General features: G+C 36.5%; 1 protein-coding gene across 1 annotated transcript; it reads left to right on the forward strand.

Moving 5' to 3' along the window:
* The first annotated feature begins 32,763 nt into the window (after positions 1-32,763).
* Positions 32,764-120,359, forward strand: LOC131067637 (cleavage stimulating factor 64). The gene is made up of 11 exons (XM_058002730.2): positions 32,764-33,214; positions 68,237-68,315; positions 78,617-78,791; positions 115,705-115,738; positions 115,935-116,167; positions 116,259-116,336; positions 118,085-118,120; positions 118,224-118,799; positions 118,923-119,018; positions 119,113-119,580; positions 119,665-120,359. Exons 1-11 carry the CDS (start codon positions 33,103-33,105, stop codon positions 119,797-119,799), a joined length of 2,022 nt encoding a protein of 673 aa, XP_057858713.1. The 5' UTR covers positions 32,764-33,102; the 3' UTR covers positions 119,800-120,359.
* Positions 120,360-133,686: the final 13,327 nt, after the last annotated feature.

Below are 133,686 nucleotides of genomic sequence, written 5' to 3' on the forward strand. Positions count from 1 at the left end.
CAATCTGTGAAGTTGTTTTGTTGTGACCAAATCTGACTGTTTGACTGTTTTTCGTGACAAGAGGACATAGTGTTGATGAGGACTCAATGTTTGCAAGTGTCTAGACTCAAAATGGCTCTAAAAAGTGTGTTGTTTGATGTAAAAATGTTTTGCATACACTTGAAGACACAAAAGACACAATGTTTTGTTGTTTAGTCTTGAATGTTTTGAATGTTTAAAATAAGTCAAGCATAATTCTTATGGCTGGCCAAGACAATAGTTGTTGATCCCACATGGGATTTTACCCCCGAGGCTACGCTATTCAGAGCGGATACTTAGATGCTTGACCTCACTAGCTCCACCCTCAACACTCACTTCTTGAGTTAGCCAAGCATTAGTCCCCACAAAAACTCCCCGTGGAAAACTTTGTATCTCTACTAAGAACCGTATGTGTGTGGGCCGCTACCAGAGGTCCAACCTCCTACCCCAACAACTAGAAGGATTTGGGCTTCTAAAACAAAAAGGTTCTAGTAAGGGCATCCGCTCATGTGGCCATACATGCAGCACTTTTAGCTCTGTAAATACAGAAGGCTCCCAGCCGGTAGGGGTTACGCCCTACAACTTGCTCAAATAAATTTGATCAAATGAGTTTATGGGGAGACATAGTGTCGGTATGAACTAATCAACACACGTTATCCATAGTTTTCACCATGAATACATTTGTTTATAGTGGTTCGAAAGAGGTGGGTTTTCCTCACTACCACTTGGGTCGTTCTCTTCTCACTAGTAGTCCTACTGACCACGCAGGAAGACAGGCCCTCTAAAGATTAAACAAAAAGAGCCTATTGCTCAAGACACAAAAGACAATGATTCAATTTTAGTGCACCAATTGAAGTGTTTGCTAGTCTATGAAAATAAGGCACACAATAAAAATCTAAAACCCCTTGTCAAGGCCCTGCAGCAAAGAGTTGTTAGTAGTTTGGATTGTTTGAAATAATCACCTATTCCTGCAAGCACACAAGTTAGGTAAATTTTAAACCCAAAAGACTTTGTGAAAATAGGGGCCTTCAACCAAACGATTTAGCCTTCAAGACAAGCTGCACCAATTTTGTTAGCTAGATCCAAAAATGTTAGCTCAAAATAAACCAGATCTGAAACCCTAAATGCAAAATCCGAAAAACTAAATCAATAAAAACCCAAAACTTGAAACTGGTGAACACAGACGTGGTTACCCTCGACACAAATGCGACTGGGTGACACAGACGTGGTTCTGTGAAGCACAGATGCGACTACAAAATGCAGACACGGCTTCTGGACACAGACATGGCTAAAAACATCACAGACGCGACTTTAGAAGACAAACGCGCTTTCCTAGAACCTGCAAAATAAAATATTGCTAATAACACAGACGCGATTCCAGAGGTCGCAGACACGCCAAAAAATCAAAAACGCGATCCGAAAGTACGCAGACGCGAAAATATCAAAAATGCTGCCGAAAACATCAGATCTGCAACTTCAAAATACAAAATCTGCAACAAGATGTTAAATGCAAAAAGGGACAAGAGTCCCACCAGGCGTGCCAAAATGTATATGGTGAAAATGGATAACAATAATAACAATATTGAAAGGCTAAATGAATTCAACCACAAAACCCTAGCCTAACAACAACAAAGATCCACCATAGCATATGAAGATTACCTAAGACTATGCAAATCAAATGAAATCACAAAGATTATACCATCACATGTCCAATAGGGTTTGGATCTCCATTCTTCCTATCTCCATTGATCTTGCTTGATATATTTGCTCTCAGATTTTATATGCACAAGAGCTCAACAAAGAACGGAATGTGGTTGCAAGTAGGATCGTAGTGTAGTCAATTGCTCAAGTAGTTAGGATGCATCATTAGGATGATTGATTAGGGTTTGACAATGAAGGAAGCATCTCCTTATATAGAAGACACTATATGAAATGGAGGGATAAGATTGAGAGGTGTAAAAGGAGGTCGGCTATGATTAGAGGGTAGGTAAAAGAAATAATAAAATAATGAAAGAGGTGGGTAGTGTATGAATTAAGAGATGAATGACATGTGTCATGGGTAGAAAAGACTAATGAATTAATTAAATGAATAAAGATTTATTTAATTAATAGAAGGAGTGAGATCAATTAAATAAATAAGATATTTATTTAATTTAAGAAAAGGATAATTTAAATAAATAAATGTATTTATTTAAATGAGAAATAAGGCTAGAAGAGGATAAATGAATTAATTAAATAGATAAAGATTTATTTAATTAATAGAAGAATTAAGCTTAGATAATTAAATAAATAAAATATTTATTTAATTAGACATGACAATTTTGGGTGTCTACAGTAACACTGTTTCGATGGGTTCCCCTAAGGGAGTGTATGTTCGCTTTGGTTTAAAATTTTGTTGACGTTGTCTGGGTTCGTCTTGAGATGTGATGCGGCCTTGATTTGGAGGAGCCATTGCGTTATTCTTGGGTGGGGGATTATGTCCTGCAAATCGAACCACAGGATGTGCACTTTTGATAGTTCTTGCATCCACAAACCCGTCGTTGACGATATTTTTGTTTTTGTTCCAAAAGTTTGGTTTGTCACTATTGAAGCATGGACAAGGGCCATCCTTTGGTTCATTGTAGATTTTGATAAGTCCTTTCTTGATGAGAGCCCACTCACATTTTAAGCCTTTGGTGATCATGTCATTGAAAGAATCTGTGTCTTTTACGTCTAGGTGAAATTCCATTTCTTCATTTAAGTTGGAAATAAATATTTCCACTAGTTCTTGTTCAGGTAACTGAAGAGAACGTCTGCTAGACATTTGACGCCATCGTTGCAGAAAGACTGAGAATAGTTCACCTATTTTTTGTTTAGTGTTACATAGATCAGCCATGGTGATATCACGTTCAATGTTGTGTGAGTAATGTGCAGGAACTTCTGGATGAGTTCTTCAAATGTCTAATGCCACCTGGTAATCGAGAAAACCATGATGTGGTTGTTCCTCCCAAGCTTTGGGGAAAAAGGCACATGAGGTATGTATCCTCGTATGCTACTTCGAGGCGAGCTGAATGGAATTCTCTGACATGATCACGAGGATCTCCCTTTCCTCTATACTTTTTGAACTTGGGTGTTTCGAACCCTCGTGGAAAAGGTGGCATATGAAGATTCCTATCAAAGGGATAGGGACAAATGTCATTGAGTGAAAATTGATTAGTTTTTACACCACTATGAAGTTGTTGAGCGAGATTTTTTGACTTGTTGCCGCAACATGTCTATTTCATTTGGAGGAGGAAGAGGGGGATTACCTTGAGGAATGTTATATCTGATGTGATCTTGACCTCTTTCTTCCTCATTGCGACTTTGTCATTCAGATGCTTGTCTTAGTTGTGCAACATCAAAGTCAGAAGGTAGTTTACCCCCTTCTTGAGCAAGTTTTAAAAAGTGAGCATCAGCATTGCTCCTGAGTATTTCATCAAAAATTTTGTTAAAGAGGGAGTTGTGTTGTGCCCTTTCTATTGTCGCAGGAGTCGGAGTACTTGGGTTTTCGTCATTTGCGTTTCCTCCAAGGGCTTCTTGGAACTCATTGATATTTTCCTCCTCTTCATCTTCAATTTCTGGTTGTCTAGATTGTGATTTGGTATGAGCCATTTTGTTTACAAGTTTTTGTTGAAGTTTGATGAAAATGATGATGATTTGGTGATGGAATGAAACATTGATGTTCGGTGAAGTGCTTTGCATACAGATCCCTAGCACTAAAGGTAGATGCTACCAAATTTCTTTCTTGAATTGCTTGTTGTTTTTTATAAGGTTTGATGTGATAAGGTTTAGAGAAATTTGAGATGTGTTATAGACTTAACTACCTAGTAATGAGAGGATTCACTCATAGACTAGTTTTAACCTGTGTAGAAATGCCTCTTAGGATGAGTTTATCCTAGATGTGGAGACAATCTAAAAGTGATTTGTTTGTGTTTGATTCAAGCAATTTTGAAAATAGAACTTAGGACAAAAACCTCTTGATGTTTTGAGAGTTGAAATGGATGAGATGATGTGTGAATGAGATAATGGATGAAATGTTTAACTTCAACAAAAACTTTGTGTTACATAAGGAACAAACTCTTCCTCTTCTTGTTCAGGGGTTTGTGGTTCTTCTCGAGCTACGTTGTAGGTGATACAAATGTCTGGAAAGAAGTCAGGGTTGATTTTGGCTCCTTTATTTTTGTGATAACTCAAAGCACAATATTGCATAAAAGCTCTACGGTTCAATGACTCTTGATCAAATTCGTTTGATTTTCCTTGAAGATATAGATGCATGCGACGTAGGAAGGTTCTATGAGAGATAAAGATTTGTCTATAAAGATAGAAGAATTTCCTCCTTTTGATAAGAGCCTTTGAGCTCAATGGTCTTTTCTTCAAGTTGATGTGTTGATGAAGATTCTTCTTTCTCAAGATGTGAAGAATGGTCATATAGTGGATACTCTTTGTTTGTTTGCGCTTGGTTTTTGATCTTTTGTGTTTTTTTGAAAATGTTGGTGTTGGATGAATACTTGTTTTGGAATTGGATTTTCTGATTTTTTCTTTGACAAAAAAACAAAGCAAGCACACAAACACAAGAATGTTGCTTTTAAAAGGCATAAATAAGTATGGGTCTAGATCAACCCAATCCTTGGACTTTTTATGACCCTTTTCCTTTAAGTGTATTTTTAGGTGTTTTCCAAAGCCTAAAGTCGGCTCAATTTGCACTGGTCTTGACTCAAAAATGAGAACACTTCAAACACTTTTTATCCCTAAGATCAAATGGCCAGTTGCGATAAATTCAGCCCACATCTTGATATTTCTTCGACTTCAGTACTACATGCCTTATGAATCTCATCGTGGCAAGTAAGGATGTGATATACTAAGTCTTGCACGAGCATAAAAAATAGATGATCCCTATGATGGGGGAGTCACCATTTTCATCAAGCCACGAGTGACTTTTCAAAAAGCTATGTTTCTACTCAAGGAAATATGTATGGTGAGTATCTTGGGAGCAAAACAATCTATGCTCTTGCACTAAATTGTATCATAAATATCCTCAATCAATAGAACGGGTGGGCTACTACTTAAAGGTGTTTAGTAATATTCAATGTTTTTGGACATAAGTTCATTTTGCAGTGACTCACTTAAGAGCCTTGTAACTTGTGGTGGGGCCCATTTGTCCTTTCGGCAAGTTACATTGTAGGAACAACTATACCCAAGGCTACAACTTTTGCTCTCACTTGATTTCTATAGCGGCTCGAAGGATTTACCGTGCGAGGTCGTTCCCAAGAGTGATGTGTCTCTTGGCAGGCCTCTCTTAAAAAGATAAAACTTGAGTGTTACTAACACTTTTCTCTTGCACCTAGGACCACGAAAGCCAAGGGAGATGATAGTGTGTGTTAGAAGTAGGACCACTTGACAAACTCTTTTGCACAAGTGTTAGATTAAAGCTTGTGGTGGAATAACACACAAAAACAAGAAGAAACAATGATCAAAGTTAGTGTTATTCAATCAAAGACTAATCTAAGCAGGCATATCAAAAGAGACACCAAAAATAAAGTAAAGCATTTAACTACGAATGTAAATGCAAGAAGACATCTCCAAATTCCTTCTACCATGCTCTTAGCTTCTTCTCCTTTGTTCCTCTCCTCTCCAAGTTCCAAATTAGTGTAGCTCTCAACAAATTTTTGCACTATGGATGCTTATGGAGGTTCAAGATTGTAGATGATTACTCCAAATGCTATGCAAATATGAACATGCTAGAAATGAGATTATTATCTAGTCTAATGTTGATTTTAATCCAAAAGAGTAAATGTAAATGCTAAATGCTCTCTAGAAATCACTATAACTTAGATGCATACAAGTTTTCAAATCTGGATTATGAGGAAATGGGCTCTATTTATAGAAAAAATGGAGCAATGGATGGTTGAGATTAAGTAATCTCAACAAGGGTTAGGATTGAATGATATTCAATCCATGTGGAGGCTTTCAACCCAATCCCAGGATGACAAGTGTCAATATGAGATAGGTTGAGAGGAGAGGGAATAAGAATTAAATGCTTGACATGACCTGAGAGTTAACTTGGGAGTTAAGGTCAAGGTTGGGTTGAGTGAATAAATTCTTTATTCAAAGAATAAAGCTTTTATCCAATGGACAAACTCTTGTGCAAAGGCAAAAGGGATAACCATGGTCAAATCAATAAATGCTTGAGGAGACACATGAGTGCAAGTTGAATTAACCATAAATGGTTATGTAAGAGCCATAAGTGGTTTGGAAGACTTTAGAGGTTAAATTGTTGAACACACAAAGCATTAAATGCTTTTCAAAGACTTTGAAGTCTTTGAGAAGCGACTCCAAGTTGTTTAGGAATGTAACAATAATTAGGGGATGGATTAGGTTAATTAGGAAGGGGTTAGAAGAATCTAGAAGGGGGCTTAGGAGTGCAAGTGGATTTGGTGGGTGAGGGAAAATAGGATTTTAATTAAAATAAATTTAATTTATTTCAACTTGTGGTTGCAACTTGCATTTGTAGGAAAATGCAAGTAGGGGGGGGATAAATGATTTAAACAAATGTTTTATTTAATTTATTTAAAAGAGGAAAGAGGATTAAATTGAATAAATAGGATTTATTCATTTAATTGATTGTGAATATGGTTTAATGAATTAATTAAAATAAATTGAATAATTTATTTAATAATACGAGAATGTTTGAAGATGAATTAATTAAATATTAATTTAATTAACTGATGACTAGTGGGTTTTTAATCAAATAAATAGCAAATATTCATTTAATTAAACTGGACAGATTTATGTGACTACACATCAAATATTGCTATAAGTGGGAAGGTATATTCCAGAATGCCAGGGATTCGACTAGGGGCTTGGGAATCATGTGGAATGCTGCCAAAGTGGAGGTACATCCCATTGCTTCCCGTGATCACTAGATGGCATGTACTATTACCTGCAATTAGTCCAACATATCATATCCACTGTTTAATAGCTACGACCCCTACAAAACGGAGAAAAAGTTAAGATTTTGGAATGAGATTTATAATCAAACAATCCAAATGGACGGTGGTAAGGTCATTGTTGTTGGGGACTTCAATGCCATCTCAGACATTGATGAGAAGATGGGTGGCCTTCGGAAGCCCACCAAAGTGATGGAAGATTTTTGGGATTTTATAGCGAACTGCAAATTGGTGGATATCTATCCAAAGAATGGTAGATTCACTTGGACTAACAGAAGACTGAATTTTGCAAATAAATCAAAAAGGCTGGATCGTTTCTTGGTAGGGGAGTGGTGGATTAATGGAGATTACTCTTTAGAAACTGAAATAGTGCCTCAAGTTGGATCAGACCATCTACCTTTGTCTTTATCCATTGCATAAGAAATGTGAAATTAGAAGAATTACTTTAAGTTCCAAAGCATGTGGTGGAGGGATGAAACAATCCTTAACAACCTGAAGATTTGGTGGCTGGAAGGCAACATATACTTTGGCTCCCCTAGTTTTAAATTTATCATGAGAATGCAATACTTAAAAATCCAGATAAAGGACTGGAATAAGAACACATTCAAAAACATCTTTGCTGAGAAAGGTAGAATTGAGGAAAAATTGGAAGAAATTGGCAATAAGGTAATGCAGTTTGGCATGACAAATAAGGAGTATGAAATGGAAAAGGCCCTGAAAATGTAATACTTAGAAATTCTAAAGAGGGAAGAAATTTATTGGAAGGATAAATCTAGGGAGCTCTAGATTTCTGAGCGAGATCTCAATACAAAAATTTTCCATGCATTGTTAAAAGCTAGAAGGATCAACAATAGAATTTGCTCAATCAAGGATAAGAATGGGATATTAAAAACCTCGGATACGGACATGAAATGAATTTCTCTTGAATAATTTGAAGATATTTTGGGCAACTCGGAGGAAGGCAATACGAACACACAAACAATCATAGAAGAAGTCATTGACCCCTTAATATCCAGCTCTAACAGCAACATGCTCGTGGCTCCTTACTCTTTGGAGGAAATAAAAATGGCTACCTTTGCACTTCACCCACACAAGGCACTTGGACCAGATGGCTGCACGACAGAACTCTTTCAAAAGGGATGGGAGTTCATGGGAAAGGATATATGGGTTGTGGTGGAAAATTTTCGGAAAAAACACAAGTTTGTTAAGGAAATGAATCACACTATTATCTGCCTCATTCCCAAAAAAGTGGATTGCGACTCCATGTTTGATTATAGGCCAATATCACTGTGCAACACTATCTACAAAATAATCTCCAAGGCTATGGCTGAAAGATTGAAGAAAGTGCTCCCTAAGCTAGTCTGTAAAAACCAGAATGGGTATGCTTCGGATAGGGAAATTGTGGACCTCATCATATTGGTTTCGGAAGTCATTCATTCACTACACAAAGGAAAACTAAAAGGTATGATCGTTAAACTTGATGTTGCTAAAACTTATGATAAAGTAATTTGAAGCTTCTTGTGCCAAGTCCTTGTCAAATTTGGGTTTCTAGAAAAATGGATTGAATGCATAAAATTCTGCATTAGTACTATTAAATTTTCAATACTCATCAATGGAAGTTTAAGTGGTTTCTTTGAAGCCACGAGTGGCCTACGACAAGGAGATTCATTGTCTCCTTCACTATTTGTGCTAATGGAAATAGTGTTGGGGAGATTAATTAAAATGAGGCATCACGAAGGCATTTGGAAAGGAATCAAAGTCCATGATCAGTTTGAGGCAATCACACGCTCCCAATTTGCTGATGACACTATCATATTTGGCGAGGCTACCATCCGGGAAGCTTCAGGCATTAGGAACACCTTAGAGGAGTATACTTTGGCTTTGGGACAAGTTATGAACAAAGGGAAATCCCAACTATTCTTCTTTAATACCAACAGACAAACACAGGGCAGAATCGCATAACTCTTGGACATAAGCATTGCGGCGCTTCTGATCAAGTACTTGGGGGTGCTGATTAACAAGGGGTGCAGGCAATCACAAATTTGGGAAGATGTTACCAAGTCTTGTCAAGCTAAATCTGAGAATTGGAAAAATAGATGGCTAACTCAAGTTGGTTGAATTACCATGATCAAGTCAGTTCTATCTGCAATACTTCTTTATAGCATGTCATATTTCAAAATGTCGTTTGCAGCTCGAAAAAGTCTAAACAACCCGTAGACATATAACAATGACCATATTCCTAAATGAATATTTCATTTTTATTTTATTCTCATTCCTCTATTTAGTTAAATCTAATTTAATTAAATCACCCACATTCTTCTATTTAATTAAATAAATTATTCAATTTATTTATTTAAATTCACTTAAGCTCTTTATATCATTTAATTGAATAAATCATTTTATTTAATTAAAACCCTTCTCTCTACTTTTTAATTAAATTTACATTTTATTAAATAGTTCACCCCAATTAAATAAATCTAATTTATTTAATTTCCCAACTTGCAACCAAATTGAAATAAAGCAATTTATTTTAATTAAATCCTATTATCCCCCCACTTGTATTTTCCTACATCTCCCACTTACATCATAATCCCCTTCCTAAATTCTTCTAGAATCCATCTAATCCTAATCAATTAACCCAAACCCATCAATTATCCCCTTTCCCTAAATTTAAGGAGGTCACTTCTCAAATTTGGAGTAAAGTCTTCAAAAGACATTAAAGCCTTTATGCCTCCAACAAGTTAACTTGTTGAATAGCCCCAAATTTGGAAGGACTCTTACAAATTTGTCCCCAAAGTCTTCAAATCATTAATGGTTAACTAACCCTTAGTGGCATGGTTAGAGACTTTTTGACTAACTTAACCCTCATCTAACCCAGGGGTCTCATCGAGCATTCATTGTTTTGACCATGGTTATCCATTTAGCCTTTGCACAAGAATTTATCCTTTGGGTAAAAGCTTTATCCAATGGATAACCCTAACCTAACCTTAACCCTTAGCTTCTAAGGTAACCATGAGGCCTTCTCAAGCATTCAATGCTTCTTACATCTTCTCTCAAGCAGTCTTATGTTGACAATTGTTACCATTTCATTGGTGAAAATCATGAACATGGATTGATAACTTTCAATCCTGGCCCTTGATTAACTCCTCCAATCTTGACCATCCATTGCCCTATTTTTACTATAAATAAAGCTCTCATTCATCTATTTTAAGGATCCAATATTTTAGTATCTCATTTATGCTCAATTTTATTAATACATCTAGCCTCTTTTTGTAATAGGAATTAATCTAATAAGCATTTTAGAGTATTTTTATTATCATTAGCTTAAATCATTAACTAGTATATCATGTTAGGATAGTATTGCTACTAATCTTGTCATCTTATAATCTAGTTTAACTCATTCATAGAATCATGCATAAATAAATGCATTTCATGTTGATATCAATCTAAAGCATCCCTCTTTCTTGCATTTATCATCCCTAAGTCACTTTGCTCAGTGATCTGAGAGCAAAGGCATTGGCTTGAGGGACCTTGTGATATAGAGAACCATGGAACCTACCTTGGGAAGTTGATTCATTCCTCATGACTCCATAACTTGCACCAAGAAGTCTTGTGGGTGTGTGAACAAGCCCTTTGAGACCACATTTTCACATTTTGAGTTTCATCGACCCCCTTTTCCAGCACACATTTCTGGCACCCAGTGTGGGGCTCAACCCTATTAATCAAATCGGTTTTTTAATTTAATCACTTTTGCAGGTACGTGGGAAACAGGAATCGACGCGCAGGGAACATTCCTTAGCGCATCTAGTTAATAGTCCAGCGCATCCGGCTTACTGTTCGGCACGTGGGACTCATTCCCTAGCGCATGCAGACCATCACTTAGTTCATAAACTTTAGTAACATTTTTCCTGTAGGTCTTGGCATGGGAAAATAACAGAGCAGCACATTCAGAAAATAGTTCAGCGCATCTGGTCTGTCCAATAGCGCATCTCAGTAATCTTGTAGCTCGTACAATCTTTTCTGTAGCACATCACAGATAGAGAGAAAAAATTAAAACTATAACCGAGCTTAAATTTAGACTTGTAGAAGTCCACAAAAACCAAAAAAATTCTAACTGTTTTGGTTGGTATTTTGTAGGGTTTTGACAGTTTGTTGTAGATAGGAGCTCTTTTTTATTTTCAGAATTACAAATAGTTTAAATTTTTACTAACGTAGTTAAGTTAGTTAAAATTTAAGGTCTTTTTAATTCTTGTTGGATAAAATTGAACTCACCTTATTTGGGCAAATAAAAAGAACCACAAAAACAATCTTTTTTGCTTTTGCTAGGAAGACAAATTTTCGCTTTGGGCTCTAAAAAGAACAAGGCAATCTTTTCATTTTTGCAAACAAAGGGAGTTAAAAAGAACTTCACCATCATTTGGTGCATAAAAGGATCCACTTAAATTTTTTGCAACGTAAAAGAATCACACATGTCCAAGGTCATTTAAAGAGGGAAGATCTTCCCCTTTTGATCGATTTCTTTCGTTGACCAAACATTGAATTTGCTTTGTTGACCAGGATCTTTTCTTAGATCATAAAATAATTGCCTTAAAGGATAAAATAAACGCCATGTTTTTCGTGGAGCAACATCTCCATATAGATTTTAGCAAATCATTGTCTTGAAGGATAAAAAGAACCTTGTTTGCCTTGTCTTGAAAGTGGAAGGTATATGCTCTCCCCTTAACTAGGTGATCAAAAAGCCATACCACTCTTACGCTTTCAGTGATATTGCATTAAATCTTTTAGCAGGCCTACCTTCCCAAGGGGTTGAAAAACTCTTAAAGCCATTCTTTGGTCGGTGTGAAGGGAACGACCTAAGTGGGGAACGACTTTCAAGCCAAGTATTCCAACCCACTATAATCAAAAGTGGAAAGTGACTAAAGTCCTTTTCAACGGTTGTGCGCAATAAATATCCTTCCCCCGGTATCTTTGAGATACATAAAGCCTTTGTTATAAAGGTTGGGAAGCCTCCTGAGGGAGTTTATCACTGACAGTCGAACGAGAAGCCTGATTATGAACTTTAGCATAGAAACTTTGAGCCAAGTCAGTATTCAGACATTTGTAATATCATAGTGCAAGGGTGGGGAAGAATTTGCCCCCAAGATTGCTCACCATATATCTCCCGAGATAACTACTCAATTGTGAAGCAATTCACTTTGGGTTAATTTTTGGCAAAAGGCAAAAAAAATGGGTGCCCCCTAGGGGGTGACACGGTTGTTTGACCTAACAGAGTATCGAGACTAGTGGGCTATGATATTACTTATGACCTTTGAATAAAGAGTCTAACTGAATTGCATGTTGTATCTAAACCTGTTAAAACATTGAGGATTCAAACACATCCTTGCAGAATATACACTCATTTTTTAGATTAAGCAAAATGGTTGTCTCTTTTGTGTTGTGCTTTCATTTGTTACTTTAGAAAATCATCCATCATTATTGAAAATTAAAAACAAAGTTCCAAAAATTGCAGAAAAACGACCAAGTTAAACTATCATGGCAGTTTAGTGCGTAAGAGCAACCTCTTAGCACATAGAAACCATCCTTTAACACATTTGACCTTCACTTTAGCGCTTCAATTCTGAACATTAGCGCTTCATCAAAATCCAAAACTAGCAGTTTAGAGTAGCACTTTTTGAAAACATTCTGGCATGTTGAGGCAACAACTTAGCCCGTGGGGACCAAGAGTTAGCGCGTGAAGATCAACAGTTAGCGCATTAACAACCCATATTAGCGCATAGCTTTTAGACCAAGACAAATCCAAGGCAAACCAGTTAGCGCGTCACTTAGGTTAGCTTAGTGCGTAGAGTCTGTTCTCTAGCACGTCGAGGATTTTCTATAGTGCATTAGGTCTTTGTCTTAGCGTGTGGCAAAAACTAGGAAAATGGGAGGCAAAACATGGGCTATTTTTGAAAAATCTGAAAACACTTTAGGAAGCTTTCCTTCCTTAGCTTGAACTTCATCAAATAGAAAAACAAAACAGAGTACCAAAAAGTATTCTCAAAGAAAGTTTCCTGTCGAACCAAGTTGTCAAAATTTGAAAACTAGTCACAAGATAACACACATCTCTCCTATCAAAATCAAGAAACCCCATCACAAGTATCAAATAGGTCCTTCAATCAAATGAATTTCTATCCAAAAACCCACTTGTTTTAAAGCTCCAAGTTGTCAAATCGAGTTTCCATATCGGAAAATCTTGTATTCCATATCATTTGACACACTTTATCGTGAAGGGGCATCTAAACCTTCATTTGATAAAGTAAAACTTGAGTTTCCAAAACAATCTAAACTAAATCCAAAACAAATCAAAGGAAACCATTGATTGCTTGTGCATGACTAATCCTCATATTCTGAGAAGAAAGAGTATTTATCATAACACTAAGTTGAGGAAACAACAACCCAGTTCTCTAAAACTGTCCAAACGGAATAAATTTGTATACATCAATCGCCAACTCTTCAAATCTCATCGAACATTCCTTCGTCATATGCGCTTGTATCTTCAAGACAAAACAAACGAATTTGACAAGGAACCATTGAGGAGTAGAGAATTTTGTTAAAAAATAGCATTTAGTCAATGCCTAAATCAAGGAGGAAAGATCAATTCGGCCTTCTTCCCCGAAGAGTGCATTACTTACAACATACCATGATTTGAACCACCAACTCCTGAACAAAACATCGAAGAGGAGTTCGTTCCTTTTATCATAGAAAACTTCTACTAGATGCCAATTGTTACTCGCTCTCAACGAAACAAACAAAGCGAAATGCAACCAGAATCCAACATGAATCGAAGATTATCAAGTCCTTTCAAGTGTCCAAATCTAGAGGACACCAAAATTTCTGAGGAACTCCTCCAAGAGTGTCAAGAAAGTGCTTCATTTCAAAAACTTGTGGAAAGACTCATGGAAAATGACAAGGAAAAATACCTACTCATGCTCACAAGCAAAGGAGTTAAAATCCCTAAAGCCTTGGACACTGACGTATTTAGAACAAGATCTCAACACTATGATTATCAAGAATAACAAAGAGAGGAGGAATCACGTGACCCTGAACAAAACACACCTGAGAAAGATCTACCAGAGCAGAATTTGCACAAGCAAAACATCCCTGAGCAAAACATACCCCACCCCACCCCATTTTAGCTTATAAATAATGCAAGGGAAGAACTCTTCCCTTGAAAAAATAATGCACCTTTGATTTCTCTCACTCAACAAATGCAAATGTTGCAAAGATGAATGCAAGACATGAAACAAGGGACAATAGTACGGTACTCCTTAACTGAAATTTGTCCTTATCCTTTTGACAAACAATTAAACATGGTGCCTTTTCCCCCAAACTCAGATATTCCCAAATTTGACAAATATGATGGGAAAAGTGATCCTCATGATCATGTTCGAGAATTTTGTACCATGAGCCTAGAATTTGCCCATGATGACACCTATTTGATGAGGTTATTCCCAAGAAGCTTAGGAGGACAAACAATGAAATGGTTATCCAAAATCAAACCTCCTGTTAGATCATTCGATGAATTAGTCAACAAATTCATAACTCAATATTCCTATAACATTCAACACGCTATCACTATGCTAGATGTCTATAACAGCAAGCAGAAAAACAATGAAACATTCATGGTATTCCTTCAATGTTGGCGACGTATGGTTTCACGATATCCTTGAGATGTGCCTGAAAAAGAAAAAATGGAAATTTTCATCGACAACTTGAATAGTGAGATGAGTTACATACTCAAGCTTCAATGCATACCATCTTTTGCCAAATTAATTGAAAATGGCATCCAAGTAGAAGAAGCACGTGTCAAGAAAGGAACATTGAAATTCTTCAAAGAAGGAAAAAGTTCATCCAACACAATAACAACTTAGACAAATCTAGGTTTTGGACCCGAAACAAAAACAATGGAGGAAATGATCCTAATGATGTGAAATCCAAGCAACCAATGTTAGCTTTATCAAGAAATCCTCAAGCTACAAATAATCCAAAAGGTGCTAATCAAGGTACTAACACTTATGCACCAAATACCAATCAAGATCAACTCAACACAAACAACGCCAACAATACCCAAATTAATAACACCAATCGAGGACCTAATACAAACTCACAAGGTAACACCAACAACTTTCAAAAACACATTTACACACCACTAGGGCAATCATTGGAGTCAACATTCAAAGAACTCCCAACAAACAAAATTATCTCCTTACCAACGATCCACAACTTTGAACCACAAATCAAACCACCCTGGTGGAATGACTCACACTTTTGTGATTTTCATCACAACAAAGGTCATCAAACAAATGATTGCATGAGACTGAAAAACATTGTTCAAGACATGATTGATAGAAGCGATTTAATAGTTGATGGTCTCAAGACAAACGGTGACCATGGAGCCTTTAAGAATCCTCTTCCCAACTACAACAAAGATGGAGCTTCAACCTCAAATGATACACATGGAACTCGTATCAATCACATATACAATAACACCATCAATCACATATCAGCTGAGGACAATCAAGTAAACATCATCACCATCAAAGACAAGCGTGAAAATGAATCCGTCAACGTAACAACCTGAGCTCAAAAATATGTCTTGAAGGGGCATGTGTCAACAACACACTCCATACCCAAAATGCAATATGATCTAGTCAGTCAACTATGCAAAACTCCTGCTCAAATATCTATACTGGAGTTGCTAAAACTTTCGCCAAAACACAGAGACATCTTGGAACAAGCACTATTAGAAACAAATGTGCCTCAAGATCTGGATGCTAACAAATTCCAAGCCATGGTGGCTCATATGACAGGGCCTCATAACCTTACCTTTTCTGAGCATGATAATATCTTATTAAGCCATCCACATAATACTCCACTCCATATTGAAGTCTTGGTCTACAAGCATCGAGTCACAAGAGTATTAATAGATGGAGGAGCTGGACTCAATATCTGTACCTTGAAACTTATCCATGCATTAGGCTTCTCTGAGCAATCTATTGATCCACGCAAAAAGATCACTATCAAAGCATATGATGATGAAGAAATATCATCTAAAGGAACAATAATGTTGCCAATTCAAGTAGGACCAATACAAAAGGACACTATGTGCCAAGTCTTAGACATAGACCTCACATATAATATCTTATTGGGTCGACCTTGGATACATGAAATGCAAGCAGTACCTTCTACTTATCACAAGTGTGTTAAGTTCCCCTACAATGGACAGGAGATTTCTATATTAGTAGATCATAACCCATTTCAGCATTGTAATGCTATGGGGGCAGCCTAAGATAGCTTGGTTCCACATAATAGAGAAAAAAAAAATCCTTAACATTAACTATTCAACAAGAAAAGTCTAAATCACTATCTATGGATTTCAAGCAGAAAATGAAAATCAAAGAGAAAGACATGGGAGAATACTCTTTGGAATCTTTGTGTTTAGCCAACTTACCAGCATCACCTAAATCTCATGGATTACCTACAGCATCAATGTATCAAGCAACCCAGCCCATCACCAAGTTTGATGGCAAATTTATCCAACCAAGCACTCTAGCACATGAATCAGAGGAGAACGATATCCTTAGTTGGCTATACAAGGATGAGGAGGAAGACAAAGAGACTACTGCGGAGGTAGCTATACCAACACACCTCTACGGAAAAGGTTACTTAATCATGCAACAAATGGGATACAATGGCAAAGGACCTATCGACAAATGTTAGGAGGGCGTCATAGAACCATTAGATCCTCCTTCACAATTCAGTAAAGCCAAAACAAGATTGGGCTATGAATACACTTTACCACCAAAGAAGACACCAAGCAAATACCAAAAAACTCAGTGGAAAGCAAAGAAGAAATACAAGGAGGACTCCTGGCAGGAAGCACTATTTGAGTCAGCAAAGACAATACACAAAGAATGTGAAAATCAAGAACGAAAGAAACATCAAGAGAAACCCATCAATCAAAAGAAGGAAACATCTACTGCGGAAGTAAATCATGTTCAAGAACCAATATCTGACAAAGAGGAATCACCTCCTAGTAACATCATTCCTCCCCGAGGGGAGACAATATATGAACAAATACAAAGAGTGGAAGCAGGATCCGACATAAAATCGGAGCAAACTATCAAACTTGTATCAATCATCAAAGACCTGTTTTCACCCTACAACATACCCATCCACAACATTGCCAGAATCTGGGATAATACCTCTGAGACTGATTCCAATGAATATGAATGGGGCAGTTGTTCTAATGTTACTGAAGATATTGTTTTAAATGACATTCATACACCCATCTCTCAAGAAGAACACAACGCAGAACCTAGACCACTTGAATTTGGTCCACAAAATATCTATGACGCCAAATAAAACAAGCAGCGACATTACGAGCAAGTCTACACAGAAGATGATACCATCAAAGACCTCGACGAAATCCTTAACTTCTCTAACACCCTAACCAACCACAATAATACCTCCATCTTGACACTTACAACAGCTAAACTGGATCCGCCTAATGACTCCTTGCCACTTGTCTTTCCTGATCTCATAGACTGAGACGAACCTGAAACTCATGATATACCAATTTTCCCAAAAGATGAATCCATTATCCATTACTTGTGTACCATTAACCTGGAAACAAACTCTACCAGTGAATAAAGTAACGTCATCTACAATTAGGGGAGTGCCAAGTCTCTCAGTCACAAAAATGAATAACATAAAGGATTGATTGCTAAAAACCAGTCAATGGCAGCAATAGATCACACAAAAGTAAAAATAAAAGATGCATCTGAGGGTGAAAACCTTTTTAAGGCACCTAAAGATGGGATAATCGACACTCTTCCTGAACATTATCAGGAGCAATCACCCATATTGATTGAGCCCACTAAATCAATCAACATTGGTACAATAGAAGTAGCCAAAAATATACACCTTGCAGAATCTTTGATAGAGGAAGAAAAATCAAAGTTTATCCAATTTTTTAAAGAAAAGCAAATCAACTTTGCTTGGTCATATGCAGATATGCCCAAGATTGATCCAAAATTAATCATGCATCTTTTGTCCATTGCTCCAGGAGCTAAGCCAATCAATCAAAAATTGAGAAAGATGAATCCACAAGTAGCACTCATGGTCAACCTGAGTTGAAGAAACTATTAGATGTCGGATTTATTCGACCTATCAACTATGTTGAATGGATTTCCAACATCATACTAGTATCTAAACTAGATGGTAGTATCACAATATGCATCTATTTTAGAGATGTCAACAAAGCTTGTCCAAAGGATGACTTTCCTTTGCCCAGTATCTACATAATTGTAGACCTTACAATAGGCCATGCAATGCTATCACTAATGGACGGTTTTTCAGGCTATAATTAAATCAAGATAGCCCTAGATGATCAAGATAGAACAATGTTTACCTGTCCTTGGGGAACGTACTGTTGGAATGCCATGCCTTTTGGCTTAAAGAATGTTGGGGCAACTTATCAATGAGTGATGACAACAATCTTTCATGACATGATGCATACCTTCATGGAGGACTATGTGGATGATTTACTAGCTAAATCATTCACCAGGACAAAACATTTAAGCATCTTAGAGAAGATTTTTGACTGATTCGAAAAATTCCAAGTCAGACTCAACCCTAAGAAGTGTGTCTTTGAGGTTACATTAGGCAAGTTACTAGGCTACGGAGTTTTAGCTAAGGGTATTGAAGTGGATCCAGCAAAGGTACAAGCCATAATGGAGATGCCACCACCAAAGAACATCAACCAGCTCAGATCTCTACGAGGATGACTCTAGTCAATCAGGCGATTCATCGCTCAACTAGCAGGTAAAAGTATACCATTCAATCATTTGCTACATAAAAATGTACCATTCAGATGGGAGGCCAAATGTGCAGAATCATTCTATCAAATCAAGCAATATCTAATGAATCCACCAGTTCTAGTACCACCAATAGCAGGAAAGCCACTCATTCTCTACATTTCAACGACAGATATATCACTAGGGGCATTATTAGTACAAGAAGATCAATAAGGCAAGGAACAAGCTATATATTACATCAGCAGGACATTAAACAGATATGAACTCAACTATACATTCATTTAGAAAGCTTGTCTAACGGTAGTATTCACTTCTCAAAAGTTCTGGCACTACATGCTAGCTCACACTATCAAGCTCGTAGCAAAAATTGATCCTCTCAAATATTTACTCAGCAAAGCAGCTCTTACAGGCAGATTGGCCAAATGGGTCATGATTCTCAGTGAATTTGATATCCACTACACAGAGCGACTAGCTCTCAAAGGACAAGTAATTGCAGATCAACTAGCTAAAGCACCACTACCTGGAAAACAAACAATGGAGATCGAATTTCCAAATAGGGATGTTCTTGCTATTTCCACCAAACAATGGACCATACGTTGATGGATCCTATACTCAACATGGCTCGGGTGTTGGCATTCTATTCATCACTCCTGAAGGGCACACAACACCAAGATCATATCGCCTCATGTTTCCATGCACAAATAATGTTGTTGAATATGAGGCACTGGTTATAGGCATCAAAATGCCTGTGGAATGGAGAATCACAGAATTAAAAGTCTACGGAGCTTCACAACTAGACATCAATCAAATCAACAATGACTATTAGACAAAGGACGACAAGTTGCTACCATACAAATGAATGATCGATGATTTCAAACAATATTTTGTACACATCACCTTCGAGCAAATACCAAGGTTGGACAACAAAGCAACCAATGCAATGGCTACTATCGCTTCACTATTGCAAATTCCATAGCAACAGAGTCGTTACGAGTTTCTGATAGAGCAACTGTTCTCCCCAGCCTATGACTATTCTGATTCCCATGTTATCCATGCCTTAATCGGTTCTGACTCTCCATTATGCGAACATATATACGACTATCTTATGAGCGATATCCTACCCATTGATCTATCCTGAAACCAAACACACAACTTTATACAGCAAGCCGCCCGTTATAATCTCACGGCTGATACTTTGTATCGTCGAGGTCTAGATGGTACTCTTATTCGTTGCCTCGATCGTAATGAATTTGACTCCGCTTTACAAGAGCTTCATGAAGGTATCTATGGCACACATTCAAGTGGTCCTACTCTTGCTAAAAAACTTCTAAGAATGGGATATTATTGGCCGACAATGGAAAAAGATTCTTACCATTTTGCAAAGAAGTGTCCTAAATGCCAAATCCATGACAATCTTATACATGCACCAGCACAAGAACTGCAACCGTTCACAACATCTTGGCCCTTTTTCCAGTGGGGACTGGACTTAGTCAATGAAATTCATCCTTCATCTTCAAATGGACATAAATTCATTATAACTGCAACATAATATTTTACCAAGTGGATTGAAGCAGTCCCCATGACCACAGTGACTGGGAAACAAATTGCCTCTTTTATCCTTAATTATCTAATCTGCAAATATGACATTCCAAGTTCCATCATCACAGATAATGGACGACCTTTCAAGAACCAAGATGTGCGAGAACTATGTGAAAAATTCAAAATCCAACATCGTTTCTCTACACCTTACTACCCATAGGGGAATGGTCAGACAGAAGCATCCAACAAGACAATATTGAAAATCCTAAAGAAAATAGTGAATGATGTTGGCAAAGATTGGCATGTACAACTCAATCCAGCACTTTGGGCATATAGAACTAGCATCCACACACCTACGAGAGCTACACCATATTCATTGGTATATGGATCAGAAGCAATTTTACCCCTGGAGGTAGAAATTCCATCTTTTAGAGTCTCTTTGAAAGGCCTAATTCCAGATGAAGAGTATCGAGTCAACCGACTGCAAGAGCTATAACTTCTATATGAAAGATGCCAATGTGCCTACACTCACCTCAAAGCCCATTAGCAATGCATGTGCAGAAGCTACAACCACAAGGTTATTCCCAGAATGTTTAAAATTGGTTATCTAGTACTTAGGAAAAATCCTAAAAATCAGCAGAATCAGGAAAAGAAAGGAAAATTTGAACCTAACTGGTTAGGTCCCTATGTCATCATATCAACCTATGGATCAGGTGCTTATCAGCTAACAACTTCAGAAGGAGATGTGCTCGATGAACCAACTAACAACATCCATCTAAAGAAATACTACGCCTAAGCAGTCTAATGCACGGAAAAGTCGAAAATATCAAATCAAAAAAAAATAATAATCAAAAAGCAAGAAAAAGCAAATAAAAAGGTACAATAACAGCAACTAGTGAAAACCTGGCAAGAGGCGCTACTGTGAGAGGACAACTCCTCTATCTATCTTTACTGAACAAACCATTATATCCACAGTCTAGCACTATCGACCATCGCCCGACATTTTATCGCATTATCCAAGACATACTTAGCGTAGTCACTATTCTGGTTTATCCACATATCCTTTCACCATATCCCACCATGGTGTGGTAATCACTGTACATATTCACATCAAGAAGTAACATTAGCTAGGGGAAACATTGATCAAACACTGTGTCCTAAAAACAAAACTTGTAGCAAACCTAGAGCATTCTGTCCAACAAATCAACGATCGCAAAGACAAACATTGATCATTTAAAAGAATTCACAAAACATGATGGATGATTTTCTAAAGTATCAAATGTATGCATCTTGCATGAAGTTTTGACTATCTTTGCACTTAAACTTTTTGAACTATTGGATCCTCTACATTTTCTCAACGACGCATCGAGCTAGAGAAAGTCATGAGGACTCCAACATTTTTTAGTTTTCTATTTGTGAGGCGATCACTTGTACTGTGCAAATACTTGTCTTGAGACATGATTCACAACATATCACTGAAGACATGATTCCACTTTGCGCATACAAATGGTTTAATCTTGTCTATTTATAAGCAATCCGCACTCAGGTCATCCTGGTTCAATTATACCTCGGCGCTTGTGCTATCTTGCAAAATCAAAAATCATGTAAATTTTCTCAGGTCATTATGGTTCAATTATACCATTGCGCTTGTATAAATTTTCAACATATCCCAAACAAATCAATGCTCAATGATGATATCTACAAAGAAAGCAAAAACATGTGGCTATACAAAGATGACAAATGCAGAATGAGGATGCTCCAATTAGTTGCATATCATTTTACAATTAGTTGCATATCATGTTACAATTAGTTGCATATCATTTTACAATTAGATGCATATCATTTTACAAATAAACAACATATCATTATCATACATCTCATTTTCAAGATACATCTCACAGCATATCATTATCATACATCTCATTTTCAAGATACATCTCACAACATATCATTATCATACATCTCATTTTCAAGATACATCTCACAACATATCATTATCATGCATCTCATTTTCAAGATACATCTAATAACATCATGCATTAACACATCATATTCATCGCATCTCAAAACATATACATCTAAGCATTGCACCATCATCATAGAATAATCAAAATCATATAGAAAGCATCATCCATAACACATCACATGAGGATCAAAGAAAATGGTGTCATATACAATATCTAAAAAATGATCAATGTACAAAATATGTCATGTATGTGTCAATACACCAAATGATCAAAATACAATGGAAAGAACATCTCTCAGGTATGACTATCTCCTGAGGGTGACGGTCTCGCGGCTGAAGTCTTAGCACTTGGATCTCCAGGTGGATCCTGTCTAGGAGGCCCTGTCACGCCTTTGCTCTTTGTCCTCAACCTAGTCTCTCGAGATCAACTGGATCTCGAAGCTTTAAAACTCGGCACTCGGCGCTCCTAGGGCACCATATCCTTGTAATGCCTCTTGTAGTACTCCACCTCCTTGGCTCTCAAAGCCACCTCCCTCAGGGTATCTCTCATCGAGCCACCTGTCGCTGCTCTCTCCAAAGCCTCTGCTCAAGCCTCAGATCGACCTAACCACTCCAAAACTATATCCTGCTCTGTGGCCAGCTGTACAATTTGTCGCTGATGTGCCAGTAGCTGTGTTTGTAGGTGCTGCACTAATAACTACAATGACCTAATCTATGCGTCCTCTCGATACGTCAGAATCCACATCTGGATGGGTACCCGTTAAGTGGTACTCCCTATCCCTCTCCCTGTCCTCTGTGCTGGTGGGGGTAGCACATCAGACCTCCTCCTTTGAGTCGATTGTCTAAACTAGTTAGTCCCCCCCACTGCTGCTATCACCTCTCCTACCCTCTCCTCTCCCTCGGCTCCGATAGCTAAACCTCCTCTCCCTCTATCCACCACATCTCTTCGAACTTCTCTCTCCACCCGAATCCCTCTATCACCACCATCACCACCCCTATCTCCTCTCCTCCCCTGACCTCCACCCCTATCTCCTCTCCTCCCTCTATCCCCTCATCGACCTCGGCCACCTCCTCTACCATCTCCACCATCATCTCCTCCACCATCCCCACCTCCCACATCCAGCTCCTCTCCATCCTCTCTTCGTCTCCCTAGCCTCCCGGGTTTCTCATCATCCTCATCATCGTCAAAAGCGAGAATCATCTCCACTGGATTTGATATCCTAGCCACTGCATGTGCCGCAAACAGTGTGGCGAACTTCTCTGTCATCCCTACATCTACTACCCCATAGGCATAGCCCCATATCTAGTCGACTAAGTGAAAGAACTCCTCAACTATCACTGTGCTATCAATAGTGGGTCCCCACTCTGGTATATCCTATCTCCGTCGAGCATACAAGCATGCTCCCTACTGGCGACCATACTGCCACAACACTGGACTATGCAAAAATCTCTCAATAATAAAGGGTGTCCGCCCTATCAAAAATCATGACACATAGACATAGGGCATCTCCATCCCATCCTCCGCCCATACCTCACACTTCGTTTACGGTCTCCAGACGATCATATTAATATCATCTAACACTCTCCTCCAATGCTCTAGTCTGCCCAGCTTACGCTAGACAACTAATCCTCGATATCCATATGCATAAGTACACCCAACAGGCCTATCTCTGTCTACCAGTGGCCTGGCTACGGGAATATGCTCCCACGCCCATATCTATAGCAGCGTCACTCCAACGGATAGACTGTTATACCCCAGGTACACCACCTAATGTAAATCCCTATATAAGTGGGCCAGCATAGTCGACCTTCATGCAAATCGACGATTGTGTGTCACCATGTCCTCCAGGACCAACCCCCATCCTACAACCAGTCCCTTCAACCTATGGTCGGGACATAAGAAACCACCTATAAATCCTACCAACACTGATGGTAGAGGAGCATAATCCAAATCAATGAACTCCTGCCAGGGGATCTCATATCCGCAAACTGTATTATCCTATAGAATCCCGCGCAAAGCCTCTGTACCACCCTCCTCGGTCTGCTTATAGGGTAACAATGCACCTACAATGAGAATCCGCAAAATACGGTAGCAATCCTCAAGTGTCATTGTGATCTCACCTATCGCCAAATGAAAGGTGTTCATGTCACAATGCCACCTCTCGGCCAACGCTATCAATAAACCCCAGTTAATGATAAACCAGGGCATCTCTAACAAAGAGGATAGGCCACACCTCTCAATAATATCCCTGTCAGCCTGTGTCAATCATGGTATCAATGACCATGGTCTTGAAAATCACTCTCGCGACTGAACAACTCCAATCCTGTCACAAGCAAAACAAGTCCAATATCAGTTTCCTCATCAAATCAATTCATATCAACTTGAAACATTGAAAATTCAATTAAGTTCCACATCATATAAAATCCATTTCCATATCAAATCATATCAACTTGTAACACAACTCAAGTTTCACATCAAATCAACTTGTAAAACAACTCAAGTTTCACATTCATATCAGCTTGTAAAATAACTCAAGTTCCACAACCATATCAGCTTGTAAAACAACTCAAGTTCAACATATATATCAACTTGAAACAATGCATATCAACTCAAGTTCATATCCAACATCCATATGAAAATCCACATCATATCAAATCAAAATTAGGTCAATATCAACTTGAAAACATTACAAATCAAATTAAGTTATATCGGAACTCATATTGGACAACTTATCAAAACAATGACAGCAGACACGCAGACAAACAATTCGCACCCATCCCGACAAAACTGGCACAAACCTACCTATTTTTCTTCATCCAAAATAATACTTTCCCAATTTTTTTCAGCACATGCGCTAAATAATCTTATCTATGCGCTAGCTTGCACCTATGCGTTAGCCTGTTCTATCAAAGCGCTACTCAATTAACCCTACGCACTAGCCTGCACCTACGCGTTATCCTTTTTCCCCAATATGCCATCTAAACTACCCTCTGCACCACTTCTAGCCTATGTGCTATCCTACTTGGTCCCTACGCTGTGAACCTAACCCTATGTGCTAGGTCATACCTATGTGCTATCCTATACTACCCATACGAGCCCCAACTAACCCTATGTGCTAGGTCTATCCTACGCACGACCCCTTTTCTCCTACGCGCTACCTTGTGCCCTCGATGCGCTAACCTATCTTTATGCGCTACCCTAACCTACCCCTGCGCTACCCCATCCTACTCGAATGCTATCCTACATCCTAAAACCCTACGTGCTAGGTTCCTTATCGTATGCCCTACGGTTTACACCATATGCGCTAAACCGTTAAATTCGCATGTAAAAATCCAAAAACATGATAAAAATTGACAAAACAAAAATCCAAAAGAGGTAAAAAAGGATGACTTACCGGTGGTCCATACGTGGCAGGCTCCGATACCTCCGAACGCGCTCGAATCGATGAGAAGCAAAAGGAATCAACATTTTGTCTTTTTCTCCAGATGTCACTTTCTCCAAAGTCAACAAGCACAAATAAGACAAAATAAATCACTTTTTACCTTTTATAGGGTAAATAAATCACTTTGTCTTTGGGATGGAGCCAAAGACAACAGGAAAATTCCACTGATCAATTGGGACACTTTATGCCTTGTTAAAGAAGATGGCGGTGTTGGTCTCAGAAAAAATGGAAGTACAAAATTCTGCTCTTGGTGTGAAGCTAGCTTGAAAAATGTGTAAGGAACCTCAGAAATTGTGGTGCAGATTGTTCCAAAAGAAGTATCTTGATTCAAATGACACTAACATAATCCTCACAATGGCTAACTCGAAGAGAGGGTCGGCAACATGTAACTTCTTATGGGATAGTAGACATATTATCACAGATCATATCTCATGGCAAATTGGTAATGGCTGCACCGTGCTGTTTTGGAGAGACTCTTGGGATGGGTTTCCTGCATTAGTAGATTCATTTGAAGACAAGGGATAGGTGGACATGGTGTAAAATTGTTTAGGAAAACATGTGTGCAATTACATGGCAAGATAGGTTGATCAAAATGGCCAGAGGAAATGGAGAAAAATCGACACTAGAAATCCTTCATTATGCAAACAACTATGGAAAGCAATCAAAGATAGGAAAATACTAGAGTCTGTGGAAGAAGATATCATAATTTGGTGTGCTGCGATATCCGAAAGGTACATCACCAAACTTGGATATGAAGTTCAGAGGCAAAGAGGATCCGTCAATAGTTGGCTGCATAAACTGTGTTGGAGCTGCAAAGTGCTCCTAAAAGCCAAGGCTTTCCTATGGATCGCTCTGCATAATGGAATCCTGATCAGGGATAGACTCAAAACTATATGTATCTCAGGCCCTAACCACTGTGTTATGTGTTGTGCGGAGGGAGAATTAGCAAATCATCTACTTTTTTGGTGTTCGGTTGCAGAATATTGTTGGAACTGGTTCCTTGAAAGTATTAATTGGGTGATTGTTAAAAACGAAAGACTCTTTGACTTAATTCTTGCATGGCCAAACAATCAGAAGACACAATGGTGTGATATATGGTTAATTGGACCTTCCTTAGTAGTATGGCATATTTGGAAAGAAAGAAACATGAGGATTTTCAAGGAGACATCATTGTCATAGGGCATGCTGGTGGAAAAGATCAAAACTGCGATAAAAGAAGTAATGAATGGAAAGAAAATAATAGGCAGGACTAAGATATACACTAATTGGGATGCACAAATGGAGAAGAGATGGGTCCTTAAAGAGCCACAAATATATGTGCCCCCATCAAAGTGCCCTGATAGAAATACCATCAGATGGAAAACCCCTCTAAGGGGTTGGACAAAATTGAACTTCAACGGTGCCAGTAAGGGAATCCGGGGGAATCAGGTATTGGAGCCATAATCTGAGATGAACATGGCAATATCCTTCATGGGCTATTTGGTGGCATTGGAGTTTCCACAAACAATGAAGCAGAGATTTGTGCACCGGAGGCAGGACTACGTCTCTGTGTTAGGCTAGGAATTTCTAGAATCATAATTGAGGGTGACTCATAGATTATAATAGATGGGATTAGTCGGTCAAGTTTTCATAACTGGAAGCTTAATAAATGGGTTCCCACGATAAAAGAGCATCTAAAGAAAATTGAGAGCTACGAGATTGGGCATGTCTATAGAGAAGGGAATCAAGTGGCTAATTACCTTGTGAACCTCGGTGTTGGAGGATATGATGACCCTGTTTACTTTTGCCAGACATCTGTTGCGGAGGACATCAAAGGACAATGCTTGAAGGACTGCCAAAGATATCCTCGACAAGGGATCGGGTAGCATGCCTACGACCTTTGGACCCTACCAGCTACCGAGGCATTGTGGTGGCATCTTGATAAACACTGGTGAAGTACGAGACTGAGAATGCGAGCAGGAAAATTGTCCCTTTGACAATAGGATCACATGGCCCCTAAACAATCCATCATGACGCCTAGAAGTTGCTACTGTATCGATAATGGCATTATGCAGAATGAGAGATCCTAATAGGATATGGGCAGGGCTCATTTGATGGACATCACAAATCACAACGTTATATGTCAAATCCGTCTGGCAAAGGCAAAATAGGAAAGTGGGAGTGTCGTTTTGGGAGCTTTGCAGAGACAAATTTGGGCAATGACATACTTTGGAAGGGTTAGTTGTGTGAATTACGAAAACACACTGAATATGTAGTTGAGAAACCTGTTTCGCACTGAAGATTATGTGTATGATTCTGCTCGGGGGCTCATGGGCATCACTTTAAATTTTTATAGACATCGGTGTGATGCTATGGTGTTGGAAGCCGTTCTCCTGCCTTTGGTGGATATCATCGACTCAGGGGAGCGCGTGGTTGAACTGCTTGCAGGGTTCATAAAACCATTTATCGCGGATAGCGTTGCCAATGCCATTCTGAGTATGGAGGAAGAAGTCAAAGTGAGCATACTGAAAATATATTTCCAATTTGAAAATTACTTACCCTTTGATACTGAGGATGACGACGAAGAAGAAGGCAATGAGGATGAAGAAGATCATGAGGATTCTGCAGAGGATGATGAATCTGTAGATAGTGACACTATTCGAGAGATGGCCTGCAAGGAAGTATGGAAGGAAGAGCGTGAGAGATTGAAGACATTCAGAGAGAATGCATGGGAGGTATTTGGGTGCGCTGTATTCAATGGAAATATGGAACCTTTTCGAAGGGTAACTGAGTCTGATGATTGGTGGCTTCCGGAGAACTCCACCTGCAATGCAATCAACATTGGTGAATTCACTACTGTGACCTATCGAGCCATTGGGGGGCAGTTGTAATTTCAGAGTAGTGTCAGATGAGAATTTTGGGTCTATTTGGATAGTGTGGGACGATAATTTTGGGTCTATTTGTATGGAAAATGTTGGGTATGCATAGATGAGTGGGTTTCTCTTGTCTAAAACTATATGTAATTTTTCATAGTCTCAAGCAATATAGGGAGCTATCCCCATTAATGGTAGCACTTATCTTAAAAAAAAAAAAAAAAAATAAAAATCTCAAACTCCAAATCTCATAGCCAATAATAAAGGAAGGTAAGTAAAGTAAATAATAAATAAACCCAATAATCAATAAATAAAATAGAAAGACTTAACAATAAAATAAATAAATAAAATTAAAGGCTCAACTAAATATAAAATCACAGAATAACATTACTAAATAATAACCCTCAATAGTAAAATACACAATTGTATTTAAATATCAAGGTCATCCATTAGTTTAATTTAATGTTAATAAAGTATGAAAATTGATTAATTAATAATTGAATTAATAACCACAACTCCTCAAGGCAACCCAACATAGGGTAACATAAAATACCACATGATGCTACAATGCAACTCTAACCAAGACACCAAGACTGACAAGATACTAGCTAAACTTGGAGTGTAGAATAGGATCTCTTGTCACCTCCAATTAACTTGCCATTGGGATAAAGACACGCTCATACTTGTGGAACCGGGTGGAGTTGATGTCTCGTACCTGCAATCCTGCAACACTTATATCCACAGAACAACATATACAATTGCATGTATCACAAAATAATCACACAAGTGAAAGAGAATCACAACATCATATCATGTTCATGATGAGTGGTCTGACATCGTCCCTTCCACGAATGCAGTAGTAAAACAATAACAGAAATCACATCATCATCTCATCCAATATAACCATGAGCTGGGGTTAGCACTAGCAAAATGCCATCATATCATCATAAGCAAATATAAACCTCACATATATAATGAGTGCATCTAAATCATCAATCATAGATCATAATAGTCCTAAATGTATCATCATCCATATGAAATCATAATGTATCAAATGTCAATATGAAATGTCTATCATCACTATAAGCATCCGAGATAGAAATAAAGCCACAAGTACCAATCAAAACATCATAAAAGAGTCCAAGCAAGTCTATTGATGCACACAAGAAAGATGAATCGGGGAGGGGCACTATAGTCTATTTGCTACTTGAAGACACCTTAACAAGAACCAGCATGCTACAAGGTTATTAGTGTTGTCTCTTATGATTCTCTAAAGACTTTGTTCTTTTATTTTCATCTTCTTGTATGATGCCTCTAATAATATATTTATAGTGAATCTTTTGATTGTTGCACATATTTCTTGCATATCTCTCACTTGTTACATAGGCTCATAGGCTCTTAAGGTTATTAGTGTCAAATCTTGAGATTCTCTAAAGATGTTCTTTTATTTTCATCTTATTGCATGATGCCTCTAATAACATATTTACAATGAATCTTTTTATTGTTGCACATATATTCTTGCACATCTCTCCTATTTCTTGATTTATTCATATTAAATATTATGAAATTTGATATGCTTGACCTATTTATATAGATTTTTTTAAATATAGATATAGTAGTCATAAGAATCTCTCAAAATTGGAGATACTCTTACATGCATCATAGACTATTGATAGCTTGTGTAAAAATTCTTTTATGCATGCCATAATAACTAATTTTTACATCCAAAATGACCCACCCCATTTTTAGCTCTTATATTTGTCATATAATATGTCATAACAACCTTAAAAATAGGCTTTGGATGTTATGCCACTTAATGCATTTTTGTCAACTAATAACTTAATACAAATGCTTCTGGATTAGATTGTGTAGAGATTTTTTGCATCAACGTTTCAAATCACACTCTTCTTATCCTGATGATGGATCACAAAGTGTGATCCGAAATGTTGATGCAAAAAATCTGTACACAATCTAATCCAGAAGCATCTGTATTAATTCATTATGGATTGTGGAAACTTAATATCATTAACTAATAACTTAGATCTAAGAGATTTCCACAATCCCTCATATAATTAAGAGAGTATTTCTGGATTCGATTGTGTGAAAGATTTTTGCATCAATGTTTCGGATCACACTCCGTGATCCATCATTTTTTGACTCTCTTCATCCTGATGATGGATCACAGAGTGTGATCCGAAACGTTGATGCAAAAATCTTTCACACAATCGAATCCAGAAATACTCTCTTAATTAACTAATAACTTGTTTTTAAAGGCACCGATATGTAGCAAAAGTGCCAACTCATAAGACTCACACTCTTTATAATGGAGCACAATTATTTAATAGCATAAATGCCAAATAACCATGAGAAAATGTAAAATACTAATAAATAAATACTCTAGAATTGCTAAGATTGAGACACCTTATTTCTCAATCGAATCCAGAAATACTCTCTTAATTAACTAATAACTTGTTTTTAAAGGCACCGATATGTAGCAAAAGTGCCAACTCATAAGACTCACACTCTTTATAATGGAGCACAATTATTTAATAGCATAAATGCCAAATAACCATGAGAAAATGTAAAATACTAATAAATAAATACTCTAGAATTGCTAAGATTGAGACACCTTATTTCTCAAGAGATAAGACAAACTTATATTAAACTAATTAATACACATGAATATAAATTACACATAATTACATACAAATCATCATTTATAAAACACAAAAAAATTAATGGATTTCAATTGCTCTCTTCCCTATCCCATAAACTATGTTTAGTCTCATGAACTATCCTAACCCCCGCCCAGGCCTGGAATTTGACGGTCACCCCTACCTGTCATATGAATTTTTTATGACGGTTTACTCATTTCAATGCATTTTATTTGACGTTTTAAGAAAAATATTAACTGTCAAAAAATATATAAGTAGAAGATTGAAGCAATGAAAATCAATGCACATCTTTCTTTGGAAGAAATGAAAATGAGAAAATAATGATAAATTAGTAATATATGTAAAAATCTTAAATTTACTAAATAAGTTTCTAAATTAATACACTAATATATATTATATATCAACATTAAATGATAATCAATTAATAATTACTAATTTAGTAATAATAAACATTTAAATTTTAAAATTATATATATTATGACAAGTTTCTATAACAATCTTATTTTATATATTTAAAAAATTAAATTGACTAAGTTTCTAAATTCATATATAAAAAAATAGAATATATTGTAAAAATTCATATTAAAATATTTTATCAATTATATTTTAACATTTCAATTATGAAAAGTTTCTAAATTCATATGAAAAAATAGAACTATTTTAAAAAATAATATTAAAATATAATAAATTTGTATTTTTATAATAAACATTCTAAACTAATATATATATTACTTACTATATTTTTTTACCGTTTATTTATAATTTGAAGTGTCATTTATACGATTTTAGAAAAAAACAACATGTCAATGCATACTTTCTACAAATTTTTTAAGTTGCCAGATACGGTTCAAAAGGAAAAAAATTTGAAGTGTCATTTATACGATTTTAGAAAAAAACAACATGTCAATGCATACTTTCTACAAATTTTTTAAGTTGCCAGATACGGTTCAAAAGGAAAAAAAACGGCCATTTTGCCTATTAAATTCCAGACCTGCCCCGCCCCATAACCTTCCTTTCCTGAGACTCCACATTTTGCTTCAAATTTGCTCACTTTTTAACTTTATTATATTTCAGTTCTAAGAGATTTCCACAATCCATCATATAATTATCAAGAGATTTCTGGATTCGATTGTGTCAAAGATTTTTGCATCAATGTTTCGGATCACACTCCATGATCCATTTTTTGACTCTCTTCATCCTGATGATGGATCACAGAGTGTGATCCAAAACTTTGATGCAAAAATCTTTGACACAATCGAATCCAGAAATCTCTTGATAATTTTATTATATTTATTTTTAAAAAAATGTTGACCCTAAAAACTCACGATGACTAATAAATTCAACACAAATGACTTATGGAGACACATCTAAATTAATCAAATACTCTTAGTGATTTTAATACGCACCAATTAAAACCGAGCTTCGAAAAGTAAAATAAAAGAAAACTGCAAAAACTCCAGGCGCTAAACAGAGCCTCAGACTGTGTATTTGACTTAAAAATTTGAAGAAATACAGTATTCGTTACTCGAAATCATACTTATATTTAGGAAATAACCCGATAGTTGTAAGATTGCATTGCAGCGGGATATTCCTCCTTTTCATCATTTTCCCATTAGCGGGAAGGATGAGCCCGCGAAAGATTGACATTCAACCTGGCTAGAATGTTAAAATTCTTTCCTGCTACCGCTCTCTTTCCCTTGCCTGTATTTTGGCATAAAAACCCTACAAAACCCCATAAATCCTGTTATTTTGACTTTTAAGAGGAAGGAAGAGTTGCTTATGGTATATGCAGAAGCAAGCGAAGAGGAAAAGGGTATCGTGGATTGTGATTTGTGTACGGTCGCGGAAAAGGCAGGAGGAGTCAATTATGTCTATACCCCACAACCGCTGCGTTTTTGGTTAGTCTCTTCAATTCTTTTTTCATTTTGCTTTTTGTTAAATCTTGAATGAGATTGTGGGCCGCCTTTAGATTTAATTTACTTGACCAATAATGGTTAAAGGTGGGTAAAATTTTAGTGAACATAAATTTTGCACAAAAATTGAATGTTCTTCTGTTGCAAAACTAAGAAAGATGTGCGTAATTTATGAAAGAACATAGCATTTACTACCAGTACCATATATTTTGAATTTGGTGATTCTAACAAGATTATGTGCGTTCTGTATGAAAAATTGGCAACAAATTATTTAAATTCTTTTCATCGGTGAAATCTGATTTCAAAATGAATGGTGAAAAAATAGACCACTGGTGTAGAAAATTGCTCCTAAAAGAGGCCCTTACCAGTGCCAGAGATGAGAATTTCATAGTTAATAAGTACGCAGAGGGAGTGCCTGGTTTATCTGAGGAAAATAAAAGAAAAAGAAACTAGGAAGTGTTTAGCATAAAGCATAAAAATATGTTAAAGAGTCGATCTCTTTAACATTCTGGTGCAACTGAAACCTATCTTATCTGACGATGTTATACCTGTAGGCCCGAGATGTACGATATCTAACTGATAAGCTTGGACCACATTAAAATCTTTTTTCTTAGATATGCCTTACTTGAATGTTCTCTGTAATCATTATCCCGCATCCTTGCCCCATATCAGCTGGAGGTACGATCCTTTGACTACCCGGTGCTCTGTTTTCTATCAGGGTAAAAAAAATCATTAAGATATCAAAATATCAGAGGATATTGTCCCTAGTAAAATCAGTAAGGAGGATGCCAGCAGTTTGAACAGTGTCATTAGCAGGGAGGAAAGCTATTCAAATTTTCAATAATGGCAATTCTCCTGGTATAGATGGGCTGCCTGCTGAGTTCTGTAAAATGAATATTGACTGAATTGCTGATGATTTGCTGTTGGTCTATAAAGAAGCTATTGGTAAAGGCTCTTTGGGGAAGGATATTGACAGAGGCATCGCAAAAATCCTTCCCAAGAAGGGTGTTAAAAGTCAAATAAAGAATTAGAGATCAATTACTCTCCTTAATGTCTCATATAACTTTTTTGCTAAAATGCTACCTATCAGACTTACTAATATTCTTACTAAGTTCATTAATGCTACTCTTACTGGATTCATTAAAGGAGATTTATTTTAGAAAATCTGATAACTAGGTGGAAGGCAATGAATTGAGCTAAGAACACCAGTCAGAATGTCGGCATGCTTTTGCCGAATTTTGAGGAAGTTTATGACAGGGCTGAATGGACATTTATTAATTTTATAGTGGAGGCCTTTGGGTTACCCCCTAATTTCTTTAACATGATCAAGGTCTTATTTAATAATGCTTCCACACAAATTGCTGTCAATGGATCCCTCAGAGCCTTTCTCCTTGCAGAGAACAATTAGGCAAGGCTAACCCTTCATCCTTCATTGTTTGTGATTGCTTTTGATGCACTGTAATTTATTGAGAAGTTTTAGTGCTGGGGCAAAGGTCAAAGGGCTTATTCTTCCAAATAATGACATTTTATTGAATATATACTTTGCAGATGATATTGCTCTTTTTATGGAGATGGAAGAGAACAATTTTGATAATATGGTGATAAGCTTAAGCTCTTTTGTATAGCCTTTGGTGCTAAGATCTCTGAGAGTAAATCTACTCTGCTTAGCAGGCAAGACACTCCTCCGAAGTGGTTTAGCAAACATAACCTTATGTGGGGAGGTCCTAATAAACATGATAGATATCTTGGTATACCTTTTTACATTAGTCCATCTTTTAAGGACATGTGGAATTTGATTTATTGTAAAATGGACAAGAGATTCTCCAAGTGGAACATGCAATACTTATTAATGGCAAATAGATTTCAGGTTTGCTAGAAAATTTAATCCTTCTACAATATTTACTATGATTATGTCTGACTCTTAAGTAATTATTAGATTAATGGTATCCAGAAAATCATTAGGAACTTCCTCTGGTTTGATGGGAAAGGTAATAAGAAGAGAACTACAGTTAATTGGCAATGTTGTTTTATGGATAAATACCAAGGTGGTCTTGGCTTAAAGGATTTGAAGATCCAAAGTGTTGCTCTTGCAGCAAAATGGATGATTAATTCCTTTCTAGAGATGAACTTTGGAGAATCCTTATTCAGAATGATCTAGAATGTTGTTCCAAAAAAGCCTAAGCAATGGAAAGGGCTCCTATAATGTCCCCTTTTGGGATGATCCTAAATCTTGCTCTAAAATCACAAGTTCAATTAAAATAAGAAATGCAATATAGTTAGAATTATAACTTTACCAATTAAAATGTCTTTAGCAAGATAAATCCTTGTTTAGGTCCTGCAATCATGTTAGACAACATTTGAAATATAATTCATAAGACCAATTATTTTTAAAAGGGTTAGGGATCCAATAACATATAAATGCATATATATTAATAATCATCTTAATCTATTTAGATAAATCAGGTAATAGCTATTTGAACTTTAGAAACCAAGCATCAATAATTCCATTTCCCATAAGCAACCATAATAGGGGTTGGAGAAAAAGCACGATAAGGCACCCACATTTCACCACAATTAAGCCCAAGGGCGCGGAGCATCCAACCAATATAACTTTGTTAGATTTAGAACCAGAAAGAACAAACTCAGAAAATTGAAAACCAAGAATACACAAGAACACAAAAGTTATCCTGGGAAAACCCCCCACCTAAGGGTGAAAAACCCAGCCATACCAAAAAATAAACTTTATTGAATGAGAAAATCTGATATGCAGCTCTTACAATTAATCAACAGTGATTGACATCACTTGAACTAGAACAGCATAAGCCAAAACTTCTGATAAATGACTTCTACAAAATACAATGATTGCACATCAATCATATGCACAATAATCAGACTGAGAAAACTGAAGCTGCTGAAGATATCATGATTTAGACTTGATCACACTTAGACCTTGAAAGAAAGAAGTGTCCTGCTTAATTCTGTTGCAACCCCCGAAGCATAAGAAACACAGCAGCGATGAATAAAATCCGAGTGCACACCCGAAAAGAATCAACCACACAATTCTGAGGCAAAACAAAATATATTTAAGAGAAGAGAAAAACGAATTGAAATGACTCTTCGTAGTGGAAAGACGAAGAGACATCCGCTCAAAAAGAATCAACATTTCGCCCTACATAACTCATGGTGTGGGAAGATGAAAAGACAAGCACGAAAGATGACAGTTATAACACGACAGCAATCCAGGTAGGAGATACGGCAGCAAGCTTATGCAAGATTCTCACGAAGACATAAGTTACATACACATAAGCAGAGCAGTTATCTTATAGACAGATAAACTTTCAACATACAACCGCTGGAGGAAATAAACCACGAAGAACAATGACGGAGAAGCTTGCAACTGACGAATGCAAAAACGAAGATGCTATTGCTGTTCGAATGTGAAACCATCAATGCATGAAGATGAGCTCTCTCGAAGCTATAAACTTCAACAAACTTGACCCCTTGGCCCCAAGTGGCAAGAGCTCTTGTCCATCCAACATGAGGTGGGCTACTTAGAAGGGGAATTCATACCTGCTCTCCTAATCCTAGCTCCACAATAAGTTGCCCAACGTTCACCACAACTAAGCCCAAGGGTATGGGGCATCCAACCAAGACAACTTAATCCCCTCAAGTGGCAGGAACTCTTGTCCATCCAACATGAGGTGGGCTGCTTAGAAGGGGAACTCTTACCTGCTCTCCTTGTTGAGGGTCCTCTCTAATCCTTACATGATGGCTTATAGGAGACTCAATTGCTTATAGGAGACTCAATTGAATAAACAAATAATTATATAGATTTACTACTTTCATTATAATTATATCAAAATATTGAAAGATTATATATCAAATATTATCATTATATTGCATACCACAAAATGTCTAGGGCACAAGACTTCTGTATTTTGAATGCTGATGCCTATATAAAACCGATCTCCTTTGATGAGTGCAGTTTACATATAATGATCTCTGATGTAATTGATATCCTTCATAAATTCAGGTTTTATGTATAAGAACTGCTGTCATTTGATGCCTTTACTTAAGGAGGAGGCTCTCCTTAAATAGCCCTTAAGAGGACATAGAGACACAACTCTTACCAAGAGTCTCTTACTTAATAAAGAGGCATCCTTTCATCGTTATTGGTTGTCTCTTCCCATTTGATTAGAACTTCTGTATATTACAGATCAGAAATTCTTGCTTGCTTGATTGATCCTTTTTCTTGCCTCCTCGCCCAATTGATTTGTCCTTCCTCTTATATCTTTGAGTGAGTAGTGGTAACACCTTTTCATCACCACTTTTGCCCCTTAAAGAGTTGCAACCCTTTATCGCTGCACTTGAGAAATGGTAATTTAAATTAAATTTATTTGCTGACAGTACGTTGAAAAGGTTATAATCCTTCCTACAACCGCTGCCATGGATAAGTTATTTGATTAATTTTAATCAAATGATGTATAGAATTGCTAGCATTTTATTTAAATTGTCTAGGTTATAGTTTAGGGGGCTGCGATTAAATGCAGCGATTTTGTGCGTTCTTTGACAGGGGCATCACAGCTCCATCTGTTACAAGTGCGGTTGCCGTTGCACCAAAAGATCGACTTGTTAATGCCCGATACAACCACTAGACTTATAGAATACATAGGAGGCGGTCAAGCCACCTCACAAACTCGAGCACTGCGCTGCACAACACAAGGAGACCAAGGGCGCACACCTTGCAACAATCCCCCCCAACACAAGTGAGGGGTTTGAACCTGTGACCAAGCTCTGATACCACTTGTTACAAGTGCGGTTGCCGTTGCACCAAAAGATCGATCTGTTAATACCTAATACAACCACTAGACTTATAGAATCCACAGGAGGTGGTTAACCCATGTCGCAAACTTGAGCGTTGCGCTGCACAACACAAGGAGACCAAGGGTGTACACCTTGCAACACCATCCCCATGGCATCCTCTTTGGTAGGCGTTCTGTCACTCTCTCTGGCTCTAACATGTTTAGAAGTATTTGGAAAGTTTGGGAAGTTGAGAGAAGTTAGGTTTAAGTTTGCAGTGCTTATAATAAAAATGATAACAAGATTTGTAGCTTTAGGTCTGTGTGGTGCCTCCAGTGGAATAATAAACCTCTTGCTCTCTTACAAGGATGCTCTACTAAGTGGTGCCTTCATTTTGTGCTTTAAAATCCTGAGAACTGGAAGTAACTTGCATTTGTTGGGTTGTCCAAAAAGTGCTTGTTTGAGAACATAATTAGCACTGACATACTTAAACACTATACATTAGATGAATGATTGTTTAAAGATATCTTTTAAACCCAGAGAACTTGATGCAGTGTTCACGGGTGTTCATGGAAGGTGAATATGATACGAGGAAAATCAACTCTATCAACCATATGATCGGAACGGCTAGGTATCTTTTAGTTGTGAGCAAGATGGCTATTTGATATTAAAGTATAAATTAAGTCAGTCAAATATCCCTTGTCTTTAGCGGGTCCAGTTATTCAATAATAAATGCTTAGTCACTGGCAAAGAGCTGCATAGGAGCCTAAGGCCTAAAAAATTAAATACATACAAATCTATCTTATTGTTCTTTGAAATGAAATGAACAGGTTCTCTTTTGCTTGAATTCCAACTTCATTAATGTCACAGTACAAAATGCTGAGAAAATAAAGTCATTTTAAGTTTTGGATGTTAGGATTATTATAAAGTATGAAATCAGATAGACACTTTGAAGTTTGAACACTTTCTGTGTCAATCCAAAAATTCTGTAACATATAAGATGCAGTAAGAACATGTTTGAGCTGTATTACTAACTGAGCTGGTTAAAAAAGATTTTTGCAACTTGCATGTCAAGGAGTTTGTCTTTGAATGTATGATTAACTCTCTAAAAGTCCACATGTAGCATAAACCATATTTTGCAAACTTGGACTTGATTCAGACTAAGCAAATCAAATATTTCCAACTCGGCAAAAACTTGGCTACTTAAAAAAAATTACTTTTAGTTCTTTAAAAACACAAACTTTATTGCAAAATTCAGTTCAAAATGTATCCAATGAATCTATAAAATGTTGGGAAGTGTTTTTAATTACAAAATTGAGTATAAAATTTCTTCATCATGCGGATATATAGCTAGCTGATAACTATAATGAATTTATCATTATTGCCTTTGAAAATCATCAAGAATTGCATATTGTAAGAGGCCACCCCTGTTGCTACTAATTTTTTGCGCTTCTTCCAAGATAATTTGTCAAATAATTTGCATGCTTGGTAAAAGTAAGTTTCTTGTTTGCATACCACTGTAAGAACTGAATGTCTAATGTGATCCAAATTTTTCGCCTCTCTTCTATTGAGGATATCAAACCAGTGACTTTATGGTTTAATGATTTTGTAATGGTAATGATAATCGTTTTGAGCAAGTGTATATCATAAATGCTTGCATTCAAACTTATAAACACATGAAAGCAAATAACTTGAACAACCAATATAACAGTGATTTCTTTATTTAGTTTTCTGCTACAAAATACATAAACATAGCATTTAATTCCAACCTTCTTACAGTGACCTTTACTCTGCAATATTCTTCTACAGGAACATCACTTGCACTGTAAATGGCAATAACAATATAATTCTACCTTAATATGCTGCTGTCCACAAACCGATGAGAGAAGATAACTCAGAATTATCAACAAATCTCCTCTCAAACTAACCCAACTGCTGCACCAAACTATTGTGGACTCCAGCTGCATATGACTAATGGAAATTCCCCAAAATAGCCTATTGTAGCTGGTAATTGTGGTAGTATTTTATCTAAATCTGCTATCCGTATGTCTCTGTTGCCTTTTGGGAATTAAATACCAATTAAGTTTGCTGGCAGCTGATGTTTAGAGGAGTTTTCCTTGAAATGGGAGTCTTCCAAAAAGTAGTGTTACTTCCTTGTTTCACACCTCTACACCCCAAAAAGGCAAGTCAAGCAGCTGAAGTGTCCTAATCACTTTAAATTCCAGAAAGGCAGGTCAACCAGCCAAAGACTCCTCATCACTTTCAAAAGCTACGCAAGGCTCTTAAAATGTGAGTCGACTCCTTTAGGGACAGATTTGACTTCATTTGAATCTCTTTTTGGTGCTACTGTAATGTCTCCTTTTGGGATTGCCCTAAATCTTGCCCTTACTATTATCAAGTCTGCTGGCTTCCTCTCTTTATTATTCTGAAATCAGTTATGAAGTTCGAAGCTCCCTTGAATGGATCAATTGATCTTCTTCTTGGCTCCATCCTCCTTCAATTGATGTCTCCTTCACTTTATACCCTTCATGGAGAAAAAGGTCACACCCTTTGGCTATGAAAAGATACATCTGTTTGGCAACATCTGCTGCCCTTTCACTTCTTATTTAATCTTCACTTATCTATCACTTCTCAAATCTGTCTTTACTACTTTTCAATTCTGTATATAGCCCATTTAAGATCTGCATATCTTCTTCTTCTAGATTTGCAATTTTATTTTCTTCTTTCTTTCTCAAATCTATTAGAATAATATCTTTCTCTTTGTGTTATTAATGGTCATTTAAGTTGTTTCTAATTTTGCCTCTAGTTAATGATTGTTTCTTTTAGAAACATCATCTTTGTAACTCTATTTAAAGGAGCTTTGTCTCCTTCATTAATTGAACAACATCGATTCTTTGAAATCCATATGCTTTTGCATCTGTATTATGGTATCAAAGCCTTGGTTATTTTCAAAATAATTTTTCAATTAAAAATTCGTCATGAATTTTTAACAGTTTTTTTTTGAAAAATTTCTTTGTTTATTCGAAATTGCTACTTTGGCAGTTCGTTTTGGCTGCAGCTGCTAGGGTTTTCTGTCTATTTTCTGCCCTCTCCCGCAACCCGTCTCTCCTGCATTTCCCGCAACCACGCGACGCGTTTGTTTCCCGCTTGTAGATTTTTTTTTCTGCCATTTTTGGACGGAAATTTGCATTTTCGGCTAGGGTTTTGACCCTCCAGATTCAGTCAATTTTTTTTTCTGAGCATAGATTCGTGGTGGGTTTTTTGAGATCTCAATTGGGTCGTCGTTAGAATTTTCTGGGTGCCTTGATTTTCGAGCCAGCGGATCCAGATTCCGATAGCAGATTCTTTCTGGGTTTTTCGCAAGGATTTCTGGGTTGTCTTCGGATTTTTCTAGGTTAGTCGGAATTTTTTTTCTTGAAATTCATGCCTGCCGTACTTCATTTTTTGAAGTCTGTACCTGCATCTGCCTTTGTTTCTGCATTGGGATTCGAATTTTTTAAATTCTGTGCCAGCACCTTTTCTCAGTTTTTTTCGTTTTCTGTGCATTGGGAAACATGCAAGATGGCGTCATTGACCAACTTGATGTTGGAAGGCAGTCAAGTTTTGTGCACTTAGCATCTTCTTTTTTCTTTAGTGGGATTACCACAAAGTCCAGTATGAAGGGTTGCGTCCCGATGGTAACTTGTTGGCCCATCAGTGTCCCGATGGGTTTGATTCCATGCTAATCTGCTCCGAGCAGATTGAATGTAGATGGCCACAGCGTCGGCTTCCCTAGCTTCGGCCAGGTTTCTTCTGGAAGAACATTCACTCCTGATCCACTATCGACGATGGTATCGGTTAGAATGGTGCCAAGGATATCCATCTCCACAATGGCTGGGTTCCTTCCAGTGTTAACTGCCAGCAGCATGGGGTCTATTGTAGACCCCCCAGGAACATCTGTGTGGTGGTTGGGAGAGATTATTCAGCAACGTCATTCGTAATTGAGGCATTGTCTGGAGGAGGTCGTGTACCTTCACAGGGACCTCCGGTTTTAATTTTAAAATTTGATTTAGTATAGCATCCTCCACCTCTGGTTGGCTGGAAGTACTCGCGTACCCTTCGCCTTCGCCCTTTCTCGTATCTCTTTCTCAATTTCTTCTTGTGCTTCCTTTGCCCTTCGCTTCTCCATCTCCGGGTCTGGGCACATTGCGTGTCTGGCTTGGGCGCGGGTTACAGCCAACACTTACTCTTCTTTGGTTTCCTCGACATTGAGCAAGTTGACACTGGACTTCGGGCAGGTGGCGTCTTCGTGGTCTCCCGGTTCGCACCATTTGCACAAATATTGTGTGGCCTCTCCTTTCGGGCAGTCTTGGGCGAAGTGCCCCCACTGGCTGCACGCTCTGCATTGTACCATCGGTCGACCTTTGGAGTCGTATTGGATCCGGCTCCTTGTGTTGTTATTGTTGATTCGTCCTCCCCACTGGTTATCTCGGTAGCCTCCCGAGGTTGCATTGTTGTTGGCTTGTTGGCCAGTACCCGCTGGTGCAGACGTTGTGGCCTACTCCTTGAAGAACACCTGGTTCATTTGCGTATTCCGGGTTTTCATGTTGTATGGGCACTCCTTGGTGGAGTGTCCCATCACTTGGCAAATCTCACAGAATACCTTCTTCGGGCAAGTACCCTTTGTGTGCCCCTCCTCTTTGCACTCAGTGCACCATATGTCCCCTTCGGTTCGACCGGTGCTTCTCATTGTTTTGAATTCCCTCCTCATTTGCTCCATGTCTTTTTGGAGTGCTTGCACCCGTTTGCTAGCCTCGCTGTCACTGCTGCTTTCCTGTGACGAGTCATCCTCCTCAGATGAGCTATCCTTCTTCTTTTTCTTCGATGTCTTGGTCTCGCTCTCGAGATCCATCGCTCTATTGTATGCGTCTTCGTACGATGTAGGTGGAACGATTTTCATCTTCTTTCGAAGGGAATGCTTTAGTCCCTCCACGAACCATCGCTTTTTCAACCCATCTGCTGGTTGACTCTCCATTTTTCCCAATAGTTCCTTCAGCCGCCGACTATAGGCTCGGACAGTCTCGTTCTTGTTCTGCTTCGTTCCATAGATCTCAACGACTATTTCGTTGTCATCTCTCAGGAGGCAGAACTCTATCCCAAACTCCTTCTTCAGGTCAGGCCATGTGTCGACTTTGGCCTTGTCCATATCTGAGTACCAGTCTATGGCCACTCCTCTCAAGGTTGCTGGGAATTGTGTTACCCATTCATTTTGATTGGTAACACCGTTTGCTGCCCATATGGTTTTGCACGTTCGACAATGGCGGACGGGATCTTCCTTCCCGTCGCCATTGAACTTCGGCAGTTTCTGTTTACTCCCCATCGATGGGGGTTGTCTTCCTGGAGGTGGTTGTGGTTGTGTCTATGCCCCTGGGCCGCTCCCTCCGGCCCCTCTGGTGCCGGTGGTGTGTCCTGTGTGGGTGACTAGAGGTACGGTGTTTTGCCTGCCGAGTGTGGCACCTATCGTACGGTTATCCTCCCCTTCATTGTCACCCGCGCCCACTCCTGGCTCCCTTTGGTGATCCTCACTTTGTGGTGTAAGGGATAAGTTTCTGAACCGATCCCGGGTCTCTTCGACTAGATCTCTCCTTAACCTTGTTTCCTCCATAAACTCTTCGTGGCTCCGCACCCTACGGTGTTCTGGCGACGCGTATAAATTTTCGTCGGCTTCTACACCCTCCGTGACACCTCCTTGGTTCCCCTCGGGCCACCCTTCGGCAGGTCATCCTTCGGCAAGTTGCCTCAGCCTCCGTCTACGTTCTACTTGTTGCTCCAGAATCAAGGCCCTCTGCACGGCCTCCCACTCGTCTGTTTCTGCTTTTTTATTTCTATCTTTATTTAATATATTGGGCATAAATCACTTCCGTACATAGCAAGCACACGCCATGTACAAAAAAAAACTTTTATTATTTTTCCTTTCGGCCACAATTTATCTCAACATTGTGTCGGGATTATTACAAGGTTCAATTTTCCCTTCGCCTCTTGCCATCACTCTCTGCGTCCCACGATGATTGTTCCGTTTGTGCGTCGTTGGCCTCTGGGTTAATCTCACCGACGGGTAGGCCCATTGTGTCCGTGCGCCATCCGCATCTTCCGTTCCCGAGTACGCCGCCAAATGTTTACCCTCTCGGGTGAATAACTTAAAACATAAAGCACGTAATGCAGAATAATAACGCCATAGATATCAGACAAGTATAAGAGATGTTATTCCATTCATAATTGTTGTCCCCATCACAAGTTACATTCGGAAGTATATAAAGATACCGAGGGGGTGCGAGTACCAACCGTCGCACCGCAACTGCCACCCCTCGGTTGCCAACTAACCAACACAATTACAACTTAATTAACTAGTTTTATTTCCGTGTACAATATTGCCGCCAACACTTAGTACCTCGAAAAGCGTGAAGATGGCTTATGGGCATCGATGTTTGTTTCGGTTTTTAATATTTTTTTACTGAAAAAAAATTCTGATGGGTTTTAATATTTTTTTTTTTCCCTTGAAAAAATTTGTGGGTTTTTAATAATTTTGTCCTAAAAAATTATGTGGGTTTATGATTTTTTCCTCAAAAATTGTACTTTGCTGCCTCCTGCCTCCTCCCCACTCCTTGGAGTTTTGCTAGCCTCTTGTGTGTGTGGCAAGTCCCTCAACTCCCTCAACTGATTTTTGGTACACTCTATCCTGCGGCGGGTTTCCGCAAGTAACTCCTCCCGACTTCGTGGGTGGCCGCTGGCATCACCGTCCCCTACGGAGCGTTCCTCCTCTCTTCGCTTATACCTCTGTTGCCTTTCCGCTTGCTGTTCAAGGATCAAGGCACGTTGGGCTACTGCACGTTCATCTATATATTGTTGCTTATTTTTGTCTTTATTCAGTGTATTGGGCATTAATTCCCAACAGCTTCCTATATACTTAATGACATAAAAAGTAGGACACTTTTATTCATTCATAATGTGGAAGACAAGTTTATGCCAACAATATGACATAATTATTACAATAAGTGTTCTTTATTCCGTCCTGTATGGCTCACGGTTCAAATGCCCCTGACCTGGCGCCATCTCGTTCTGCTTCCTGTTCCTCGTACTGTTGCAAAATTTGTTGGCGTCGCTCCTCCCGGGCAATCTCCTCCAGGCGAGCTTGTTGTGCCAACGATGCTTGTGCTAGCAATCGGGGGAGATGGTTCATCAACCGATTTACCTCCGGACACACTTCCAACGCTGTCCACACGGCACTTAGTGGGACTTCCGCCTCCGCCGCCTCTCGTCGCACGTAGGTCTGAATGGCTACTTGGAGTAGAATTGAAAATTCTCTCGTCGCGGTGTCTTCTCCTACGTAGAGTTCTGTTTGGGCATCGTCGACCTCCGGGTTCACCTCACCAACGGGTAGGCCCATTGTGTCTGTGCGCCATCCGTGTCTCCTGTTCCCGAGTTCGTGTCGGCAACGGCGCCAAATGTTTACCTCACTGGGTAAACAGGAAGAATACAGAAATCGAACAGCAATGCACAATGCAAATACAAAAGAAGTACCAGAATAAGCTTGCCATTAATGTCAGAAGATGTTCATATTATAATCTGTCGTCAACATTACATGTCCTCCAACACCCGGAGGTGATACAATATATGATTGCCGAAGGGGTGCGACACAACCGTCGCGACTCCAACTACCTACCCGTCGGCTAACTAACTGTTGATAATTAACGTTACTAACTATACTCTTTTTCCCGATAACAAGTCGCACCTGGAGTTGTTGTGTGAACATCTGCACTAGTCTCTTATTTGCAGTCTATTTTCGGGCATCTTGCTCATCTGCAATAGTTTGGAGGGTTTGCCGATTTTTTCCTCAAAATCATGACAGCTGTTCTTGGTGTGTCTCTGGTTACAGGGAGGGACAGTTCTCCAACATTAGGTTGGACGGTTGGTGTTGTTTTGGGTATCTCCAAAAATTCTGCAGTTTCTGGGAGGGTCGGTTGCAGACTCATCTCAAGTGGCAGGCTCTTGTCTTCTGTTGCAGCGTGTTCTGAGAAGAAGGGGGCAACCTTCTTTGTTATTTCTCTTGGTAGTTAGAACGATGACCATTAAGGGAAGGTATTAGAATAATATTTTTCTCTTTGTGTTATTAATGGTCATTTAAGTTGTTTCTAATTTTGCCTCTAGTTAATGATTGTTTTTTTTAGAAACATCATCTTTGTAACTTTATTTAAAGGAGCTTTGTCTCCTTCATTAATTGAACAACATCGATTCTTTGAAATCCATATGCTTTTGCATCTGTATTAAAATCTTATTTCAGATCCCTCCATATGCTTCTACTCTAAATCTACTCTAGATCTCCTCTAATTCCATTTCATTCCCCCTATTCCATTTGATCCTTCTTCCCCTTTATATTTTCCAATGTGAGGGAGAGGTCACACCTTCTCATCATCTCCACCTTTTGGCAAGAATCACAACCTTTCACAATTAGTACCCTTTCAAAGAGCAACCCTTCATAATTTCTACCCTTTTGAAAGAGTCACTTCCCTATTTACTTCCCATTCCTTTCTTCTTCCCTTGATCTTTCCTTGATTCACATTCTCCATTCTTTCTTCCTTTCTCTGTATTCCCCCCCTTCAAAGGAAGTTCTCTTCTCCTTTTTATATCTCATGTTTGAGGGAGTCACAACTTAACTAAATTTTAATTATTTTAATTTTATCTTTTATATTTAATTTTGAATTTTATTTTTATTCTGTTATATTTTAATTTTATTATTAGCATTTATTATTGAATCCTATTTCAAAATGGAGAGATTGCAGTCTGCCTCACCCAAGATTGCTTGTCCTCAAGCAGTGATCATGGAGTGTTCAAAATGATTTTTAATATGAAATGGCTTTGGAAACACACAGGGAATAAACTTGCTGAAAACACATCAAGTATGAACCTAACACGAAGCATACACTTAAAAAACGAAGTATACACATTAATATATGCAAAAATAGAGCATACATGCAAATGTGTATTGTTAGATCCCTTGTCATTGACTGGAATGCATCCATTGATTTATTTTTACCTTGTAGGTTGGTAGGATCAAAGAAGATAAAAAGAAGTATTTGAATCTGCGAAAGGCAGTGCATCGAAGGGTTTGCTAGGAAGGGGGCTTAACCCCACGTAACCACTCCAATGAGCTAGGAAGGGGGCCAAACTCCACCTTGCTGCTCATTTTCCAATTAGAGCTAGAAAGAGGGCCTAACCCTATCTTGTTGCTCATAAGTCATTTAGAGCCAAAAAGTGGGCCTAACCCCATCTTGTTGCTCATAAGTCATTTAGAGCCAAAAAGTGGGCCTAACCCCATCTTGTTGCTCATAAGCCATTTTAGAGTCAGAAAATGGGCCAAAGCCCATTTATGATGGATTTATGATTTTCAATTCTAGTAGCAGCAACTCTCAGTGTTTGCACTCAAGAACACCACATATCCAATTATATGCAAAGTGTTTGACAAAATACCTGCATCAAAAAACTTGTAAAAAACTGTAAATTTTAGTAAAATATTTTAGTAATCTTGGGAATTTTAGTATAAACTGCAAATTTTAGTAAATATTTTAGGGCAGTATATTACATATTTAATTATTAAGCCCTTCAACATAGCCAAACGGGATTTCATTACCAAGAAAAGTTATCCTTAGTATCCCAGCCCTTTAGATCAGATAAAAAGAAGGACTAGACACTTCACAACTGAACAAAGATATTGTCAACAAACTTTACAACAGTTATTTATATATTTATCAATTGATAATTGGCATGCACATGAAATCAATAATTTTGTAAAGAAAAGTTGTTAAATACACTTAAAAATTGTATGAAAAATGTATAACACAGGGTAGGTTTATAAGCCCACGCTGCACTTAAAAATTGTATGAAATGGTGTCGGGTAGGGTCGTAGACCTGACATACACCATTTCGTGATGTATGGCGGGCCTATGGCCCCGCCAAACAAACACCACTTGGGCATTGTTGATAAAACTAGGGCATGTCGGGGTGTTGGTTGGGGTTTCCGACCTGTCATACACCACGCCGTGGTGTATGGCAGGCTGAAGACCCCAATCAACACCACAATAAAAGTGCGAGAGAAAAACAATGTAGCGACCCGCCACACACCATATTGTGGTGTGTCGTCTGTCGGCCCTCCACAACTCCATAATGGTAAAAATATAGTGTGTAGATAATTACTTGGTGTCATGGCAAGGTCGCAGACCCGCCATGAACCAATCAATGGTGCGTGGCAAGCCCATGGCCCCGCCACGACACCATTGTGAATTAAATCAATGAATCAAAATAAAACCCGACTCGGATCAAAGATCCGATAAGGTGAAAAGCTATGAAGAACGATTTGATAACATATAAATTCATGAAAAAAAGTAGAGCGAAAAAGGGTTACAAAAACCCTAAATCGAAGGGGAAAAATTCATACCTGAAAATGGAAGTTGAGAATCCTTCTCCTTCTAGCCACAAATTCGATCTTAGAGGGATTAAAATGAAGATTAAGGAGATAATTTAGCCTTTAAAAGAGGAAAATAGACTCTTAATCCAACACTTCAAAATTTTTACAAATAACTCAGTGTATTAAATAAGTGCAATTTGGGTTTATGAACCCAATTTGCACCTATGAAGTGTAATTCAAGTCTATACACCCGAATTACACTTAAAAGGTGAAATTAGCGAAAAGAGGTGTAAATCGGGTCTACGAACCCGAATTACACCTAACAGATGAAACTTGGTGTAAATCGGGTTTACGAATCGGAATTACACTTAAATTGTGAGACTTGGTGTAAATCGGCTTTATGGACCCGAATTACACCTAATTGTGAAACTTTCACAATTAACGAAAAAGGGGTAAAACAAGGAAAAACACGCTTTCGACTACACAAAACATCTCGAAAAGCGAACCATAGAGCAGACAAAAACCACAAATGAGTAAAATTTTGTGGGGTATGCTAAAAACGAGGATAACAATAACAAATTATTTTAATGGGCTGACCTAAGAAAGCACGAATTAAAATTGTCTATGACTTTCAAAGAGGGCCGACTAAGACTTGTTTAGATAGCACTTATGTTAAATAGAATCAAGTTAAATAAATAAGGCCAACCTAGACAAGAGGAGGTGCATCCTTTGCAAACCAATGTTGTTATGAGAAGATGTGACCCTTCATAAGGATATAAAAGATCCAATCGTTTGGAGAAGTGGGGAAGGAGAGAACAATCAATTGGAAAATTGGATCTGATAAAAAGGACAGATTAAACTGAGTTTGTCACACAGTAAGATATAGCAGAGAATACTATAGTTCTGGAAATAATTGTTATGACAAATATGGAATCCTATAATCCTAGTTTGTGCTTTTAAGGCCGATTGATTCATAAGTGGTCTGCATTACTGAATACATAGGAGTTGGTGATCTAGTAAACATAGTGGCAATCAAAGCAAGGAAAAGCATATAACAGAATAAGAATAAATCAAACAAGAAAGTAGAGAAATCTGATCTAAGTAAATAAGATTCAGGCCATACAGCCATTGTGCAATATAAAGAAATTGGTCAATCCCAAATTGGGGACATTATATCACTCTCTCTGCTACCGGTCCCATTATAGTATATTTCCAATTGGATTCTTTGCTTCTAATGGGTGGCTTCTAATAATTGATGTTGAGCCTGATGCAGAGCCAGATGCCATTGTATCTAACCGACAACATTTTTAAATACCAAAAAAACAATGTTTAAAAAATAAAATAATTTGAATCCGAAAAACCAAATTATATATATATATATATATATATATATATATATATATATATATATATATATATAATACAGCATGCCATTAATTGATTTATCCAAAAAATTGAAAAACCATTTTTTTGCTATAGATCTCAAATTTTCATTTGAAAAATTAAATCTAATAATTATTTATAAGGAAAATAAATTTAAATGTTCTCATAAAGCTTTAGTTTCTAATCCAATTGCAAATATATAAAATGCCATAAATTCAGGAATTAAATAAAATACATCACATGTTTCAATAATAGAATTTTATTTAGATCAGCAGAATCTTTAAAACTCATAATAAGGACTAATGTCCTAGCATTTACAAATGCATATCAATTTATAAGAGTACATAAGAAAGCACCAAGATGAATTCATCTCATCTCAGTGCTAGCAAAATGGTTATCAAGCTATTTTGAGAGAAGCATCATTTGAGCACTTTAACCACAACTACAGACTAGGCAGTTCACCGCTCAACTTTCTACTGGAAGTGCTGAGCAAACCTTCAATGACGGTGACAAGTAATGATATTTGCAGTAAATCCAAATTCTAGAAGTGTATTAATGTACAACCACTGTTACATGGATTTAGTCATACAGACCCTTTACCCTCTAGCTTTTATGTTGACTTCTGATTAACATGCAACTTTGAAATCTGTTGTGAACTGACAATGCATAAAGCTATAGCATCACTTTGCCAAGGTCCTTTTAACTGACAGCTGTATTAAAATGCCGATCATCCATTCACAACACTACTATGGTTGACTTATCCAATAATGACCATCACGAATGTTAATTTTAGTACTTTCAGATTAGATAACACTCAGAAAGTCAGAATTTGTTTCTAACTAGGTTTAATTAGATTTATTGTTTTTCAGATTTAAGCATAGTAAGAAATGAATGCATAAAGACAAGACAAAGATACCCTGGGAAAACCTCCTAGGAGGAAAAACCCAGCCAGAAAAGATCCTCAGATCTGATTATGGTTTTAGATTCAATTGATAATTACACACTTATCTGGAGTATAGAAGTTGCAGTCACAAAGAAGATGATACAAAAGACTACACAAGTAGTTTGCTGGCAGTGATCATGATTTGCAGCCCTTCTACCTTGTCTTGCTGTGCATAACTGGAGTTAACTACACCTTCCCACTAGTTCACAGTCCTTTGCTTTAGCCTTCAATGGAGATTACTGTTTTAATGATGGCTTTGTTGTCTGCTGTGATCTACTTGGTGATCTGCTGCACATAAATGGAATTCACTGTAATCTGCTATGCAAGACTGGAGTTCGCTGCAGTTCACAAAGGGAGTTTGCTATGATCTGCTTCTTCTAAAAGAGTTCGCTATCTTGCATGTGTAATTCGCATTTTACTTAAGCTGCGTTGATGATATTGTGAGGAGAGAATGCTTTATTTATAGGAGAGCAAACCCTTTAATCAAGTCGGCTTCACCCTTTTTATTTGCAAATTAATTTAATTTAATTTCTTTTGTTTGAGAGGATAGGGTCGGCCCTATTAAGATGTAGCGTGGGGACCTTTTTGGATTTAGCCGAAGGTATAGGGCCTGGCCCTATATATTGGGAAAGGGGCTGGTCCCCTTAGGCGGATTCCAATGTTGCCTAAGGCAATTGGAATCTGCCAGGTCCTAATTATAAACAACAACGAAAACACAATGCATAACCATCATACTGAATATATAATTTAGTCAATTATTTACCATAGTCCAGGAATACTCTGCCCTTGAGTTGACTTATTTAATTGCCTATTTTATTCACTGTCAATCTATGGTGCTCAATAACGAACAACTAGTATTCATTTTTTACTTATGTAAAATATCATTTTTTCTGTTCATCCACATGCATGTCTTCTGTTTCTACAGGAAAACAATAATTAGGAATCCATATCTTATATAAAGTGTATAAACAAAATATCAAATGCCTTTGAAAATGCAGTTCCAATGTATGCATGAAATGCATGCTACACCTGTATGAGAAAATAGGTTTGCAACTGCAACTGTTTTACAAAATGATACATGTTAGTAGATGTAATAATGATAATACTAGTGTAAATTCTTGGAAAGTTATGCGTGCATTTAGCCCAGCTCATATTGGATCGACCTTGTCTCATTCTCAACAGAGGTTTGTAAGTATTTTCATCAAGTATGCCAATATTTAGTGACATAACCCACACAGACTTCTCTTGTTAGACAAAGAAATACTTTATGCTAGAATAGGATGATTTATCAATAACCACGAATATATATACATGGATTTAAATGATATTTTAAATTCTTGCACAAGTCATAACTTTGGTGCAGCTGAACCAACAAAATAACTACATCTATAATTGTATTTCGGTTAAAAAATTAGCTGAAAGCAAAACTGGATATCTATATACATAATAAGCACATTAAAGAACAAAGTTTTCAAGATTTATTAATGATTGAAAAAAGAGCTTGAATGTAGTGAAATGGTGATGATAACTTACCGGATTTTCTGCAAGAATACCTCCAAACTCACACATAAATCCTCAAGCTCAGCCAAACCTAAAAACTATTGTTTGAATGAAGACAAAAACAACAAAATTAGGCACCCAAACCTTCCATGCTCAGCTGGAAGAGAAATCCAAAAAGAAAGAGAAAAAGAGGAGCAAATATGGTATCCAATTTTTCACTTCCTAACTCACACGCCCAACAAACAAGATAAAAGAAGATTTCTAGAAGTTTAAGCTACGAATGATGTCCAAACTCCTTTCCCAACAAGTAAGAAAATTCTCAAATGAAAGAGAATTATAAAGCAACAAAATGCAATACCCAGCTGCCCCCAAAATTGAAAAAAATTGCTAAAATGCAAATGCAAGAGAGGGTGTTCGATTCTCACACCACCTCAATTAATTGCACCCAAAAATGTAACACTTCTCTCCCAAATTTGCTTTGCCAATAATAGATTTAAATTGATTGCAGAAGTTCTTGAAAACTCACCTCTTTTTCAGCCTGTTATAGATATTATTAAATACAGACGTTTTATAAATAACTCCACTCTCTTTAATTATTCCACCAGCTATTGATAAATATTTTAAATAAAATAAATAGGTTATAATTTGATTCCATCAAAATAAAATTCAAAAAATAAATAACAATGGAAAATAATTAATGGAAAATATCATTATTTAATTACCTACAATTATTCAATATAATTATTTTACAGAGATGCCTTGAAAAATGCAATTTAAATCAAGCATGCTTGAAACCCAATGTTGTAAATGTATTTGAAAGAAAAGATGAATCTTTAGACAACTCTAAGAAAACCAATAATATGCCTAAAATGCATTTATCTTGTAGTCAAACTTGTGCAAGTCTGTGTGGGTTCTTGGATTCATCTTAGTTCTATTGTCTTAATGTCAGCATATATCTCTCTCCTAGATGATATTCTCTGTTAACGTATGTGAAAGGGATAACAATGTCTTGCATCCACCTTGTCAATAAACGGTAGTTAGTTCAAGTCATTATTAAAAAATCATATCCATGACATAAATAAAATAGCAGTTTCATATGATGAATAATCCTTTGTTAGTCCATAGCAAATATTCACAATTATCATGTTCATCTCAATTAGCAGTTTAAATTAAAATCATTTCACAAAGATAACAAATTATTAAATTGCCATAATATCAAATATAATACTGTCATTTTTAGTTCTCTCTCTTAAAACATTAATTACACAACTAAATTTATCATTTGATCATTAAATAAATGTCTTAAATAATCAATGAATAACGAGATGTGACATTTTTGACTTGAACATGTAAAACCCTTTGTTTAAGAAGAAAACAACGATTTCATTCAATAACTTGTCTAAATGAGCAATAGTATGGAAAAATTGAATTCATTGTAATATTAACTATAAATATTATTTACAAATCAATTATAAATATGCTAGAAGTAATTTACATGTTTATTTAATGATACCCTAGGGTATATTTGAGGAATTTCAATTTAATTTACATGGGTATATTTTCTTGTGGTGGAGGTGAAGGTTGTAATGATCATAGACAATGTCGTTCAACTTTGCACTGTTTATTTATTACCATTCTTAGAGTTTATGTCTTCAAACATATTGCAATTATAGTCACATCTTGAAGCATTACATGGTTGGCTCAAGACACATTTTCAATTCTCTTGAGATTTAACATCTTAGCGCCAAAACTCTCACACAATGCCATGTGAAATGAGAAAAAAAGGTCATAGTGAATTCAAGTTAATTGTTCAACATTAACATACGAAATATATAAGTTAATTGTTCAACATTTAAATGAGAATGTTGGATTTAGGAGATAATTGATTGTATGTAATAGCTTAGAAAGCTGATTGTACTTGTTGATACATGATAGCTTTGGTAAGATAAATGATTGAATGAGAGATAAATGAAGTCTCTCATTCAATCATCTTTTTCATTGATAGACTATGATAAGACTTCATTTATCATTCCTTTGTCTGATGATTATTATAAGTGCTCTTCTATATGTTATTGCATTACCGGTTTTTCTTATACCAATAATGATGATCGTATGCATGATCAATCAAACTTATGTTGATATTTACATATACAATCTTGCTGTGATCGTACTCCTTGATTTGTATATATATAACCTTGCAAACAAATCCCGATAAATATTGGGTTCTTAACCAATGCATAAATACTGATTAGCATCGGTCATAATTCGTAATGTACAAACACCGATTAGTATCGGTTGTATTTGTTAAATACATTCACACGGATTGGTATCGGTAAAGTACGATTATGGTTTTGAAAAGGCACGATCAAGTAATATCTTGATCGGCCATGTCTAATAGACATGACCGGTCAAGGTATTACTTGATCCCCTTGCTTGCATATATATATACCGATCGGTGGATGTTTGAGAATTATCGAAATTATTAATGCTCTCTCTCCACCTGCAACATAGAATATAATAATCAGATTTATTATATAGTGAGTTGACAATTACATGAAAAATACAATAACATTATATATCTTGCTCATTGAATAGAAAATTGAAAACATTTACAGTACCATCACTTAGAAATGATTTCTGATATGGGATGGTATTTGTCATCAACTCCACCATAGATAGCTCTAATGCCTCCTTGGATTTGTCCATGTCCTCATGCACATAGCCCATTACAAGCTTCTCTTCATTAACAACACAAAGGAGGCTAACTAAAGGCTTTGTGACTTATTAAAAAATAACATAAATAATAAGTACTGTTGAGGAAGATAACATGAACAAGTAAGAGTAACACAATTATAGTAAAATGAGAAAAAGAGCTATAGAATAAGAACTTACACCTACAATCTCCTTTGTGGAAAACTAAAATTGTTGCTCATCAAAGATCTAGTCAACAATATCAACTTTGGTAGTGGTCGTTGAGTATGAAAATTGGGACTATTTTTTAATATCAAACATACGTCTTAGAGGAGCTTTCAATTGAAACAAAGATTGCAACGTAACAAAATTGGTTGCAAAGTGGGTTACACTAGGATGAACAACTCCTTCGCATATTTTCTTATTAAGTCAAGGAACCAAGCATGGTTGCGTATGCATATGTAGATTTTGTGAACATGATCCACAATTGGATTGATCCATTTTTTTTTGCCAAGATCCTTCAATTAAAGGCTAGGGCAATGAGCATAACAAAGAGTCTAGAGAAGATAATTATATCTGTAGCAACATAATTTGCTGCATTACCTATAATGATTTGCACAACATTAGCTTCATTGACCTCATCTACAACTTCCTTTAAATTTGACAGAGATTTTGTGTTTTACGCTCTTTTTGATGCATTAGTGGATTCAAGGAAAAGTTTTCAACTTGAGGAAGAAACAAGGAAGTTCAACAACTCCTCATTTCTTTTGGCTATCCAGCTATTAGACATTATGGTGCAACCCTTCTTTAGACATATTTCACGTAGGTCATCAACAATGGACCTCAAATTTTCTACCTTCTCATTTGAAATTGGATCCTTTATCTCTCCATCATTATAAGTTCTCAACCTTGCGCTAGCAACAACAGTAGCCTTCACTAAATTTTAGCAACAAGGAGATTTAAAAAAAAGAAGAAGAGCAATTTTAAATTTAAAAAACTAACCCTTTTAAAATTCAAGAGATAAATAAATCAAAATCACATTAAAACAAAAAATCAACCAATTCAATCATATGTGGTGGAATTGAACGATTTAACCAAAATCGCCAACCACACTTCTCGTCATTTGATGTTTACTTCTAATTCAATCTTTTACTCTCAAGTGATGGTTGGGAACCTTGAGAAGTGCTTTGTGTAATAAAGAAATCTAATATCAATCCGCGAACTCTAGGCCAACACTAGTGCTCAAACTTGAAGGAAATGGATGAGTTTTAGAAATAGAAGTCTACATGGCCAATGGCAACCATCACATCTTTTCTATTCAAAGGATCTGTTGGTTCCTAAATTTGTATTTCAGTGAATTCTAAAGATTTGCTAGGTCTTATATTTGGAAACATTGAGAGATTTGGCCAATGAATGGGAGATAGGTTTCACATTCTTCTTCCTTGCACTTTAGGCTCTATAGACCGAGGGGCGTTACCCTTAATGACATTGAATGTAAATATCAAACAAAGTTGTATTACAAATCCTAGTAGATGAAAGAGTTCATACAACCATACCAAGGATTTGTAAATTTTTGAAACTCTAGTATGAAGTATGCAAATAATTACAAATAAATTAAAAATGGCTTGAGATTTATTAGTTTTAAAATAATTCTAGAAATGGCGATCACAAAGGATTGATTGGTGCATTTTATATCACAACACCAAAACATCTCTTGATGATCTATTAAAACTAATGAGATCTCCATAAGCCTACAATGTAATCGTTTTTAGCTATCCAATTGAAATCATGACACTCCCATTTTCCTTAGGTAAGCATTTACATTGTTCCTTAAAACAAGAGCAAACCATGAGAAAAACTCATTACAACAAATGTGTATTGATGAATTCAACAATTCTTGGTTATTTCATTCAAAGAGCATTACATTCCAAGCTGGAGACAACTACATTGCGGTATGATATTCATATTTGCACAATTTTGAATATAGTGGCATTGTCATGTAATGGTTTACATGCATTTGAGTTCACCTAAGACCTATAAATGACCTTTCCTCTACAACTTCTCCCAACTCACAAAACTGGCCTCATAGACTCTTTGGACCTTCTTTAGATTTTTTTTTGGACCCTTTTTAGATCTAATATTGAACCCTTATGAATGATTGGAGATCCCTTTTAAGGGCGAATAAGGAGCTTGCATGTCAATGAGTACGTTTCCCCTACATCTAACAAACTTTGTTGCTTCTTTTTGCCTATGACAGCAAGAAGCTTCCGCTAGCATGCCACTTGCCATGGTTAAGTCAAATTGGAGATCATTGTGACCAATCCTCTCATGCGGTTCATATTTCCTTAGATGGCACAAAAACAATGCATTACATGCTTCAAATGGTGGTCTGATTCCCTCTTGGCACTTTGTTGGCGGTTTGTGGTTGATCAGGAACAAAATTGGCATTTTTGGTATGGATTGGGACCAATCGGTAATTTTGGGGGTTTTTGGAACACCTTGAATGCCTAACTTCTTCTATTGCTGTCTTCCTTCCTCTTTTTTAAATCTTTGTCGCTTGCCATTATGGCTTATAAGTGAACTATGAACTTGTCCAACTTTGCACTTTCCTTTGATTTTTCATTTGCTCCTTTTCCTATTTGTGAATGCCTTCACTTTTTCTTCGTGGGGACTTTGTAGTGAATCACCCGAAACCGGAAACCACTTCAAGTCCCGAATCCCTTCCTTCTCCCCTCTCTTGGTTACTTTTCTTTTCAGACCTTGTCTTATTTTCTCTTTGGCTCTTTCATTGTATTACCTTTCTCTACTCACTTTGCTTTGTTGGGATTCAGAGGCTTATAGGGACCGTAGAACTCTATTGGAGGTTCCTATGGTTCCAAGAACCATGGAAATCTCTAACTTTCCTTCTTCACCTTTTTTCTTTCCTTTGTCAAGGCTTATTGGGAAACTAGAACTTGTTGGGGGTTCCCTAGGCTTTGTGAACCACTTCCAACTCCGATCAGTGCTCTACTTAGCCAATTTACAATTTACTCCAACCTTTGATCGCTCTATGTCGACGCCAAGGGTAGTCCAAGAATTGCTATTGACATCGACAGTGGTTCCAATAACCTTGTCGGTGGTCGACAAAGTTTCCAAAACCTTTGAAGGTCATCAAGAACTTCTTGAGAGTTAGTGATCGAGGAGTCATTATGCTTAGAATGGTATTTGAGGATTGTGAACTCGGAAACACCAAAAGGCTGAAACTTAATGCTTTCCACAAAGGCTTGGAGAGGTTTTTGGAATTGTATTTGATGGAGCAAAGCATGCTGAAAAGTCAAGGTGGCAAAGGAAACCTCAACGACTTGAAAGGCTGGTAGGATATACCATAGTTGAAAAACTTCAGACTCCGCAAAAAACTTGACAAGGCTGTAAAATGTGACTCACCAAAATTCGACAACTCAAAAAATTGCTTAAATTTCATTAGAAACCCTTTTTTTTTTGGCAAAATTCAAGGAGGGGATGTATCCAACGAGTCAAATAAATGAGTACACAAAAGAAACAAGCTAGGTCTAGTTATATTTGATTGATTTAAAGCAAATTGGGTACAAAATCACATCCTCATGTGGAATGCTGGTGATTGATAGTCTAAAACAAAATGAAAATAGCAAATTGTCTTTATAAAACTAAAAGTAAACACTACATCAAAACATTTTACATCTTCCTCTTCCCAGCTCTAGTAAAAACTAGGGGAGAGGTATCTTTAGTCCTAGGAGTCCGTTGTGGCTTTGCCACCTCACTCAACATGATAGGTTGTGGTTCGACCTCCATCTTGGATGCAAATGTGGTTGGCATTGGCAACGACTCCTCATCATCGTCAACCTCCTCAGGCTCCTCAATTTCATCCAAGGTGATTCCAAATCCACCCCCCTCCTCCGTTGCCTGCCTCTCCAAATCATAGATCTCATTATCGATAAACAATGGAGGTTTCTCCTGTGCTGTCCAATCATTGTAAGGATCTATATCATCCAAATCAATTGGACCAGTTGAGGATGATGTTTCCTCTACCTTCCTTATGTGCAACTAAAGACTATATTGCACAAAGACAAGGTCATTGAGGCGTTTTTGGGCTAATTTATTCCTCTTCTTCGCGTGGATGGCCTCGAACAAGCTTCAATTCCGCTCATAGCTGGATGCACTAGAAGGTTGGCGTAAGATGCAAAGGGCAAATTTTTGCAGATTTGTGGCATTTACACCCCAATTTTTCCACCAAGACTACACAAAATAAAATATTGAAGAGTTAGAAAGCAAAGTCAAAACATATTTTATCAAATTATCAATAGTTGTAAGATGCATGTGAAAGACTCCAAATATTATACTTGGTGTTTGAGTGGTTGTTCCTCTCGTAGCCAGATTTGAAGAGAAGCACTTACCCCTTTTTTTCTGTATAATCATCCGATTCAGCCACAATACGGTCTCTCACCTCAACATCGGATGTTAGCCTCTAAATGCATGTAGTGAGACCCTCCATAACCTCTACATTAGGATCTGAGAAGGAATCCGAGAAGAAAAAGCGAGGGTTGAGGAAGTATCTTGCTGCATGGATGGGTTGGTGGAGTTGATTGTTGCACCTCCTATCAATAATTTCCCATACGGGATCAATGTAGAGGTGGTTCCCCTTGTAATAATTTATGATAGTACACACTTTTAATTTTTAAAGAAAAAATAACTTAAATTCAACATAAATTACTATAAATAAATTAACATAAGTTACTATAAATAAAATAACGTAAATTTAGTCTAAATTATAAAACTCAACATAAGCTATCAAAATTTAAAAAATTTAAGTCAACCGAACTTACCTCGCACTCAAGTCTGTGCAAGAAGGCGCTTTGTAGCCTTTTCCTGCAATTGTCAATGCGGTAACCAAATTATGCCAATAACGATTTATTGCCACATTGAAAGGGATGTTATTGAAATACCAAAAATAAGCACCTGCAATGTTTGCATGCTCATATGCCTCCCTATTTCACCCAGTTGCCTCCAACGATGGTTGTGCTCTAGGTGTGTTTCTATGCACAAAATAGTTATCTATAGGAGACAACGATGATGGTGCTACTGGTGCTAATGCTCTGCTAGAAGCAATTGAAGTGGTGCTCATGATGGTGGTGGATTTGTGGATACGTGGGCCGTGAAGAGAGCCCACTATGCTCCGAAGGGCTTGTTCATTTTGCTTCAAGGCTGATTGGAGCGCCTTGAGAAGTAGCTATGGCTGCTTGCATGGTTGGCTTTGACCTCTCCCTTTGTAAATTTCTCTCTTTTGCATTTGCAAGTATGGCATTTATTTATTTATTTTTATTTTTTCAATGGTCTTAGGACAACCCCTGGCATCATGCTTACTAATGCCTGCAAGGTGATATTTGAGGTGGTTTATGCCTCCATGAAATATTCTTTCACATTTAATGCAAAAAATTGAACCAAGTTTTGGTCCTTGATAGGCATACTTCCAAACCGGGTCTCTTGCTCCTTTAGGACGAGTGCCATCTTGCTTACCATCATGTGCCATCATGTTTAAAATTTTTAGGTGGTATTAAAATTTTAAAATGTTTACCATCATACACCATCTTGCTTCAGGGGGACAAGTGGTATTTTTAAAATTAGTTGATGCCTCAAATGAAGTGAAAAATGTAGAAACCTTGTGCAACATGTTGGATGAGGTGGTGACAGAAGTGGAAGTGCAAAATGGTGTTCAGATTGTGACTGATAATGCAACTGCATATGTGGTAGCTGACAAACTTTTATAGGCTAGGCATTTGACATTATTTTGGAGCCCTTGTGCTGCTCATTGCCTTGACGTGCTCCTTGAGGACATAGGGAAACTAAGTTGGGTGAAGATGGAAGGGAAATCACAAAGTGCATCCACAACCACACAAGGGTCCCGGAGCTTATGAGACATTACCCTGATGGTAAGGATCTTGTGCGTTCAAGAGTCACACGTTTTGCCACTAATTTCCTCAACTTAAATAGCATATTAAGTGCATTGCCCAACCTCAAGCGGATGTTTGTGAGTGAAAGATGGTTGGAGAGTCCTTATTCTAGGAAGCTTGAAGTAGAGAAGGTCGTGAAGACCATTTTTAGTGATAGATTTGCGAAAGTCATGGAGGAGATCATCAATGTAAGTTTTCAAACTTCGATTGATGATATATTTTTTAATTTTCTAATATTACACTTTGCTGATTTTTGTTAAAATTTTTCATATCTAGTTGTCAGAACCATTGGTGAGGGATCTATAGATGGTGGATGGGGATAAAAATCCCATAGGGTATCTATATGAGGCCATGGATAAGGTCAAAGAGGCAATTCAACATTTGTACGGGTTAGACAAGACCAAATATGAACCCATATGGCGCATAATTGATCGGAGGTGGAACCGACAATGCCATTAACATATTGATGCTGTTGCCTACTATTTGAACCCCAAGTTTTTTTCTCCCCTACTTTCAAAGCAGATGCAGAGGTTCAAGTTGGTCTCGACACATGTATTCAGAGGTTAGTTGTTGATGAAAGAATTCAAGACCTCATACTTGATGAGTTACAGAGTTATAAGAAGGAAGAAAGGCCATTGTTTTCTTCACCTATTTGTGTTCGTAAGAGAGATACCTTGCTGCTAGGTAAAAGAAAATGTGCTCTTAAATTTTGAATGTTTCCCTACATCAAACTCTTCATAATGAATTGTCAAAACATAACCATAGCTGCAAGGAAACTCACAATCAACTCTGTCATCTGATTTTTCAACACATATGTCTAGATGCCTTTTATAATCAACATTATGAGAATTAGCATGGGCAGTGGAAATTCTTGTAGAAAAATTTTCAACTTAATTTGCATTGTCAACAAACAACATATCTGACCCATACTCCAAAGATTCATCATAGCATACATCTTTTTCACCCATAGGTGAATAGGTGTCTTCATTAACATTCACATTGATGCATTCTTTATTTGAGGCAAAGTGTTCCATCTCCAAGTCATTAGAATAATTATAATCAATAGAGAGGCAATGAGGTTCACTATCAGGAAACATGACTTGTAAAACATACAATGGTCAAAGTGTTGTAGACTTGCTTTTTGCTCACAAGATCACATTTCAAGGGTATTGGAGTTAAAGATAGGAGAATGCCAAAAGGGTTAAATTCATATCATAACCCAATATACCTTAAATTGGCCATTCACATAAACATGCAGTAGGAAGAACAAACATACTTTAAACAAAAGAAAGCATCCTCACAGGGGAGAATCCTCATGGCTCAAGAGAATCAAAAACTCTTCAAGGCTGCCCTCAAACGGTTTATTAAGGAGTCAGAAAATAATTCAGATCCTCTTGTGAGCAAGGATATGCTGGTCCCCTTAATCCTCAAAGCTTTAGTCGAGTGTAAGAGAGCTAGTTCCAAAAGACAAGCTAAAAATACTTTTCCAACAAATCCTTGGTTTGATGACGAGTGCAAGTTAGCAAAAAGAAATCTGCGAGAAGGTAAGATGAACAAGGAAAGTAAAAAAGAGTATGAAAGATTGCTAAGGTGTAAAAAAAGAAAAATATGTAAACATAAGAAGGGTGGAACTGATTACCCTTGGAAAACAAAACCCCAAAAGATTCTAGAAAGAGCTGCAACAAAAGAGAAAGCATATAGAGAATAGTATCACAGGATGTCAATGGCTTGAATATGCAAAGTTGTTATATGAGCGCGGTCAAGATAAACAGGAACCCCCGGTAATCAATGTCAATATTGAACTCTTTACCTTTGAAGATATCAAACAGGGCATAAGGAGGCTTACAGGGGAAAAGGCACAAGACATAGATGGACTACAAGCAAAATATCTAAAATGGGGCATTGAGGTCCTTGCACCTCATATCAACCGCATCTTCAACAATGTCACTCAAGAGGGTTTTCCAGAAAATTGGACAACCAGAGTTGTGATCCCTCTTCACAAAAGCGGTGATCTAAACAATCCATCAAATTACCCCACTATTATGGTCAACCCACTTCTTGGGAAGTTGTTTGGAAGCATGATCGAACACAGGATTAGTAGTTGGGCAGAAATAAGAGGGAAAAGAGCCAAGGGACAAGTTAGTTTTAGACCAAAACATTCTACTATATACCATGGTGTTACACTTAGGTTCTTGGTTAAAAAAATATGGAATACTCAAGGGGGCGAGGCTTTTTGCTGCTTTATAGACTTTAGAAAAGCCTTTGATATGGTACCGTGGGACAAACTATGGCATAGGGTGGAAGAATTGGGAGTTCCAAATGGGCTGAGGGCTGCAGTTCATAGGCTTTATGAGCAGGTCAAGGATAAAATCAGAACCTCAGAGGGAATGTCAGAGTGTGTGGGTAGTGATATTGGTGTCAAACAAGGTTGCCCTCTTTCTCCAATATTATTAGGGCTATATATTGATAAGTTAGAAGAATGGCTAAACGATAATAGCAGAGGAGTCCAGTTGGCTAATTATGTAATAAAACTACTTCCATATGCGGATGATTTCATCTTAATAGCTAAATTCTAAAGGGTTTGAGAGAACATTTGAAGACGCTTGAAGCCTTTTGTTAGGAAGTAGGGATACAAGTGAATATTAGCAAGACCAAAGTTATGATATTCTCTTTGAGAAGAAATAAAAAGACATGACGATTTTCTTTTTGAAGACAGCGTGTTGGAAGTGGTGAACGAGTACAAATATCTTGGACTTGATTTTCACAACAAGCTTAATTGAGAAACGTATAGAGCAAAAAGAATTCAAGGCGGGTGGAAGGCATAGTACTCGCTACAAAATAGATGTAGGCGGAACTTTGAGATTGGAAAAGAAGAGAATGCTTTTTGGTCTGCTGGTCACTCAGTGATTCTATACGGATGTGAAATTTGGGGCAGCAGTGTATTTGATCAGAAATGGAGACAATTGGAAAGAATTCAAAAACATCTCATCATAAGTAGTTTCAAAATGAAAACTGCTGTTCCATATGAGATTCTATTGGCTGAAACCGACACCTATCACTTGGAAGCTTTAGCGATGGTTCGTTTGGTAAACTATCTAAAGAAGATTCAAAATATGGAAAAACATTGTTGGCCTAAGCTGATTACGGAGGAAAGACTAGATTGAAGGAAGAACACATGGATGAAACAAAATGGCAAAAGGATGAAAAAATGGGACATTAGTATACAAGAATGCCCAGACACCAATGAAGAAATAAAAAAATTTTGTGAAGGAAAAATTCAGGAGCAAGTTATGGACAAAACAAGATGGGCGTAAAAAACTGTATTATATCACAGAATTCAACCCCACAAGAGATCATGAAGAAAAAGTCTACATAGGAGCAAATATTAAATGGAAAGCAAAAATGCTAATGGCTCAATTAAGAACCAACTCTCATCACTTGAGGTGTGAAACAGGTAGATGGATGATACCTAAATAAGAGTGGGAAAAGTGGATATGCTTATTTTGCAACACAGGAGCAGTAGAGACGGAAAGGTATTTTGTTTTGGAATCCCGGGCATATAGTGAAATCTGGGCCATTTTGAAGACATTTTGTAAACAGACAATTTAAACAGTCCGAAGAAACAAAATTTGAAAAAACAGAAAATCTGTTAATAAAAATTCACTGCAGAAGAGCAGATCTTGAGAAGAGGTTATATGCAGATTAAGATCGTGGTACCCTGATTTTTTTGGGTGTGTGATGTCCGTGGGTCCCATAGGCTGCTTTGGCCTCATGGATGTTATTAAAATCCTTCATTTCATTTCATATCATCATGATCAATACAAGGAAATTCATCTTGTGTATAACTATGTTCAGGCTCCTTAGACTGAATGTCTAAACATTTATCTTCACTAGAATCATTACTGATTTGTAATGTAATGTCTCTGATATTATGACTATCAGCATGGTCATTGATATCACAAGCCGATTCACTTTATTGGACATCTAAGCACACTTAAAATATAAATGATTTGAATGATGCCATCCTAGGAGAAGTGTTTGTGGTATCTTGAGTCCAAAGGACCTGAATCTCAATCCTCTCAGATGTTGAAACCATCATCACATTCTCATGGAATTTGTCTGTACAGCTTGTGCAGTGTTCTCCCCATTAATTTGACAGTTATAATTATCCCTGCTGGAGTAATCTCTCTCTCTCTCTCTCTCTATATATATATATATATGCTATTTCAAACACTTGAAAGTCTGATTACAGACATGATTTCCAAATCTGATTATTTTCCTTGGGTTTTTATGTCAAACTTTTATTTACCAGTGTCTGCATACATTCAGATAATAGAATTTACATTTGATTATAGAATTAACTAACAATTGACATGTTTGCCTCTCAGGAGGAATGTAACCCGGGGACGCGTCCTCGGCATGAAAACGCCTGTCCTACCTTGTCCTGGGGACGTTTCAGGGACTTGGGGACGGCCGGGGGACATTTCCCTCCGTCCCGAAATTGCCAAGAATTTAGAGGGGACGTCTGCCCTAGCTGGGGGGGACGTCCGTACGTCTCAGGGACGGCTGGGACATCCCCAATCCGTCCTGGAGACAGCGAAACGTCCCCCACATCTAAGACTATTAAAAATTAAAAAAACAAAAATATTGTATTTTCAATTTTTTAAAATTTTTTTTCTAATATGGGCCCCTATTAATTCAAATTGTTATTAAAAAAATTAAAAGGCAACATTAATTAAATTTTAAATTTTATTAAAATTTAATTCATATCAAACGTTTAAAATTAATTCATATTATAAATAGAAAATATTAAATTGTTAGCCTTTGGGCATTTTGACATTTTGTATGTTATTTCTTTAATATCTATTATGATATGTATATTGACAATGTGAATGAATTGAAATTCTGAATTATGAATGCATAATTGCTCATCGAGTATTTACAATGTTGCATGTTCAGAATTTACATTCTAAAATGTTTTCATAGTATCATACACATGCTATATCTATGTTTTCATATGAATATAATGTATATATGCATGCTTTATACATGTTTTCATATGAACATTTAGAATTTTCCTATGTTTTATATAGCCATCCCCTTTGCCGTCCCTCGCCGTCCCCAAATTTGGCAAAAAAATTGCCGTCCTGGAAATGCGTCTCGCCGTCCCCAAATTTGGCAAAAAAATTGCCGTCCCGGAAACGCGTCTCGCCGTCCCCTGCTGTCCCCGTCCTGGAAACTCGGGGTAACATAGGACTAAATACTAAACAGGTATCTAATTTATTGCTGGCAGACATGAGTTTGCTGCCCAGATCTGGGTGGATGTCTGCAGAGGTTCATGCCAATGCTCAGATTTGGGATATCAAACCCAGGTACGGACTCATGATGGCTTGAATTCCCTTCCATGGTCTTCAAAATGCCATGTGACAATTTTCTCAGTGCTGATGAAATTTGAGTGGTTGGCTGGTAGTCCTTCACTGGCACCTTAGCCGAATCAGGTCCTGGAAATGAACGATTGGGGTTTATGGATCGTGCAGTGAAACTCGCCCTTTATCTTCTCCCAGTGTCTAGGTTGTTATATGCCTTGTGTGAGAATTCTACAATCATGGTGGGTGAAGTGTCTGCAATCTGATTGGTACAACTGCCTGTGTGATGTCCCCTCTTGGCACCCTCCAGATTGGTGCAACTATCTGAGTGTGGGTTCTAGAGGACTCCTATGCTTGCCGCCTGTTTCTAACTTTAATCTCTAACAGTGCTTGGAACCTCGAAAATGCAAATGAGGGGTTTTGTCCTTCTTGCATAGCATAAGAATATTCTCCAATCCAGTTGTCTTCCCAAAAGACCCACTGTTCAGTTTTATAGCTGTTGGGACTATAGTGTCCAATGCCCAAAATTGGGGCACTTCTTTTAAATTTGAAATTTTTGTTTTTAGTAAATTTTTTAGTTTTAATATTATATTATTATATATTTATATTATATGATATACAGTAGTGTTTAAAAAAATATCTAAAAATGGGACAGGATTACAGGTGGGAAAAAGGGGACATGACAGCTGGAATCACAAATATGAGAGGATTGCATAATGCTCAAATCCTTGTTAAAATCAGAACTGAAGTCTTGATTCTATCCGGAATTTTTAAGTCCCCATTACATATATATAAAAGTGATCAGTATAGCTTGGCGTCATAAATATAAGAGGATTGGTTTTATGTCTAAATGCAGTTTCTTATTGTTTGTCTGGTTATTAATATTTAATGAGCTTAGGTGCGAACTAATGTGAGATGCCCATATGATAGTTTCCATAGAAATAATGTGATTTTTTTAATTGAATATTACATTGCTAAAGTAAGAAAAATGAAAATTAATGTGATTTTATTTATTGATATTTACATTGCTAAAGTAAGAAAAATGAAAATAAACTTTCTTCATGCACTGATGGGAGAGCATTTTAAAAATTATGATTGTACTGCCATTTTTTATACTTGGCAACTTCCAACAATTGTTGTTACAGATTATTCAGATTAAGAAGATAGAATCTCCTTTGAAAGCCATTATGTGCAGATTATTCAGATTAAGAAGATAGAATCTCCTTTGAAAGCCATTATGTGCAGATTATTCAGATTAAGAAGACCCAGTTTTATATTGTTCTGTTGAATGATAAATGGATTCTATTTCCGTTTTTGATTTCTCTGTTGTTATTTGCTTTTTTCTATAGCACATTTGAATTACAGCAGTATACTGTTGCCCTCTGGATATCGCAAATTGTTGATCAGTTGTTTGTCATATATTAATTATGTATTCTAGAATTGTATCGTAATAGTGAGATTTTCCAAGTTGGTTGTAAAACTCCATAATTGAAATGGTGAGTGATAAAAAATGAGTTGAAGTGGATAACTCTGTGAGCACTAAATATTTTCAGACTTGTAGCATGACTCTTGGCCACATAAAAATATCAAACAAATCCCTCATTTTGCTGGTTAAAGGCTTCAGTTGGAGTATCTGTCTTTTGGCAAGCTTTTTCTGAGTCCAGTTGGCTTGGTTTATCAGCCTTTTAAGTCTCATATCTATGCCTTGAAGTAGATCCATTTTTTATGATTCTGAACATGGACACACACAAACACAGATAGATAGACATAGACAGCGATTACTGAGTTCATCTTTTAAGTCTTTGAGATGGGCTAAATGTAATAATGCATAATCAGTTCTGTCCTTTGATTCAATAACTTGTTTCCAAAATTGTTTGCTAATTCGTTTCAAACATTGAAGTTCTTTTTATTGTTTTGCTGCAGTGGGAAATATCCCATATGATGCAACGGAGGAGCAACTAATAGAAATATGCAAAGAAGTTGGACCTGTTGTATCATTCCGGTATGCTGAATTACAACTGAAAGGAAGATTTTTGTTGTTTTATTTTGAGGCAACTTCTACCCAAACGATGCTTTTTATTCTGGCCGCTAAAGTGGTTATTAGTTTATTGAAAACATCTATGATAATTTTTTTGCAATGTGTTACTTGTGTTGCTCTGTACTTTTGTGTCCACAGATTTCATTCTGGATAATATGTGGGTGAAGATACCTACTCTAAGTTCTATAAGAATAGTATTATAAAGAGGATCATTGTATTATTTGGCCACATTATTTATTCCAATATTCACTCATTGGATATCATAGGTCGTAATGGCCTTGTGAGGAGTTTAATTGTATGGGCTAGTTGTGGCATGTAGATGACAGAGACACCAGCTGGTTGGATATATTAGTGTCATTACCAATTTTTTTTTTATCTAATGGCAGGAAAGTTGAGTGTTAGTGGTGGTACTTGTACAGGCGTGGCTACTCTTTTTTTTATTTGGATTTTCTCTAATTTTCTTCCTTGATTGTGGAGAAGACAGCAGAGAGATTGTTATGTTTTAGTTTTTGACCTCCTTCACTACATCTATTGGATTTTTTTTCAAAGTTTCTTCTTTAGCCTTATTGACCACTTCTGATTCTCTGCTGATACTAAAATGAATTTCATTTAATTTCATGCAAGACAATGAATTGTAATTTTTCAATTGATAAGTTGTTCAAGTGATGGATTACACAATTTATCTATTAAAATAGAGCATTGTGCAAGGTCAAAAAGAATTCTATGGTGTCATTTTTTAAGTTAACATTGAAGGAGTATGAATGATCTTCAAAAATCATGAATTTGAAATTTTATAGTTGTGTTGATATTCAAATATATACCCACAAACATGGAGAAAATATTAGGGCATTGTTAAATCAAACTTGGGTTCAAGCCATCTTTTGGTTAAATATATAGAGGTTTTTAAACGTTGGAGTGTGCAGGCACAATATGCAAAATATATACTCAGACATGTGAAAAATATTCCATTGGGCAGTGTTAAGTCAATCTTGAGTTCTACCTTACAGTTCTTAAATTTTTAGTTATATCTAAATGATGAAGAAGTATATGAACAAAGTTTGTCTAGGGTTTAAGATTTTATTGTAATTTTGAATTTTTTCCTTCATATGGTGTATGTTGTTGGGGGTCCCACAGATACTGAGAGGGGGGGGGGTGAATTAGTATCTGACTAGTAATAAGTATTTCTTAAGTTAAAACATGTGGAACATAATATAACAGTGTACCGGTATGCAAGAAATAAAGCAATGAACAGAATCAAGAACATCCACATGAAAAGTCCACCATAACACAAGATGTTTAACGAGGAAACCCGGTGTGGGAAAAACCTCGATGGGATTTCTGACCCACAATATTCACTCATTGGCCAATAAGAGAATATTACTTACAATAGGGGCCTTCACATGCAGGAAGGCCAACTGCCTAGAGCTCGCTGCTCAATGGGAAGTCACACTGACTTACAATAAGGATTATACTAATCCAATAACTTGTATTGTTTTACAATAGCATCTTCAATGCCAGATTCAGTACCGGTTCCTGCTCTGTTATTTACATATACCCTTGACCTATATTTCGCACATTAGGTCTGCCTAATAATTTTTTTTGGTTTTTTTGCTCCTCACATCTCTTCTCCAAATGTCTACAATGATCTCCTTTATATATAAGAGTCATTTTACAATTTGCTAAGTCGGCTTACAATAATAAACAAAATATTACATAACAAAAATCCTGTCGGCCTCTGTGCCGGTATACATCTTTTCTTCTGTGCCGGTGCCGGTGTAGAGTGATTTGTTGATGCCGGTGCACTGTCTTGCCTGTGTAATGCTTTGCCGGTATAATGTCTTGCCGGTGCCATAGGATTGCAAGGTTGCATGTGTAATGCTTTGCCGGTATGATGTCTTGTCGGTGCCATAGGATTGCAAGGTTGCCTGTGTAATGCTTTGCCAGTATGATGTCTTGCTGGTGCCATAGGATTGCAAGGTTGCCATCAATGACAAAACCTTCAATCACATACAATGTCTCATTGGAGTGTGCATATGCCAACATATGTTAGGTGAAAATAGACTTATTAAAAGAGTTTTTGGCGAATAATAGATAAGATAATGAACTTGGTACATTGAAACTTTCTAAAAGGCATTCATATCAAGAAAAAGGTGTGTAAATGCCTTACCTTTTCTTGTGCAGAATATTATAATAATATTAAATGATTATTAGAAGATAATGCTTACTTTTGTAATAAAGTCACCTTAGTGACTTAGTGAGTTTTCTTATTTTAGTGTTTAGGATGAGTCATGTCATGTTTATCTTTTTGCATGTTTATTTGGTTTCATCCTCCAAATTGTAAGAAGATGAACCTCATTGTATATTTGATAGAATAATAATATTTTATGTTCTATTGGTTTTTTTGCAAAAATTGCATGACCATTTTTGAGGAAAATAAAAAATTGTGCAGTCTTTTTTTGTGAAAATTGTACAAGCATTTTTTTATGAAAATGACCCACAACAAAGTGGGAATTGCACCTCTTTTTGTATCATATTTTGTGCCTTTAGACAAAGAAAAGCCATCAATTGCGGCCAATAAAGTTAAAATATTGACTCATTTATTTGAAAAATTGAGTGTATCATTCAAGGAAAGATCGTTATTTACACCTTTGATTTGTGACAAATGAAATGCTTTTGGAGGTCTAAACAGGCACAACCTTAAGGATATTTGGAAGCACCTACAATTTTTGCACAAGATGTCATATAAAAGCAGGGCCTTCTTCTTGAAAAATATGCTTTTCTCAATCACGATGGATGAGAAGATGTCTTTGCAGGAATATTTGATGAAGATCAAAGACATTCGGATCAATTGCAAGACATATGTTGCATGATGGAAGAAGATATGGTGGTCATAACATTAAAAAATTTACCACAGGCATATGAACATTTAATTGAAACACTCAACATCACATTTACTAGTGTTGAATTGAAGTTCAAAGAATTGTGCAACAACCTCTTCTAGTAGGACAAATGGAAAAAGTAGTTTGGTAGTAGTAGTGATACATAGAATGTGGAATGAGCCTTTGTAGCCAAGAACAAGGACAAAGGCAAGTGGCCTCAAAAGAAAGGTCAAGGGAATAACGAAAGATACTTCAAAGAATTTGAGAAATATCACGTCACTATTGTGGTAAACTTGATCATATGAAGAAGCATTTTAGGAAGAGGTTGGCTAAAAGAAATTCGATCTAGGAGGGCCTCCTCAAAAGGTTCATGTTGTAGATAATTTTGAGTAGGAGTCAGCCTTATATGCTTTTATTGCCAAATGACTAGCATATCAGTCAAAGTCTTTTGCAAGGTATGTTGATTCTAGAGCATCTCGACATTTCACCCACAAGAAAGATTGGTTCATGGAGGGAAACAACTCATTTTCTCAATGTGTACTATGTATTAGCAATGGAGCTCGATTTTCTCTTTACGAGTTAGATTATGCGCCATTGTCCCAATTCGGATGTTATATTTAGCAAACACAGATGCTATATTATTGACAAGGAATCCAAGAATACCATTATTGTTGGTATCAAAGATCATGGTTTGTATCGACTTGTTGATATTGGAGAGGTTTAAGAGCATTTGTAGCCACAAGTGCATCAGGTATCAATACACTATGGCATCAACAGTATGGGCACCTCAACCTAACCTATCTCTCTTAGTTAGCTTGAGAGAATTTGGTAGACGATTTACCTAATAAACATCATCAGATATAGGGTGTTTTGGAGCTTGCCATGCATTGAAGCAACACAAAACTCCCTTTTTAGATGGAGAAGCTTGGAGAGCCTCAAGTTAATTATAGTTGGTTCGTGTAGATGTTTGTGGACCAATGAATATGGCATTGGTCGTTGGCCAGGGACTTTCTCTTGTTTGTTGATGATTTCAGTAGGAAAATGTGGGTGTTTTTCTTGAAATCAGAATCATGTGTTTAAGGAATTTCAAAAGTTCAAATCATTAGTAGAGAAAGAGTTAGGATGTGACATCATAACTCTTAGATTTGATAACGGAGGTGAATTTGTTTAAACGAATTCATTGACCTATGTTCTAAACATGGTATTATATGTCAATACACAACACCCTATACTCCACATCAGAATGGAGTAATTTTTGAGAATGAACTGTACAATTATGAAGATGGCTCGGTGTATGTTGGAGGGAAAAAGTGTTCCTAAGAAATTTTGGGCTGAGGCAGCTTACACTATAGTTTATCTTCTTGACAGGTCCTTGACATAGGTAGTGAAGGAGAAGATTGTAGAGGAAGCTTGGTCTAGGAAGAAACCGAAAGTGAGTGATCATAAGGTTTTTGGTTCTACTGCATACGTCTAGATTATTGGTAGTGAGGAGCCTTTGATTGAACAAATCAAATGTGAGCTGAGTAAGGCGTTTGACATGACTGACTTACTCCTCCTACATTATTGCCTAGGTGTAGAAGTTTGAGAAGTAGGTGGTGCTATTTTATTTCTCAATCGAAATATGCCAAGAGTTTTCTCAACAAGTTTAGAATGATTGATTGCAAAATCTCGTCTACACCTATGGATGAAGGGCTAAAACTTTTAGCCAAAATAGACTCAAAGGTAATAAATGAGTCAATATTCAATCTACTAGTGGGCAGCCTTTATCCATCTTTTAACCACTAGACCTGATTTGAGCTATGTTGTGAGTTACATTTCTCAACAAGTAGGTAGTAGCTCTTACCCAAACACTAGTAGAGTATCAAGGAGCAACCAAAGCAACATGTGAGGTATTATGGCTTCAAAGGATGCTTTTAGACATGAAAATGTCTCAAGCAAGGGCCTTCACCCTTGTTTTGTGACAATTGAGAGTCTAAAACTTGCCAAGAATCAGATTATCCATGAGCGTACCAAACACATTGTCATTTCATTAGGCAACTTGTAGAAGATGGATCTGTGATGTAGTATTGTCCAATTGAGGATCAAACTGTAGAATTTCTTACAAGGTTCTTGAGTCTTGACATATTTGTAAAATTTTGGTATAAGCTTACCATTGTTAGTAGATTGACCACCTTTAAGGGAGGGTATTAAATTAATATTGTAGTATTTAGTTTATAATGGTCAATTAAGTCTTTAGGAATTTTTTTTTCCTTTGAGATAAGCTCTTATCCTGTTTTTTATTAGTTGTTGATCTTATCCTTTAGGGATAGATCTTTTGTAACTCAAATTTAAGGAGACTTTTGCTTCTTGTTTTAATATTGAATATCTTGGTAATCATTCCATGTCTTGTATTTTCTGTAGTAGGTTTGAATATTGAAGTGGTGGCAACTGAGATTTTTAAACTAGGGCTATTATCTTTGATCTTCATGGTTTATGTCTAGGGTTTCTTCCTCATTTTTTAGGTTCTTTTGGAACCCCTTTTTTTCATATTCAAAGAAAGTATTTTGCATATTAAGACGAAGACTATTTGTGGAAGGATTTTGTAGGTATTATTTGCTAAGTTTATTGTGCAAGAATATGGTAGGATCATTAAAAGGTTTTTGAATCAATTTATTTTCTAGGTCTTCATTCCAAAATTTGTGAGTGTTGGAAACATGTTCTAGGGTTTGACAAGGGACTAAACATTTTTTTGTTTGATTAGGCCACATTGGACTTGTGGCAAAAGGAGGCCAAGATTTAGTTCTTGAGTCTTGACAATGTAGGGCAGTTGCATACTGTAATGTCCCCGTTTGGTTTTTACCTTAATTTAATTCTGGGACATCAATTCTAACTTAAGGTGAGAGTTGTAATTTATTAATAAATATAATTTTATAAAAAACTAAATACATTTCATTATAACATCTAGCTTAAAATTCTAAAAATAGCTCGGAGGATAGAACTTATCTTGATAATGTTCGCTGTTTTGACAATGGAAGAGATGCTAAGACTGATAGGATCCATGATGTCTGCAGATCTGAAAGTGTTACTCCTGATTTATTATTCTCAAATCATGCAATATAAAAAAATATATATCTGCTTTTATGTGACAGATTAAAAGGTCTTCGATTGGCTTTCTTTTCCTGATTATAATTCCTTATGAGCATGCAAACTATATTTAAGAAGCCATATCTGATATAATATCAACTTCCCTCTACTTGTAGGTATAACTCCTTGCTGTTCCTTGAACACTCCACAATGGGAATATCATAAATAAAAATGAATTCTTCCCTTTAACTGGCTAACTGCAGATTTACGCTTCAGAAATATTTTCTTCTCTTTTATTTCTTCACTTAATGTGTGATGATTCTATTAAGAAGTCTTTACATCTGCCCACCCTATTTAGATAGATATCTAGGTTGCTGGTTAATATATTTATATCTGAATCTGAAGGTTCTTCTCCATGCTTATCTTCCACCTCCCTTTTCAAACCCACATTTATCCACTTTTTATATCTTCTCAATTGGAGGCATCCTTTACGTATGGACATGTCTCTAACCAAGATAGCACCTCTTTGTTATCTCATAACAACTTTTCTTATTCAAATTGTATCTCTTCATATGCTGATTGTACCATTCAATAACCTTTCATTTAACCAAACAAATCTCATTATGTAATCCCTTAGTCGCTCCTGTTGTAATAATGACTACTAAAAATAAATCACTCTTTTATCGTTAGTAAATCGCTGCCTCTTTTTTAATATCAATCAATTCCTGATAGTGTTTTCTGCCTTCTATCAAACATAATCATTGCATATTACCTTTTCATAGTTGTATATTAATCCTTCCCCACCCACTAACTTGGGTGATCAAATTAACGTATGTATAAGTATTGGCGAAAGGTGGTCGGCCTGTATGAATATGTAAATACAAATTTATTTTGTCTTTCATAACCGTTAAAACTTAAAAGAAGTCCGCCAATATTTCTTTTTTTTTTCATTATGCAGAGAGACTTCAAAGGAAGTCGACCACATTAGGCATAAATTTGTCTTGAGCACCATGATAAAAGGAGTCGTCCAGCATAAGTGAACTGTTGATTTTATTTTAATTTTAACTCCGCGATGCCTCCTTAATAAGACACTTACTTAAAATGAGATGGCCCTTGTTTAAATTGATTTCGTTCAATATAATTCTGAGTGACTATATCAAGGGACTTGATAGTTGATTTCTTTGTGTAGGCGTTCCTTAATTTATTTAGTGATGGTGTGAATATTGCTGTTATGGTAGGAATATGACATACTACTAAATTCTGCATAACAACATTATCAGGCTTCCCATATTAAGCATATCCCCATGCATACCACCGAGAACAAGGATGTTACTGCCTATAACTTAATAACAGTTCTGATCTAATCTGATCGATGGTGATTTCTATCTGCTGCTCATAAAGTCACTTCCAGGGTCTATAATTAAGTCATTGCCTTTTTCTCCAATTCTTGCTCGTAATAATAATTTCTGTTTTAAATAAATGGTTCGGTGATTAACGTGAAAGTCTGATAGCTTCTTAATGAATTCAGCTGTCCATTAAGGAAGTCTCCAATTAAAGAATTCGTTGCTGCATCAAAACTATTATCATTGCTATCTTTATTGATCAAGCCACCACCTTCGTGTTTTAATATAAACATAAGAGATTAATCACATTAATGAATCTCGTCTTCCTAAACATCTCTCCTTAAGAAGGTCGTTCTTTCTATGAGTCTTCATTATGGTCACTATTCTTTATAGTTACTGTCTATATATTTATTAATAACAATTTCCTCGATGCTTATTGATCATGATTCAAGTAATTTAGTGATTGCTACATACATGGAGCTTTCCTCGTGATGGTTATATTATATGCCTCCAAACATGGTCATCATCTTTAACTTATTCATAAACAGGCCGATTAGTATATATGTAATTTTGCCTTATTAATTATTACTGCTTTAGTTTATCCTTTATATGCATCCTCATTTCTAAAGATAATACAAGGAGCTTTCTCAATATTAACAATACTTGATGGAGTCTTGTTTGGGGACATCACAGTATTAACAAAAAGTGGGCTGCTTTGACCAATGTTTTACCAAGAATGTTTGGTTTCAAAGAGTTTGTATCCATTAATGTGTCACTTGATGGGAGTAGCTACACTTGATTTTGATGAAGAATGCTACAGGGATTTTGATGCAAACACACTTTTTCGCCATGTTGAAGATCCTCTAGATGCATTGACAGGAAAGACGAGAAAGATTATTATGCCAAGATTGATGATGATTTGCACACAGTTTAAGATGTCTAGTAGTTTGAAGATAGGTAGGAAGACAATGTAGACATGTCCAACTTGTTGTGGAAGGTTGATCAGTTAGCTTGGGAGTTTGTGGATCTTGGGAGTCATACCCTTACCAAGGTCACGAGACAACTTGATGGAGCTCTAAGTGTAGCTCAGCATGGGTTGTTGTCTAATGGTTTGAGAGATTAGTGATCTGAGAACTTAGGTAGGTTGTAATCCAAAAACTTGGTAATTCAGCTTGCTACATCTTTACGAGGGTTTGAGGCAGCTTGATGGAGTTCTACCTAGTGTATGGTTTGTATTCAAAGTCAAGCTTTTGAAGAATGACAAATTCACGGTTCAAGGTGTTTTTAATTTGATATGCTTTATGTTACTTTTAGTGCATTAAGCCTTAAAAAGGGCTATAAGAACAATATTAAATGATTATTAGAAGATAAGGCTTACTTTTGTAATAAAGTCACCTTAATGATGTAAGTGAGCTTACTATTTTTAGTTTCATATTTTTAGCATTTAGGATGAGTCATGCCATGTTTATTCGGTTTTATCCTCTTAACTCTATATAAGGAGATGAACCTCATCACACTTATTATCTTGATATTTAATAGAACAATAACATTTTGTGTTCTATTAGTTTTTATAACATGGCATTAGAGCAGGGAATTATAATATGAATGTAATAGACAAGGAATTCTAGATGTCACCCAAAATAGTGGATGTATTAGTATTCTAATTTGTGCCTGTCAGTCTAGGAAAAGAGAGACAATAGTGACATGAACCAGATGAGGAATTAAGCATTAAAGGTCACTCTTGCGAGTAAATAGCAATGAGAATTGGTTACATCAAAGATACCAAAAAGGATGCAAATTACATACTTGACATGCAATATTAGTTCAAGAACGTTTATTGCAATCACATGCTTCAGTTGACTACCTAGCTGATTTTTTTCTCTAACTTACCTATATTACACTCAATGTTTTGATTGATTATGCATTTTGTTGTTTGTGATAATGAGGCCATGTTTAGAATGTCTACTTTTAAATGGTCATTTGGAAGCAAATGTATTGAACGGCAGAGTTTTGGGTCAAAATTTGGGGATCATCAAATGTGTTGGCAAAATGATGGGTCTGTATGAAATGCATGCTATGAAATTAATTATGGAAGGATTATAACTCAAAGAGGATTTAGAAACTAACAAAAACATGCTTAAAAATAGTTATTTTTAGTTAAAGCTATAAGACCCTAACAACCATATCTTTACTACACAGGGACAGCTAGAATGGTAAATCTTTCCACTAAAAGGAACAAAATTATAAAATTATTATATGGCATAGCTAGAAAATCCTCTTTTCATGGAGAGATGAACTTGACATTATTGTTTGGTGATTATGGTCTATAAGAGAGAACTAGTTTGTAGATGTTTGGTTAGTTTATTGCAAAGAATGATTGTAAAGATCTCACTAGCTAGGTAGAATGATAATAAAATATAATATTTTTTGATAGAATGTTTTTGGTGAGATATACTATAGAAGATATTTTTTGTTTGGTCTACTTATTGGGGTGTAATAAAGTGATTTTGTATCAAATATCCTCATCAATTTACTTAACTTGAGAATCCACCATAGCCTAAATTAACAATAATAAATTTATCCAATATACTATGTATAGTAGCTAGACTTTGACATGGTTACATGAAAAGACACGAGCATTCAGAATCAAACTCAACAATTGTCTCTGGGAACTGAAAATTCTTAAAATATTGAAGTTATTATATCAAAAAGCTGTTTGTGTTTCATGTTTTTATCGTACAGAATATTTTGGCTTAGTTTTTCAAATAATGCTATGATTGGCATATTAGTACTAGGTATAATCCTTGGAAGCATACTATTGTAGTTTAAGAAAAAGACAACTTCCAAATAGTTAAAGATGAAGCTGGAGAAATGCCATTTGTTTTTACATTTATCTTACATATTTTTTATGCATATATCCTTTTGCCATGTTTTAGTTAGTAAGTTTGTTTAATCCTGTTTAAGAGTTTCTGTGTTTCAGGTTGGTGGTTGATAGAGAAACTGGAAAGCCAAAAGGTTATGGCTTTTGTGAGTATAGAGATGAAGAGACAGCAGCTAGTGCTCGCAGGAATCTCCAAGGCTATGAGGTTAACGGTCGCCAGTTACGTGTTGACTATGCCGAAAACGCCAAAGGTGTTGACAGGAACAGAGAGCAGGTAATTGAGAGGCTCTAAGTTTGATAAGATTGATGAACGAAAAGTCCAGAGTTCAAATAAATGTGTTGATTCCCCTATAATGCTGTTTTTTTAAAACTCATTACATTTGAGTCCATGCATTTGCACTGTACATATTTATTATTTCCCATTTAGAAGCAATTCATTGAGATCATACACTTTCTATCTACATAGTGCACCTTGTTGGAGACAGGTAGATTTTTCAAATATACAGCTTGCACAGGGTCCCTTTCTGAAAGAGATTGACACAATAGCACCACCCAGATTTTAATATATATGTTTCTCCATTCGACCATATCAACCACTGCCAATCCAATGGGAGAAGACTCCCCTGTTCAGTATCACTTGAACTATTATAAAGAATGATGATAATACTCACCATATATAATCATATAATGATTATTAAAATAATATTCAAGCACTCATTTTTCTGTTTGTATTCAGAATTATTTTATTGGAGCCTAAATAAAGAATGTCATCATATTATATGCTTATGGTAAACACAATAGCACAGCATGATTTGGCTGTTTCGTTTCTGAATTTATATCATTGACAATCTCTTTTGCCATCTGTTTTATGGTTATTGCACTTGGGCTGTTGTTTTATGACCTTGACTCTTTACTTATTGGTCCACCAAACAAATATTGACTAGATACCAGGACATGGCTTCTCATCGTTCAGAAAATAATATTAATGAAATATCCTAGCAAACTTTTCTGCATTCTTTATCATTAGCTCGCTAAATAATCTTGGCAAATATAAGATGCAGGCTACAAAATATTAGGGATTACTTATACAATTTTTTTGTCATGGTAAGAATGCATTTTTACAAGGGATTTTGCCAGCATTCATAAACTCTCATCAATTCATGATTTATAATATATTCAACCTATTTACACAAGGATACATCATATGCTGGGATTATATCTGAATTCTGTATATGGTAATGCCAAACTTTTATATAGGAAAAGCCGTGGAGTTTCGAGATATTTAAATGGTCCTGCATATATCATACCAATATACAGCCTACTTTAAAATCACTGAAGCAAGAATTAGCATCATGCACACTGCCATTCTCATCTGCTTTTGACATTTTGCATTGGGGATAAGGGGTAATTGGAAGTGCACTGCAAGTGCCTTCACTTAGAAATTTGAAGCCATCATGAAAATTTATTTCATTACTTAGGCTGATCTAAACAATAGAATAGGTGTTTCTTCAAGTTTCCAGGATGGCAAAAACTCTCCTTAATTTTTGGGATGGTGGTGGGATGGTTATTAAAATAACTTATGAAAAGCAGCTGAAATTTAAATAAAATTACAATGTGCTTGATTTGCAATGACAATCCTTCCCCTTTTAGGTTTGTAGGGGTTTTTATCGTTGTTTTCCTTAAAATGTTACGCTTCTAAATTTTTGTTCTCCAAATGAAGTAGATCATCCAATCCTGAAAAAAAGGGATGCCCCTTGCAAGTTTTCAAGTTTGAGATGTCACCTACTCCATTGGGGATGCTGTAACTTGGAATGCTGAATGGAAGGCAAAGATATGGACCAAGGATCAGAGTTTTAAGATGGATTATTACTAATCCACTATAAAGGATGACATTGACCTTTCTGCGACATGGTATGTTGTGGTAACTTTGAAACAAGAGTGCATCTCTTCATACCATTTCCATTTGCACAGAGAATCACTGCTGAACCATAAAATAAAACTTGATGCATAGTCGTGAATTTTTAAGGCTGCAAGTAGCTCACATATGCTTCTAAGGCCACTTGCCTTTGTCCTTGTCCTTGCCTTCAGGGGCTTGTTCCAACTCTGTGAATCGTTGCTACTACCAGACTGCTTCTATCTGTATTGCTACAAGTGAGTCTTGCATAAACTGTCAAATTTTAGGACATGTGATGTTGAATGTTTCTATGAAATGCTCATATGTTCATGGCAAGCTCTTCAATGTAATAACTGCCATATCTTCTTCTTCTTCTTCCATATTGCAACCAATAGCTGCAAATTGATTGTGAATTTTCTTGATTTCCACCAAATATTCCTACAAGGACACCTTCTTGTTCATCATGTTCGAGAACAACATATTTTTTTGGAAGAAGGCCTTACCTTTATTTGACGTCTCGTGCAAATTTTGTAGGTGTTTCCAAATTTTTGTAAAGGTTTTTCCTGAAGGAACCTTTGGAAGCATTTCATTTGTATCAGGTAATTGAATGAGCATAATGACTTACGATTACACTCATCATACTTGTTGTGGTCTTTACTTGCAACCGTTGGTCGAGTTTTAGTATGAAGGATGATCTTGTCAAGACACTTGCACTAGAAGATTGTGAGAATTCATTGTTTCTAGGTGTTATAATTCTTGTTAGTGAAGCTCTCATTGCCTTCCAACTTGATGCTGGGTAATGAAGCCATCCCTCTCGTAATACAAAATCATGGAAAACAAAAAAACTCATTGCTGTTAGACTTGTAGATCAAATCTCAGTCAACGCCATTGTCAAAAATTCCAACTTGGCAGAAAAAAGCCATGATTTTATTAAAAAAATGTCAAAAATCTGCAGAACAATTCTAGAAATTTCGGCCCAAAAAAATCCAAAACGGCTTGTGACCTAGCCACTATTGTACCCACAATTTTTGTAAAAAAATTGCCAAAAAAAATATTTGAAAAATTTGGAATGGTTAGCTAAATCCCTAGCCATCGTCAAAATAGCTGGTTGCAAGTAGAAAAGAGGAAAAAACCCTCACGATTGATGAAAAATCGTCAAAAAATTGGTCATAATGTCGGTTGCCTAAAATCTCCAAAAAAAAACACCTTGCATCATTTTAGAAAATGCATAAATGGTGCAATTTTGTGAGTAAACAGGTTGTAATTTCGAGAGAAAAAGAAGGGCACGATTCTTCCAAAAAAAAAGTGGTTTTCAAATGATTTGTAGACGAAAATGGTGCGATTTCTTGAAAAAATCAGTCACAGAATTCTTATAAAATTTGATGGTGCAATTTCTGCACAAAATGGTGCAGTTTTCTACAACTAGAGGTCATGATTTCACACAAAAATTCACCGACAAACTTCCAGAATTAGAAACCGATGGATTTTTTAAAGGAATTATGCCAAAAAAATGCAGAAATTATACTCGGGAAATTCTGCTAAGAAAAATCGATTAAATTTTTGAAAATAGGAAATCACCAAAAACTTTTGTATGAAATTGTATGTAGGGACCTCCATATTATTAAAATATTAAATTAAATAAATACACTTAATCACACACATAATTAAGCATACATTAAATCAATTCGCTCAAATATATAAGATTAGAGACATGAAATTTCATTTTGACAAAACTGACTAGGAAAATCACAGGGAAACAAATCTCTTTACAAGGCACCCAAAGGTCGAATACAAAGAGTACATAAAGGTACATAGCTGATGACCATATTGACAAGAAGTTGTAGCATCTATCTCCCTCGAGCACATTCGGTCAGAACATTGTCAGAGCGCTTTTCCACCCAACCATGAAGTATTACACTCCCCTAGAATTCTTCCTAACATGAAGAATACCTGACTTTGCACGAGGATGCCTAGCAATCCGAAATGGGTGGGAGAAATGGAATCTATGCAACATTATACATCTACAATCTAATGGTAACATAAAATAATCATGATATGGTGGCAAGTAATGAAACACCAATCAAAAATAGCAGCATGGATTAATATTATATTGATGAAACAAAGCTTTGGCCAAAGGATCTTTTAAGTTGTTTGCCGATAGATAGATATAGGGTGATAATCTATCCTTCTCTATTCCTCCACATTCAGCACCGTCCAAAAACACATAAAGCAATCATTGAATCCTCAAGATGCACTAATCATACATAACCAGACATGAGTAACAAAATTACTCATCTATCTGACATCATTTCAAAGATTTCATTTCCATCCCAATCACTTTTATTCCAAGAGTTGACCATAACACAAGTCATCTCAAATGTAGAGAAAAACACATGAATGCATCCATGCATTTCTAATTGATGATTTACACATGGAAATTAGTTCACGAACATCATTCTGATAATAACAATTAAGTACCTGAAATTCTTTAAAAGAGATCATTTCATATCTAGTAACTTCAAAATTCAACTCATCTTTAAATCAAACATATAGAAGCTAACATAAGCGCACATATGCATACAATGCATATGTAAGCATAAGACAATTCCTTGGTTGTTGAAAACTGAAATTCTTCAAATTATTAAGATGAGCTTTGTTATTAACAATGATCAAAATATATTCCCAAATGGGCATATGTCTACTATACTCCTTAGTTTACCTTTTTGGTTTTTGTCATCCAATGCTAGAATTATAGGTAATCAATCCTATAAATATAACAAATTTTATTTCCTCAAGGGTGGCATTCAAGAGATAATAATTGCAAGTAATAAATTTATGTTCTACCATGCCTTTCTTCCCTTATTTCACTACGTATGCCTATCAAAAGCTATAAAGAACAGGATTATTTGACATATAAATACTAACATTTCTACAAAGATGATTAGTTGTAAATTACCATTGGCTAATCAAACTCTCTCTATGGTACTCATTGCTAAGGAACTTTACATATCCTCACTAAACTTTTATCCTTGTGATTTTATAATATAACCAATAGATTTAACTCCCAAACTTGACATGATGTGAAAATAAATATTCTTGGGTCTAGCTTTGCATGGAAATTTTAATTATAGTATCATCAAGGTAGGTTATACCTACCTTTACAAAATATTGAAATTTTTATTATATAAATCTTTCAACTTCATGAATTTTAGATACTAAGCCTTTAAAAGAGTCAAATATTATTACATATTTCCTAAAAACCTATTCAAAATGGAAGATCTTAATAAGAATATACCATAATTATCTATTCATCTTCAAAGAACATAGATAAAAATGCTGTTATTAGTCTATATCAAGTTTAGTATTTAAAGGAAAAAATTAATATAAATGACAAATCTACTTAAGGGGAACTCGTTTATGGAATTGAACACAGACTGGTCAACATAAAGAATGTTTCTATTTTCAAGAAAATAGTCTAATAATTGTTCGACAAGTCGAGATGTGGGAACCAATCACATAGGTTAAGTGTGAGACAAACTGCTGCTTTATAGATTTGGGAAGATATATATATATATATATATATATATATATAGTAAATTGAAAGTTTGGACGCCTATCAATTATTACTTATTTTTTACTCAGTCAACGTTATGCAAGATAGGATAAAATGGGAAACCTACAAGTTAGAATAATCAACAAATGGCTAAGATCAAGGATGGGAGAGCAAAATAACGGGTTTAGCTGTATGCAATAACATCTTGGAACCCTTCAAGTTCAACATGAAACTGCATCATATTAAAGTCGATTCTGCTTTAATTGATTGGTGTGCAGAGTGGAGGAAAGGCATGTATTAAATAAAAAATGCTTCGTGTGATGTGAAGATAAGATCAAACGATAGCGAACAACAAATGAATTGGATGAAACATGAAAAGACCGAAGTAGGAAGGGAGATAAGAATATAGTCGCAGTCTACTCCTTATTGCATGATTAACAAAATAGAAGGCTTAGCAACAATGCATGCCTATGGGAGTACATGTGAGATTTAAGGATGGCTGGTAACCAAACTTCAAAGAAGTAAGCAGATTATAGACTAAAGGAATATCAACTTGGCTCATGAAAAAAAACGATATAGAGGTTTCTAAAAACATGCAAACACACAAAGCTTTGCCTTTGGTGAGAGACTTAGGTGGTCTCAAGGTTGAGACTAGTTTGGGATGCTGAGAAGAATTTGCATACAAAATGTTAAAGAAATAGATTGATTTTTGACTTAGTCGGAGTCTCCTTTTCTAGTGAAAAATCGCTCTTCTGAAGAGATCACTAAGCATGGGAGCTATAAAGAGAGTAAATTGAAGGATATAAAGCTAAATCACATTCACTCAATAGTCAGCGCCAGAATGGGTGCCATGGAGCGGAGTATAGAAGAATGAAATGGTAAAGTGTTATCTGCAATCATTCTGGTATACATTCTTAAGGATAATATGATAGAGATCAGATAATATGGTTTGACAATGAGTACTTGAGGTCAAAAGAGGTTTGGGTCACTAAGCCTCTTAGCCGTGGGTGTAAGACAACTTGAATTATTATCCATTTTCCTTAATTAATCACATAATCTATCCAAAAGTATTACTCAAACTAAAATGCATAGCTAACACTGAATGATGGAGAATAAATTTTCTTAGGAAAAATATAAACTTACATGGTCTTGAAGAGCCCTCAAATATACTGAGGAGGGGGGGGGGGGGGGTGAATCAGTATATTAATAAAATTTTACTACCAACCATCACAAATAGAACACAAGATATACGTGGAAACCCTAATGGGAAAAAACACGGCAAATTAATTCTTTTATATTTCTTCTTTTACAATGTTTGTAGGCACCAACCTACTAGAGGCACCGACCCCTACTTGTAGAATTTGTAAACACCAACCCATCGGAGACACCAATCCCCACAATTTGTAGGCACCAACCCCTATTGCTAAGCATCAACTTAGTCAGAGACACCAATCTCTCCTTTAAGAAGCACCAACTGTAATATCCCCACTTCGAAATATAATTTAATAATAAAATTAAAACATTAAAAATTAAATTAAAATATAAAATAATATAATTAAATATGATTAATTAAAAATTAATTAAGTTAACGAAGAGTCAAAAGACATGAAAGGAAAAGTTGTGACTCCCTCAATGAGATATAAAAGGGAGAAGAGAACCTAATTTGAGAGGGGGGATAATTTGGAAATGCCAAGTGCAGATCTGATTTAAATAATAAGTTCAGATCTGATTACAAAAGGCTGTGTCCCTTTCAAAGGGTAGAAATAATGAAGAGTTGCACTCTTTCAAAGGGTGCTAATGGTGAAAGGGTATGTCTCTTGCCGAAGGGCATACATGATGAAGAGGTGCGACCTCTCCCTCAAATTGAGAGATATAAAGGTAAGGAATCAAAAGCATCTAGTGACATCACCATTGATCAGATCAGATCAGAATTGTTATCAAGTTACAGGCAGTAACATCCTTGTTCTTGGTGGTATGCATGGGGATTTTGTAATGTCCCCTTTCTAGGTGACAGGAGAAGAGTAGTGGGATGGTCTATTATTTGGATCTCGTAGGCTGGCAGTGGTGGATAGAGACTCACACAGGTATTCAATATCCGGAGTTGGTGTTTCAGGCAGTTTGTGGGCCATTGGGAGCAGTTCCTTGATTTTAGGGAGATTCCCTACTTTTTAGGAGGTTGTGGCAGTTTCCATATTTGAGGTTCCATGGGACCATACAATGGTTTCAGTTTCAGGAAGATTGTTTGTGTTTCCTAGTTTCTAGGAGCATCCCTAGATTTTAGGGATGGGACTGCCAGTTAGCTCAGCTTTTCCGGCATCGGTCACAAATAGGTGACAAAGTTATATTCATGATTGTTTGGTCATTTTGGGCTATTATTGGATATCTGGAGATATTTTAATATATTTAAATATTTCCTAAGTTAGCGATTAAATAAATTAAAATAAGGCTATGTATTTAGTCATTTCGGAGTAATAAGGGGTTTCTGGCTTCATCTTGGTTGACATGCCTATGTGTTATAGCTCGTTGGAAAGGTCTTGAACTTTGCTACACGATTCTCACCTTCCGGAGTCTTTTTGGATGCCTGAAGCTATTTATTTGCAATTTAGTGTTATTTTCCTATAGTTGATGCCATAATTAGAAAATAACACTCTTTTCATAATGCGCCAACTTTACTCCCTTTTAGGGTTTGGCTTGGAAAGGAAAGGAGATATAAAGAAATGAAGACCAAATTGTTCATTATCTTTTTACACAATCAAACTTATTTTGCGAATTAGCTCTGAGTGGGCGATTCTTCATCTGGGACGCAAACCCCAAGATTTGGATTGGCTGGGACGTAGCCCTTAACAGTTATTGGCATTGAATTCTTCAGGCAGAGTGCATTGTTGACAGAGATTGAGTACGCCATTCTTCATTGTGGATTCAGGTTGCAGAGTAATGGTTTCAGCATGGCAGATTGATTCTTCAGCTTGGGCGTGATCCTTGCAGCCTTAGGGCCGCCATTTGCAGCAGGTACATCCCACGTGGAATGTAAGGAATGCATGTATTCAGCCTTAGAGGTATTCTTGATTCATGATGACTATTCACCTTTCAGTTTGGCATCATTTTTGGATGTAAGTTCCTTGGATCTGCATTGTAATTATTATTTGGTTTTACAAATCAGAAATCTGTCTGGTACAGCTTGTAGCAATTCTGAATTTGGCTGTATGTTCTTATTTATTTTCAGTCTTCTTTCATGTTTAATGTTCATTATTCATTACTTGTTTGAAAACTATCCAAAAACACAAAAAGAAACAAACCTTCTGCAACTTCTGTCTATTCTTTAAAACCATCAAAGGAATCACAGGAAGATATAGTTTATTAATTTAAAAACTACAGCAGATCAGCAAGGGGATCCATCAGGGATCTTTCAGATTTGCTTAATATGTATCCTTAGTATATGAAGCCTGATAAAGTTGTTATGCAGAATCTAGTAATAATATTGTTATTAACTGCAATAAGTATGACAGTCATACTTAATATCATATATATTCATAATACATGAGAAGTTAGTGTACTTATAGTCTAAATCATGTTAGTACTGTCAGTATTTAAGAAGACGGGGATGAGATGTTCCAAAGAGGGGCAGTCTAAATCCAAGCAATAGGTTAAGTCCCAAGATAGGGTGGGGATCAGCGACCCATAAGCCTTGAGGGTATAGACCCAAGATAGGTAAGGTCTTGGATCTGTAAACTTTGAGGGAACCTATTGTAGTTGGTCTCTAAGCGCTTTGGTAACATACGCAAACCCTTCTCCCTTAAAACTGAAGTAGTAGCTGGGTTTGATATCTATATTAATAATGATATTAATCATCTAATGAGGAAAATAGATAAGCACTTGTTAATAACTAATTGAAGAATATCAATCAATTTTAATATATTGTAATAGATCAGGTAGGGGACATTACACCAACTTCCAAATTATTGTTCCACTTTCAATATGTTACTTATTCAATGGATCATGGATAACTTAAATTGCTATCTCAAAGATCTTCACAAATTATGCTACAAATTTGCTCTTATATTACCTTTCAATCTACCCCAAAACTCACTTCTCAATCTGCTATGAAGTTGCTCTTATATTGCCTTCCAATCTGCCCCAATAACTAACTTCATAATTGGCTTCTCAAATCTGAAATGATGTTATTATACAATGTTCATTCTCAATCTGTTGTGTATATCATATCTTGTCTTCACACTTACAGAACACACACTCTTCTTTATACCACTCTATCGTACCTCTTCACCCAAGAGGTGCATCTATTCCCTTTTGCAAATATTTCTTGGAATGGTTTATTATCTTCATATATAATTTTAATTAGTATATATAAGATCTTTTCTTCACATATCATACATACTTCTCTTCTCAAATCTGCACTTATTATCTTTTCAAAATCTGCATATCGAATGATCTTTCATATATTTCTACTTCTTCTATTCTCTTATCACTTTTACTTCATCCAAAATCTGCTTGAATGATATATTATATTTACATCTTACTCACATCTTCTATTTTTCTTCTTACACTCAAATCTTATTTATATCTTTATGCCTTCATGAATAGAGGCATCCTTTCGAATGATGATGTCTTTTTTAAAAGATGCAACTCTTGGTTACTTTAATCGCCCCTTTACAAACTTTGTCCTTTTTGTGGTTTAACATTAATAAACAAACTTTGTCCTTTTACCGGTTTAATATTAGTAAATAATCTTTCTCTTTTTGCCTGCTTGGTTTGATGTCTTATTTGTCTTTTCTCTGACAAATCAGCAAACTACTAATGAATCGCTACCTTCCTTTTTACACCACCTTACCACCTTAATCGCTGCATATAATATCATATTTAATCGCATCTTTTCATTTTATAAATTTTTTAATGTTTCGTTAAAGAAAATTTCACTTAACTGGTGTATATTTAATCTTTCTTATTCATATTTGTCTTTTTCTGATTTTTGTCATTTTCTTCCTCTTTTTTTTTTGTCTTATATTACTGTTTCTCCTTTATTCTTTTCCATTGCTGATTTATGAGGATCTGAATTTGTTGTGTATTTACTTGCTGTTCATAAGATAACTATTGTTCACTTTTGCACATAAACTGTGATTGCAAGGCTTAATATATTTGCTGCTCCTCTTACTATAATCAATGCATAATAGACTTGGTCACTGCTCTTCATCATTTTTCATTAGATTTGCTGGCTTGTTCTAATAACAAGACACTATTTTATCTTTAAAGTTTCCCTTAATATATCATATAAAAGTTTTTCTTAACAAGGCACTGTGCTGTTTTCTCTGATCAGTCATATATGATCAAAGTCTTCCTTAATATGATCGCTGATCACATATTAATGAAGTCAGTTGTTAAGGAACTCATTGTTCTAACAATCACTTTGACTTTGTCAAAACTCCTTCAAGTTAACTGTTAAACCGGTTGTTCAAACAAGGTTTATCATTTGCCATTGTTGTTTGATTGTTGATCATCTTAATCACTGTCATTAATAGGCTTCATACTCTGTTCATCTTTGTCATGTTGATCACTGTGTCTATTCTTTAATCATTGACTGTAGGTAACCTTTGAAGTGCCTCTATCCATGTAATGTTTAGTGTCTTGAAATATGATCAATGTATCATCATGCTTAACATATTAAATTAACTCTTCATAACTTCCATACTATTATTTGTCATCAATGATAATGATGACAACTCAATGACAACCTTTTAAATAATCTCACCCATATATTCTCACCTTTGTCATCAATGACAATTTTCCAACAATCTCCTTATTCTTCCTTTGATATTAATAATAGCAAACTTTGTTTTTGTATCTTTTACATCGATGACAATATTTCCACAGGTCTTGCTCCATGTCGATGCTGTTTGGAACAAGCTCTAAGGTGATTCCAAAAACACAACAGACTTTGGTGCTTTCCTCATAGTCTGTGCAAGCTGTCTCCATGGTATAGTATTGTCCATGTAATGAGAATAAAGCAGAGCATTCCCATCCTTAGTTGCAGTGTATGATTTATCAGATTTTGAACTAGATGCCATGTAAACAATCTAATGGGTGTTACAAAGCATGCCAATCTCCTTTCTAAATTTTTTGCTTTAACCTTGGATACAACACGCAAGAGTAACTGCCCAAGAATGCGTTCATGGTTAATGCACCATGCCACTTGTGAAAAACTCAAGTGATGGCTCATTATTATGTGGAGTTGGACTTAACATCTTGCCTCATAAATGCCGATCCTAAATATTGCTGGTGTGGCTATTTTCAGCCTCCACTCCACTAAGTTTATTAAATATCCTTCTTAAAATGAATTACTTTAATTTATAATGCTAGACTTTAGTTATTTACTTTCAACAATACCCAAATTTTTAAATTTTTAAAAAATTTAACTATTAAATAATAGTAAAAATTGTAATTAAAACACAGAGGAAATTGGGTTATGACATTGTACAACGTCCTTTGGTAAATATTTGTCACGAGCAAACAATCACATTCACTGATCTTGAGGTTTCACAAATTCGAGCTTTGATACCCATATAATGGAAAGCAATGACATTGAGAATCCAAGATATTTGCTTTTAATAGAGGAGCAAAAGTCTCTTTAAATAAAGAGTTACAAACAATTTATCTGGTAAGGATAAAATCAACAACTAAGAAAGCAGAGTATAAGAACTTATCTTAAAAGAATATAAGAATATTTGTAAAGTCTATCTAACAACTTAATTGGCTATTATAAACTAATATTACAATATTACTTGAATAGAAGAAAATTGTTAAGCCTCCTTGTGTGTCACATAATAGTGTCATAGAGAAGAAGGATGTTGACATTCATTCTTCCAATAGTCCAACTTAAAAAGCAGGAAGATAAAAGAAAGTCAATAAAGAAAAATGTTGAGCCCTCTTGAGCCACACAACAATGTCGGTACTAAATCAAAAGTTTGTTGTCGAAACCTATTATGGATTTAATGCTTGTTAGTCCTCCCATTGTTGAATCCCCACCTATCGTGTTTGTTTGGGAGACAGCCAACAAACGTCATATTGGTCTAGGGTGAAGAAAAATAGATTAATACTGAGGGGGAGGGGGTGAATCAGTATTTGCAGAAATAAAAACTTTTGAAAATAAGGACAGAAAACAAGACAAACAGAGAGACCAAAACACAATATTTTATCACGTGGAAAACCCTTTCGGGTAAAAAACTACAGTTTACTGAACTCCAAAAGAATGGGCAACTACCCGATTACAATACAGAGCTTCGATTCTGACTATCTGAGGGTCCAACCTCTATTACATAATAAACATCAACTTCTGATTACAAAACTTCAACTCCTTTCAGACAAGGGTCCAACCCTTTCAGACTATTGATTTAAGTTTAACACGAGAACAGTTACAGCTCATTGATAGCTGTGAATTTCTCCGTTATGATTCCAAAAATATTATTATTTCAAAAAGACACAATAACATATGTCAAACTGTCTTACAAGGCTGACCATATAACTAAAATCAGATCATATTGACAACGTCTATGAACAACATCAAAAAGTATATATCAATGTGACACCTTTGTAGCCCTAAAAAAAAACTTAACAGTGCTCGCTCAGAACAGAAGTAGCATCCATGAATAACACTGTGATCACTCTCCACAATCTACAGTAGCTTTGAAATCGACTAACTGCCATCATTGAACTACCCAGCTCTCACAAACACATTAAACTCTAACATTTCCCAGAGTTGTATATCGATTTCTCTACAGGTCTCATTCTTAACCAAGACTTTTCAATCAGTATTCACCGTCTCTTTTTTTAATCAAAAACACTCTAAATTCAAACCAAATTCACATCAACCCCCATGCAGAAATGGCTTTGTCAAAAACGTAAAAAGAATTCACTGCAACAAGCGATTCACCTGAACTTGCTCAGAAAACCGATCAGACACAGAAAAACGTATACTGCTCAGCTCAAAAAAAACGGACATACTCTATCATCCTTTATGGAAACAAGAATACATGAATATTGACCAATATTAACTTCATCGTGCCAGCCAGGATACAAAATCGTTTCTGTATTAAAAAAAAACGGCACCAACAAAACACAGAATCCTGTCGATCATAATCATTCTCACCAAAACACTGTCCATAGATTCGATTTTTTACAGTATTTAGCATACCTGACTTCACTGCAAAAAATAACGGCACTGCAAATGCCAGCTAGGCAATAAGCAACACCACATGCACTTAAACAATTCGAACCATGCTCTTATAACTGAAAGAGCTACAATCAAAACCTGTCTCCAAATTGAATTGATGCCAAAGAAAAATGATTACAATCATAATCGATTCATTCTTCTGAAAAAAAAAAATTTAGACAGAAAATATTCTGCCACTCTAATTATCATGTCAGGCATTTGCTTCTGAAATAAAACGATTTGAGATAGACCATATTCCCACAGACTGCAAATATGAATTGGCATCAATAAGTAACTGAAAATGCACAGATGGCGACCTCTGCTAGACTCCTTCTATACTCTTGACAGCTTTCAGAAAAGCAATTCATTAAGATATAATGTCATCTGCCCACACACTGCCAATACACCAAGTGTCAAGTTTTAAACAATATACAACCTGAAACAAACAAACAGCGACAGAGATCAAGACAGCAGAGATCAAACTGAAACACTTGTCTAGTATTGACATCAATTACACAATATAACATAGGGTATATAAGCATTGTGGATTTTCATCTAGACTTTTATTTTTTGTTGCCTTTCTCCTTCAATCTTCCACAAATAGTTAGGGTCTCCCCATAGATTGAGAAGCTTTTTACCAAATCTTCTTCAAGAGTAAAGCAGTTACTACCTCATCCGTTTTGAGGTAGTGCTCCCAATTGCCATCACCTAGTGATCCCACAAGTCGAGCAAAGAACATAGAAGTGTCGTGCAATCCTCCTTTATTTTCACTCCAATAAATTGAAACTAGGATACAATCACACATTCAAATGCTTGGTTGCATAACCACCATCATCTATTCTTTAGGTGTACAACTTAAGGAAAAGTTTGTTAATCTGTGATTTAGCCTAGTATGAGTCTCCCAACTTCTTCCAAAGAGCTTGTGGATTGACTTATTCATGTACATTCTACAAAATCGCAACCAACATGTAAGGCAAAAGGAAAATAATAAATTGCACTATTTAAATGGCTATGCCTTGGGAAAATTGCAACTTAAACAATGGTAGATAAGAAAAGAAATTGCTCTAGTTTTATGAAGAAAGAAGACAAATAAAAATCCTTATTTTTCTATGTTCCACAAAATCTCAGGATGAGGGGATGGGTCTTGAGTATGGAGGGAGCAAGGGCCTAGATTTGGGGACAGTGAAGGGACAATGGTGGAGTGACGTTGGGATGGTGGCATGGTAGTGGTGGTGGTCTGGGTACTTGAAATTTTGTCACTATATTTTTGCAACTTCAAGTCCTTGCTATTTCTAACCAAATCTTCATTATTTAGAATTCTTTTTGTGATTGCTTAGGATGTGGGTGGAGCTCATAAACCATAGGGTTATGGGCACATACATTAAATTTTTTTTGATTTATGCATTTTTTGATATGAATGATGCAAGGGAATGCTTGGGTGTTTTTGGTGCATTTAGGAGATGTGGCTGAGTCTCTTGAAGATTACCAAGACATCTCGAAGTCCCCTTGTAGTCTCCAAAATAAGGGGACGCCATGAAAACCTTCCCTCCTTGAGGGAGATGTCCCTAGGTATTTGGTGGTGGTGGAATGGTGAGGATGTTTCTCCCAAGTCACTATGTCTAAGCGATGTGATTTTTTCCTCATCGAACACACTTTTTAACTGCCATAATCATAGTAAAATTGCAACCTAAAGTTGGCAAATGAGTTAGAAAACTGCACTATAGAGAAAATGCTTGAAAATCACTTGTTTTAGCATATTTTAAGAATGGTAGAACCGACAAAAAAATGCAGCCCACAAACAAATAGAATAATTCACGACATTTAGGAGGTTATACCAATTTAAAATTGCAATTCAAGTGGTAGTTTGGAGAGGAAATCGTGCCCAATTAGGAATGACTTAAAACATAAGGAAAGTTGCAATTTTTCTTGGCAGCTTGAGTTCAGCCAAACAATGTGACTAATGAAAGCAAGTCTGCTGAGATTCATTCCAAATCTTTATATTGAAGTTCTAAAGCAAGAAGCACTCAAAAGGATGGTGCCATATTATCTAGTCAACTTATATTAAAGAGAAAGTTCATTTTAAAGAAGATGAAAGCTTATTTTGGGCTGTTTTGGAGCAATTGATTTCCTCTTTTCTATGGATTAGGACCAGGGTTGCTTTAAAAGCATATTATTTTATTATTATTCGAGTCCTAAAAGCTTCTTTGGTGAGCTTATAACTATGTCTGTTAAACACATTGTAGAATAAGGGGAGTTGATGCCATGCTTATGTTGTAGATATTCTCATTTGAAGGTTGAAGTCAAGCCATTGTGTTTGTGGGGAGATAAGGATGGTGAATGTAGAGCCTATGTTACAAAAATTGTTTAGCTGCTGTTGTTATGCAATAATTTTTAAATTGTAGTTACAAGACAGACTCAACTTAGACATGGCAAGCTAATTTTTGACTTGGACTCAAATTCGGCCAAGATTAGGCAAATACTCATAAAATTGAAAAAAACCATGAAATACATAACTTTTTAGGGATTTAACACTTGTAGCATGCACCTTTCAATAATTAAACCTAAAGACACAATAAACTAATCAAATAGATGCTATTTTGATCACATACACAAGTATACATCGATCACATGAGTATAAAAGAAGATTTGAGCTGAAGCAAACAACATTTTTAGATATATTTATGTATATTATAGAGATTGTCAAGTGTATACGAAACTCAAGGATTATGATTTCCATGACATCAAAATAAAAATTGTCTATAGCTTAGGGGAGTCTACATTATTCATTCCAACATCCATAGTCGTATGACAAGTTGTGTGTGGATGTCTAAGATAGGTCCTTAATGGTGATGCATTCATGATATCTAATTGTGTATTAGTACCACCAACATCAAAGAGGTCTGCTCATGCTCTATCCTCCACTTTTGCCATGGCTACCACCTCTTCTTGAAGATCCTCTTGATCAACCCATGCGAGGTCCTCCTCATTGAAGACAAGGTTGTCAACCTTGATGATTCACTTATTGTGGATTAATCTCCTATAGAGTGATGGGAAATAAGTTTGTGTGCAAGATTTGTTTGTGATAGAGGCGAAGGTTGTAATAAACACAAACAAGGTCATTCAACCTTTGCATTGACAACTTATTGCTCGTCTTAGAGTGCATGTGCTCAAACATACTCCAATTGTGCTTGCATCTTGAAGTGTTGCATGGTTGACTCAAGACACAATTTTCAATACTCTAAAGATTTGACACATTAGCACCAAAACTTTCCCATGCATTGGATATGAGAAAATAAACTCAATCCTGTTCGCCAACTCTTAGTTTCAATATTAATATAAAAAGGGGTTTTTTAAAATTTTTTTTAAACTTAAATTACACCTTTTATAGACTTACCTCGTTGCAATGCAATCCAAATTACCTTGCAAAAGTCTTGTGTAAAGAGGACTCCTTGTGTGAATTTGTAGATCTCAATCTTAGAGATTATCTTCACTCCAAGTTGAGGATTAGGTACCATCTGTTAAATTTTGTAATGTCGGTTGTACTATTTCATGCTTTCGATATATATATAAATTTTTACACCGTTAATGGTATCGGGTGGTAAAGCGATTCTCAAACAAGTCGCACTCCTTTCGATCGGGTAAGTAAATGGTGACTAGTTTATATATTGTGGTGAGAGGTATGTAGGGAAGAGATGTGTCTTCCCACGTGGGAAGACACATCTCTTCACTACGTAACCCCTCATCCACTTATATAGCATGCTTACATTGAGGAGGATGGACACACCGAAATTAATAAGTGCTGTGCATCTTCAAAACACGCTATAGCAGATAAAATACAACTTTCAGATCATATCTCCATCTCTTCTATTTTGATCACAAAATTTTGAAAGAACTTGACATGGTATCAGAGTCAAGTTAAAGAAGATCATATTAAAATTCTGTAACGATCTCATAAACTTTCACCAGGCTCTTACTAAGATCACATTCCCATAATCCTAATGGCAACCGGAGTTAGGTTTGAAGATAGATTAGATGGAGCATCAAATTTTGTATCTTGGATATTCGGGATCATGCTTGTTTTGAAAGAAAATAAAATTGACATCCATGTCAAAAGTGAAATTCTTGAACCCTCTGATGATACAAAGAAAATTCTGTAGAACAAGGATAGTGAGAAGGCCCTTAAGATAGTTGTGGATTCAGTAAGAGACCACATTGTACCAGTTATTTCTAAATATGAGACGACCTTTCAGATGTTCAAAGCACTAGCTGACATTTATGAAATCGACAACACTAGCAGGGCTCTCACCCTAAAGAATCAACTACACCATATAAAGATGAATAAAGGAGAAACAGTTACATCCTATTTCTTGAGGATCACTGAGCTTAGGGATCAACTATCCACTATTGGACATCTAGTAGACAACAAAGAACTTGCTATGATGGCCCTAAATGGACCTCCTACCTCATGGGAATCGTTCATTCAAGGAATCAGTGCTCGTTCTAAATATCCCAAGTTTGATAGATTGAAAACCGATTGCATTGAAGAGGAATCTCGGCTTGTCACAAGAGGAATATTGGGAAGAGGTCTTCAAAGAAGAAGAGAGACATTTCTGAAGTACAATGTTTTAGATGTGACCAATATGGGCACTATGCAATGAAGTGTCCAGACAGGATCAAACAACAAGCTTCAATGGCAGAAATTAAGAAAGGGAGTAATTTCGAGAAGCTAGTCTTCTACTCAATCCTCTCTAGTCAAGTCACCTCCAGTTTCAACACATGGGTGATTGACAGCAGAGCATCTCGACACATCACTGGATTTCATGAGCACCTAGATACACTCGTGGAAAGTTCAAATGAAGAAGTGACAATTGGTGATGACTCAAATTATCCAATTATGGGAATAGGAACCTGCAATATCAACCTAAAGTCAGGCATATCCCTACAGCTGACTGGAGTTCTATTTGTACCTGGTATAAAGAGAAACCTTGTCTCAGTTTCTGCACTTGAAGATAAGGGTTACATATTAACCTTTATGGAAGGAAAGGTACTTGCTTGGCCAAAGAACTCCACCATCAAGAAAGCCCACACCATTGGAGTAAGACAAGGGAACCTCTACAGACTTTGCACCACTCCACCTCTAGCCTTGATTCATGAGACTCCACATTCGAATGAACTTTGGCACAGAAGATTAGGGCACCTTCATTTCCATGCCCTACCTAAGATAAGGAAGATGGTGATTGGCTTAGCCAAGCTAAGTCAAAAATTTGAAGGAGCTTGCAAAGGGTGTGCCTTGGGAAAGAATGCTAAAGGGTCTTTTAATTCTAGCAACAACAAATCCAAAAAGGTATTAGAATTAGTTCATTCTGATTTATGTGGACCCATGTCTGTACCCTCATTAGGGGGATTTTTATATTATGTAATATTTGTAGATGAGGAAGACTTGGATATATTTTCTGAGGCACAAAGAGTCTGAAGAAATCCTTCCTAAATTTAAGGAATTCAAAGCTCTTGTAGAAAAAATGACAGGTAAGAAAATCATAACCTTAAGAACAGACAATGGGAGGGAATACACTTCTGATATGTTTAAAGATTATTGTATAAATGCTGGGATTAAGAGGGAGTTAACTGTACCTTATAACTGTTGTGACGTATTCACACATCGCCCCATTATAAATGGGGACCCCTACTTCTACTTTTTGCTTTCTGGGGTTTGTTTTTCTAGGTTTTTTAGGGTTTTGTCTGTTAACCTTTGCATTTTGAGTGTCACCAGGGGGATCACTAGGATGGCAGGCTCTGCTCGAGCCAGGGTGAGTCCACAGGGCCCCAGAATTAGGGTTTCCTTGAGAGTCTTCCTTAGGGCTTGGTTTTGCTCTTGTTGCTAATTGTGTCTTGCTTGGTGAGTGAGTATCATCCTTGAAGGTTTGAGTTAGGTCAAATTGGTGAGTGATGAAGTCTGGAACATAGTTTTAAAACTCGTGGACTCGCCACGGACTCGCCACGGACTCGCGAGTCCATGGGAGCCACGAGTCGACTCGCCAAGGACTCGCAAGGCGAGTCCTGGCGAGTCCATCTGAAAGACTCGCGAGTCTTTTGCAAGGACTCGTGCGAGTCTTTTGCATGGACTCGCGAGTCTTTTAGATGGACTCGCGCGACCTAGAAAAAAAGTCATGCAAGCTTAAAATTTGAGTTTTGTTTTTAAAAATTTGCCTTCATTTGGCATAACTGAGGGAGTGAAAAATAAAGAAAAATAACACCTGACGCCTTTATAAAATAATAAAAGTATTTTTGACCACCATTCATTTTGATCATCAAAGCTGTATAAAGATGTCAGTAAATCCTGTGTTTCATGACCGGTCCAAACATGTGGAAACGCGCTATCACTTCATTCGGGATATGGTGCAAAGAGGCGCCAATCAGCTAAAGTATATTAGCACAGATGAACAGATTGCGGATATCCTTACCAAACCCTTATCCAAAGTGAAGTTCAAATACTTCAGAGACAGACTTGGTATTGTGGAAAACAGAACCCTGATTGAGAGGGAGCTCCAATCTCAGTGACTCTATCTACAACACTTTGATCATTCTTTGCTTGTGTGCTAGAACCATCCTATGCTTGTGTGCTAGGTGGAAGATGTAATTCTATGCTTGTGTGCTAGATCCATTCTATGCTTGTGTGCTAGATGGAACTCTAAAGGTTCAGATTATGTGTTCTCTTCTTCCCTAGTTAAGAGGGAGTGTTATTTGTAACTAGGTAAGATGGGTTCGGATTGCTTTAAGGCAACATCCGAACCCATATAGGACTGGGTCCTATCCTAAAGGGGTAACGTGCCCCCAAGTTGAGCCCAACCCTATACCTTCACGCCACCCTAAATACTCCACGCCACAATAAATAAATTGGCGCCAAAAGAAGGAAGGCCGACTTGGACTTAATAAAGGTTAAGGTCTCATATAAATAAAGTCAACTTGCAAACATAATTCAGTGATCCATGAAATCAGCGAATTAGCTCTGCAAACAAGAGGTGCGAAATCACTAAAGAAGGTTGTGCGAATTTATCCAAGGATTGTGCGAACTTGTCCAAGGATTGGGCGAACTTATTCAAGAGGATAGGGGGCATTTTGGTGCAGTCTTGAAGCATGCAAAAGGGCAGATCTGATATATAAATATCAGATTCAGAAAAGCAAGCTAAGTATTGTATTTGTGCAATAAGAGTGAATACATAATCTGACCTGTGGGTCTTTAAAGAAGGGTTTTTCCTCCTTGGAGGTTTTCCCAAGGTATTTGTGTGTCTCTTGGTTCCTTGTTTCATTCTTGAATTTACTTGATTATAGTTTACTAAATTACAAATCTGATTAATAAACTAGGGCATGATCAAATGTTACAAATCTGATTAATAAACTAGGGCATGATTAAATGTTACAAATCTGATTACTGATCTAGGGCACGAATTTAACAGCCTATAGCGATGATTTGAACATCATAAAGCTTTCCTCAGAAGATCGCACTAATCTTGTGGAGATGGTCCTGGGATGTCAAAGCAAGACTTAGTTAGAATTTCATCAAAGGCCATTCATTTCCCCTACATTCTTAGTGTTAGAATTAGATCCTCCCTTGCCCTTATCCTTTTTTCCTTTTTCAAAATCTAGGCCAGTAAAATCTCACGTTCCAACAATATCCAAAGCAAATCAGACGTTCAGGTCGTCAAATGTAAGTCCCCTTGTGATTCCTACAAAATCACATCATACCACGAAGAGCTTATCCACACGTAGAGACCCTACATAACAGAACCTTGAAGTTTCTCCGATTGATCCTTCTGCGATATCTTCAGCATTCGGGAGCTTTATTCAAGAGAGGATAAGGTACCTTTAGGTATTTTTTCTGTGTTCGCATGTGTACAAAAGACACATCAACAATAACCCGCAACAAAATGGGGTTGCTGAAAGAAAGAATAGGACTATAGTAGAAGCTGCTAGGGCTATGTTGTTTGACCAAAATATAGAAACCTCAGTTTGGGCTGAAGCATCTAGGACAGCTGTGTACACTCAAAATAGATGTCCTCATTCTCTTCTTGACAATAAAACCCCTGAAGAAGCTTTTCCTGGCAACAAACCTGACATAAGTCATTTCCGGATCTTTGGGTGTCCAATCTATATTCATGTCCCCAAAGAAAAGAGGTCAAAGTTAGAACCTTCTGGAAAGAAAGGAGTATTTGTTGGGTACAGTGAAACCTCTAAAGCCGACAGAATATACATACCTGGTCAAAGACAAATTGAACTAAGCAGAGATGTCATCTTTGAGGAAGACAGCGCATTCAGGAGGTCCAAAAGCTCTAATGAATTAGAACACCAAGATCCTCCTACAAGCTTGGATGAGGATTCCACCCTTGAGATTAAGAGGGAGACCCCTGAAGATGCTGAGCATGAAGTTCAAGGCTTACCTTTAGAAGAAAATTATCCCGAAACTAGGAAGAGACCACTTTGGGCTAAAAAGATGCTTGAAGAAGCTGAAAATTATGCTGCTCCAAAGGGGACCTTCAGAGAAAGTAAGAGACCTAACTTATTTTCCAGTTATACTGCCTTGATGAGTGAGATCATTGATGCAAAACCTTCCTGTGTTGGAGATGCGCTCAAGCATCTTGGAAAGATGCTATGTCAGAAGAGTATCAGTCAATTTTGAAAAATGATGTCTGGGATATTGTGCCTAGGCCTAAAGGCAAATATGTGGTATCTTCTAAATGGCTCTTCAAAATCAAACATGTAGCAGATGGCAGCATTGAGAAGCACAAAGCAAGGTTTGTTGTTAGAGGTTTCTCACAGAAAGAAGGTATTGACTATGAAGAGACATTTGCTCTTGTTGCCAGATACACTTCTGTCCGAGTAGTTTTGTCTATTGCAGCATCTAAAGGATGGAAAGTCCATCAAATGGATGTTAAGACTGCTTTTTTGAATGGTAAGATTGAAGAAAAAGTTTATTTGGAGCAACTTGAAGGTTTTGTGATTCATAAGGCTGAATCACATGTCTGCAGATTAAAGAAAGCTCTATATGGACTGAAACAGGCCCCTAGAGCATGGTATGAAAGAATTGATCACTATCTCTTGGAATTAGGGTTTTCCAAGAATGAAGCAGATCCAAATCTCTACTACAAGGTAATCAATGGTGAATTATTAATTCTTATTCTTTATGTTGATGATCTACTAATCATAGGAGAGGATAATTGTATTTCTCAATGTAAGAAAGAATTAGCCTCTGAGTTTGATATGAAAGATTTAGGAATTCTTCACTACTTCCTTGGATTGGAAGTTTGGCAGCAGGCAGATGGTATAATCCTTAATCAAGGAAAATACACCATTGATATACTCAAGAGATTTGGAATGATGGATTGTAGATCCATGACCACACCTATCGAGACAAATCTGCACAAACTAGAGGAAGCAACTGCAGAATCAGAGTTTGCAAATCCTACCCTCTATAGACAGATTATTGGATCTCTGATGTATTTGGTAAACACAAGACCTGATATATGTTATGCTGTTAATGCACTAAGTTAGTTCATGTGTGAACCTAGGGAAATACATCTTGTTGTTGCAAAACATATTTTGAGATATCTTCGAGGAACTATTGGTTTTGGTCTGAAGTATAAACATGTAGACCTTGACCTACATGGATTCACTGATTCTGATTGGGTTGGAAGCTTAGTTGATAGGAAAAGCACATCAGGATGTTGCTTCAGTTTAGGATTAGGAATGATCTCATGGATATGTAGAAAATAGTCTTCAGTTGCTCAGAGTTCTACAGAAGCTGAATACATTGCAGCTTCCTGTTGTGACGTTTTCACACATCGCCCCATTGCAAATGGGGACCCCCTTCTTTTTAGGCCCTCTCGGTTTTTTGGCTTGCATTTTTGTGGTCTTTTCGCAGTGGTCTCGTCAGTCTCTTTGTTTTGCAGGTGTTCTAGGATCATATTGGTCAAGTCTGCCTTTCGTTTGAGCAAATTTGGCTAAGTAAGTCTAGGACTCGTTTTGTGAATTTTAGGGTTTTTTGCCTTCTGTCCTAGATTTTAGGGGTTTCTGTTAGGGTTTCGAGAAAGCTGAACATACAATTGGAATCAAGACCCTTCAAGGAACCTCCCAGTAAAATTTGAGCCAAAACGGAGCAACTTTCTATTTTTAGAAAGTTCCTATTTTTTAGGGATTTTACTATGTCTCGAATTGGTCTAATTTTGCCAAAAATTAAACTTACTATTTTTAGTTAGTTCTATTTTTAGTAAGTTTCTATTTTGAGTAAGTGCTTTTCTGACCTATTTTGCCCAAACCTTGACATTTTGAAACACTTACTATTTGGAAAAATCTATTTTTGGCAGGTTCTTCACAGCAAAACACTGAAAGTTGAATATCTCTGAAGACTGAACGTTCCTGAAGACTATTTCTAAATTCGGAAGAGTCAGAAGGCAGACAAGTTGGATCAAAAAATGGATAAGTTTGGAACTCCTATTCCAGAAGAGGAAAGCGTGCAAAATCATCCAAGGCCAGAAATTCACATCAATCCACCAATGTCATCCTGATCTGAAAATGGCCTGAAATTTGACTAAGTTTGGAAATTTGGAAGATCTTCCAAAATCCAGAATTTGCATTATGATTCCTATGGACCTGAAACCACTCTCAAACATCCTGACAATATATATGAAATATAACAAAGTATAAGAAAGGAAAAAGACATATTGAAGATGCCACTTATACATAAATGTTATATTTCATATCTATATCCTGACGAAGAGCCTGGAACTTGTGAAAAAATCCATGTATCCATGGACAAAGCCAAAATGCGTCCGAGGCTGGGCTGGGGCGCCAAAACGAAGAAGGCATTCACAAGTGGGAAAATCCGCCAGTCCATGGACAAAATGAAAATGCACCCAAGGCTGGACTGGGGCGCCAAAACCAAGATGTCATTCGCAGGTGGAAAAATCTGTTAGTCCATGGACAAAGTGAAAATGTGCCCAAGGCTAGACTGGGGTGCCAAAACCAAGATGCCATTCACAAGTGGAAAAATCCGTTGGTCCATGGACAAAGCCAAAATGCGCCCAAGGCTGGGCTGGGGCGCTGAATTCAAGAAGGCATTCACAAGTGGAAAAATCCATGATTCCATGGACATGATGAAAATTCCGCCCAAGCTAAAAAAATTGAAATTTTGCCTAAAGCATGGAATCCAAGGAGGAATAAAAAAAAAAAAAATTCCCCTTGGACAAATTTTTGAATTTGCTATTTTTAGACACCGAATCTCGACAGAGTGTGGAAAATTTTATAGATTAAGAATCGTGGCAGAATTCTCCATCCAATAAACTGACTCCTAAATTTTAGGAGGATCCCTAAAAATAGGGATGTTGAAAAGGAGACATGGACAATTCACAAAGTAATGGAAATTCCTTCCTTCAGGACATAATTCCAGGAAAGGTGAAAAATTGACTAAGTGTTGGAAATTCCTTCCTTCAGGACATAATTCCAGGAAAGGTGAAAAATTGACCAAGTGTTGGAAATTCCTTCCTTCATGACAGAGTTCTTGAAAAAGGTGAAAATTTGGCTAAGTGTTGGAAATTCCTTCCTTCAGGACAAAATTCCAGGAAAGATGAAAATTTGGCTAAGTATTGGAAATTCCTTCCTTCGAGACAAAATTCCAAGCAAGGAAGAAATACACCCAAGGATGAATTGAACATAAAATTTCTAAGGCAAGGAAGGAATCAGGGATGAACTGAACAAGAAATTTCCCCTCCACGGAAAATTTGAAAAATCCATTCTTGGGCATCAAATCACATCCAAATTTCAAAAGTTTTACAGATTTGGATTCGTAGGAGAATTTTCTCTCTCTTGGACCACGGAACCCTAATTTGGAAATTTTCCTAAAAAATAGGAAATTTGCAGAATTGATGAAAAACCTTATTTAAGCAAGGAAAGTTGAGGAGACTTCAAGACAATTCTTCTTGAATCGAATTTTCCCTCTCCAACAATTCCAGATGTGCAGGAGTGGATATACAACGGTGGGGTCCACTTGCATGGCGAGGATTTATTGAACATGTGGCAGTAGAGTTCATTACCGGAATATTTGACCAAATGGCGACCCGATCATTGCATGTTGAGTTTATGGCAGATTCCTTTAGCATGCAGCTGCCGCATGTGGAAATGATGGATCATTTATAACATAATGGGGTGATTTTTGCATTGATGAATATTCAACGCATGTTGGGCGAATTTGAAGGAGGTGGTGCATTTAATGCGCAATGTATGCTATTTTGGGTACTTTTGAATTAATTGTATATGGGCATGATGGGTTATTAATTGGAGATTCCCACCTTGTTACATCATGTGTGGAGAATCTTTTGGGCAAACCCTAATTAGGGTTTTGCATGTAGCTAGGGCTTGAAGCCTATATAAGGGGTGACCCCCCTCATTTGTAAAGGGGGGAGCTTTGAATGAAATTGTTGCAATAAGTCTTTCAGAAAATAATAGTGAAACATTGTTCTCTGATGGTGTCCACTTAAATTATTTTTTCAAAGCTTGCATGGTTTCACCTTCCTCGCTTAGAGTAGAAGTAGTATAATGCTTTGATTTCAATGGAAAATGTAATGGTGTTTGATGAATTTCCGTGGTTCATACTTTTTGCATCTTGCTGATTGTAAATTGTAGTGGAAAGTTAGCCTGAACCCCCTAAATTTGTGCTAAGTTCGATTGTGGATGGTCGTTTGGATTGCACCGTTTTTGGGTATTCAAATATACTTTCTCGATCTGAAAATCCTCTAGCATCCCCAGAAGATTGCACCGGTTCTTGCGGAGTTGTAGTTGGTCTTGGCGAAGCAGAGCTTGGTTTATTTGGAATTTGTCCATCAAAGCACTATTCATTGTTATCATTGCCCTTAGGAGTAGATTTAGATCCTTCTAAACCCTTTACCTTTTACTTTTAGTTCATTTTAGTCCATTCGAAGTAATAGCATCGCAGAATTGCCATATCTGATGATGGAGTTCCAGCCACAGCAAAGAAGTGAAAGAACGATGCATACGTAAGGCCCCTTGGATTACCAACAATCACATTAGCCAACTGAGTCACGTCCACGCATTGAAGGAACCTTGGAGTCGATTGTTTGAACTTCTTGCAATCTTAGCATGCAATCGTACTTTGATCAAGAGAGAGTGAAGTGACCGTTAGGCAACTTTATTCTGTGTTAGACGTTGTCATAAAAAAACATGTCAACACTTCCATGGGAGCAAGAGAAGCAGTATGGCTTCAGAAACTGCTTGTAGGACTGTTTGGTCAGCCCTTAAATCCGACTGTCATCTACTATGACAATCAGAGTTGCATCAAGCTTTCAATGAATACAGTATTTCATGACAGGTCTAAACACATTGAGATTCCTTATCACTATGTTCGAGATGTGGTGGAAAGGAATGTGATCCGACTGAATTATATTGATACAGGTGATCCGATTGGAGACATTCTTACCAAGCCTCTCTCCAAAGGTCAAGATTGAACACTTTAGAGATAAACTTGGTATGGCTGAAAATGTTATTTAATTTTGAGAGAGTCTCATTTATTCTAATATACTAATATATTTAAAAATGTTTAGTGTGTAAACTCTTTTATTTGTCATGTGTGTGACTCTATGATTGCATGGGCCTTCTGTGAACATTATTGAAGGGTGACGACTTTTTCAATAGTGAATACTTGTTTCAAATTGATATTGTAAGGTGACGATTTTACAATTATCATTTTAACTATCTTGATGGATATCATGTGACTTGATATCTGTGGACATGTCATGATAGTATATATATCTCTAAGACATTATGGTAGATATTTGTTGGTTGATATCATTAAATAAACCATAATTATGATAGAGATCTTCATGGTGAATATTATGAACATAATATTCGTGGACATGCCATGAAATCATTATCAGTATGGTAGGCATCATGTGACTTGATGCCAGTGCACATACCTTACTTGATAACTATGAGTTATGGTGAGTATCATGAGACTTGATATTCATTGTTGAACCATATCTCTGAATATCACTATGGTTTGATATCTCCTCTCTTCACAATCAATGGATGAATTGTGATGTTTTCTCTAACATGAAATGTGTCCTCCCTAGTTAAGAGGGAATGTTAAATTTTGTAACGTTGGTCGTACTATTTCATGCTTTTGATATATACATATATATAAATTTTTACACCGTTCATGGTATCGGGTGGTAAAGCGATTCTCAAACAAGTCGCACTCCTTCTGATCGGGTAAGCAAATGGTGACTAGTTTATATACTGTGGTGAGACGTATGTAGGGAAGAGATGTGTCTTCCCACGTGGGAAGACATATCTCTTCACTACGTAACCCCTCATCCACTTATATAGCATGCTTACATTGAGGAGGATGGACACACCGAAATTAATGTGTTGTGCATCTTCAAAACACGCTATAGCAGATAAAATACAACTTTTAGATCATATCTCCATCTCTTCTATTTTGATCGCAGAATTTTGAAAGAACTTAACACCATCCACTCTATAATTGTGTAGAGGCCACATAGAACCTCTTGATTAGCCTTAACATTTGGGGAAAATTGGAATGCTAAATTTAAGAAATAGGTGGTTGTATGTAGGGTCAAATTTGAAGGTGCTATTGTCAATCAATGATGACCCCATATAGAATGATATTTATCCTCAACCACAACATAAATGGATCTAATGGCCTCCTTGGTCCTATCCATGTGCTCATATATATAGTCTATTGTAGGCTTTTCCCCATCAACTTAAAGGAGAACAACTAATTGTGAACTTCAGTTTTTATTAAACAATAACATATACGAATGCAAGCAAAACATATTATAAATACAAACATAATTGAACAAAAATATAATGGAAATATGAAATAACCACCATGTACTCCTTCATTGAAAGCCATAAGTTATGCTCATCAAAAACTCAATCAACCATGTCAACCCCTGCATTGGTCCACTCCTTGTGAACAAACATGTTCCTCAATACATCCTTTAATTGAAACAAAATCACAATGCAATAAAGTTTATTGCAAAGTCGCTTATTTAGAGACAACCCAGTTCCCTCTTGTCTATAAAAGCATAGTTGTATGTGTATTTGCAAATGTTTTTACCACGCTTCACACATGCTTTGATTTATGGTTTTTTGCTAAGATACTCTAATATGAAGTGAAGACAATGAGCAACAGAAGGAGTCAAGAATAAGGATGGGTGCCTATCCATGAGAAGTCTACTTGCAACAATTTAATTTGTTGCCTCATGTGTGATATACAACATATTTTTCTCCAACCTTGGCCAATAGTTCCTCTAGAGCCTCATAAAATAATTCAACATTTTTTGTGTTTCTTGAAGCATCAATAGATTTTAGAAAAATTGTGCCACCTAAGAAAGAAACAATGAAATTTGAAATGCTTGTTAATAAATAAAGTAAAAATTAAAAATCTTAAATCACTTAATTAATGTGTTTCAAGAATTACAATTTTTAAAGGAAGAAGCAAAGAAATTTAGCAATGCTCTATATCTTCCATGGCATGTGATTTTGGCTCCAATACTCTTTTTTTTTTCTCCTCGTGCTTGTAGAAGAAATGAGTGGTTTTAGAGTGGTGGAGTTTATTTAAGTGCTTAGGTGTTAAGTTCTGTATTTCTTTTCTTTTACCTTTTTGTCTTTTTTAACTACCACTTGTCAGGCCTATCATCAGGATTTACTAGGTACCTAGGCCATGGTTCCCTAGGCCTCATTTTGACCTCCTCGTCTTGGGATTCACTAAGTCTTGGCAAGTATCTAGTAGTCTTGTAACATTAGTTAAACTTATGTTTGGAATACCTCAAGTTAAATTGAATTGAGTAATTATGTTAAGCTTCACATTCTTGCTCGATGTTCATTAAAGTAATAACATTTAATGAACATCGAGCAAGAATGTAGAATCATGTGATGTTCACCCATTTAATCATTTCTTGTTAATTTAGATTTACTTGTGTTTGGTTTAGCTAGTAGTCAACATTCATTGGTGTTAGCCCATCAAATATTTGTTTACGGCTAAATATTGGTCTCTACTTCAACCAATAGAAGGTTGTGCTTATTTGTGCTTGTAGTGTTTATCCTCCTTAATTTGAAATTCTTGTTGCAAGCCTTGATTGTTGATACTTTGGTGCTATGCATTTGAGGCAAAGTAGTTAGTTAGATATTTGTATTTAAATGCAAACTTAGTGTGAAATCTTGTACAATGTGCATGCTTGTAAATTTTGTTAGTTTTAAGTTTAATTAGATTTCAAGGAGCTCCCCCTACAATTTGAAGCATGTTTCTACGACAAACACTATTCCATTTGTGTTGTCTTTGAAGAGACAAATTAAAATGCTAACAATTTTCGGCTACTCTAGTTAGGAATGAGATACAACAAGTTGAGCTTGCAACACAAATCTTATTGCCACTAACTAGAGATTATTCATCTTGGCTAATAGGCTATACACCAGATGACGAGGGTAGGGATTCCTAATCTTGGCTAATAGGGTAAACACCAGATGATGAAGGTAGGTATTCACCAATGATTGAAGAGCTTATTGATATTTTAATATGAAATAAAGATCTAGGTAAAGAATTAGTTTAGGCATTTAGTGGTAATGCACATTATCATGACCCATTTGCATCATTGTTGTGGGGAGCTACCATCGGTTCTTTGGCACTTGTAGCTTGCCATGATTTTTTAGTAGACTCAAGATTTTTTTTCCCAAAATTTGACGATGATGGCAAGTAGCATCTCAACGAACATATCTTAGCCTTTACCATAACTTGTAGCATTCTTAGATAGTACACAAAGATGTTGTCACCAGACTTTTTGTTGAAAATCTATTTGGAGCTACCATAGATTGGTTTCTCCTTCTTACCTTTAGTTCCATCACTAATTGGGAGTCTATGCATACAAAATTCCTGTCATGCTTCAAACTTGTTGAGGAGAGGCACATGTTTGCTCAACTCTTGCATACAAAGAAAGATAGCAATGAACCAATGAGAGTTTGTAGTGCGATCCAATTGTCTCACTAGAAAGATCAACTCAAGTTTGAAACCATCTTAATAAATCTTGTTGAGTTCTTTCATCAACACACTTTCATTAGAGATCACTTTCTTAATCAAATCTATGGGAATGATGAACTTTAAGAAGCTCATGAGCATGTAATCAAGTTAGAAGATGATATGATAACCATTGGTAAAATTAAAAAAAAATGGCTTAATTAAGCCAATGTTTCAAAAATTTGCAAATTCTCTTCTACAAGAAGTAGTGATAGATGCAGCTAACACAAGTAAATTTCAACAAAGTGTTCCTCTACAATAATATCAAGGACAATTTCAAAAGAATAACATAAACAATCATTTTAGATTGCCTCCACTTAGAACAACTCACATTGCAAGTGGCTCTTGAAGTCAGCTTCAACACTTGTTCATTGCATGCAATAGATGAGCGTGATACCATTAATTGCCCATAAATGCTCCACTCCGTGCAACTCATAACTTATTCCAAATCAAATAATCAAAGGTTCTTGGGTAACCTACAACGTCTTCATGATGAATTCGATGGCAACTCTATGGCATGCTGCTTTCAAAATGAATAATTTCAATTACTGTGTGATTGTGGAGTCAAGATGCTACCAAGAGGGAAATTTATGAAGAGAATCCATGGAAAGAGATTCCAATGGTGATTGGTTTTCGAAAGCTTTCTTTTCCCCTTCATCCATAAGCATTGATGATGAAGAGTTGAATTTTCCATCTGCCTTGTAGCACAGGTTAATTTCCGTGATAAAGAGACCACTTCCATATCAAGACTCAAAGTAACTGCATATCACCTGTTTGCTAAAGAAGATAAATTCTCAAAAGCATTTGCTGAAACAAATAATGATTTAGTTCTTGCAAAAATAGAATACAATATTAGTCTATTAGATATTGGAGTGACTATTACAATGAGCTTCATCTCCTTATATAGAGTTTGGGAGATGTAACCAACAAACATAAATGTGACACTTGTCTTAAACTCTAAATGGTAAAAATAGCAATACTAACAAATCGCTTAAGTCATTATGGTGACTTTATTACAAAGGTAAGCCTTATATTATAACACTAGCTATGCCTATTGAGATAGGAGGCATTGATTATTGCATGATGAATAAAGACACATTAGGTGAATTCTTCTGCTCGTTTGAAGGATTGTTCGATGGACCCTCATTGGACACATTGGAAGAAACAATATGGTTAGATGGGAAACAAGGTCTTCAATTTGAAGTTGATGCATCTCTAGTATCTTACATTATGTCAAAGGCATGTATGGAAGATCCATTGCCAAATCTATATGCTTTCTTGCAACATATCAAGTATGGGTCATCCCTTGAAGATATGATGAATTTTCTCGAGTTTTGATCCATTCTCATCTTCAAAATCTACCAAGAACACCAATAAAGAACCAAAGGTCGGGAATTTGATGCTTGTTGGTAAGATAGAAATAGAGATGGTATATAAGGAAGAATATTTGTTGAGGACAAATAAACGATGGAAGTTGAGAGGAAAATCAATTTGCCCAAAAATCCCTTGCTCTCTAGAGATGATCGAGTTTTGGAAAATGAGATGCATCCATTGGTTATTCATCTTGCTACTCCTTTTAGGTAAGACGATAATGGATGGTTAGATATGTTAGTAGTATAAGTTTCATTCAATCACATTTTAGAGGATTTGTCTTTACGACAAGGGTTTGTTGAAGTCAATGATTGGTTTGATCTATACTTAGGTTTGGAATTTACCAATGTAGATAGTGAAGAGGGATGGTTGGACTAGGAACAAAATATGTCACCAATGCCCACTATGTAGTTTGAAGCATGAGGTAGAGGGATATTTCTTGAACAACTTCAATCTTTTCTAGACCCAAGTGTTACAAATGACTCAATGATGGAATCTAGGCAGGCCATGAGAGAAGATGACCAGATTATTTATGTGAACATCACTCTTCCAATGGATGTAATATGATTATATGACCACAAGGCCTCTCTAGATAACTTGAGAAAGAATCATAGTATCTCCATTTGTTTGAAAGAATTCTACATATGGAAGGAAAGTTTTGGCAACCAATGCACATCCCATTGTTTGTCATGAGTTTATTAAACATTTATATGACGTATCTGTTGTAGCCTTGGCTTTTGATAAGAATTGTGTGCTGGTTTTTGAGGCAAGAGCCAATGATGCAACCTTGATTGAAATGCAGGGGATCTTATTTTTCCTAGCTTGTTAACGACTTCATCTAGTCATGTGTTTTCTTTTGTCCATAGATAGGCAGGTAATGCCTTTTCCATTTATTTGTGATGAAATGTTTTTCCCTTTCTGTATGATGCATTTTCTTAGTGTTTTGTTACAGGTTCATATAAACTTGACTGTATTGCCCATAGATAAGACACTGGTCGGCCTTTTCCTAGAGATTTTGAAGTTTTATATGGCTCAATTATGTCTTAGGGTTATAGAAAGAGCCACTGTTAATGTACCAAAATTGGTAACCACATGAAACTTTACCTAGAGTCACGTTGGTAATCAGGAATCATGTGATTCTTGTCCTTTTTTATGTCAATTGAATTGTCCTTCCTTTCAAATCAGGCCTTGGTCTATTTTGTTAGCTGATGATACTTGCAGATTGCTCATGGATAAGGAATACCTAATGAAGGAGATCAAGTTTTCTGTAGTTTGGTAGCTCCAACACAAGAAGAGAACAAAATGTTGGAAGGTTTGGATTTGAATGAGGAATGGTGGCGATGTGACAAAGGAAGTGCACCAAGAGGAAAATGCATCAAGTGAAAATTTGCAAATTTTGCCTAGCAATGCCAGCTAAAAATCACAATAAAGATGGCAAATTTTTCTTAAAATCATGTTGTAATGATTTAACACTTTTTGAGAGGCTACACAAGTTCAAAACTTCACCATAAGTAGCAGCAGAATTAAAAAATAATGACCAGCATATAAGGAAAAAGGAAAAAAAGATATCATGCTTTTTAAATAGTTTTGTCCTGGTAAAATTTCAACTCAAGTAGTGGCAGCTAAGAAGGGAATTCACCAATTTTGTGAAGAAACGCAACAATTAAAAATTGTTGTTTTTCAAGTGTTATAAGTATAGGAAAATCATAATGTAAAGATGGCAGATGAGTTAGAAAACTGTGCTATAGAGAAAACACCTGAAAGAATGGCAAAACCAGCACAAAAACATGGCCAACAAACAAACAGAATAAGTCACAACTTTTAGGAGATTATGCTAGTGTAAAACCACGATTTAAGTGGCAGTTGAGGGAGGAAACTGTGCCCAATCAGGAATGACTTAAAACATAGGGAAAATTGCGTTGGCAATGTCAGCTAAAAATGCAAACAAGGAAAACAAATCAGCTGAGATGCATTCCGAATGTCTGTATTGAAGTTTTAAAGAAAAAATCAGTCAAAAGGATGGTGCCATTAAAGAGTAAGCAGACGATAGCTTATGTTAGGTTATTTTTGAATGATTTATTTTCTCTTTTTTATGGATGAGGATTAGAATTTCTTTAAGAGCATTTTATTTTATTATTATTTGAGACCTAAAAACTTTCTGTGGCTAGTTATTGAATGTGTCTTAAACACACTGTAGAATAAGGGGAGTTGATGCTAGATATGTTGTCGAGATTGCCATTTCAAGGTCGAAGTCATCGTGTTTTTGTGTATTGAAGGATGGTGAATGTAAAGTGTATGGTATGGAAACTATTCAGCCATTATTGTTATGTAGTAATTTTTAAACTTACGTTTGTAATCCTATGAGTTCAAGTGGATTGAGTAACCCTGTTAAGCTTTGCACTGATGCTCATTATTCATTTAAGTAATAAATTTGTGTATTCCTTTAGCACTTCTTTTTGTGAAATCTTGTACGATGTGCATATTTGTAAATTATGTTAGTTTTACATTTATTTAGATCTTAGAGAGATTTCCCTTACAATTTGAAAAATGGTTCTACTATACACACTGTTCCATTTTGTGTTATCTTGAACGAGACAAATTAAAATGCAAATATGTGGTGATTATCTTGAGATAGTTTAAAAGATTTTAAGGGTGGAGTAGATGGGAAGGGCATGCATAGTTTTGGTGTACGGCAAAATGTCCCAAGACACTTCAAGATTGGAGTGTCAAGCACCAGACATTTAAGAGGTCTTGAATATATAATCACAATATATATTGTTTGTTTAATCTTGAATTTACATTCAATTATATATGTTGAGATTAGCTACCTCAATATGATTATATAGTTTGTTTGGATCAGCTACCTAAAGAAACAAATGAAGAACCCTATATTCAAGGTATTTGTGCTTGGAAATTCCCACTAAGTGAACACAACATTCAGCACCACTTCCTATTTATCTTGGTGTTTGTAGCGGCCAGTTAACCATGTTTTTTGGTGAGATGGAATTGCAACTATAGGGGCACTTAGTAATATTTTTTGCATTGGCAGTGGGAGGCTCATATTGACTGAGTTCTTGCTTGGAGTTGATCTTCTGTTTTACACAAAGATTGGATAGTTAGCCTAATGAATGGAATTTTTCAAATGTATCTGATTTAGTCATTAAGGGGTGGGGTCCAGGGACAGGAGATGGTATTAGACATATGAGATATTGTTTAATATTGTTAGCAAGTGTTAGCATTTTGTTAGGACTTCGTTATTTTAGTGGTTTTGGTTTCTCCATAAATTTGTTACTTATTGGTTATATACACAAGGCTATTTTGTCAACCAGCCCATCCAATAAATCTTATAACACTACTGTCATCTCTTATGCATTCTCTAAGTACAATATGTTTATATCATGAATTTATGTACTTATTTTATTTGCCAAGTTTTTTAGCCTTGAGTTCAAGTCAAGTTTTTGGGCTGAGTTTTTGGCCAAGTTTGGGAACTGTATGGCATTTACTAGTGTTTGAATTTCATCATTAAGGGACTCTCTTACTGAGGTGGCCTAGTCTTTGCTTTAGTGATGATGCCAGGATTTCAGTTTGGGCTTAATTCCTTGAAGATAAAAACATATTTCATGGGGCCCCATTTCAATTCTCTAGATTGTTCATTAGCTTTGAAAAATCTCTAAAGGAAATAACTCTAATCAGGCTGTTCAATGGTGGGAATCATCAATCAGCATTTGATCGATAACTTTGTAACTAAAAGGGCACTTTGCCTCACTATATTTCAAGTTTTGTGATGCATGTATCCTCTCTTCCCCCTTCTGTATATCCTCCTAAAGTTAGTTTGAAATGCAGTAATTCCTTGAGAAAACTAGCTACGTTTTGGTTCTGCATATGAGATGAAAGCAGAAGGTTGATCACATGAATTGTATTAACAAGCTGTTTTCATGATCTCAAATGGCTAGTGGCCAGGGCATTCACAGATGCATCCTATAGGATGCAAAAGCTACAAATTTGCGAGTCTTGAGATTTGTAATTCTCAGCTTCATTCTGAGTGGATGAGATCGAAGCCTAAGATCTGTGGTAATCAAATCTCATATGGCATATGGAGCCACATTAATCCAAGGTGGATTTATGAGGCAGTTGGATATCTTCAGCTGTGCTCAAGTATTGTACAATTGTAACGTGGTAGCTTCAGCCAACTTTGCAAGTGATATTTTGCCATGCCTGCAAAATCTCATGTGGACATCTTATTTATATCCTCAAATTGCAATAGGGAACATCTGAGCAAAATATTTGTGTAGATATACTGTCAATTCAGATCTTGACTGACTGGAGCAAGCTGATACTTCACAAAATAATGCAGGTGTTTCATTAATTGCTGTATAGCTAAGTCTTTTATATTACTTTTCTGCAAGATCTTCTGAAACTACCTTTTTTCTACCGTATTTGGATACATGTTAGACAATGAAAACCAAGATCATGAAACCGTATAAAGCAAAGAGTGGAATGATAAAGAGAATCCACTGAGTATATAAGTGATTTTTTGCTCTTATGCCAAGTGATGGTGTACAGACAAGAAGGTGAAATTAATTGAATGATTGTTTTGGGGTTGTTATTTGACATCTTTAGGGTGAAGAATTAGACTTCATGACTGTAACAGAGCTTTACGCATGATGCTGTTCATATGATGAATTGTGGTATATGGCATGCTTTGCACTTCTATTTGTGGAAATTCTCTTTCTCAAATTGAGGTTCATTAAGTCTCAATCATTATTTACATTATTTCAGATATTAATCTCTTGAAATTCAGATTCATATAATGTTTCCAAATTTAATTTCTTGATATAAAAAGTATATCTTCTTTTCTAAGACTTTTCCTTTTGATTCACATTTACGTATTATATTCCTGTCATAAGTGCATTACATTGGTAGTTTTATCGAGGTTTTCACTACTGGTATGTTTGCATTATGCAGCTGTCAGTGGTAGGTCAATGTGCAACTTCATTTTGGTTTGTATGAAATTGAATTTTATGGTTGATTATCTTATCTGCTGCTGCAGGATCGAGGTGGACCTGGTTTAGCCTCAAATTTTGGTCAGTATTATACATTTTTTTTGTATTGATCAAAATGGGCATTTTATTTGATTTCTATATATCAGCGCTGAGTTTTCTAGTTCCTTTTTGTTGCAATCTGTTGATCATAATTGTGCAGACGAAAATTACTTCCACTTGTACATGGTTTTTACTCTTACTACTGAAAATTACAAAGTAGTTGAACTCTTTCCTGCAGATAGTCAAAAGCAACCTGCTGGTGCTGGGAACTCTATAGACCCATCTATAAACCGGCCTATTGGAATTACAGTGGCAGCAAATGCGGCAACTATCATGGCAGGATCTCTAGGAGAGCCACAGACAGCCACAATGAGTACAGGGCAAACTAATGCAGGAGGCCATGATCCCCTCACCCTTCATTTAGCTAACATGTCTAAGAGTCAACTTCATGAGGTTCTATACGAGATGAAGGTATTGGCATTCTCAATTGAAGGTGAGTGGTTTTTTAGTATGCATCTTATGAACTTTGGATTAATGTGTCCCCAAATCTTTCTAACTGTAGGCTCTAGCCCAGCAAAATCAACAGCAGGCTCGCCAGATTTTGGTTGCATATCCACAATTTGCAAAAGCTGTTTTTCAGGTTAGTCCCTCCTCTGAACGACAATACAATTCTAGTAACAAAATCAGTTTTTTTGTCGAACTATCTTATCCTCTTCATCTTTATTTTCTACACAAGTAGTGGAGGGTTTGAAGTTTAATGAATGCTTTTATGTCTGGATACCCTTAACATGGTGTCTTGAACTTGGTCAGGAGTACACCTCAGTTTTGTGAAACATACTTAAGGAAAGCCAGCAATCAGTTGCTATGTTCTGCATTTGCCATGTCATTCTTGAATTTTTTCCTGAAATTTTCAAAAAGTGGTTCTGAACGTGTTTATTTATATATATCTCTTTTTTTCCCTGCTTATTACACAGGCAGAAAAATGCAGAGAATCTGAATTTTTTTAGTGTAGGGTTAGGGTTAGGGCATTGCTTTTTATGTAGTGTAGATTTTAAACTCATCAGATTTCCACAGTCCATGATGTTTATTGTGTATCATTTCTGGATCTAACTTTGTAGGATTTATTTGCATCAATGTTTTGGATCATTCAGTGATCCATCATTAGGATGAAATTATGAATGAATAGATTTGTTTTAAAATTTAATTTTTAAACCCTAATGAGGTATTAAGTTATAAAATAAGACAGTACTCTCCATAAAATCCTAGGCCATGGTCTAAGATGGTATCACCAATTATTTTAGGGCCAGCCTTCCACTTGAACACTCATAGGTAAAAATAAAACAGCTTTATAAAAATCCTACCATTTTTCCTATGATTGGCATGTTTTATGTAATATGTTTATTAATGCATTATATTTGACCTGAAATAAAGTAGTTTTGTCTATATGAATATGACGTTTTTTAGTTTCCTGATTTTTTTCCTGTTTTAAATCTGGTTAGTTGTTACACTTTTGCCATTGTATGTTAACGCAGCTAGTAAATAATGTCATATTATTGATTTTTAAACCCTAATGAGGTATTAAGTTATAAAATAAGACAGTACTCTCCATAAAATCCTAGGCCATGGTCTAAGATGGTATCACCAATTATTTTAGGGCCAGCCTTCCACTTGAACACTCATAGGTAAAAATAAAACAGCTTTATAAAAATCCTACCATTTTTCCTATGATTGGCATGTTTTATGTAATATGTTTATTAATGCATTATATTTGACCTGAAATAAAGTAGTTTTGTCTATATGAATATGACGTTTTTTAGTTTCCTGATTTTTTTCCTGTTTTAAATCTGGTTAGTTGTTACACTTTTGCCATTGTATGTTAACGCAGCTAGTAAATAATGTCATATTATCTCATTATTCAATTTTTACAAATTTACATGGAAAAATATATTTAAAAGACGGGGTAAAAAGGCTACCAGGCCATGAAACTAGTGCCGTATTAATGGATTATCATATTTGCTCCCGTACAAAACTGTGTAGATCTTCGTCTTGGAATGAAAGGATTATAAATATAGTCCTCATACCCTATTTCTCAATATAATATAGGCATAATTTAATTTAATCCTTTACCTCAAATACTTAGGCATATATTGGTCTTGCTCATCTTTGTTGTGAAATCCCCAATATGAATGAATGTAGTATAGTCTTGCCCACCAGGTGAATCTCCTATGGCTCTCATCATTGCACTGTACCTGTTCCCTCATATCTTCAAGTAACTATGCTTTGATCATTCAAATTCATATTTATTGCATACTCTGCTTTTATGCTTGTGATATTTTAAATTTTTATGGCATCTTATCTTTAATCATACTCCTTTTCTAATTATTGCAGATGGAGATCATGCTGGGGATGGTTCCTTCACAGATGGTATTATGTTTTTTCTTCTGCAGTTTAATATTATTGAATAGAATACATATTCTGAAATGATTGCTTATTATGAGCGCACCATACATGTATGAGATCCTTGCAGTTGGCCAGTTTTCGGCAATCTTCAAATTTGTCTTCTCAACAAACAATACAAACAGGTCAGCCAGATTCTGTGATACAGTCTGGTCTACAGGGTCAGGCCCATTTACATTCAGTACACAATCAAATTCTACCTGGACAACAAACCCAGATGCAAATTGGACAGAATGGTCAGGCGCAATTGCTACAGCAAGCCCAGGCCCAAAATATGCCAATACAACTAATTCAAACACCTCTGGTGCAGCCTCCAATTCAAGTTCATCAGCAATCTCAATCTCAAGTTTCACAGTCAATATCACAGTCTATTCAAACTTTATCTCAAGGTCTGCATTTACCAGTACAACCTACTATGCAGTCTCCTCAAAATGCAGTGATACAATCTCAAGTTGCCCCTGTTATTTTGGGTCAGTCTCAACAATCGACAATGGGGAATCTACATCAGCCACCACTACCACAACAACCAAGGCCATCGTTGCAATCCCATCAATCTTCAGGTCAGATGCAAAGTCAGCCAACTCAAAATATGGCATATAAGCAATCAAGTGCTTTGCATCAACAACCATCACGACCGCTTTTTCAGGTATGTTGAATTGTTTTATGGTTTAGGCTGATTTTACTAATTTTGTTCACTCAATAATGCTTACTCTATTGGGTCATGTTTAATGAAATTTGCATCTATAGAAATGATTTACTGTTGGTTCAGCCAGGAAACTATTCACAATCAACGCCTGGGATTTCTTTTCAGAAGCATAATCAACCACTATTGCCAAATCTACGTCCACCACAGCACTCTTATCAAGTCAGTAGGTTGTTTTTATGCATTATTTAATTTTAATAATTTTTTCTTCTGAATAGTTTTCAAAGATTGCTTTCGTTTTTGACTTTTCTTGCAGATTGGATCTGGTACTGCAGTTGCCACAGTCTCACATGCAGGACCTGATCTAGTTGGCCAGATTACAGGAAACAGTAATGTGCAAACCAGCGTTGGTCTTCTAAGTGTAGGTGTTGGGGGTAAAGTCCAAGGTGGCGGAGCTAGTGCAGTCCAATATTTGAATACCATGGACCATGATGTATCCCGGGCACAGGTTCCCCTACCAACAGGAGTTTCCCATCATTCAGAAGTGTCATTAAGGATGAATGAGCCTGGTGGTAGATTTGGGGACTCGACGACAGGCTTGACTGCCTCCACAGCTCCTACTGATATAGAGGATGGAAGCAACAGGGTTTACGGAGCTGTGAGTGGTGGAATGATCACTGGGTCTCTAGACAGTGGAGTAGGAGCTAGTTCTGCTTATTCTCAAGGGCCTGCCCAATTACCTGTTGAAGGGATCCCAGAACCACAACAATCTGTTTCCCAGACGGTACTTGTGTATATTTTAGCTGTAAAATTCATCTCAGTACACATCCAGTCGGGTGCTGACTTGATTGTTTTCTCTGATATCCAGGCACAACTTACTCCAGAGGTTGAGTCTGAATTGCTGCAACAAGTTATGAAACTTACACCAGAACAGATAAATTCTTTGCCACCTGATCAGCAGCAACAAGTAATTCAGCTGCAACAGATGTTTCGCAGCCAATAATATATCTAGATGCTTCTCTTAGTCAATAGGGGACTGCTGCTTCCACTCTTACAGCTCAGGCAATCCCATGCAAGCTGTTGTATTGTAAAAGTGCATACGATGGAAGTTCTTTAAAAATTATACGGTGGCAGTTACTTTGGAAGAGTAATTTCAAACCCAGCTTGCTGTGGAGGAATGAGAGTTTGCAGCATCAGCAGAGAGATTGTAGGATTTCCTTTTGCCAATTGGCAATTGCACATGAGTTAATTTGTTTATTCTGTTTTAAAAAAGAGATGGTAGTTATTAATAGAAATCTCAAACTATAGGACCACTTGCCTGCAAAAGGCTCCTAAAATTTAGTTGTAGTACCTGCAAAAATGTCCATGTGACCACCATGTTATTTGTATCTCCAACCTATTTAATCACTGCACGGAGACTTGCAAAGGAAGAAAGCTAGTATATATTTGTTCCTTTCTGTGTAAGTTGGTTCTGACTATTTGTTTGCTCTGTTGCTTTTAGAAAAGCAGCAATATAAAGGAGAAAATAATGTGTGTCCTCACAGTGCACCATTAAGGTCATCATTTAATTGTTCATGTTTCACCAAATATTTTCTCAAATTTTCTTGAATATCTCTTAATTTCTCATTTCACATGATTGCTATGAGAACTGGAACTTGAGTACAGCAATGGGTTTTTGTTCATTCTGAGTGGAAGATATGAAAATCATCTTTATGGCTTAAAAACATGCAATTCATAGAGGGCAGTTATAGATGGTTAAAACCATACTTTAGTGTGACCATGGCTGGTAACTGCTTGTGGAATTTCTGTATTCTGATTTTTTAAATCTAATGATGTATTATTGAGAATTGGAAAACGACCGAGGTTATTACAGAGTAATGGGTTTTTGCGTGAGTATTTCCATCTGTATTTGAGGGCGTATATGTTCTCCATTAGGCATGTTATGCTTTTGGTTTAATAAAAATAAGGTGGTAATTGGCAGGATGAAGCATACATCCGAGGCAAAGTTTCTTAAATAATTCTCATTTAACTAGGGAAGCATCCTAAAATAGTGGACATTTGTAAACTTCATTTTTTCATCAATTGGTCTACATTGAAAAATCTCAATAATTTAAATATACTGTTTATATATTTATATTGTTTGGCATGTAATTGGGGTCAAAATATTACATTCTTGCAATCAATTTATTCTAGGCAAATCGGCTACAGAAAATTGTTTCATGATGAGTGGATCTGAAGGGAAGGGGATGTGTGTGTTAGAATTAATTATGTGAAGAGGACAACCTACAGTGGCAGCAAGGAGTTGTGATGGTGTGTGTTTACGAAAAAAGCTCTTTGCAGCCAACATGCCATTTTAAAAAAAGTTGTAGGAAAATCAAAGCAGTTAAATATTTTATAAATACTGAAGCTGAGATAAGTTAGAAAACACATTTGTATAAAAAATAAGGTAATTAAATAATTTATAAAAATCACAGTAGGCTGCGAGGCTCACTGCCTTTGTACTAAATGCTAGGGTGCATAATTCAAAGATTTCACCTTACACATGCGTCTGCTTCTCCAATGTAAATTTCAACTTTTTACCTAAATTGGTTTAATCGGATTATGTTAAACCATTCCGGAGCCGAGTAGAAAGTGTGTGACTAATAGTTATTCGTTCTGTATCACCCAAATGATAAAATGCTCTTACCTCCCACATGCATGATTACATCCACCTGCTACTCATTCCGGAGCCGAGTAGAAAGTGTGTAACTAATAGTTATTCATTCTGTATCACCCAAATGATAAAATGCTCTTACCTCCCACATTCATGATTACATCCACCTGCTACTGTTGATACTTAACATGTTTGCATTTTTAAAACCTATTTTGAATAGCAATTCAACCCTGAGCATTTTCTGTTGAATGTTTGCAAAAATTCTTTTGTACTTTGTTAAATATATGACATTCAAGAGTAGTTTGAGAGAAACGCATTTAAAAATAAAATAAAATCATAAATCATGTTGCATGATAATGCAACAGAATGTATTTTAATTATTGACAATATTATTATGATTTGTATGGGATTTATATTACAGTGCCGACAGGCTATTTGTTTGTGGTTAGTAGATTGACCCTTTGATTATTTTATGTAAGATATTTATATGCCTTTTCAGATTTGTGATTTTATTATTTGAGAACTCACGGGGCTTCTATTATGTAGTTGTGATAACCATGAAGAATTAATAAATAAGGTGTGGATATGGTATACGCACTTTTTTCACCAAGGCCTTGTGATTTTTAAGCTTATACATTTTCATCTTATTCGTTTGAGATTTTAATTTAATGTAAATTTCGATTGTCTCAGGCTCTGGATGATTGCATGTATAGCTTGAAACAAAATTATTATCTATCTACTTCAGCTACATCTGTCTCCATGGCTGAGTGTGCATTATCTGCATTAACAGCAAGAAGTTTTCTTTATAGGTAGCTCTATTCATATTTTTTTTCATAAGACCCATTTGAAAAGCACTATAACGATATTCTAAGCTTTCAATTGACACTCAAGTGGAAAATGTGCATTTTACACGGTGCATGATAGTCTCCTGGTTTAAGTATCGTCTGATCTGAGCAAACCCTTGTGACTTTTTCCAGTGAACAAGGTTTTATTTACCATTTCAAAAGTTCAAGCAATTTGACATTTGTCCTAAAAAAAATACTGCAAAACTAATTAAGCATTCTAAAAATTCATACCCTAATTCCAAAGAGAGTCTATCTGAAGATGCTATTAGTCTGGCAAAGCCAAAAAAATTTATGTAATGGTTTGACAGTTTGGTAGGAATCTATCCGATTGAATAATCTTGTTATTGCTGCAGCAACTAAAGAATTTTATAGGTTTTCTCATATAGGTTTTGGGTGGCTACTGCGGGGTGTTATTGAGGGGGAAATGGTATGTGAATTTGAAATTTCCTAGGCCCATTGAAAAAGTGCTAATATATTTTCATACATGTGTATTTGCATATTTATGTCAATTTTTATTTAGCTTCGAGTCCATTTTAGTGCAAAGTCTTATTATAATTATATAGTGACATGTGACATACTTGTGTTAAGTTCAGCACCTTTTTTAATCTCCATCCATCTATATTTACTCACATCTACATACTTTTTTACACTCCATTATTATAGTCTTATTTGCACTTGATTCAACACATTTATTCTCAACTTTGATATTTATGCTCATCCATCATATACATCTTGTAGCATGCAGGTTTCATCTTGCACCACATAAAATTGACCCTTGAGATTAAAACAAAAAAATTCAATCTTTGTTGAGTTGGTACACGTTTGTGTGATTTATTGCTATGTCTTGGTATTTAAAAATGTTCAATATGCAATTAATTTGTAAGTTGGAAATGAATTATTGAGCAAAGATTTTAAGTAGTACAAGAACAATTCAAAGAACATTTCATTTTGGAGCACTAAAAGGAACTAACATATGCACTAAATTATCTCGACACTTGCAAGTGAAAGTGTTGTTTTCAATATTCTTACACGCCCAAAAGGTCATTATAATTAAGGGGGTCTACATAGGAGAACACGACCCTTGTGGTTCAATGATCTCTCCAAGGTACCTTTTTAATATCATTTGTCTTTACACATCAATAAATATTAGAGATGGAGGAAATTAGGTCACATAAGAATACTATTTTCACGATCAATCCTAAGTGCTATTGATCATGTGTGACATTTAACTTACACAAAATTTTTCAGCTACTATAGTGTCAATACATTGAACAAGGCAAGAGCTTCTATTACTTTATCCCCCACACAATGCTAATATATATATATATATATATATTGATTTTAGGGATGGAGCTTACATTGTCTAACCTTGCTTTCACATCAAAACCAAACAAAACTAGCACACCTTGTTGGGACTTTTAGGGCCGTTTGTTTTAGATATAATTTTTGATTGAGATTTTGATATGTATCTCATTTCTATATCATTTGTCTATTCTTATTAGGGTTTTAAGCCTTTTTGCACGATCTTTTGAAACTTACCCTTCCACTATTGATAATATATTATTATGGCTCTTTCTTGATCATTTTCCTTGGTTGATTCGTATGGAAGTATTTCTCACTTTAACATGTTCGTACATTTTGTGGTACAATCCTTCCATATGTGAGAGCCTTATGGTATTCTATGCTATGGATGAGGATTTATTTTTTGATAGAGGTATTGTTTTACCATGTTTTAGTTTTCCCCTATATTGAGTTAGCTAGTGCTCATCCTTTCCTTTGTGACACATTTACTTGAATTGTTCATGAGTCCCATATTGATCATACTTCACCCGTGGCTTGTGATTTTGATGAGCATGTGCTAGTAATGCATTGAACATGAAATGATCTTATACCTCCACCACCTATGTATGACATTCTTATACCTTCTAATAACACTTCTCTTACATGTCATGCTAGTCCTATGTACATAAATTCATGTGCTTTGAACGAATTGCCTTCTTCTTAACATGACAATGAGTATGGTGATGAACATTTGTCTACATTTCATGTTGAACAAATAGATACTAAATATATTTTCTTACATAGTCACACCTCACATGATAACACAATTTAGTATCAATTCATTAACTTCTCATGTAGCTCTTATTAATACTTCATTGCCTTACCCTATATTACAACATGATAATAGCTTGCACAATAACCATGATGAAAACCCATTTACAAGCACCATGTATAAAAGGTAAAACCTCATATCCAACCTTTTTTCTAATGGAAACTTTTTGGTTTAGTCCATTCAAGCCATGTTCTCATTTGTCTTCCACTTCTCCTCTTGGTCTTTTGGTACATAGCATGTAGGCTCCTCTCCTCATCCCTTTTACAACTTAATGCATTTACTTGTGCCCTTATTGCACTTTCACAAGACTAGTTTAGATGCTTCATCAAAGTAGTATCACCCGAAATGACTCCCTCACTCTCAAAACTAAGAAACATCCCATATCATGAGGTTTGGGTTCATTTTATTTAACCATCATGTACATAAGTGATGAGGAGGCAATAGACCGGAAGGAGGTAACCTTGAAACAACCAATCTCTAAGGCATACAAACTCAACCGGTAATCCCTAATTCAAAAGATCCTTACACAAAACCAAGTCAAGAAATGGTTCAATGACACCAAACAACACCTTGGAAAACCCAAAGGCTCCACTATGTCAACTTACAAACAACTAACACTTCTCAAGTTCTTGTGTGACTACCCACACCCTTGCATACATGAATGGGCTACTACTAGGCTTTAGGGTTTGAATGGTCCACTTGACCAATTCAATACAACGATCCCTGAAGGGGTGTTCTCACAACACCTTAGCACAAATGAAACAAGATTTCATAGTTTAGACCCACCAGAACATCAATTTTGACTCGCCCACAAGCTGAACTGGTTGCTACTAGGCCTCCATTTGAAGGAATCGGGTGATAACTTTTGACACCCTGAGGATCTAAGAAAAAAATTATATTTTCAGATACCCTTTTGGGAGTTCTCAATAATATCTCAATTTTTGATACCGGTCCAACTTGCAGATATTCCAACCAATGCTGCACTAACAGACCTAATAGGGCTTTTAGACCTATTTGACTGAACACCTTTCACAAACTGGTTTGGTTCTCCTAATGGGTGACCATCACTGACCATGAAATGTTATGTAAACATCCAAAATACTCTTCTACCACATTCAAATCCTTTTTCAGTGCTCTACCACTCAATTCTCACGCACTGCATTCATCAAACCGGTCTGTCACATAGAGATGCTAGACCTAGGGTTAGTTCTCCATCCTCTTCGCCCTGTTGTGTCCTCTTAATGGGTTTTGGAATTGACATATGATACGCTGGCCTATCATCTCCTATAACGACAAAGTGTTTAGTTAAGGATTGATAGGCCAAAACCCATTATTGCAGTCAAACCCTAGGGGTTTAAGGGTTTTAGGCTACCTTGTAGAGATTTGCTTGTAGAATGGGGCAGAGATCACTTCAAAACTTCACATTGAAAGAAAAACAAAGGTAAAACGATCTAGTTACAGGAACTATGCCATGAGAATTCTTGTCAATCAACCTTTAGTATGCAATCAACAAAAATTAGATGGTTTTCCGCTTTTCCAGCAGTTCGTAATGCTTTGATTTCCTTTCCAAATCAATCAACATACATCCTTAGGTGTTTGGGACCTTTAAAGATATCTCCCAAATGACCACAACCTCCTCCAATTGTTTTTTCAAACTGACTGACCGTTGGAGAATCACGACTTACAAAAAGTGCAAAATTGTCATGACAACAAATTGACAATATGACAACTTTTGCATAATTCAACCAACTTAGACTCTAGAATATCATAGTCCCCCAAAATGATTACATTTGATTCTAAAACATCAAAAATGACTCAAATAGACTTGTCGTCACTTGATCCCTCAATTTAGACCATTGTTACCCTTATTGACTCGATTTGCTCTACTAGACCCTAGATGACAATTTGACCCAAACATGGACAAACTTGTCACACTCTTAGGACATTGAACTACCAAAAAGGACCCATAGGGTCTTATTACATTCCTTTTAGGCAAATAGAAAATCATCTTGTTCTTGGTTCATGCCTTCATAGGTAGGTGCTCCTGCACCATACTCCCTGGGTGAAATTTGTCTCAAATCCTCTTAGAGACCAACTACTGCAAATCACCACCCTTCTTTTTGATATCTTCCTCCAACATCCAGGTAGCTTCTAAGTCAGGAAGGCCCTGCCATTTAATAAGTGCTCAAAATAGGTCTTGTGCCTTGTTTTCTTGGCTTCCTTACTATCCAAAATGCACTCCATCTTACGTGGATCCTTAGGTGGTAAGTGTTTTATCCATTCTTCACTTTCCTGAACAAATTCACCTGCACATTCTCCTGTAGTAGGACTCCTATACAATGTTAGATCAAACACATTAATTATAGGCGAAATAGCAATATCATCAGAGAGTTCAATTTTGTAAGTATTAAGACCATATTTATCCAAACTTGTCCTTGCTAAGATGAACCATGACCATGTCACCCACTTGATACTACACAGCTCTCCTTCTCTGATCCACTCTTGCTTTAACCTAAATTGACTGTTATGTTGTAAGGTATCTTTGACTTGTTGGTGCACCTCTTTCATAGCCTCTGCAAATTCATCAACATGTCCACTCCTCTTGTCCAACCCCTGAACATTTCTCAATTCAAAAACTCCTCTTGGATGACTACCATACACAATCTCAAAAGGACTCAGACCTATACTTTTGTTTTTTGAATCATTATAGGCATACTCTGCTTGAGGTATCACCACATCCCAACTACTGCCATGATCCTTTGTCAAACTCCTAAGAAGATTTCCCAATAACCTATTCACAACTTCAGTTTGGCCATCGACCTGAGGGTGATAGGATGAGCTAAAAGACAAATTTGTACCCAACCTTTCCACAAGGTTCTCCAAAAATTCCCTACAAACTTGTTGTCCTGGTCAGATACAATACTCAAAGGCAACCCATGGATTCTAATAATTTCTTTGAAAAACAATCCCACAATATAGCTAGCATCATTTGTGGTTTTAGAAGGAATAAAGTGAGCCATCTTACTGAACCTGTCTACCACAACAAACACATTGTCATCATCTATCTTTGTCTTGGGTAATCCGATCACCAAGTCCATACTCAAACTTTCCCATGGTCTACTTGGTATAGGCAAAGGTTGGTACAACCCTGCATTGGTTGAGACCCCCTTTGCTCTTTGACACACAATACAACTCTCCACAAACTTTGTGATATCAGTCTGCATCTTTGGCCAAAAGTAAAATCTCCTAACTAGCTCCAAATTCTTATTTAGCCCTAAGTGACCTCCTAAACCACCACTATGTTTCTCCTTTACTTCATTATCCCTCATTGAACACCTAGGGATACATAACCGATATCCCTTGAACAAAAGACTATCCTGTAAGGTTTAGTTAGATAACTCTCCATGAAAAGCATTTGTAAACTCACAACATACCTTATATATTTCCTTGAAATCTTGGTCCTCTTCATAGAATCCTTTTAGTGCTTCAACACCCATATTCTGCAACTGCACTTCTTGCACTGTCAACACCCTCCGACTTAGAGCATATGCAATCTTATTGGCTACCCATTTCTTGTGCTTGATGATGAAGGTGTATGCTTGAAGATTTTCAACCCATTCCATATGCCTATGACTGAGCTTCTCCTATCCATTCAAAAAACTAAGAGCATGATTGTCAGTATACACAATAAAATCCTTAGGAAGCAAGTAACACCTATACTTTTTCAGAGATTGTATCATGGCATACAAATCTAAATCATATGAGGAATAATTCCTCTTTGCTTCATTTAGTTTTTCACTGTAAAATGTCACTGGTCTCCCCTCTTGGCTCAACACTGCTCCTATAGCTAATCCACTTGCATCACATTCAATGGTGAAGACCTTATTGAAATCAGACAATACTAGGACTGGATACTTGACAACTTTTTGTTTTAAACACTCAAAACTCTTATCTGCTTCTTTGGTCCACACAAACTTCACCTTACCACCACTCTTGATGGTTCTAACATAGGTGCACAAATATCATTGTAATTTCTAATGAATTTTCTATAAAATGTTGCCAAACCATGAAAACTTTTTACCTCTCCGGTTGTCTTAGGTGTAGGCCAGTTTAGAATAGCCTCTACCTTAAAAGAATCCATCTTCAAGTTACCGTTAGAGATGAAAAATCCTAAGTACACCAACTCCTACTTCATGAAGTCACATTTTTCTAAATTTATCATCAACTTTTTCCCTTGCAGCCACTTCAAGACTACCTCCAAGTGTTTCAAGTGCTCCTCCTTTCTCTTACTGAACATCAATATGTCATCAAGGTAGACTACCACAAATTTCCCTATAAACTCCTGCAACACTTCATTCATTAGTCTCACAAAGGTGCTAGGACATTTGAAAGACCAAAAGGCATCACAAGCCACTCATACAACCCTTCATTGGTTTTAAATGCAGTCTTCCATTCATCCCCCTCTCTTATCCTTATCTGATGGTACCCACTCTTGAGGTCAATCTTGGAGAAACAGGTAGCTCCCGCTAAATAATCCATTAGGTCCTCTATCCTTGGAATAGGAAACCTATATCTAATGGTTATCCTATTGATATCTCTAGAATCAATACAAAGCCACCATTTCCCATCCTTCTTTGGGGCTAAAACAGTAGGTACTGCACATGGGCTAAGGCTCTTTCTCACCAACCCTTTATCTAGGAGTTCTTGAATTTGCCTAGCTATCTCTTCATTCTGCTGTGGGGTCATTTTATATGCTTCTTTGCTAGGAAGTACTGCTCCTAGTATGAGGTTAATTTGATGACTAATATCTCTAGTAGGTGGTAGAGAGTCTGGTATGTCCTCTGCAACCACTCCTTTGTAGGTCTCTCTAGCAGCTCCCTGACCTCCTTAGGTCCTACCTCACTCACACCCTGCTTCCTTTCTTCCTTGGGCTTCACAATCAGAGCAAAACCTACTCCACCTTCCTCCTTTAGTGTATCAAGGAATTCATTTTCCCCTACCATCATCACACTAGATCCTACATGATGTGGAACCCCTTCTACCATTGACTGTATCTTAAAAGGCACACCATCCTTTTGGAAAGAGTAAGCATTCTTTTCTCCATCATGATGAGGCTTTTTGTCAAACTGCCATGGTCTACCAAGCAAAAGATGGCAAGCATCCATTGGAAGGATGTCAAACAAATTTTTATCCTTATACCCCTCAATACTGAACTCTACCTATGCTTGTTCATTGATGAGTATGTGTTGCCCTTTGTTCAACCAATTGACCCTCTATGGACAACTATGGGGTTTCCTTTCCAAGTTCAACTTGTTTACTACTTCCAAAGATACAATGTTATCAGTAGACCCTAAATCTATGACAACTTTACAAAACTTACCTTTAATCTTCCAGTTGACTCTAAACAAAACCTTTTTTTGGGGTGCCTCAGACTTCACTGGTTCCTTGAGCAGTGTCCTCTTGATCACCAGGTTCTCTCCCATCTTTGATGTCAAATTCACTTTAGGAGATGTCACACTCCTTGCATATTGTTGAGTCAAAGTGGTTCTCCTCTCACCACCATGAGAAGTTGAGGCCTTCTCTAGACACTTGTAGGCTGGGTGCCCCACCCGATTGCAGTTATAGAGTCTCATACTGGAGGACTTGGATCCTCTCACTGATCCATTTGTCCCACCTCTTCCATTAGGTCTTCTCCCACAATAGCCTCCTCTGCTACTTGAGTCCCCAACTTGCTCTCTGTGGCTAGACTCACCACTAGACCTTTGGTTAGGACTTCTTCCTCCAAAACTGCCCCTACCTCTAAAACTTCTCCCTCCTTTACCTCTATTACTCTGCCCACTTCTTCTTTTTAGTTTCTCTTCTTCCCTTAGGGCCAATTGAAAACACTTGCTCACTGTCTCTAGTGCCAAGATGCTGATCTCATCTTGGATGTTCATCCTTAGGCCGTTCAAATACCTAGTCACTTTCTCTGACTCCTCTTCTTGTCTCTTTGATCTAAGACCAAGTTTATGAAACTCCTCCGTTTATGCATTCACATCAAGGTCTCTATGTCTGAGGTTCTACAATTTTTTGTACATCTACACTTCATAGTCAATGGGCATGAATTGTGCCTTGACTTTAGCGTTCATCCTTTCCCAAGAGGTTATCATACTCTTTCCCTCCTTAACTCTCTCCCCTTGTACATAGTTCCACCATGTAAGAGAAGACCCCTTCAATCTTGTGTTTGCCAACTTAACTCTCTTATCTTTAGGGATTTCTTTGTACTCAAAATGACTGGTCAATGCCTCAATCCAGTCTATCACCTCTTTTGCTTCCGTAATTCCACTATATATAGGCAACCCATCAATGGTGTCCCTATTGATTGAACTCAAGGCATCTACAAATTCCCTCTGACCTGCAGGTATCTCCTCTACCTGCTTAGAGGATTCCCCATCTTCTTTATCCCCTTCTTAATCATTGTCACTTCGATCTTCCTTATCCTTAGTCTTTTTCAATTCTTCAAGCTTGGACTCAAGCATCTCTTCAATCAACTTCTTCACCACATCTTGTGACATACTCTTAGGAGGCATTCTGTCAACCCCTATTTCAATCTCTTCCAATGACATACACTAAGACCACACCACCCAAGTGATCTTCAAAATCCTACTCTGATACCAATATGATGAGGAGGCAATAGACCAGAAGGAGGTAACCTTGAAAAAACCAATCTCTAAGGTATACATACTCAACTGCTAATCTCTAATTCCAAAGATATTTACACAACACCAAGTCAAGCAATAATTTAATGACACCAAACAACACTTTGGAAAACCCAAAGGCTCCACTATGTCGACTTACAAACAACTAACACTTCTCAAGTTCTTGTGTGACTACCCACACCCTTGCATACATGAGTAGGCTACTACTAGGCTTTAGGGTTTGAATGAACCACTTGACCAATTCAATACAACGATCCTTGGAGGGGTTTTCTCACAGCACCTTAACACAAATGACATAGGATTTCATGGTTTAGACCCACCGAAACATCAATTTTGACTCACTTGCCCACAAGCTGAACTGGTTGCTACTAGGCCTCCATTTGAAGGAATCGGGTGATAACTTTTGACACCCTGAGGATCTAAGAAAAAAATTATATTTTCAGATACCCTTTTGGAATTTCTCAACAATATCTTAGTTTCCGATACTGGTCCAACTTGCAGATATTCCAACCAATACTGCACTAACATACCTAATAGGGCTTTTAGACCTATTTGATTGAACGACTTTCAAAAATTTGGTTTGGTTCTCCTAATGGGTGACCATCACTGAGCATGAAATGTTATGTAAACCTCCAAAATATTCTTCTACCACATTCAAACCCTTTTTCAGTTTTCTACCACTCAATTCTCACGCATTGCATTCATCAAACCGGTCTGTCACATAGAGATGCTAGACCTAGGGTTAGTTCTCCATCCTCTTCACCATGTTGTGTCCTCTTAATGGGTTTTGGAACTGGCATATGATATGGTGGCCTATCATCTCCTATAACGGAAGAGTATTCGGTTAAAGATTGATAGGCCAAAACCCATTATTGTAGTCAAACCCTAGGGGTTTAAGGATTTTAGGTTACCCGGTAGAGATTTACTTGTAGAATGGGGAAAAGATCGCTTCAAAACTTCACACTAAAAGAAAAACAAAGGTAAAATGATCTAGTTACATGAACTATACCATAAGCATTCTTGTCAATCCACCTTTAGTATGCAATCAACAAAAATTAGACGGTTTTCTGAGTTTCTAATAGTTCGTAATGCTTTGATTTCCTTTCCAAATCAATCAACATACATCCTTAGGTGTTTGGGACCTTTTAAGATTATCTCCCAAATGACCACAACCTCCTCCAACTATTTTTCAAACTGATTGACCATTGGAGAGTCACGACTTACAAAAAGTGCAAAATTATCATGACAACAAATTGACAATATGACAAATTTTGCGTAATTCAACCAACTTAGACTCTAGACTATCATAGTCCCCCAAAATGATTGCATTTGATTCTAAAACATCAAAAATGACTTAGATAGACTTGTGGTCACTTGATCCCTCAATTTAGACTATTGTGACCCTTATTGACTCAATTTGCTCTACCAGACCCTAGATGATAATTTGACCCAAACATGGACAAACTTGTCACACTCCTAGGACATTGAATTACAAAAAAGCACCCATAGGGTCTTATTACATTCCTTCTAGGAAAATAGAAAATCATCTTTTTCTTGGTTCATGCCTTCATAGGTAGGTGCTCCTGCACCAATAAGCATGTATATCCTCTAGTCATAAGTTCATACATTCCTAGCTTGTCTTGTATATAGGTGTCCATTCATTGTGCATCCACTCTCACTTGCTACATATTAGCTTGTATGAACTAAGTTGCTCCTAGACATGATCCTTATGTAACCTTGATAACATGCACCTAGATATACTTTTCCATTAGATTTCTTGTTGGAAATTGCTGCTGCTAGCTAGTGTTGTTTACATTGATGTCAACATATTCCTGTGATTTATTGTTCCGGTGATTGCAGATTGGTTTATTGGGATCATGGTTTAGTGTACAGAGTATTTCTAGTATCATTATATTCTTCTATATTGGTTTTAGTGATTCATAAAGATTAATTGATCATATCATATAATCCGGATTGGAGTTTGTTTTTCTGATCAATGCTTTGCAGAGTTCCATATTTCCTCCTATATATTCTAGTGTGATCAGATCTTGAGTTGAGTTTTTGGGCCTTGTGTATCTTCATTTCAAATGGTTCATGATTTGTGCTCCATAAGTTATCTTTCTTCGTGACAGTTGTTGTTGTTTGAGTACTTCTGAGTTTCAGATGTTGATCGATGAAGATTTGATAAGTGGTGTTGGTACAACTGTTACTAATGATTCTAACTTGCTTGCTGGTGTTTCCTAATTGTTTCCTATTTGTTTTGATGATCCACATTGGTCATTGTGCAAGTTCTTGGTGATTTTTCTTAACCAATGATGTTCTTCGTTTTATGCGGTTTTCCTGGTGGTGTAGCGTGTTGCAGTTGATCTTGGTGTGATTACCAGTGGTGATGAGCATTTGGAAATTTTATTTAGGTCCATGTTATGTCATGTATATAATTATATTGGTTTGATGGTCGATCTTTGTATCGTGTGATGTAATTTTGTAATTGTGAGTTGAGAGTTTAACCGACCTTGTTGTCAAGATTGATGAATTGTATAAATAGGTGATATAGTCATATAAATTAGGTATCAAGGTTGTG

This window comes from Cryptomeria japonica, chromosome 5 (assembly GCF_030272615.1).
Source record: "Cryptomeria japonica chromosome 5, Sugi_1.0, whole genome shotgun sequence".
Taxonomy (NCBI): Eukaryota; Viridiplantae; Streptophyta; class Pinopsida; order Cupressales; family Cupressaceae; genus Cryptomeria; species Cryptomeria japonica.

Bases quoted from the DNA above. Each gene is read 5' to 3' on its own strand.
- LOC131067637 (XM_058002730.2), top strand. From the start codon at position 33,103: ATGCAGAAGCAAGCGAAGAGGAAAAGGGTATCGTGGATTGTGATTTGT. The intron at 33,215-68,236 runs GTTAGTCTCTTC...GTTTTGCTGCAG, and splicing joins CCACAACCGCTGCGTTTTTG to TGGGAAATATCCCATATGAT. The intron at 68,316-78,616 runs GTATGCTGAATT...TCTGTGTTTCAG, and splicing joins GGACCTGTTGTATCATTCCG to GTTGGTGGTTGATAGAGAAA.